The following is a 110,876-nucleotide window of genomic DNA, read 5'->3' as shown; positions in this document are numbered from 1 at the left end:
TACTTTTCCCTGAATACCTCTTTACAACCTCCTATAAAAACAACAAAATCTATACTTTTCAATGGTATTATTTTGGAAGTCTCTCTCAGAGAAGCAATTGGGAAACCGGTACCCACATAGAGCATGAACTTGCAACATGAGTAAAGTATGTCTTGATACCAACATGCTTGACAGAATATGGAGCTTGCAGACTTGGTCGACTGGCTGAGGAAAAGCTCAGATAAAACCTGGAGAAAACTCAGAATTCTCCGCCCGTTTGTCATCCATATTGACAGGATTTGTCTCGTACCACTAGATGTCAGGCCTCATCACCTATAAGCTCCTCAACAAAGATGTATAGAAAACATATCATTTTCATTATATGTATATGTTCTACATAACGTTATGCAAATGTATATTACATTGCTATATTCTTTTGAGAAAATATAAAAACAAACTGATCATCAATATGCTGAAATTGCAAAGTAACAGAAAACTTTCGCAATAAAAAATTTATACTGTATAATTTAACAATAAATTGAATCGATGTGAACGTATCGGCTTCCCAAAGCTGAATTCCTTTACATTCATATGCCCACAAACTACTCGTGCTTATAAATCGCCACCCGGCGGTTATTTCATTTGAAACAAGGAAAAATAATTTCTTTCTTATCCGTTTTACTCAAACGTAGGAAATAATATTTCTGTATAATACATGTGTAGTGCAACATTTTCATTTATCAGAAAATATAACCATTACGTACTTGTCTGTATAGTACAGTTGATATGTAACATTGTAGTTGGTCAGAAGATATTTCACTACACATTTAATAAAGGGGTCTTAATCAAGGAATAATGAAAAACATTATTTATGATTTGACGCTTGTCATCATAAAATACACAATTTCAATCAATTACTTCAGGAAATATGTTAGTTAGCGCTCCAATGGCTCGCTTACTGAGACCCTTCCTGATCTCATTAACTAGAAGTATGTATACCATGGCAATTGAGTTAGTTCATACATAGGTGTAACCTCTCACCAATATTTATAGTATATTTTATGCTTATGTCATCATTTCTGTTTAGTTATAACGTTGCTAAAAATGCCATGGCGTTTGTTTTCATAGAGCTTCATTAATGTTACCTGCATGTGAAGATTGGATATTATGTTGATAACTGGAACAATCATTTGATTTACCATCTAGTTTCTAGGATTTCTGTAGGAATTTAACAATAATTGGAATACATTTTGTACAACCTACATTTACAGCCACTGAAATTGCAGAAGGGGAATCATTACGTACTAGCATATATCATCAAGAATTTAATTTTTGCGGGAATGTTAAAAGGGTCCGCTCAATGCCACTGATCCGATACACAATCCCTGCGTCGAAGTTGTGTTGACAATGTTTCAGCCAATGAGGTTGTATTCCAAGTCAGTTAGACGAACTAAATTGAAATGATTATATAAGACCCTTTCGCTCCGCATCTAATTTTTATACTGCCACGGTCTAACCCTTTGGTAAAATCATACTGTTCTGTATGTTATTGAAGATCAAACTACTTCGACCAAGGTATGTTAAAATAGTTTAATTACCATGTTTACTATAAGTCAGTCTATATTGTTATTTTTTTCGTTTGGTTTTCTACTTTACCAAAAATTATTTTGAGGTATTAGCCATGCGATGCAAGTCGGGTTACTCGCTGTCTTTGATACTTGCATTTTACTACCAAGGAAAAGATAATCGTTTGATGTTGGGAATTGTATACAATTAAATTCACTTGATTAATTTGAGTAAAGTTTGTTCCCATTTAGTTACTTAATGTATTTGGACACATTTTCCGTGTTTTAAAATTATACACGAAAGTTTTTCGTGATTTATATGATTTCAACCACGAGAAAACGAAGTGGGCCACGTTTCTGTTATGTTGCATTGTTGAAAAACTACCGTATGTATAAGTGCATATCTTCAAAATATTCATAAATGATGTTTATCAACATAAAGCATCAGATAATTTGCTTTTTAAAAATATTAATTTTGATAAATGCCATGCAGTATGTGGACAAAATGGAGTAGATCTTGAGATGACTGATGTATTTGTGTTATATTTGGGCTTTGTTTGTGCGATAAATGACATATCTTACACTCATAAAGCTTCCGCAAAGTTTGCTGATAATTAACATACTGTGTTGAGAGATAACGATATATCATTTATTAAGATAATATGTAGGGTTTCTTCTTGTGATAAACGTCCGTGAATCAATGGCGTTAAAGCAGCTTTGATAAAGAAGGGATTCTTAGTGTCAAATGTTAAGAAGAATTTGAGCCAGTATGGAGTTGCATGCGTATTCGATAATGCCTATGAAACAAATGAGAAGTATTTTGTTTTATCTTTATCTGTATTTTAAACTAGAATAAATGATCGTTTTACGCAAGAGTAGAATAGATCATTGGATTGTCCAGTTTTATGTTTGAATAAAGAGTTAAAGACTTCTTTTGCGTATGAAGTATGAAGATGTATTACCTAATAGCTTCCGCCTACTTTTCTGTGGATTAAGGCTTTCTGCACTCTCACAGAGACGTATCGAACGTGAAGAATGATATTGCTTATGCTGTAATACCAGAGATATAGAGATATAGAGGATTTATTTAAATTTCTACATGTTTAGAAAGAACTACTTAAATAGGAAGTATCATTTACGTCCGTATGTATTTAAGTACATTAAACTGTTTCACACAAGAAATAAATAATAACTCAAACAAATTATCTTTAATTCTTAAGCTCTGATATTAGAAGAGTAACATTACATATTGATTAAACGAAACTATCTTACAGGTTTCCATGTTTATTGTAAATAATACAAATAACCTTTCTTGTTTTGCTTTCGCATTTCTTTTAAATCTATAATTGGAAATATCGAGAATGTTGCATTAGGCGTGGAATATTTAACCATATATTTTTTTGAATTAAGAAAATGTTTAAAAAGCCATTTTATGTCTAAGAAATTATTTTCTTTCGATTGTTTATGGTGAAGTTAAAATCATATTCGTGATTCTATTATCATGTCAGGCTAAATGTAAATTATTCTTACGTTTACGATACATTGCATCGTGTAATAGACAATTTTGTTAGACACATTGTAGCTAACATTAAAATAATATTGTTTATATCACAACTGATTTTACTAAAGATGAAAACGAGAATAAATTATACGCTTGCAAAAAAGAAAGGCAATATAAACCATGGGTGCCTCTATTGTTTTTCAAATCATAAATTTGTTATTTTTAGTCAATCATGGCTGTGATATTTAGTCGAATTTCAATCATGACTGTCGAACTTTAAACATAATTTGTATGATTGCCATTGGTAAAAAAACGCAGTGTTTGTGTTGATTTTATAGAAATGAATAAAAGAAATAACCGATAAATCTTGAATTGAATAATTGATCTTAAAACAGTGCAGAATCCTCTTAGAGCAGCCTAGATCCCGCCCCTTTTTAAAATGTCGTATCTTTTTATTTCAATTAGCACAATATTTTTATAGTAAAACCTATAGGTAGTCAATGAAAATAGATGAGCCGATGTAACAAAGGATATCGAGTAATTATTACTCAAGACATACTTATTAAAAAGATGTACAAAAGTTAATGTCAAATTTCGCATTTGTTAGCGAATGTCAAATGACAACACAATTGTTTTCCTATATCAAGGTCTGAAATTTGGCAAGGAGTTGCGATAATTTCACATCCAAATGTTTGTACAGCAGTTGAAAATACGCCTTAACCCTCATGGCCACACATATTCAACTGGTTAAAATGCAATAAGGACAATCTGGCATTATGGCAATTTCACATTTTTTCAGTTATTATTCCCTTCTAGCTCATCGTAGACAAACTTAGTTTTGTGCAGCTCGCAGGAACTATGAAGTAACTTCATGTATTTGATAAATATAGAGATATTTGGTGACACCAATAATACGATTAGATTATACAATGAAAATTGAGGTGACAATCCAAATGAGACACATGAGGCAATGGCACAAACAAAATAAAACTAGACACTAAAACGAATGAACACTACACTCACAAATACAAACACCACAAACAGATTACACACGCATCAAAATAACTTTACTGCTAAATGATGGGAATTCCGCCTTGAAACGGCCAGTGAACCATGACTTTACTGGGTAACATTTTTGATTCAAATCAATAACGGATTGTGTCTGATTGGCTTACTTGTAAATCATGATGTTTATGGAAACGGCGAAGAATCATGATGGGCAATTGTGATTCCGATTTGCAATAAAAAAATCATCCGTTTTTTAAAATGAGTTCAAATATTTGGCCAATTTTTTTTTTTGAAATTGATTTTTTTTCTGTCGCATAATGCGACTTGTTCTTCGTTATACATTGGTAAACAACAGAGTATTTTTAAAGTTAAAGGTTATTATAATTTACAATAATTTAACTAACAATGATTTTACAATACGTATAATCAGTGTATGATTGGAATGGGCAAATTAGTGGGGACGTTAATTAGGAAATTATGAGAAATAAATTTTGCGTACACGAGCATCGTTGACATACATCTATCAATAACTTATGGACATCCATAAGTATATGCCAATTCCAAACACTTTGTAAGAATATGTGTTTGTCAGACGGACTGGAGTTTGCCAGATCGTGTCTGATAGTCTGTTAAACTAGGTATGATATCGTAGCTGAACCAAACATGGAAATGGGGAGCAATGTCGTTGTGTTCAGCGTGAGTTAATTAAACATATGAGTCTCATGCGGTTACGTCGATTTACTTGCCTTACTTAATCTTTCCAAACCTATAAATAAGCAATACTTACAATAATGAAAAATTACAGAAACAAGATCAGTAGCCAAAAGTTTAAACATAAACCCGGTTTAATGGCAATGGGTAAACGCCAAAGACATAGAACACAAAAATAAAAGGCCACAAACAAGAAACATGCAACAACAGCACAAAACTCCACAAACAGCACAGTGCATACATACTATATATAAAAAAACTAGGTATGTTAATCAAGGATTATTAGGAACCGCCTTGGAACGGTCAGTAAAATGTAAATTTATTGGCGGTTTAAACCAGTTTAAGTGCGCAAACCTCACTCTTATCCCAACAATCTTAAATAAAGAAAAAAACGTTAAAGATAAATCTTATCAAAGTATGTATTAACTTGAGTCTTCTGATAGCTCCATTAACCTTAATGTTAGATTTTGATGCCGAGTGACCTATATTATTATGGTGTCATTTGAAAGGTTTTAGTCGCCGATTAATGTAACGAACGACCAAACGACAATTTACATACAAAATATTACTGTTATTAGCATTAATTATAGGCTGAGCAATATGTCAACCTTGTACAAATTACTTTGGCACAGCGGCAAATACAGATTACATGGAATGTGCTGAAATCAACACCAGTGATAAAAGGTCGTCGTAAGGGCTCAGCTACCTTTTGTTTTGGGACTGAATGGCCACATCTTAGTTTCAAGCGACGTGACGGACATCTAGCGAGAACGCAAACTTATACTCTAAACAAGGAGTAAATTCAAAACTAGGTAAAAAGTGAATTATAATACACGACTGTAACAAAATATAAGACTGAATTTATCTTAAATAAATTACAATGGTTGTCAGCTTGAAACGGCTAGGTTGAAAGTGGCCAAGTTGTTTGGGTGTCCACCTCTCATCCTTGAGGTTTTGATTTTGAGCCCGACAAGGGTCAAAGTTGTCTAATGATTTAGGTGTCCGATTCTCATTTAAATCGTTGTAATATTAAGCCAGTTCAGGATGGTAGTGGTCTTGTGATATAGGTGTTCCTCTTTTATTCAAGAGGCTGTGTGTTCGAGCTCCATGACGTATCGATATGGATTCAATATGGTCGGCTCCATTGGTTGGAATGCGATTCATCCTTTTGTTTGGTAGTTGGTGCAAGAACAAGAAACAATAATAAATAAATAAGAATTACTTTTAATCCGTATAAATAAAGACAAGAAACATATACACTATTCGTTGTCGTCTCACATCACTTACTCTAAATAATAGAGTAAATTTATGATGTTTACTTTTAAAGTACTGCCTTTTAAAAAAGGAAAGGAAACAAATGGGTGGGTGTAATTGGATGTCAACGCACTCGAAACGAAACGTTTAGCCCCTTAATCTTGTGAAAATCAATGCAAATTCAATGTTCAATGCACGAAATAAACATTATAAAAACCCTTTTCTACTTAATATATAGATTGTAATTGTTACACACTGTATCAGTATATATCTGAGTTGATGTAGCCTTTCAATCCATCGTACAGTTTAGATAGTTTATGAAGGATATAAATTTTATAAATTATTCAAAACAATTTAAAATTTATATTAAAATACACCGGTAAAACAAGTACATTGAGGTATTGATAAATATATCAGGTTTTCTTTATGTTTACATGTATATATGCGTGTTACGGAACTGAAGTAAATGTCTCTTTTTCTCCCTGAAACATTTAAATGTTTGCCCCTTTGATTGTTGAAAGCACAAACAACGTGTTTTCAATATGAGCGCCGTCAAAATTGACTATTTTCAAGACCCGTATTATTTCCGAGGTAATACCTGTTGGATAATGGCCGAGGAGTACCGAATGAGTAAACTCCTACGCGTCGATTCAACTCAATAATTAATAACCAATTCACTGTCTAAATTTACATTATTATTTAACCTTCTTCTTAAAAGTGGTGCAATTAGTACAACATTTTTCATCGAACACTATTGTATTTTTCAAATGATCCTTACCCTATATATGTTACAACATTTTAAATATCTCGTTTAAAACGGGAAAAGATGCTTAATCAGTATGTAGCTTTAAATAGAAAAACAAATATAGAGAAGACGGCTTGTTCGTAATAGGCAATTAACTTTAGGATTAAAAGGCTTTTTAATGTCTTTATAGGTTTAAATGTCTGTCACAATGTAAAAAAAATGTTTCTAATGATGTATGCCCTGTGTGCACTAGTCCTACCTTTAACATTATTTCGTTAATATTTCCTAATGTAACAGCGTATATTTTATTAGGCTACACAACTGTCAAGACAGCACTGTTAATTGTATAACATATGATTGGTTACCACAAAGGCTGAATATAGCTCTCCATACGTCACACTCAGTATCGCACCTCAATGACTTTTATATACTTTTATCAATTTACCGAATGATATGCGCCACAGGCCATTCTATATGAGATTCATTGGTGAATCCACGTATTCCTGCTGTTGTACAACTGTCCCCTGGCCTCTTTGTACTCTAAATGCGAGGGAAGAGGTATATATCTAGGTAGGAATTATACAGCAACACATTCGTGGGCTCCGACCAAACGCCAAATCCTCTATACAAACATAATCCATATGAGGTCTAAAGCAACAATGATTTTCTGTCCCCTGGTCTCTCGGTATCCAAAACGTGAGAGGGGTAGGGGGTTAAAACTCTGGGTACAGCAACACAAATATGGGTACTCTCCCCAAACGTAGAGTTCCTTCTAAAACAAAATGCATCGTATATCTAAATATATATATATACTACTGTTCCAAACAGTTTTAAAGAAACGAAAATTACCGTAACATTGCTCTGACTGAAGAACTGGCATGTCTAACCATTATATTTTCAGCATTTGGCTTAGGCTTTTTTTATTAATTGGTTAACGGATCCGCCGCCCTATTAATTTGAAACTAAAAACAAAATCCGAAATTATGTTGTTTTGTTTCTACCGCCGAAGTGAAATTGCTCCCTTTTCATGTAAAACCTGTAGTCTTATCCTTTATTACGGTAGGGTACAGTTGTTAATACTGTTTTCGAAATGGCGGCGTCGTACATAAAACTATTTTTCAATTTCAAAACACAATCTTCATCGAAACGATTTTTTTGTAGAAACTGATTAACCAAACTGTAGCTAATGTTATCGCCCAAGCATCAGGTGATGCAAATAAGACACAATTTATGCGTCAACCAATGAAAAAGACTGGACATGGATACTACCAGAAATGACCTGCAAGCAGGTCTTCGATTTCGGAAACCGGTTCCTCAAGGCCGATGTCTGTATCATTTGTAATCATATGCATATCAACCTGTGTTATTGTCAAACTACTCCGGTCTGTGTTGTGCGGTTATTTGCAGCTTACTTTAGGATACCAATTTACGTAGGTTATTTGGGACAATTGTCTTTCATTAAGGTATCTGCATAACCCGTACATTCGTCTAAGAAAGTGGCTTTTACCTTCAACTACAGCAAACATGCTCCTGGCATGACGCCTCGGTTCGGTCTCCTTTCTCCCGAGGTCTTGTTTCATGTTGACATATCTACCAACTAGGAACCAGTATCGAACAATACCACACGCTCCCCGTCCTATTATTAAGATGGGGGATACGTGACGATAGCAGACTTATTTGACCCGGGATGGGCTCAGTTACTTCAAAGCTTATGACCTACTTTGCAGCCTCAGACAGTTGAACCACAGAGAGAGCCTTTAAATGAGAACTGGTCAGACTTCTTTGAGGCTCAGACGATACCCCAAAGTGTATATGTCTTATTCCAGAGAGAATCCACTGTATTAGTTACTGATGAGTTTCACTAGTCTTCAGGCCTGTCAGAATTCTAGCTACCAATCACAGAATCTGTGTCTTGGAGAATAATTTGACAGTTTAAAAATATAATTACATTTCACATTTTAGATTGTATTAGTACTGCAAGAGATAGAACATCTCTTGAAGTGAAAATATGTTAAAATTTACTCCTACTCTAGAGACAGAACATCTCACATGGTTGGAAGCTTTTATTTTGTATGCAATATAAAACATCTACTGAAAATATCATCTAAACTCATGGTGGGACAGAACATCTCAACAAGTATGAGCATGGAAATACTAGTCTAATGAAAAATGACTCTTTTAACATACTTAAAATATAAAAATGTGAACAGTGTTACATACAGCACCATAGCCCATTTTGACAAAGGGTTATTTTCTATATGAGCGAAAATGTATTAATAAAGCTCATAATAGAATTTCTCTCTAAGACTTATGATGCGACAATCACCCCTCGAGATCCCACTTTCTCCCACCTTAGATAAGTAGGTGCAATAATTTAACCATGCAAGAATATAAGCATCTTCCATGGCCGAGAGTGTAAGATAGGTTCATTCCGACCCGAGCGTAGGGTGGAAACTCGGTAAACCTCGAGGGTTGGGAAGAACATATCTTACACGAGCGGCTATGGTAGATGATTTTTCTGACACCTCAGTTAAACAAAAGTAAAAATGTATTGTTTTTTTCTGGAACTCTTTTATGCGTAGGGAAAATAAATGCGTATGGATATATAATAATTCGTGGTTGTCATGGATATGCGCGCAATTATTCAGATTATGTTAATAGTGAAATCGGTCTTTAAATAGTTCTGAGGAGAGTGAAGCATTATTTCTTTAAGGTGCGTGGCAACCTTTTTATGGTGATATTTGAAGCGAGAAATAATTAATAAGCTTTCTGAATTTTGCACTAAGACAAGGTTTCTATGATGCTACAGACGACAATCTTCAACAAGGGATGTAATAACAATGTGGTGACCATTAAAAAGGAGTTTCATACGGGCGTTTTATCTTCGCCCGTGGGCAAGATAAGAATTTCTAGCATTGTTAAATTTTGGATCTACTTATCTTTCATGGTACGATAAATCCAAGGACCACGTACTGGTAAATACATTCCAATTGTTTTAAATAAAACTCATGTTATTGCCAGGATAAGATTGATTTTGCCCATTTTCATATATTTTGCACTTCCCCTCTCTCTCCCTTGTGTCAGCAATTCAGTAACCTTTAACCTTTACTTTCAAAAGACTATTTTAGATTTTACCTATAATATTATGTTAGGTTAAGTATATGCGCACACAGAACATTTGGACTGACATGTGATATCAGAACTGATTATCATCATCCCCAAAAGCTAAATATAAATGATGAACGCCGGAATACTTTGTTTTATTTATTTATTTATGTGTGTATGCCACTGTAACAGAACAATACAGTTTAACGCTGTTCTTTCCTGTGGTTCTCCCAGTGGACTAAATCTGTAATATAGAAGGGTGATTATTGAGCACGTACTTCTCTCGTCTAATATTAATATCATCTCAATGAGAAATTACATTTAGTGTGAAACCTATACCAGTGACTTCAATGTCTTCTATAATTGTATTTAGTGTAAACATTTACCATTGACTCTAATCAGAATTCCAGGTGATATTGAAGCCAGGGTAAGTGCCAGAGTCGTCCGTAAAGAAGGCTACGAAGGCGTGGTCTCCGGGTATGCTGAATGCAGCGGGGGTCGAGTCTCCACAAAAGGGTCCTGTAAGGGCGGGATATATTTAAGAGATTGTAAATCGTGCTCAGCCCTGTTTTAATAACCCCTTCCATCTAAGAAACTCCGTTGTAAAATATGAAGATGATAATTTAGGTGCGTTAAATTTGAGAAAATCTGCCCTGGTTCCCACCATAAAGAGGCGGCTACCGAAGTAATGTATACAACTCAGTCAGAACTGATAGTTAATGTGAAGATTAAGATTGTTTTCTTTCCACACTGCCTGACTCTTTATAACATTTTCTTTTTTGCCAAATTGCCGTGTGTAAAATATGTCAACTCAAATATTAACAGTTCATGGTAATAGATCGATAGTTCTGCTAAAAGCGTTTTATTTAAAGGTTTCAATGTCATTTAGAGCGAAACAGATTGTGTTTAGTAGGCAAGTTATATTCATGGCGGTTACCATGGTTGTATCTATCAGCATCGCCCGTGACCTTCACCCAGTCGTTATCACACGTGGTTTCAGGTTCCACGCTGAACAAGCTGTCGAATGTAAAATGGATGCTCTGAAAAAGGGGAGAAAACAGCTAACTACACTCATGTCCGTATTGTTTTCTTTCGTGAAACCATAATTGCAAAATGACATTGGATCACGCTTAGCAGTGTTTGAAATAACCCGAAAGTAAACAGTCGGAACACTTCGGCCATTATCCGACAACATTGACCTCGGAAATTATAGGGTCTTTAGAAATATTCCATTTATTGAAACCGTGTTGTATGTGTTTTCCATGGTCAAGGAACATAATAAATTGAACACATTGCAAAGAGTATGATGATGTATTACTTTTAATTTGAATTTGATTTCAAGTTTATCCAAAGCGTAATTAAGACGCATAACAAAATAATTCATTTCAGCACATTGTTTAACGTTATCGAATGGGTCTACTTAGCGTTATTATAATTGAGTTAATCGCCGGCGGTCCGCTCACATTCTCGTATAATTTACAGACTATTTATGAGGTATTTTTCCGAAGCTTGCCGGAGATGATCGAATTTTCACGATTGGAAAGCATTATGTAAACATGTCTTTTAAAAAGTAGACCGCCAGGCACGATAATGGCTTCTTTCTGTGCAAACTATTGTTTATAAGAATGAATAAATACATTTTTAAGGCATTACACAGAAAAAGGGTAAATGCCTTATACACAGAAAGGAGAAACGTTTGCTAACAAACGACCGATATTGCCGACAAGTTACGATTGTCAAAAGCATGTACCTGCTAAAGGTAGTACAACGCTTATTTGCCTTCAGTTTTTAGGCGATAGGCCGCAAGCATATAAATATTAGTCCCGCAAATCGAAATGAGGTATCGTTAGGTGTACTTTTTGACAAAAAAGTAAAAACAAAATCAATGCGCCAGGGTTACAAAATTGACTTATGGTGTTTAGAATAGTGCGAATTAAAATGTCATTGTATTTAAATACGTTCAACTTTAATTTGTATTTAAAAGCAAGTCGAAAAATCTTGAACAAATCTTGGCGACGAACCCATGGGAATAGATAGTTATAGATCATTACGCAGAAAAAGTTGTCTAATATAAACTCAGGTTTCATTTAAATAACTTTACTCTAGCAACAAATTTGCGTTATGAACACAAAAGATATTTTCGGGTTCGATTTGTATTGCCTGTGAATAAAATTGTTAAGAAAAGGTAGAATCAGGCTGGTCGAACCTACAGCTTTCAGCGCTCTCATTCAAAGTAAGCATTGATCTACCATTTTTCTTATTGTAAAGTGATCAGAAGTAAAGTAACGACTGCGAGTCATTTGTAGAAATGATATGTAGTTTACGTGTGTTCCGGGCGGCGCCTGTATTCGGTAGACACAGTTGAACGTCGTTTGGATAAGCTTTCGGGTAGTTTTGGCTGGTGATGGATCCAGACGCTCCAGTCTTGGTTTTCTCTCCACATAGCCGCAGGTCTGTGCACGAGAAAAAGGGGATACTACTGACACTCATATATTAGGTCGGATGTAGTGGTATTCTAAGCAAGTCTACAAATCGAGATAAAGGGCTTACCCTGAGCGATTCTATATAACGCGATAGAGGGCGTACCCTGTGCAATCCTATATTACGAGATAGAGGGCGTACCCTGAGCAATCATACTTCACGCGATAGAGGGCGTACCCTGAACAATCCTATATAACCCGATAGAAGGCGTGCCTTGAGCAATCATATATAACAAGATAGAGGGCTTACTCTTAGCGATCTCATATAACGCAATTGAGTGTGTACCTAGAGCGATGGGTTGTTCGGTTAGCGCAGTGGTTAGCGCACTCGCTCCCCACCTAGGCGACCAGGGTTCGATTCCCGGCTCGGGCGCATGTGAGTTTGGTTCGTGGTCATCAAGCCGGACTAGTGGGTTTTCTCCGGGTTCTTTGCTTTCCCCCAATACAAGACCACACTCTCGCGTAAAATCGGGCCAATGAGAGTGATTAATTTAATGTTGTAATAACTTGTTCCGCAATCGCTGTAAAATAAATATGTTTAAACTAAACTAAACTAGAGCGATCCCATATTACACGTTTTTCCTGAACATTATTGTATTACGCGAATACCGTGAGCGATCCTATATTACCAGATTTGCTACGAACCCGGAGCATACCTATATTACGCGAGAGAGGGCGTACCCTGAGCGATCCTATAAAACGCGATAAAGTGCGTTACCTGAGCGATCCAATATAACACGATAATGGCGTACGTTGAGCGATCCTTAATAAAGCGATAGAGTGTGTACCCTGAGCAATCCTATATAACACGATAGAAGGCGTACCCCGAACAACCCTAAATAACGTTCCTTTTCGCGATCCACTTGAACGCGATAAAGGACATACCCTGAGTGATTCTTTGTAACGCGATAGAGAGTTAAGAGGGCTTACTCTGAGCGTTCATGTGGCATGCCTCCGGAAGCTCGTCTGAGTTGTCAGTACAGTCAACGTCTCCGTCGCACAGAAAGTCACGTGACACACATTGCTTATTTTTGCAGGTGAACTCGTAAGCTTGACAACCTAAGAAATGAGATACAAGACAACATTATGAAATATTAAATAATTGGTGTTTTTTATTCGTGTACGTACAAAACATACGTAAAAATACGGTGACATTTGAGGCGCGTCTACTTTGTTTCTCATCTGTATTCGAATGCAATTACATACTTCAGACAACATAAACTTTTAAAAGGACAAGGTAAAGAATTACTTTATGAAAAGAAGTATGTGAAAAGAGTTGGTTCTTAAATATAAATATCATGTCGATACAACAATGAGTTAATTACTAATGTAAACACTGACTTTCACATTTGTGATCGTTGGGGTTGTTACGTAAAAATAATTTTACTGCGACTGCTATTCATCTTTTCAATATCATACAGAAGATGTATGCATCACGTGATTGATAATAGAAAGGTTGTACTACTACTTGTGCACAACGGCATCCGGGTATGTGTGAATTATACAAATTTTAGACGGCAGAAGTGTACGACGAAATGACTTTTGTGGGTAGTATTAGTAAACCTAAAAGTATGCATGCTTTAAGAGATTCTTTGATGCTTCATAAATTTACAAAACAGTGATTGTTGGCAAAATGAAATCGATATTTAATAACACTTTCTAAAAAACGAAATTCGGTAAATCCGTCGAATGAAACATCAATTTTGTGTGGCCTAGAAACGATTGTTTAACCTCCTCCGCTAACTCCACCTCAGTTGTATTCATCGCTGTTGTCCGAACAATCTCTTAGCCTGTTATCGCAGTGTAGAGAGGCGTCAATACATTGTCCGTTACTGCATTGGAACTGGCTAACGTGACATTGATCTGAAAGAACACAAAAAAACGTAAAGGATTTAGAGTACGTGGTCACGTCTGACCGATACCGAAATTGAACCGGCTAGCGCAACATTGATCTGATATAGAACAACATACAGGCAAGCGTTTCAATTGACCTGACAAAGAAACAAATATAAGATGTGTTGTACGTTTTAACGTTTGACTGTTATCGCATTTGAACCGACTAGCGTTGCAATTGACCTGACAAAGAAACAAATATAAGATGTGTTGTACATTGTAACGTTTGACTGTTATCGCGTTTGAACCGACTAGCGTTACAATTGACCTGACAAAGAAACAAATATAAGATGTGTTGTACATTGTAACGTTTGACTGTTATCGCGTTTGAACCGTCTAGCGTTACAATTGACCTGACAAAGAAACAAATATAAGATGTGTTGTACATTGTAACGTTTGACTGTTATCGCGTTTGAACCGGCTAGCGTTACAATTGACCTGACAAAGAAACACATACAAGATGTGTTGTACATTGTAGCGTTTGACCGTTATTGCATTTGAACTGGCCAGCGTGACATTAGTCTGACATAGAAAAAAGCATTAAAATATGACTGTGCGAGCAACTTTTAAATCCCTTTATGTTCACACAACAGACTTGTCAATGCTAATCAATACGTTTCATGAAGGTGTACTCACGAGTTTATGATGATGTGAAATTGTAGAATAAATCAAATCCTGACACGTGGTAGTTATCGTCCGTGATAAAGTTTACAGTGAGGTATTGTCCGGTAGAGGAAATCGGAGTGAAAACGCTTCCACAGAACTTGCCCAGGGAAGGAGCGCCTACACCAATACCATCGAACAGCTCTATATGGTCATAAGCGCAATTAGAGCGAAATACAAAATAACGTAAAACTGTTATGGCACTTATATTTCTATCCAATCATAATCGCAACAAGAACAACAGACAAATTAGTGTTAAATTGCGGTGAAACATGACGTAACTATAGAATATTTCTTTCCGATAACAGTTGCAACTAGGACGTAGTCGTGCATATGGATGTTTAACCCGAACGTAAGAAAATCAATACCAGACACCCAATTAATTAATGTAGTTAATGTTTATATAGCGTTAACGACTGACATTCACACACCTAATAAACGGTACTGGAGCTTATGCTTTGACCTTTTATCATAAAAAAACAAACAAAAATAATGTATGTTCTTTTGAGTTCCGAGTGAATTTTATTTCAACCGAATTTAATGGCCAATTGACAGCAGCTCTAAAGCCAACGACCCAAAAAGTTTCGTTGATGGAAAAGTATCGGTCAAGGATGGTGGAGAAAAAATATATCATCTTAACGTACATACTATACATATCATGTTCATAGTTATATCCTTTGTACACCATCTCTGAACGACGTTGCCATCGGATGCTATGAATAATAAAAGTCAATGATACTCCAGGTCGAAGGTAACTGGAACGAGCTCTACCTTCAACCCAGCTGGCGCCTCGATGACCCATGTGCAATGCATATTTGCGTAATAGTTGGCTCCGGAGACGTACGAATCATGGCTTTTCATGTGGCCGTTGTTTTCAGTAAAGAACGTCTGCGACCCACAGTTTGAATCGGAGCGTTTAACTGAAAAGGCATATCAATGCAAAACAAGAAAGACAATTGATGCAAAGCATTAAATGGCGCCATGAGTTAGTTTGTAAAATTAAACAAAAAGTTGTATATGAATGTTTAAAATATAAATATAATATGTGTGTGTGTGTGTGTGTGTGGGGGGGGGTAATATTATTTATCAGTTTCAATTAAACACCACGTGACGGCTCTCGATCAGTCAATGTGTACAATAAGGTTTGTAACGATAAGCCCAAAAACGGATCGCGATGTATATTGCGATACGCTGGATACGTATAATGATATAATGTAATATGGTTTTTTTAATATTCTCTTATCGGCTTCAATTGAAAACACCATGCGATAACGTCCAGTCAATGCGTATAAAGCGATACGTTTATTTTATTTCATGCAATATTCGTGTAATTGCATATTTGCAAGTTGTGTTTACACATGGCTCATCAATTAGGACTATTCATTACATGCAGCCATTTACAGTAAAATCGTATGTTTATAGGTCCGTGAAAGAAAAATATTCTCGTTTTTCAAGAAATTGCATCATTGAACTTGAATTTTCGATAAATTAAACGAATGTTATTTATTAATCACATGTCCAGCCAGAAAAAGGCGTTACATATAGGTCGCCCCCTCCAGGAGATCAAATTTAAGCAGCTAAAGCCTAAAACTCTCATTGAAAACAAGATAAATACATAATGTACTTATAATAGAATTCCGCGAATTGGAGATGTCTCCTGTCGGGAGCGCAGATCTATGTCAAACCCATGCAATATTTCTTGGTGTCCCAAGTCTTAGATCAAACTCCACACAGCGGTTATTGCCTTTTGTCGTACAGTTAGCACTGTCACAAGGTATATCACCAGATGATGATCACGATCAATTAACGTCATTTTAAATGTTGTTTTCTTTTATTTCAAAGATTGTGTTCGATAATTTACCTTTGAAAAAAACTTTATTCAAAGAAACTTTACAACATGTAAATAGCTGCAATTAAGCTATTTTCCAATCTCATTAACTCTAATCCACAATACTCTCGCTTCACGACGTTTCGATATGGGCGCAACGTTATTAAATGAGGAGAACGTCACGACATTATTTAAATGAGATTGAGGTTGCAGAGCACTTATCTGCTCGTCAAGGGAGATCACTGTGTAAGAAATTGGTATAAGACTGAATTCTATCACTGTATGTACTCACGTGTGGGAAGCAAACTTCCATGCGTCACGAACACGAGGCTGGTAAGAAGAAGCAGTTTCATGGCTGTAGAAAACAAACGGGAGAAATTCAAGCCGATGTACATATGCATGAATTTATTGTTTCATTTTTTGTTCTTGTTACTGTGTCCGTACTTGTATGAAATACACATACTTATTTATCTTCTAAATGAAGAATGTAATCACAACTGCATCCACGATCCGAGTAATAGAAATTTACACTGTGAACGCGGCGCTTGATTTGTAAAATATTTTAAACACGAGGGTTTGCCGAATAAGCTACATGTTTTTTGAGAAGCTTATCGCTCAAAAAAGAGAGTGCGTAAATGGAAATATGGTTGTGATTTATCCGCACGCTGTTTAATCTTTGCACGGTATATAACTGGCTACTGTTCTGATATGAGAATTAATAAATGAACAAAACGAAGAAAATGCTATCCAATATGGTACCAAAATATCACCTACCTCTGACTTAGGGAGCTACGTGTACACAGACCGTGCTGCGTTGCTGTTAATGGCAAGACGGAGATGGCACTATATGTATCAACAGTGCGATAAGAAACGCTAGCAATAAATGAATTAAACTAAACGTTTTTAACAATTATGTATATAAATCCTTTTAAATACAAGCTGGCACCTGAATGTAGTGGTCGATTCTCTTAAAGTTTTAATTGCAAATAACCCACAGACAGTAAATAGTATATTTTCTAGTATTTAGAAAAACACAATTTAGATATCCTTGTTACACTTCGTGCTAAAAAGTGCACGCCGTGTATCATATCGTGGCGCAATGGTTTGCAGAGATTTTGGAGAGATAAATACTAGAATGAAAAGGGATATGACGTCAATTCACGATAAGACTTATCCTTCATAAAAGCATATGCACATACATGGTTTACATGAACTACATCTACAAGATATACTCTCTTATGAATTAGGCATTTTCTGTTTGGCATTTTATCGTATATACATATAAATCATTGTTGACATATATATATATATATATATATATATATATATATATATATATATATATATATATATATATATATATATATATATATATATATATATATATATATATATATATATGTGTGTCAACAATGATTTAAAGTAAGAACACACAATACTGATATAAACAAAGAAGAATGATGCCTCATCACATTTTTTTTTAAATAACACTAGTTTCGAGCGCTTTTATTTTATGTTATCGAATTGAACACCCTATTAAAATCTTGAAAGATATCTTTGTTACTTCAGGGAAAAAATAAACAGCATCATAGATAAGTATTCATTCTTTAAGTGTCACCTGATCGTTTCATTTTTCGAATCAATTTTAGAACAAATCGGCGATATTACATATATTTGATGTGGTCAATCAACATTCATCTGAAAGAACAAATCATCAAATGTACAGTACAATTCCTACATAGAGGAAAATTGATTAGTTTAATATTTACAGTATCTTGTACATGCCATATACATTAACGATCTGTGATTGTATAAGTACGAATTAAATGTATACAAAAACGGCTTGAAAAAAAATCGGACCAAAAAAGCTTTTTTTACTTTTTCTTTATTTTACCTCAAATAATATATTTGTATTAAACAGGCTCTTTCGCTTTTCGTCGTTAATGATATTTTTGGCTAGCAAGTTATGATCTCAAAATATAAACAAGAAATTATAATATATGTAAACAAATCAGTAACAATAAGATGCCGTAGAATGAGAAAAGATAAATGAAATTACAAAACTATGTTTCAGTCACTATACATAAGTACATGTATAGATGCATAGTTAACATACAGTATTACTCGATGTAATAGTTAAACTTATCCTTCAAATCTGATACATTTGTTTGTTGTATATAATTCGTGAAAGCTTTTGTTATATATGTTTCATTGTATTATGTTCTGATTATAATGTGTCGTGCGTCTTCATACCGGAGGAAATAAAGAATCTCGCCTTTTCTCTCTCTATCTCTGTCTCTCTTTCTCTCTCTCTCTCTCTCTCTCTCTCTCTCTCTCTCTCTCTCTCTCTCTTTCTCTCTCTCTCTCTCTCTTTCTGTCACTCTCTGTCTGTCTCTCTCTCTCTCTCTCTCTCTCTCTCTCTCTCTCTCTCACACACACACACACACTATCTCTCTCTCTCTCTCTCTCTCTCTCTCTCTCTCTCTCTCTCTTAGCTTTAGAGTGGTAGACATACCTAACAGTGTATTCTTTTGACATAGATACCAATACATATTTTCATTATTCAACATTGGCTCTGCGGTTTATATAAGTTTAACTTGTTTCTGTAGTTTTTCACATAAATATTTATAACTTGTTGGGATGTTTTACATTAACATAAATGGTACCTAACATTTTAACTCGTTATCAGAAATAATATTATACAAATTGTACGAATCATTTTACAACAAATTTAACAGTTATTTCTTAAACGCGTAATAATAAATCATATAAAAAATGTAAATGGTTTATACCCGGACATAGGAAGGTTATTTAACAAACCAATATATCTGTTTTTGCAATTGCTGTATTCAGCAACTTTATGGTTTATATATATTTTGATGAGAACAACAACATCGTGGAATAAATTTCAATCTTATATTTGTATAAAGGCCGCATTCAGTCAAAGAATGAAATTCGTCTTTTAAGACATTACAATATGGGCAAATTCTTTGTTCCAAAAATGTATTATTCCACATACAAACTATAGTTAACCGATGCGATGAAAATCTGAACTGGCTATAAGCGATTCTGAATTTATATTAACTAACTTAAGAAAGGGTTTGAATTCAAAACTAGAATTTGTTAAATAAAATAACGCTCTTGTAAAGTCTGACACCCTGCTGTTTAAATTTGGATCTTAAACGTCTCGTATTTTGTGTTTCAAAAATGACATAAAACTTGAAATATCACAAACTCCTTGTGCAAACCACACGTGATTAACGCCATATTACACAATATTGTTTTCGTACAGCCCAATCTGTATGATTTGGAAATTGTACTGGTAACGGTTCGATGTACATGTTGTTATTTTATATAATAGTTAAAGAAATTTCTTAGTAAATTCCTTAGATGATATTCCCTTTGATACTCCAATGCACTGAAGACTCGTGAGGTATCTTACATATTGGAATATCATATTGGAATGGAATTGCCTTGAAGATATATATTACCTTGTGGTTATATGTCATCCGTTGACAGATTTGTCTGAATACGTCTGATCTAGCGTTCAAGATATTTTCAGGTCACCATCTCTTTCTTATGCTTTGTATATGTTATGAACGTTTGCTATTTATATCGGAAAAAAGATCATTGGGCTAATGTTTCTCGAAAGCATATACCTGACATAAACTAAAGATTCTTGCATCTTGTATCTTGTAGTTAACATTTTTTACACTGCGAAGCCTAAGCCCTGATCGACGCTGATGACATAAATATCTCGTCTAATGCTTAAATCGTCATTGTAAACATTTCAACGTCAATTTTGGAGAAATATCGGAGACAAACATGTTTAGATAACACCAGTTGGCATAAGTTAAGGCTAAACATATCCAAAAGGTGCGTTGTGGAGGGGCCAAAAAGAACTACATCGAAACCCATCACTTTTAAGTTTCTCTAACGCCGAATTCTTGACCACACCTGTTACCAGTCGTTCTTTTAATTCCGTTTGAGCTTATTCGGATATGAAGAGTATAGACGCTTATTGAAAAACAATGACCGAAAGTTTCTTCTCATGATGAACGGTATAAGATCAGATAAAATGGCCTCAAATAAAACGAGAGAGACCTAGAGAAACAAGCCCAGTAGTTAGACAAATGACGATCACACAATTTGTTAACATAAAGACAAACAGAAAACACATGTACAATCTAGAAAAAAGGATTAGATAGATAATCCATATTCAATAAAATCTTCATACATCCTGCTACGATCGTTACGTGTAACATTTGTAAATACGCCATTAATCTGAATACTTAACACGTCACAGGAAGTTCGACTCGTTATACCCATGCTATGTTGACGTCACATGTGTAGAAGTAGGCAAAGATAAGTCTTAGTTTTATGTATTTTGAGGAAGATAACATAAAAGTAAACCTTTGGAGTCTTTACCTCTCAAGAAACGTTCAATATAAATATATAATATATATATATATCTGCAAACCAATGATACAAGATTGCTTACAAAATATCAGATCACAGATTTGCATTATTGCAAATTTTGTCTTTATTGCGCAATAGCTACAACATATATGAATATCAAATATATTTCAACACGATAAATAAGACAGCTTGATAACAAGGATCAAAGTTCAAAACTCAACTGACAACCAACAAAGCTTACATTGTTGGCATAAACTGTTTGTGATGGCGCTCCACCTCAACCTCATACATTTATTACAAGACAAACCTTTTGATTGAATGTGCTTCTGCGTTAATTTCTTTCATTACGTATTTATAAAACAGAAGAGTATTTGTTTACCTAGTTTATTGTTTATGGTGATGATTGTATTGTTTATAACTTAAAACATATTTTTTTATCCAAATCTGCAGATTAAGGAAGATTCTTCTTGGATTTGGGGTTGAACTTTGACAATCTAGATTATACTGTGCTACCGAGTAATCTACGCATTACTTAATACATGATACACACAGTGAGTGAATCACTCTTATACACTTTATATTGATTCATTTAATTCAATGTACAGTTAATATTGTTTCAGATGATGTAAGTAAAATTAAAAGTGGTTAATCTAAAGAAAGGTACATCAGAACCACAGGAGTCTTCCAGAAAAAGGATGATCGCAAAGTTTAATCAACCCAGTTTCTTTGTAACTATCCAATTTAACTAAACATAGAACTTTATAAAATAAAAGTATATCAAATAATTAAAATTTAAACATCCTGGTTGTAAACGCGTCATTTAAATGTCACTTTTTTGGATTTAGATGTACTAAACAAAAGCCTCAAATAAGCTACAAAATGAACAGGGAATTTCAATTACATTATTTATGACTAAAAAGCGTTGCACATCATAAGGATTGTTCGAACTAACATACTAATGGCTGGAACCTTTGTACAAACATTGATGTATGCTAAAATATTGTTTTTGAGGTCCATGATTTTGAATACGGTTATTTCAAAAAAGGCTTAAAGTTTAGACTATCCCTTAGTTAAAGTAAGATTCCATGTGGGCGAGAATTTTTGCAGCCACTTGTTTTTAACTGCAACGGCATGAGTTCGCCCCCGTCTAAAACAAGTTGGTTATAATTCAAATGGAATTTATTCTACAATTCCAGATATCCAAGAGTGAAATTATTTTCATATTTGCGTTTTCAGATTCATCACTATAAAGGTGAAAAAATGCCCAAAAACATGAGCGAGTCTCTTTAAGCTCGGGATATTATTACTTAATTAAGATAGGCATTTGAAAAGTATAAAGTACTAGATGTTTATGCATGTTTTGCTTCTTTTTTAAGCACAAAACTGAACTTGCACGTATTGTGAAACAATTGGTATAGCAGTCTTCTTAAAATCTCAAAGATTTATCCGAACGGAAAGCTATATATTCTTGCGATATCATTGCTAGGTAATATCAAGTTACCGATGTTTGACCGGCTTCTGATCATTGTCAAGGTCATACATTTTGGGTATCTAAAGTGTTTTCGTGTGTGCATTATTTTTCACAGCAGAACAGTTACCTTTATTTGTCCAATCTCCATAAACGATGAGCACAACCATGAAATAAAAACAAGATTAACAAACAGATACCTACAATGTATATAAAAAACGTATTTATAAAACAAATGATAAAACAGAGTAATACATAATCACAATAATACTTAACTAATGTAATCATCAGGGATCGCTTAATGAAACAATTTGTTGGTAATATTTATAAAGCAATATCACAATATTATAATACACATCCACGAGTCATTGAGTATAAATCTTACAACGAAAGCAAACTGACAGAAACAACAAGGTTAGCCTGGGAAATATGGCACTAAGCTGTATCTTCGCTCTAAGTGTGTAGAATTGAATTACTATGGAAGTGTTTAAGAAATAATTACTCACACCAGGATTTGACCAATACAGTTTTTGTCTGTTCCATAGCTCGTACACAACTTGAGGAATATCGCTTAAATTTGGAAAACATTGCCAACCAACTTTTTCTTTTTTTTAGTCCGCTTTATATGTGTCGGGGAGCATAGCCGCTGTCCCACACGCCTGTATAACCTTAGTTTAATTACTTATTTAACGAACGCTTGACATAAACATAACAGTTGCGGTAAGTGACTTATTGTTGTACACACGCATACATTATCCATATAATCTCAATTTCCAGGTATGTAAGTACTAGTTTATGTGATTTTGTGGAAGTAGGACGTGTTTGATTGAAATAAGTAGTATTTAATCCAATTGATCTGATTATTTTCTGATTGATTTGTACGAACAAGACTAATATTTGCATTTTTGTATGACATATATGAAACATAATTAAATAAACAATAAAATGACAAAGACCAGAACACTATAAACCACAACGAGTGACATGTTTCGAAGCAATTATGATTTAAGCAATAAGCTTTTGGCTGGTTGACCGCTAATTTCTCTATTCAAATAATGTAGTATATGGTTTGCGTTGACAAGACTCATAAATGTTTCAGTTAATAACTTTTTTTTATTGAATACAGATATTTCAATGCATTCGTTGTATGTTTGGCATAACCCTTGTGCCAGGGTCTTTTTTAACCATTTTGCTGCGGGTAATTGATCATGGCATTTCCATTGTATTACCAGTATTGTTAAACATTTATTGCTTGGTCCTTATTTATAAAGCATCTTAAGTCGTTTCCAAACTTTAGTGGATGTCTTAAAATTTTCATAGTCAGATTATATAAAAAAGTACAAATATAAGTTTTTAACATCGTATACGTTTTTTTTCAAAACGGTCTAAGATAAGTATGTAGTTTAGAAATTATTACGTTTTTATATCATATGAACAATGATATATTTATATTAGGAAATGACTGAAGTTGTGTTACCCTTTTACCATTAAACTGCGGGGAAAGTCCCGTACATTTTCCATGCATTATAAGTATAATTGTAACAGGAAATACATCGCTTAACTGGAAACTCTTTGTTAAATAGTTGCCATTGAATAACCAACAATGGAATCATCTAAACATTTATTTACTGTCAGCCACCACTTGCTGAAAAAATATATCCATTTGCTTTTTAAAACAAAAGTCTTCAAAGTCCCCTGGCTTCTATTCTGCACACGCGGCTCTATGTTAAAGGAAAAGAAAACAACATCGACAGCATGTCTCACAAAATATGCAAATAATCAAGAAATATCATCCACATGTGTACTAAGAATTCATAAAATCTTTTATTATCATTTTTGTGTGAAAGAGCTGTACCAAGACAATAAGTTCGACAAAATAAAATGGCGTATACTTGATCATATAAATCAAACATCCATTTATTGCATGATTGCTTCGCAATTATATGTCAGCCGTTGACAGATTTTCTGAATGAGTCTGTTCGAGCGAATTTGATGTACTAATATATTAACCCGGAAACTCAGCAGTCAAACAATTGTAAAAGCGGTGTTCTTGTTTAATATCGCAATGACCTTAGATCATTGCCAAACATTTCCTAGACCAAGACGGACATAGAGCAACTAACACGGACAGAAATCTCGGTCACCAATAAAATATATTTGGGGATTTTGCTCTTAAAAGGAAACACTTTAGACTAACGATCGAGTTCGCGCCACTTTTTATATACAGATGTACGTGAAGGTTAAATAATCGTTATATTTTATCAGTTTATATGTTGACAATGTGATAATATGGTTTGATTTGTTAGAATAATATTGTGACGTATAAGTCTTATGTGTATAACAAGTTTACGTTAATATTAACAACATAAAACTGTAATAGGAAACAACGTTCACTTACAAACTTTATGAAAATAGCATCAGTTCTCAATTCAGAACGATTTAGAACGAACAACAGCACATAACTTCACTAACAACACTGTGCATATACACTGATGGCTCGATATTCTAGCGACCGGCCAAAATACTTCGAGCCTCGAGAATATCGAGCAAAGCGGGATTGCTTACAGAGTGTTATTTTTTTATTTGTTACAAAAAGTCTTATTTACCTCGTTTGTAATTGGCTACGCTATCTCCGCAAGAGAAAAGAAGAGTATTTATTGGACATAGTTAAGCATCGTAAAGTTCGTAACATGACTTATTCGATACTTAGAAAATATCATTTGATTTTTTTTATTTATTATAAAAATACATTTATGCGAAAACAACAAACAAACAATTGTTAACAGTGGGTAACACAAACATAGTTTATAAGTTATATCAAAATGCATAGAAATTTATAGATGGATATCAATTAGAGACAGAACTTAAGTGATGGCATGTTTATTCAAACTGTTAAACCATTTAAATTTGATAATAATTATAATACCAGTCAAGCAATTTTAATCGATTAGCGCCTTGTGCTAAATGAAGCCAAGCAAACAAATCAAGGTGAGAGATTCTTAACTGAACCCGCGAAAATGACATCGACCCAAGCAAACAAAACAAAATGTGAAATTCTTGTTTGGGAACGCGAAAACGACTTCGAGCGTGGAGAAATATCGACCCTGATGATATCGAGCCATCCGATCGAATTTTATATGAACAAAGAGTAAAAAAAAAATCGGTCCTTTTAATCTAGTTTGAGCCAACGAGGATATCGAACCATGAGATATCGAGCCAACGAGTTTCGACTGTATACTATATAAATATAAAAAAAAACTAGATCTTTTTATCAAGGATTGTTAGGTACCCATTTGAAACGTTCAGTAAAATGTAAATTAACCCGTTAAGTTCAAGCTATTGTTTTTTTTCCTTTCTTTTTAGTAGACTCTTAATCAACCTCCTTAAGCTTTGTCTTTATTTTGTCGTATGTAATCACGGCTGGTGTTATGGTCTGAGCGTCTGTCGTCGTCTTTTCAACCTATCGCATTGTCCATTAAACTGGTCCGTGATTACATCATCATAGTTATCCATTAGTTAAATGTATTCGGTTAACCGTTAACCTGAGACGTCCAAGCTACTTTCTGTGTTAGTGGGTTAATCTTGGCCATCGCCAGTAACATTGGAATTGATCGAAAGGCTCAATTTATTCGAGATCATTATCCGTATAACTCGCTCTGCATACCATTTTTCAATTCAAATTGGACGTAAGCAACTACAAGATCATTGAATATATTTATTTCCTACTACTATTTCATGTTGAAATTTCAACAGTTCAACGATCAGATTGATCACAGTTTCATATGAAGCTTACCACAACGAACATGAAAAAGGAAGCCATTACGCGACCATAAAAGACACCGTTTGTCTAGACATGCTATCGTATAACACCTCCTTTGTCGATCTTTCTAACATATTACCTAGACAAATGGAGTCATATTGTGTATTAGTTTATGACGAGTATCATATTCGTTTGAGCACATGCTTTATTTTCGGACAAAAAATACAATTTATGTTTTACCTGCCCTGATAATGAACCGAATATAATTTGATTCAGGTGAGAATACTATTGAAATAAAGTTTTTATTGTTTACCAAAGGTTCCAAATATTTTTGATTATACGTAATTATAAATAAGGCACTAGGACAACAACTCTACTAAGACTCGGTGAACTGCTACACAAACAATCAGTGGCCCTCGGACAACTGCTGCACTACACCATCAGTGGCGATCGGACAACTGCTGCACTACGCTATCAGTGGCACTTGCCAAACTGCTGCACTTTACCTTCAGTGGCATTCTGACAGCTGCTGTACTACATTATCACTGGCACTCTGACAGCTGCAGCACTAAACTATCAGTGGCAATACGACAGCTGCTGCACACTTTCATCAGTGGCACTCCGACAACTGCTGCACTAAGCCAACAATTGTACTCTGAAAGCTGCTGCACTACGCCATCAGTGGTACCCTGACAACTGCTGCACTACGCCATCAGTGGTTCCCTGACAACTGCTGCACCACGCCATCAGTGATACTCTGACAACTTCTGCACTACGCAATCAGCGGCACACGGACAACTGCTGCACTACGCCATCAGCGGTACTCGAAAAAAGCTGCACTGCACAATGCGTGGCAGCCGGCAAGTACTGCACTGCGCCATAGAGGCACTTTTGCTTCATTTGTATGTTTATTTCGATATGTTGTTTAAATAACTACTTAAAAATCCTGCCAATGTGTATTTAAAATAATTAATGTTTAAAATCTGCACTCTCACAGATAGCCTATAATGTCTGTTCTTTTAATGTTCGGGTTGGAATGAGCAGACTGTCAATGCCTTAAAAGCAATCAAAAGCGATAGCACAAAGAAAACTGATCTCGATCGTTTGGAAAACCGTCGAAAAACTGCCGATTTCTTTTTCCTAAAACGCTAGTAACGCATTTAGCCATAAAACATCAATGTTCGAATGTAAATAGTGAAACTTGCGATCATATCTTTTGTCAGCAGTATTATTAAACTTGTTTTTTGATACTTATTTAAAATATGAATATTTTATTGTAGCTATACTCCGAAAACTAAAGCAAACATCAACAAATAACGCGGTGTGGCCTTATGCGTCCTGATTGTATTGAATTGTATAATGTTCAGTAACTATATATAGTTTTAGTTGTATTTGATACCATTTCTTGAAGACAGTATTACTTGAAAAGAGCTCGAGTTTTGCATTCAAATATCATAGCATAATTAACAAATCTTCACCTTCTGTGGTAATTAGTTTTGTAAATTGATCATTTATCAAAACTGTCGTTTTCGAAGGGTATAAATTGTCCGGTATAATGGAGTTAATTATTTCGACGAACGAAGGCACCAGTACAGTTTGAAATTGTTGCATTTAATTATGTTATCATTTTATCATTTTTGTCTTTGAAAACAACTAAAATAAATAGTCTGTAGTTAATTGGATTTACATAATGAATCGGTAAGAAGTTTTTTTACGCATACATATAGTTAATTTAGATTATTGTTAAAATGTATAACCTGTCTTTTTAATTTACTGTTCACATATTGATAAATGTATCATTACACATATTTCAGGAGATCTTTAAAGAACAACATGCTGACGTCTATACAGTTTCACATAATTCGGTATTTACGACCGAAGCCAAGCTAAATATGACTGAAGTATGCCCATATAACACTTTTTGCAAGTCAGGGCCTTTGAAGGTATGTATTTTATATAAGCTCTGTAACGCCGCATAGCGGCATCGCCGCATAAACGTGTTTTTTTCGTTTATGCGGTGATTTTCAACGCATAAACAAAGATTTTTTTATGGGGCAAAAAGGCACACTTTCGCCGCATAAAAAGCATTTACAACATATACTAGTACAATATTTGTTGATAAAGTTTCATCAAGACCGGTCTTAGTTTTTTATGTCCAGTTCAGCGGCCTAGCGGGCTAAAATTGGTTTCTAATATAAACCATTTATACATGCATTTCCTTCTCTTAATATGACAAAGTTATGGTTTTTATCACAAATCACCATCCTTTAACGAATGTCTGCATTTCGCCCAAAACTCGACCAAGCTGCCTAAAAAATCCATTATAGCGAATATCAGCATTTTTATTTTTTGTATTTAGCAAAATTGTTAAACCAAAGATTTATCATTGTTTTGGAAGAAAACGCATGTATACATACCATTTTAGGCTGCTAGGCCGCCAGGCCGCTAACTTTACCAAGGGCAGTAATGTCAGGTGCGTCCATGCTTCCCGGTTCATTGTTTTGAGTGGAAAACGTCCTCGATTCGGTGAGTATTACCACTGTTTTCTATATGTTTTAACAATAATTTTTAGAAACGACCTTGTGCACCGAATTAAGAGCAATTGCTCGTTTATGAAGACGCTTGTTTTAGATCAAAATAATGTCTGTATTAAAATATCTCGTGAAAACAATGCACGTTCTTACTAGGCTTCCCGACTCACTTAATGCATTTTTTGCCTTAAAACAACTATTTAATACCGTTCTCTTGCATACAAACCCCACCCGATGCTTTGTTTTGGACAATAACAGTATTGCTATTGTTTCCCGAATGCAGACAGCCAATTTTGGAGTTAAATCGGCTCATTTACGAAAATGCTTGCTGGTTCATTCTGTACATTTTTAGAACCTAGGTTCATCCCAAATCTGGAAGATCTATGGCACACTGTATTTACCCGAAATACCAGTCGTTTTGTTTTAGTTTTTCACAAAAATTAATTTTGTTAATTATTTAATTAAATAAGAGGGTGTACAGATATATAATTTATATTTTCAGGGAATAAAAGATGAAATGAACGTTTTCCACTCAAAACAATGAACCGGGAAGCATGGACGCACCTGACATTACTGCCCTTGTTTACGCCGCTAGGCCGCTGAAGTGCTCGATCGACATTTTTTTTAAAAAGGTTTATAATTGCTTAAGAGTGACAATTTTGGCATAAACACAGAAAATATAGAAACAAATAGAAGAAGAGGCATGTTGATAATCGCCTCAGAGTGATAGTATGTGCTTAATACTCAGTTAATATTTCTTTGTTTTATACGAAAATAGGATATCATTTTAGGCCGCCAGGCCGCTAGGTCGCTAGGCAGCTAACTACATACTTTCAACGTCATTTCAAACTAATAATAGGGTCATCATGGACTTCTTTCTTTCATTGATAGGTTTTAATGCACTAGTCATTTGAAAACTCTAAGGGTTTATTTTCAACTTCCATTTTGGCTCAACTTGCATGCCAACTTTTCCCATATTTTCTTTAAAATGACAGTAATATGCAACACCCTAATCTTAATCATCACCATAATCAACAACATCATCACAACCACCATCATCATCCCCACAACCATCATCATCATCATCATCATCATCATCATCATCATCATCATCATCATCATCATCATCATCATCATCATCATCATCATCATCATCACAACCACCATCATCATCTCCACAATCACAACCACCACCATCATCTCCACAATCACAACCACCACCATCATCATTATCCCCACCGCCATCATTATTACCAACGCCAGCATCATCATAACTATCATAACTATCATAATTATTATCATCATCATCTTGATCATCATCATCATCATCATCATCATCATCATCATCATCATCATCATCATCATCATCATCATCATCATCATCATCATCATCATCATCATCATCATCATCATCATCATCATCATCATCATCATCATCATCATCGTCATCGTCATCATCATCTTCATCATCATCATCATCATCATCATCATCATCATCATCAACGTCATCACCATCGTTTTTGTTGAAATATTTTTTAGCTTTATAATAAATGGTTAGGTTAATCCTCTTTATGTGGCAAAAAGGCACAGTTGCACCCCATATAAGCAATTTCTGCTTTATGCGTTGAGCGTCGCCGCATAAACGTTTATGCGTTGAAAATCACCTCATAAACGAAAAAAACACGTTGATGCGGCGATGCCGCTATGCGGCGTTTTAAAGCTCTCTGCTCGGCTAAGGTAGAATGAAACGGTTGTAGTATGTTTAACGCATAACACCACATACTATTCTTATCGTTTACTTGTCATACACTTCAAAACTATCTATAATATTATAACAAGTAAAATATTCTACTTTTCATAACAGCCTATACACTAGTATAAATAACAAGATCTTTTATTCCCTCCATATGTGAAGGTAGCGAGACATAGTATAAGCTGCAACGTTTTTATTTAAGCTCTTTCTTGATAATTTTATTTTGCGAATATATATCGCTTGTCTATTTATCCATATTATTACTACGGTATAATCTTTGATTATGCGCAAACTTTCATTTATCATTATACAGTTTCATGAACTTAAATAGGGTTAATTCCAAAATGTAGCGATTGGGCATAATTGAAGTTTCATTTGATTTAAGTAATCACAGCTCATGTCCGATAAAAAGCTAATTAAGCTCATTGAGCGAATGTTTTTGTAAGCATATACTGACTTAAAACAATAATACTTGTATTTTGTATCTTGTATGTATTTCAGGAACTGAAAGCTTTGTTGCATTAATTATGGTTTGTCTTAATTCAATGTAATTTATGGTAACAAGATATTTTTTTCCAATAACACTGTTACTTCCAAACTGAGTAATATTTTGTTTTATAATCTATGAGATAAAAATTTACTCATTTGATTCCAGTTCTTGTATTTGAACGTATTGGAACAATTAAAAGCATCATGATATTTTGTCATATCGAAGTAAGGACAAAAGCTATGCGCGGTTTATTATAGTTTGTGTAATTTATAGCTATAAAATAGCTACTCAGGGTTCGGTTAGGATTAACATTAACTACTACTTACATGCAACAGTATAACCCTTATTATTTAAGGTTTTTTGAAACCTCCCAAAGAATGGCCACAAACGTATCCATATTTTTTATAGTGAAATTGGTAATCAGTGTCAACACGACAACACATGATGGTTCTGTTCATGCCGAGACACATATGTTTCATTTATATTCCTTTGATAAAATTAAAAGAATGACGGTTTTGATTATTCATTATCACTACAACCGCTGCACATATATCTTCACTTGATTGATAAAATAATGCTTTAATTTATTGAAACACGATAGAAAACAACAATTTGAATATTTAATGATATTGTTAGAGTATACTGTGTATATCGTTAAGTAATTGAATCTCACAGAATATTAACACCAGTATATGCAAATGAATACTAAATATATTTTATAAGAATAAAGTTAACCCACATAATTGCCAAAACCTGTTCAAATGCTATTTTTCTATTAATAAACCAAACTCAATGACCGACATATATGGACGTAAACTCACCTGGTACTTTTTTAAATGTAAGAAAGAGGAGCTTATCTTTAGCAAAATAGTATGGTATATGCATGTTTATTCCATAATAAAACTCTAATTTATAGTTTAAAAGTCTACAAAGGTGTGTCTCCTCTAATAATATCTTAACTATTTAGTTAACATTATAACTCTTTTGAAACAGAATTGGACACCTGATGGAAAATCGCGACCTTGCTGCGAAAATTGTCATTGTACAGAAGATTGTGAATTATTTGGAAAGTGTTGTCACGATTTCGAATCAAAGAATAACACCCAAGCACAAATACATAAATGTTACACGCAAGACGAACTTTACAATCATCCAAGAAAAATGTCTGTGAAGAATTTGCCAGAAGGTTTTGTTATAATAACCAGTTGCCCCGATAATTACCAAAGACATGTAACTTGTTAAGAAATGCAGGAACTTGATGATTTTATACCGGTGTCAAGAAATTCCGACGGTCGTTTTTACGTAAACAGAAAATGTGCTCAGTGCAATGGGGAAAAAAATGTTGTTGAATGGACACTGAACATCATCGCTTTACATTCCATTGTGATGGACACGGTAACTAGCAATGACCTTTTCCAGAAGAAAGTTTTAAAATCTTGCGGTCTGTTTTCGAATCTCCTACCAGCCTGTATGTTCACATACAACGGAGACAACTTGCGATGCGAGTAATGATTTCAATATAGCTACTATTGTAACACACATGGAAAAGTGCGACTCATCCAACGAATTTCCTTACATCTACATGGACGTGTTTCCTGACACGATCATCTACAACAACCCTTACTGTCTGTTTTGTTTTGAAAACACAAGATACAATCCAATCATGTGCATGGACCGAGCTGTGGCGATGAAGCTAAAACGTGTACAATTTACAATGACATTGATCACCAGGTCCCAATTTCTCGAAACCTCTTAAGCTTTACAGGCTTAAGCCGCTTATTTCAATTAGCCAAAACACATACTAATAATGGATTTTGATAAATGAAAAATGGTTTCTTCTAATAAGCATACAGATTGTACTTATATAATTTATAAAAAATCTTAAAGAAGTTAATATAACGCATATCATAGAACAACAAAAATAGTAAGTTTAGCTTAATCTTGTTATAAGGGACTTAAGAAGTTTCGAGAAATTGGGGCCTGAGTTCAAATGAGAATTCAACCGAAGTGTCAAAGAGGAGAAATATTTGATCCTTCAGAGGTAAGATCACGAACGTCAACTGTTCAAAGCCAGCAATCATTCCTCTTGAATGTGCTGGTATTCATAAACCATCTGAAGCCATTCCATAACGTTTGTCGTTCCTAAATACATATCTCTGCTTATGTCATATAAATGTTATAGACACTAATGTTAAACAATCCGATACATATCTCCTAATTTGACTATGCAAAATATAGGAAATCATTTAAGTAAAGGAATGGCTCAAGATGTTTTAGAGATTCAATAAAGGCTTATATATACTTAGATCAGACCTTAAACAATTATAAGATATATACGTAAATCTAAGAAAGTAAAATACACTGTCACTCATGGTCAAAGCTAATTGTTATGAAAATATTTTAAACCATGCAAATAAAAAATTGTAACACGAGTGTATAATTTAACATTCATTTAAAAGAAATGTATTAAGTATTCTGCAGTAATTATTAACACTAATCTGATTATACTATTTCATTTAGGTCACAAACTACTAATATCGAATATCATAGCCCTTTTAAATCTTGTCCGGGCTTAGTGCAGTGTTCATGTGCTTTAATAGTGTTATAAGTACTGCATTTTGATTCTGGTTTTTGGATTAGAATCGATTGATTTTTTGTTTTGGATCAAAGAGCAGTTCTTATAACCTTTAAATTATAAACGATACTGGTTATTATAAACACATCAGGTACCAACAAATCTCTGAAAAGCTCATACGATAGATATCTTGAATCAATAATATAGCAAATGCAAGAAACCAACGGTTTATTCTAATAAGCATTCTGCGCATTTTCTTTACTTTTTATTTACAAAGACAGTGATGATACCATACCTCTTATGTGTACCCTTGTAGGCTGCAATAACATTGCATTATCTCTTAACTATCGACGTGACAACGACCAATTAAATAGTTTTTAATTTACATTTTTGTTTCAGATATCGTGCAAAAATTTGAACTGTTCTACATTCTACCTACCAGATTTTGGCGTGTGTCGTGCTTTTGTGAACGCAATGTCCAATTTCCGAATGATGCTTGGCTTTTCCGCCACTACAAATGGCAACATTTTAAATTTTAACCTATTCGGAATGCTTTTAGCTCGGTGTGTAAGGAGTCATCTCCACTTTTATGACCTTGAGCACGAAGATAAAATTAAAAACCCATGTAAACTGCAATTTTTTCGAAGTTTCCGAGCATCCAGCACACCCAAAGATCATTTGGTTTTTATTAAGCGTGATAACAAACAAGAAATGTTCTGTATATAATGTTTTGAATGATGCAAAAGACTTCAAAGAACTGGTCACCTCAAGGAATTTTACATTGTCTATTGTAAATACCAACATTTCTGATATGACCTCTTTACAGTCGATTAATGTAGATGGCATGAAACCGCTGTACCGACAAGATGGATACTATGCGCCCTTCGAACCATTCTTTGTGTCTATTCTAGAGGAATGTCCGTATGTTGAAATTAATGTAGAACAACATTCGTTGCAGGAAAAGTTTGTAAAATATACCGATAATAACTACACTGATGGAAACAACAATACAATGAAAATATGCGTCGATGATTATATGAGACTTTTAAGTACCACCATGTCAATGCGCCATATCTACATTAGTTATCTTCATCTGCGTTTGTCTCTCTACTAAACCTTATGATCTAATAGCTTAATCCGATAAAAACAACATTTTGGACCACACTATGCGTATGCACGAATTCAGTATGATGTTGGAAAATTATTATTTATTGTAATTAGCAGACATACCAGGTTGGCACCACACAAAATGCAACTGGTACAATTTTTTGTTATTTTATAGGTATTTGTTTAAACGAGTCAGAGTGCGCTTGTCTTGGTAAATCTTTGAGACAATGATACATTTTGATTCAAACGGCATTACAAGTATTATAATTTTATATCAGTCCCTTAAGCACGTTTTTGAGAATACCTAAAAAAGATAGACTCAATGTTCAAACAGTCATTACTCATAACCTTTCACCTACCCTCCTAATCAGTCAGTACTCATCAACTTTCACCGTCCCATTCAAACCAGACACTTCTTATCACCTTTCATCCTCCCCTACAAACAAGTCATTACTCATCTCCCTTCACCCTCAACTACAAACAAGTCATTACTCATCACCTTTCACCCTACCCTTTAAACCAGTCACTACTCATCTCCCTTCACCCTCCACTACAAACCAGTCATTACTCATCACCTTTCACCCTACCCTATAAACCAGTCACTACTCATCTCTTTTCACCCGCCCCTACAAACCAGTCACTACTCATCTCATTTCATCATCCACTCCAAACCAGTCACTACTCATCTCCTTTCACCCTCTCCTACAAACCAGTCACTTCAAACCAGTCACTACTCATCACCTTTCACTCTCCCCTCCAAACCACTCACTACTCATCACCTTTCAACATCCCCTCAAAACCAGCCACTACTCATCTCCTTTCACTCTCCCCTAAAAACCAGTCACTACTCATCACCTTTCAACATCCCCTCAAAACCAGCCACTACTCATCTTCTTTCACTCTCCCCTCAAAACCAGTCACTACCCATCTCCTTTCACTCTCCCCTCCAAACCACTCACTACTCATCACCTTTCAACATCCCCTCAAAACCAGCCACTACTCATCTCCTTTCACCCTCCCCTCCAAACCAGTCACTACTCATCACCTTTCACCCTCCCCTCCAAACCAGTCACTACTCATCACCTTTCGCCGTCCCTTCCAAACCAGTCACTATTCATCTCCTTTCATCCATACCTCCAACCCAGTCATTACTCATCTCCTTTCATCCATTCCTCCAACCCAGTCATTACTCATATGCTTTTATCAATCCCTCCTATCCAGTCATTACTCATTTGCTTTCATTCATCCTTCCAACCCAGTCATTTCTCATTTGCTTTTACCCTCCCCTACAAACCAGTCACTACCCATCTGCTTTCACACTCCCCTCCAACTAAATCATTACTGATCTCCTTTCACCCTCCCCTTCAAACTATTATAAATAATTATCTTCCACCCTCCCCTTTCAAACCATTATTTACCCATTCACCCTCCCCTTTTTTAGGAGGAATTAAATAAATCATTTACATAGAATGATTTCAGTCACGCCCGTAAGCAATTAGACAAGCTGGCCCTGACTAATTGTGAAAGCATATTTCTAAATATGATATCTGTAGTGATAGCTTCTAAAATGTTGTAAGTACTTTGTATTCTAAACTTTTCCACATCGGTTAAATTTCTAGATTATAATCTGAAAGCTTCGTATATTCAGTGTTTGTTTGCGTTAAGTGCCCTTGGCAATCACTTTAATACCTAAGCTATATTAAGACTTAGGATTGAACTAATCTCACAGTTTGGGATTGCACTCCGATACATGGTACACGTTATATATAGAAGTGCCTGGCTTATTGTTTGTTAGTAATATTCTATTCTTCTCAGAGTAATTTGCATTGCAATTGCTGCGAAATATAATGAAAGATGGGTAACCTGTTTTCTTATAATCATAAGCATTTATTATGACTTTAATTTCTTTTATAATTAAATGATTGTTCTGATATTTTCGACAAAGGGTTATACAACAGTATTCATGGACATTTTATAAGTCTTATCTTTAAAATGCAATATACGAGCGTAGGAATACTATATTCATATATCGTTAGTTTAAAAACGTTGTAAGTTAATACAGGTTTCCTATATTTGATGTCACTTGTTCCAATTGATTATTTTACTATGCTGTAGTGTAGGTGTTTGTGTTGTACCAAAAACTGACAAAGAAAAAAAACAATAACAATTGTTTGTATACTTAGTATTAGTACAAGTTTAATGCATGAGTCTTTATGATTTGTTTTAACGGCTAAATAATTTGGATCCTATTGCAAAGATATTGACTGCTTACGATTTACTTACACATTTAAACACTTTGTTAGATCTGGCTTTAAATTAAAACATACTGTCCCTGATATATTTCTGTTAATATCCAAATCATTTGCACGACTATATTTGGATTTATTTAAGATACACATTTTGACTGTATAAGATTTGTTTTGACTTGTAAACATTATCCTCAATCAAGTTTGGGTAAGACTTTTGACAATGTTTGACGTCCACAATTTTGAATGATCATGTTGTGGGTTTGTACTGATTATGACGGGCGTCCAATCGTTTTGGCAACAAAGGTTGAGCTATCCTAGTTATATTTCTATCTCAAATGTATAGACGCCAATATTTTCATTGGTTATATATAGGTTTCGTGAATAATTATTTCCCATTTAAATTTTTGTTTGAATGCGTATGTTGTGAAATAAAGATGAATGAAATGTTTTGTTGTTATGTTTAATCCATATTTCAATTTAATGTTAAATAACGGAAGCATTTGCAAATTCCTTTTCCGTAATTGGTATGGATTTGGATATAGCCAGCAACCCGACGCCGTAAACTCCACCAAGTTGGGCTATGCTAAGTTGGGAAGATATTAAATCCATCAAAATGTCACTTCCGAATATTGAAAAGACAGTTAATACCATCAATGTCAAAATATCGGACATGGATATTAAAATTAACAATTTAGAGTCAAAGGTTACGGAAGTAGATACGTTATGCAGCTTTATCAGTAATGAGTATAAGAGACAGAAAATTGAAGTGAACGATGCAAAAATTGAAATTAAAAAAACAAACAGGTGGTGACTTAAAAAATCAATCGCGCGAATTTGAAATCCAAAAAGATCAAGATGACAAACTCTTAGACTTAGAATCAAGATCAATGCAGGATAGTTTGATTTTCTTCTGTATACAAGAACAAAGTCACGAAGAAAACTCTGGTAAAGGATCTCATAGTTACTAGCCTCGGCATTTAAACAAAAAACTTATTTGACCGAATACATAGATTAGGCTCAAATAAGGCACTAAATCCCCGACCAATTGTCGGAAGGTTTCATTATTACACCGACAGAGAAAAAGTAAAAAATCGTATGACGAAGACGTCAAAAAACATCAAAGATGCCAGGCAGGGGTCGGGGTGATGAGACCGCAAAAGACCAGGGGCCGGTTGCTCAAAACCTCTGTTAAATATAACGCTACGTTACCTTAATAGTCCGTTAAATCCTTAACGGAGCGTAAGATAACGCTCCGTTAAAATCCTGTTGCTTAAAGAGACTTAACGCTGCCGTTAAATTACGTCAGCGTTAAGTCCATAACGCCAGTGTTAAATCCTTAACAGGCTGTTAAATTTCTACTTCCTGTCCCATAATGCATCATTCTCCTTCCAAGATGGCTGACTTGTCTTCTGCAAAAAAAAGAGAAAAACAAACTTTAATAAAAATGAAGTTTTGATGTTAGCGGAACTTATGAGTGTAGAAGAAACTAAAGAGCTACTTAGCTCTAGCTTCAGTAACAAGGTTACAAATCAGAAAAAAAGAAGAATGGCACCGTATTGCTGGAATAATTTCCTCTTTGGGCTTTGCCATAAGATCTGCAGAAGAAGTATCAAACAAATGGCAGAATATAAGAAGAATTGCAAAAGAAGAGGTGACAAGGTGAAAATATTAATTTAATTCTTAGATATATAGAATACTGCAAAATAATAAATAATACCAAATGTCATCTTTAAAAAAAAAAGATATTGTGATGTTGATAATTTCACTGGTTTGTTATGTTATCTTCAATTGAAGATTTTCACAGCACACAAAATCATTAGAAATTTGTTGTTACTAAACTGTAAGTAAAGTTATTGGTCATGGAATAATAAAATTTTCTTAAAAATTACAGTGAAAAGCTGCAGAGACGCGAAAGTGGTAGAGGCTTGGCAAGTCTAAAGGTTGCATCGGAGCAATCACAGAGGATTGTCTCTGTTCATGGCAATGCAAGCTTCAGCGGCATAACAGGAGGGACGGACACTGACGAAAATGGTTTGAACTTTTGCAGTGTATGTGTTTGAATAATGTACGATTACTAAATAAATACTGCTATATGGAAAACCAAATGTTCTAAAAATAAACGTTCATCATGTTGCTATTAATAGAAATATATTATTACTGAAAAGCACTGACGAATAAGTGAAATTTTACTCTTCAAAGGTGCTTAAACATAAACATAAACATTAACACGTACCTGTTATTCCATTCACTTGTCGAAACGTCCACAGTAATCACCATTTTTTGTCAGTTTTATAGAAACACGATCACATAGCAAGATCAAGCATTTAACTCCCAAGAATAAATAACGCAAAGAAAACTATACCAAGAATTGAATTGCGACGCAGTGACCTCCCTTTACGAGCTGTTGCAAAGTGACACAATATTAATTGGAATTCAATTACATTGTTACTTAATTTAATTGGAAACTAGATTTTTGCATGTACAATCGTTATATACATACAACTTAGTTACAAGTGAATATATATTATAAATTTAGTCGACTTTCAAAAGCATTTTAATTGCATGATAAATCGATAGTCATTTACTGTCAATTGACTTTTCTGTCTTTCTTGTTGGTAAATTTTGAAAGAAGTCAAAACGTACTTTAATTCTTTGTTCTTTAATACAGATTGTTAGAAACTTGTTATGAAATAAGTTATATGATTTCTTCAATATACAATGTTGTTGTGTTGTTCCTTTATCTTGAAATAAACGTCAACTTATGCTTTTTAATTGCAGATGGTTTGAGCTATATTGCTAACATCCCATCAGTGGTCCCACAGGAGGGAGATGAGCCCTCTGATCTCGAGCCAACATGACCAACTGAAGTGAAACAGGACCCCTGCACCTCGAGCTTACGGGCAACGTTTGCAGGGAGAGCTTCTGTGTTAGTTTATCATTTTCAGTAATATGGTTATTTGTTCTCTACACAAAATAATATATTATTAACAACTTAACCTTGTATTGATAATTGCATTCTCTGATTTTATGTTTGCAGACCAAAGCGGAAGAAACCCCTAAGCGAGGAGGTTGCCGAGTGGCAAATTCGTTTCTTCAAATCTCAGGTGGCATTGTCAGAGAAGAAGGTATAAACATCATTTATAAAATCAATTTCCTATTATTTTTTATTGTTTTCGTGATTGTTGCAGCTAATTATTACTATTGAAAGTAATAGAATTAGAACTGGAAGTGTAGTAGTAGTATTAGTTATAGTACTACATGTAGTGGTAGCAGTAGTAGTAGTCGTAGTAGTAGTAGTAGTAGTAGCAAAAACAGCAGCAGTAGCAGCAGCAGCAGTAGCAGTAGTAGAAGTAGTAGCATCAGAAGCAGTAACAGCAGCAGGAGTAGTACCATCATCAGCAGTAGCAGTAGGTAAAGTAGTATTAGTAGTATCAGTATCAGTAGCATAATTATTATTATTATTATCATAATTATAATTAATGTTATTATTATCATTATTATTATTATTATTATTAAATTAACTAATGAATAATAATCTTTTTCAGCAAAAGCTGGTTGATACACAGCAAGGGTACTAGAGAAATATGAGAGGCGTATGGACAACGAGGACGTTGACTCTTTCATAAAAAGCCAATTTTTCAATTAAATTAAATTTAATTGTATTGTATTGTAAATAGATATGTAAAAATGAAAACGAACAAAACAAACAGTTAAAGCTATTCTTTATTACAGCATGATGATGATGATGATGATGATGATGATGATGATGATGATGATGATGATGATGATGATGATGATGATGATGATTATGATGATGATTATGATGATGATGTAAACTTGATGATGCGAACATGATAATGATGATGATGATGATGATGATTATCTGAACATGATGATGTGAGCATGATGATGATGATGATGATGATGATGATGATGATGATGATGATGATGATGATGATGATGATGATGATGTTGATTAAAAGTAACTGTTAACAATAAAATCCCGTGTCGCTGTTCCAGTACCAACATCATCCTGCACATTATTATCAATGTTTTGTATGACATCTACATCATCTACCTCTGGCATATTAAACATGACTGCTACATTATGTAGAATTGCACAGGCTGTAGCTATGCGACAGGCCTTGTCTGGACTTAGTCTGATCTGAAATAAAAATATATAAATAGTAATCATAGCAAAGTTTTTAATATCATCACATATTATAAAGGCGAACAGTAAAGTTGAAAATGAAAGCATTCACTTTATGCACTTAACTATAGACTGATAAACTTAGTCCGAGTATTCAAAAAAAATATGCAAGAAAGTACCTCACTGTGCAGCACGTGGAAGCGCCGCTTTAGCCTACCAAAGGCCCTTTCTATGCGAACCCGGGTTCTAGTATGGGCTAGCTGGTACCTCTCCTTGGCAGGAGTGTCAGCGTTCATAAACGGCGTCGTGAGGAATGGCCGTAAAGGATACCTGGGGCGGGGAATAAAAACAATATCAATAATAAAATTGACAAAAAAAACAACAACGTCCCGATGTTACAATCTTGTAATCATACGGGTGTGTGTAAGATTGTTTATACTCGCCCTCGGGCCTTGCTCATTCAGCGATTGCTCCCTTAAGACTATTAGTCATGTAACCCTGGTTTGAGCTACCCTGGTTCTTTAACGTGCATCAGTGTATAGCACTGACCCCATTTAACGTCCCTCCCGCGAGACGATTAGTACGTTTAGTGATGCGACAGGGAATAAAAACATGCGACCCCTTGATTGAAAGTGAAGTGTTTATAATTAACAACTAGACCACGGTTCAGCTACGAACTTCATCTGATGACATCATGCTTTGTATATGCTACTTACCCACTATCTCCAAGAAGCACCCCATTTTCCAGACATTGATTGTCTCGTTGTAGCCTGTTGCACAGCCCTGATGTCCTGAACACGTGTGCATCATGGCACGAGCCCGGTCAACTGGCGTTGACACTTGTGAACAATCCTGGGAAAATAATGATTTAGTTATTTACCAATTAGCTTAACAGCACGTTCAGTCATACAATTTTATGACATGATTATAAACAACATTCGCATTTTTTTCTATCATCAATTCAATTCAAACATTTATTGCATGAAGGCCTCCAGCCCATATCATCAGGGACGGTTCCTTAATGTTCTTTAATGTACAATCACAAATGTAAAGTTTATTTGTGTCGATGTCGGGGGAGAGAGGGAGCACTAAGAGCTGTATGTCCCAACTAAAACCCCTCAATCATCAAATCCTGGAGCCATCCCTGCGAATGGTTAGGTTAGAGTGGTAAACTGTATTAAGTTAAATGAAAAAAACATTTAGGGGACCATTTGTAAAACTTTCTATGATAATTGTCACATTCTGACCAAACCGAATATGCCCATTATTGATCGATAATCGGGGTGAATTTCAGATTTTATGACCGTTTCGGTCTAAGACGAGTTGACAAAAATTATTTGATAAAGCGTTTACAAGAAAAGGATCTTTAGAATGTTTCTGGTGAAATTTCAATCATTTTTTACCTTCATGGTCGCAAACTGCCTGCATGTTGATACTATGATAGCCTTTTCGGTTGACATAAGCTGGCTATTCAACAGAAGGGGCCTGGATACGGATGTGTGTCCCGTCAACGCACCCCACTACGTGAGGGAAGCCTGCCGATGTGAAAAATCCGCTCTTCACTCTATTCTTCTCTTCGCCGGAAGGCCATACAATGAATCGTTTCATTCTTTTGCAAATAATATCTGTCACGTGGGTTACCACAAGAGAAACTGTTGATTTGTGGTAATCCATGCTGTCTCCTACAACATTGAAAAATGCCCCTGTGGCGAGGAACCGAAGGGTTATAAGAACCATCTGTCGCACACTGAGGGCTCTGTTCCGGTGAGTGTCTCTTTTTATGTCATCCTTCAAGATATCCTCCAAAAATGCTACGCCATCATTTGTGAAACGATACCTCTTGTGCATTTCACCATCATCAAGATGCTGAACATGAGGAGTATGTCTATACTGACGCTGTTTCCTTACATTTGGTAAAAATACACCTGCCATGGTCAAGCTGCCGTTAACTTTAATCGAGGTTCTTATCTCAATTAACTTTAACGGTCAGTTCCACTGTTAACTCCATCGTTAAAACTTAACATTTCTTTGAGCAACAGAAAATTAACGCCATGTTGAAATTTAACGGACCGTTAGCTGTTTAACGGTCCGTTAAGCCTAACGGAGGTTTTGAGCAACCGGCCCCAGAGATACCAGAAAAGCGTGTTATCATCAAAGTCGATGAATGTAATGGGAAAACCGTAAGACTGGCTGGTAATAAACTTTACGTTAACGGCAACCTCTTCAAGACGTTCGTCAACGGGAAAGTATGCGATCCTCAACGCTGAACGCACAGGGCCAGAACAAGGGGTGTCAGGTAAGTGATTTAAAGATCCTGTCACGGAATAGTAATAGACTTTCATGAACATTAGCAGACCCAGACTTTTTTAACATATTATTTAGCTATTATGTAATTTTCCTATCTGAAACCTGGTTATCCAATAACAACACCATTAATTTAAACATTAAATGATATCAAAATGAACATTTATATGGTAATAAATCATCAAATACAAGAAAAGCTCGATGTAGCGGTGGTATTTCAATTTAGTATACAGATTGTTTAAGGAGTAAAATAAACATTGTTAAGAAACATTGATGCGGTATAATATAGGTTAAATAATGCAGTTCATTGTTTAAGTGTGATCATGATGTATACTTCTGTAATACATATAATTCATCTATTGTCAGCAAATTTATATCACTGGTTTACAGATATGTGCGCAAAAATTGTTTCATTCCAAGACAAAAAATAAAAAAAGTAGGGGCAAACGGTCAATCTGTGTGAGTGCAGCTTTAGATGATTCGAGTACAGTGGATTATTTGTTATTAGATAAACCTGATTTTGAATACATAAGTGACTTTAAAACTGCAGTCTCACAGATTAAATGTTTTGACAACTTTTTGATTTTTGTCTTGGAATGAGCCAATTTTTGCGAAAATCCATGGAAACCAGTTATATAAGAATGCTGATAAAAATTAGATCGCAGATTTTTATATTTAAGTTCAAATATCGCTGTTTTATTAATTTTCGAACAGAAATATGAAAATCTGCGATCTGATCTTTTGTCAGCAATATGATGTTAGTCTACTCGAGTTGGTAATGTGTTCATACCAAGTTTGCTTATATTATATATCGACGATGCGTTGTTGAATTAATTCATACGCAAGGTTTAAGCAAGACTTTCGTCACATGACCTAGCCATTGAAACTGGAAGGTATAGACATAATCAGTTCGATACGTTATTTCTTACACTGTAAATATTAAATGATTGGTTTCGTAAGTTAGAAATACTGTGTTTTTTGCACATTTCTTTCAAATTAAACTCGTTATCCTTAATAAAAATATTGTTTTTGACATTTTTTCATCCTTTTTGGTATATTAAAACAACAGTATTAGTCGTTGTAAATCTCATGTGTGAGTAATAGTGCATATTTAAATATTTTAAACATGAAATGGTATTTAAGTATAAGACCTCGTGTGTTTGTTTATACATGAATTGGAATAGTTTGTAAACCTGCTCTGATTTGAATACGATTTTCTCCCCGATTCCAAAACAGGTGTCTTAGTTCTTTACGGAAATATGCTCCTGTGACTGAGTATAAAAGAAGTTGATACTGTAGTTAATGTAGGAAATAGTCCTGGTGATATGAAGGCTTTCATCAAGAGAAACAATATGAATGTTATGGTGAATTAATTTATCAAGTGAATATTTATGAACATTAAAAATTTGTTTTATTTTCCAATATCGCTTGCACCATATCGCAAAATAGAGCAGGTTCAATTAGTAAAATAAATGTAAACTCGAGTCTAATGATTGATTCCTCTGTTACAATACGTATTTTTTGATTGGCGCTTATTTCTTAGCACAATTTAACGAATGATCAATAAATTCAGAATGGTTATAAATACAAGCGGAATGAAGGTTATGGTAACCCGAAAAATGCTGTCAAGTGTGAACGCAATGGTCCCGATTACTGGAACGCACTGGGATAATGGCAATGAATGTCCCGCTAAATATGGGCTTAGCTTAACACACAGCCAATAGCAGCAGCCACTATTGCACCAAGGATAACACGTGATTTATGGTCGCATATGGCTTTTCAGCGTAGTGGATAACACAAGCCGATGAAACGTTCAATTGTGAAGAACATCTTAAACACAAACGAGGAGGGAAACCGAGAAATGTATTGCTAGTAGAGTATACTTTGACAGGGTCGATTCTATTGTAAAAATAAGGCTGGTTCATGTCCAGGAATCAAGCTAAAGCCATGTTTTAACCACTCTTGCAGTACGTAAAACACCAACACCAGCAGATCAGATGTTGACAAAGCAGCGAGTTACATGCTCCATGATACCTCACGCATGTTTTAAATAAGAACACTGTCAGTGAAATAATGTTTCCCACCATTCCAATCGCGAAAATGAACGGAGTGAAACAAGTAAAGAATTGAAAAGCTGTTGTTGGAATGTATGGTTGGGATTCGTTCAGCTATAATTGTAGAATATCAGACTAAAACGCTGAACAGTTAGAGTCTCTGCCTGATCAAGTTGAGTTATCTTTCGCAGAGACGTTTGTTAAGCATTAAGCCGAGTTATGTACAGTTTAACTGTGTCGTTTTCGGCCTGAAATAAATGAAATTTAGAAAAAAGTATATGAACGATTTTTATTTTGTACGTGCTAAACATGGTTTTAATGATGCTGTTATTAATGATGTTATAAAATTTAATCGAGTATAAATTGCAGGATTGTTTCTGTAGTTTCTAGACAATAAAAAAGAAGAAATAGACTAACAAATAGTAAAATAATTCAAGTGGTTCTTTTTTAAATGTATAATGAATACAAGAATGATCATTAAATTTCAAACAGTTTTACTTAACAATGTTCCCTTTTACTTTTCTGTCATTTAATAACAACAACACTATCATAAAATAAATTTTCTTCCACGTTCTCCTAGTTTTAAAAGGATTTTGTTTAATCTTAATTTTGTTACGAGTTTTGCTTGTTGAGAGTGGTTCTAAGTTAATTTATCAAAGTATGGTAACACTTTGTTATTTAGGTGGTCTATTCGAAGGTGAGGTTTTTTTTAAAATTTTCGGTTTGCCTGGACCTTGCCGGACCGTTGTTGTTTTTTTTACCATAAAGCACTGCCGAAGAGTGGAGGGATCAATTATGATGTTTGCGGATTAAGAAGAACGCGAAATCAAAATCTGCAAATGTCCATAAAAAACTACCTCCAGAATCAAATGAAGTACTACCGATCCTTTTAATTATTCATATCATTAGTATAATCACATATATGATACGTTTTAGTTCAATAAAATTACATGTTATTCACTCATTATTTCGTCGTCTGACATCAATTTAGAATCTAGCAAAACTACTTGTTATAACGCGACGTCAGCAGAGTATTTTTCAAAGTATTGCTTGCAGTTTTGCCATGAGAACTGTTTAAAAGTAACATAGTATGGTCTTATTTAGTTGTAAAAAGATATAAATTAAATGAGGATATGTCAACAAGACAAGCTGACAAAGCAACGCAAACTGGTTGTGTTTCTCAATCCGACCGGTTCTTTAATTCCGTCCAACTGTTATAAGATAAATATTTCGATTTCACGTAATTAATTTTCTATTTACGAGTGTCTGCAACGTTAATTAAACAAATAAGGCGTAAGATATTGCCCGATTAAGACTGGAATGTCTGTGAAATGGGTTTCAAGAAAACAACAGCGACCATGCGAGGAATAAAGAAATTAAACATTCATAATGTGTGCAGCCTTCAATAACTAGGAACAAGTTAGTTAAAACTGACACTTATGTGACTGTTTGTTACGGTCGGTTTCGTTCAATCCATTGAGGGCAATCAATACAGATCTATGTTGCATGTCAAAATTTACGGCTGTAATCGGGTATGTATGTGTAATGCATAGTGCATTACTATGTTTTGAAAGATATTATCATATTCGTTTCGCGTATAAAGTGTAATATAATGGTGCCGCAGCAACGGACTAGTTTGACACGTTTTCACAACGATAACCTTTGACTGCAATAACTCACCAAAACAAACACTATAGTAAATCAAAAAGGTTCCGCTTTTGTAGGGATTTTTTTACATTGAAAATAGAAGGGGAAAACCGGGACTCTGAAAAAAGTCCGCTATCCCGAGGATTCCGGTTTTGTGGAGTTCCGGTTTAGTGAGTTTCTACTGTACAACTATTCTGAGCCCACAGTATAGACATGGTTGAACTTTCGTTATCAAGAAAATGGTAACGAGGCAGATATGGACACAAAAGAGAGCAAACAAAAATTACATGAATATCTGATGATATGTCAGTCAGCTAAATTCTTCCTGATTTTCATTGTGTATGTTAAATTATAAATGGTTCGGTCCACAGCCGGGAGCCACGGTTTGGGAACAAAAGTTTATGTTTCACCCAGACGTTTAATATAATTAAAATAAAAATGTCAAATATTCGGAACTAAACGTATGTACATTCAATGAGAAGAGAGACTGCGAAATACTTCTCATATGGCATCGCGATGTAATTTAAGTACACAACGTTTTCAGTCTATGTGTACATTGATCATGTTTAACATGTATAGTAGCGCAATCAGTGGGATTAATGCGGGTATAGGCCAGATAACCAAAGCCGAATTTAAATTTAAATTTGTCCGAAGACTTCTAATTACAAATCAAACTTATAAACGTAACTATTCATGCATGGATCTCCTGCTTGGATCTTCGTTGGCGAAGGTATAATCTACTCCGGATTTTCGTTATCAACCTTGTCAGACATGAAAAGCAAGCTCACTATCAAACACTTGCACATACACTTCAAGAAAACACGCCTTAATATGATATATCATGAAATTGACTCTATTAATGTCCTTAAGAGCGGAAAGGTAAGAGATCCGTATTTTGTAATTAGCTATGGAAAAGAATGAAATATCCAATCCCTTTCAAGACCTCTTTTACTATTCCCTGGTCTGCTAAAATACCCCGTGTTTGGAAACTTGTAATTGTATGTGCTATGCATAAGAAATCTGGTCCTTAAGACGCCGGGAATTATCATGTCACTTCCGTGCTAAGTGTTTTCATACAAAAGTACATCTACAACTACTTTCGGGCGACCGAATACTCAACCCTTTTCAGTTAACGTTAATTCCAAAAGATGTTACAGTAAACCAATTGTTTATATTTCTTACTCAATTTGTCTTGTCGTCGATAATGGGGGAGAAATAGGGCAGTTTTCTGTGACATTTCTCAAGCTGTTGATTGCGTAGAAGCTTCGCCAAGAGCGCATTTAAGAAACATAACTTTCATGGCGTCCTGATATTCTGAGGGACAGAAACAACGTGTTCCTTTTCTGGCACATAGTCTGATACTGTTTCCGATACACCCGTCGTCGCGCAAGACTCTATTCTCGGACCTCTTGCCCCATTTTCTCGAAATTTCTTAAGCTTAAAAAACTTAAGTAGCTTATTTCAATAGGTTAAAATACATACTTAAATTAGATTTTGATAAATTAAAAAAGGTTAATTGTGATTATCATAAGATAATTCCTATCTAAAATATAAAAACTATTAAAGAAGTAAATATTAAGCAAATAATTACAAAGTAAAAATAGTGAGCTTAGCTTAATCCTGTTATAAAATACTTAAGAAGTTTCGAGAAATTGGGGCCATGTTTCTCTAGTGTAAACATACGAAAACATTCCTGAAACACGATGTAAAAAACGGTAATTACTTTAGCGAATAATAATAGCTTACTACAACTTTTAAAAGGTATATTTTGGTAATTGAATCTATGAATGTTTAATGGAAGGAATTGCTGAATATTCTAATATCGCTTTGCCTCGTTCGGTCGCATACCAAGTACATGTATATTTTTTTTTTAAATATTTTATTAACCTTAAGAATTAAAATAATTGTATGATGTGTGGCCCAACTAAACGTTAACGACTCACTTTAAAAAAACTTCTGGTTTCCTTTTACAGCATATTATTTCGCGGCTTTTCGATTTATTGAAAGAGAATTTTCTGGCTTTATACGTTATAAATGTCGTTTTGTTTTGGAATTGAAAAGCTTCACGTTATGCTTTATGTTGACAGAAATACCAATTGGCTATAATTAGCTTATACAGATTGTTGGTTGGTTGTTTTGACTTATGTATAATACTCAACCTGTTAGGCTGTTAAGTACATTTTATGGAAATATTCACTGGTTGTAAACAAAGCATTCCATCAGCTTGTTACTAGAACAAAAAGGATTTTGAATGACAGACGGGTAAGTTTAAAAAGGGTATTGAATAAACTAATAAAATGTTGATGTCAAATGTCTTAATTCTAGTAAGTTGTTATTTGTTAAACCTTTTTTAAATCCATTGGTATGTTAAACATACAAATGAACAGCTGACATAAACTGACCATTGTTGTCAAGCACATTTTACAGTAGTGACAAATCGTTTGTAAGTATGAGTGGGCAGTATGGTGTACGTGGACACTCGGTACAGAATATAGCCTTAGGGTTCGTGTGTAGTTTTTGACACGATTTGTATGAGCGATTCGTAGTTAAACAGCGGTCAATTATAAAAAAGTAATATACAAATGTTGTTCAATAGGATTGTTTTCATTGAATCTAATACCATGAGTAGGCGTAGAGAACTTTAGAAATAATAGTATAAAGTAGCAATTACATGTTTGACACAGACTATATTTAGCAATTCATTATTTATTTAGCGTATACAAATTTGAAAATAATATTATAAACTAACAACAATATGTTTGACACAGACTAATAGTATATTTAGCAATAAGTTATATTCTAAGCAAAATATTTTTTTATAAAGTTGTCTATACCTGTACAGTTAGTAATTGGTTTGGTACTAAGATTAATAACATATTTACAAACAGTTTAACGTCTATATGACCTATGTCTTCAACATTTATATTCTTCTGAAACGATATGGCGTATATAAAATAAACATTTAATTTTATAAGTGCCTTATTCATGAATATACGATAATGACATTTATCAAGATGTAAACCTTTATTGTTTAAAACAGTTTAATCATGTAACATGATTGAAGCTACCGAACCATTTAGATATCTAGCTATTGTATCTGAATCTGTTCAGAGGAAATCAGAATAACACGCATATGTGTAACCTAGTTAACATGTATACCAATAAGTGACAAGTAAGCTACCGACTTTATTTAAAGGTTCAAAGCATTAGTTTACTTATGTTTTCTTGGAAATTATTTCAATGTAATGTAATGTAATTTACAGTATTGCTAAAATTGCTAAGAATATTATGTGTACAGATATTCTTAAAAAATAACGTTGACAAAGGATCTGCTGTAGTTATATCTTTATATATTCAATTTAGATAACTGAGAGAAACAAGAGAAACAAGAGAAAAGGAGAATGCCTTGTTGTGCAAAGTCTTATTTTACAGGAGACAAAAAGGAGTAACAGCACAGTTTTCCTGACATTTGTTCTAATATTGAAGAAAGGTCGCTGTAGAAATACGATAAACTTAACATCTAGACAATTTAACATACAGTTAGAAATACGATAGTTTAAACATATTTATATACTTGCTGACGTGGTTTAGTATTCCGATTAGTCTGTCGCAACAAATTAAGGAATTTTACTTGCGAGCTTTCTTGGTACGAAACGACTAAATCATTTTACAGCAGCAAATGCACGTTATGAAGCAATGCTTTGTGAACTTCAGCTTAATGCCGTTTACTTTAAAAGTACTTATATTACGTATTTGAAAAAAATCTAAATACACTTGATTGGATAGCAATCAAGTGTGCAATAAACGATACAATATCAAACACTCTATGTCTATGTTCCAAAATTCACCATTAATTATTTGAAGTTATCACCTGGAACATTATGATATCAATTGCTAATCATTTTAATTTCGGTTTCCTTTGAAGTACATCAAAAATATTGATCAGTGATTTTTTGTGTTTTGTGTTCAATGTCTTAGGCGTTTACCAAGTGCAATGAAACCGGGTTAATGTTTAACCTTTTTGCTACTGAGCTTGTATTTGTAGTTTATCACACAAGAATTGTTGAGAAAAAATGAAATAGATATACAAATTAGCAGTGAAAATATAAAATACAATGATAAAAAACAACCATTCCATTTGGCAAATAGAAGCATCAGCTGCACAAACGGTATCGAAGGTATGGACATGGCAGCCTCTGTATAATTACGGCTGTCCTTGGTACCTACAACAATGTCAACGCATCCATTTATTGTGTTATCAGATAGTCATTACAAGCAGCAAATCAATGCATACGTCCCCAAACAAAATCAATATGATTGGAATACAGAACATAGTTTGAATAAGAATACTAGGAACACCCCTATGCGACTAAACCTATTGTTTAATATGAGCAATCACACATTATAGCCAATAAAGTGATTGTATGAGTTTCATTTTTTTTATCAAAAAGAGACGTAACCAAAAAGTGCTGTATTTATTCTCCATCAATTCTAACCATAAATATTGGAAGGAGCAATTCTTCATTTTTAGTAACAGTGAGCGTAACCTTTTCCTCTTCCGCAATAAACTCAATCCTGAGCTAGCTTTTCACATAAGCTACCTACATACCAACTTTTATTACAATTCTTCAATTTTAACGTATTGGGATCTTCGGTGGAAATCAGTTTTCTATTTTCAGTTACAACAATCTTGACTCGACCCCCTCAAAAGCAATCTCGAGCTAGCTCTTTAAACAAGCTACCAGCACACCAACTTGTTTTAAATGTCCATCCATTCTAACTTTATTTAATTGCCGGAAACAATTTAAGTCTATTTTAGTACCAGCCGACTCCCTCAAAAGCAATCCCGGGCTAGCTCTTCATATAAGCTACCTACTCACAAACTTTCATCACTATCCATCCATTCTTATTTAGATTATTGGGCGGAGACTGTTTTCTAGTTTTTGTAAAAGTGAATTTGAACTTGATCAACCTCCTTAAAAGCAATCCAAAGCTACTTCTTAACACAAGCTACGTACACACCATCTTCCATTACTATCCATCAATGCTAGCTTAAGTTGTTGGACGGAAACCCGCCGACATCCCCATTCTTATAACCCGGATTTCGTTAAAAAACCTGGTTATAATTAGAAGAAGACGGAGAAAAACTAAACTATATACACATTACCTTGCATTAAATAAATACAAGTTTTAATTTCATTACCGTTATTACATCTGAGTTTTGGTGGAGGGAAAACTGCGCAACTGCATGTGACAGAACTACATTTAAAAATAAAACAAAACGAAAGTAACCATTGAAAACTGGTGAGTTTCTATTTCATACCTCTTATTAAGCTGCCTGACAGTGTATTAATTCATTTGTTATTTAATATAAATTATCTTAAATTTCCGAATGTCCGATATGCTTTATGATTAAACGATTCTATTTTAAAATGTAACTGAATTACTTATACCTCAAGTACAGTTTGTACGAACTTCAGTTAAACGTTTTTTGTGGAAATTTGAGAATAAATTAAAAACCAAAAACAATAAGCAATGAAAAGCTCTAGTGAATAACTTTAATGCTATCAATGTAAGATAATTTAGATATCGTTCATTGAACATCAGATAATTATAATCAAAATTAAACGGACTGAATTCCCTTCACACCATGAAACTACAGCCGGTTCATTAATTATTCGACTCGTCGTAATAATGTTGCAATTACCCGTGTCTTTAACAAAGATTAGACGTATAAGGCACAAGGAATTGCCCGATTTTTGCTGAAATGTCTGTGACCTTGGATTCATGAAAACGACAGCGACCATGCGAGAAATTGTGTAATTAATTATTAATGATGTCTTCGTTAACAAGTTAGTTTACACTGACAGTTATGTGACAGAGTGAAACGGCTTGTAAAACTCAGTCAAATAGATGGCTATTGAAACATGGCCTTTTACGGCTAATTTTAAGGGTATTAACGGTTATACATCATGTATGCCTTAACCTATTTTAAATGTTGTTGGCTTATCCAAACAGTAATGGATTTGACTCTCATCATAAACTCTATTCCAACTTACAATTTTGAAATGTATAACGTCCCTTACATGCTTTTTCACTGAAATGTTTTGTTTCACCTAAACACCTTATATTGAAGTCATAAAAGCTTTCGTTTCTGACCTTTCGATGAAAACGATGGGTTTTATCAGGGAAACAACAACAGTAAAAATATTTTAAGTTTATTAACAACAATTTTATTTTATTTGTAATTTCACTGTTATTTCACTTACTTTCATAAACAAATACAAAACTGCAAATGTTAGATACTCAATTGAATAGAGTCCGTCCTTCTGTCCGTCCACACTTTTTATCATCTCTTTGTAGGGAACGGTCAGATGATGATCAATTTTGGTCCGAACGTTCCTCTTGAAAATCTCGACCGTTTGTTTCTATTATTTTATGAAGAAACAACAAGTAGCTACTGGAAGATTATCTCGAACCGATTATCAAAATCAAAGCCCCATTCGGAACCCCTCGGCCATTTTTTATCGAAAACAACCTCGGATGTATATGGACGGTTTACATAGTAAGAAATCGGAACGCTTTCAGTCCGCTGCAAGTAGATCGCGTAGTAATTTAATTTAGCAAATAAACTTAATGACAAAACTCTTGAGACTCCTGATTATGTTTACAATCAAAATTATCGTTGGCGCTTATTTCTAAGCAAAAGTTAATGATTGGTCAATAAATTCAGAATTGTAATAATCACAAACGGAATCAACGTTATGGTTACCCTCAATATGTTGTAAAGTATAGACGGAAGGTACTGATGATCCCGATTATATCAGATAGTGACAAAGCAGCAAGGTACGTGCTGGCTGACAGCTTATGCGTGATTTTAGATACTACCACTGAAAATATGTCTCCAACTATTCCGATCGCAAAGATGATCGGATTGAAGTAAGTGAAGAAGAAAAACGTTGTCGATGGAGTGTATGGCGGCGCTTTGTTCAACAATGTAGGATATCGGATAAATACGCTGAATAATTGGATTCTATGCATTTGATTTGCTATGTTTTAACCGCCACAAATCCGATTTCTCATGGCCTCTCATAAAGGACACAGAATTTGTTTCTTCCCAGGAAACGGACTCGAGAGAAATTCATTTCAGCTCTGTTAACAATGGAACTAAAAAAAATTGGCATATACCAATTACGAAATATGGTACATTCATGTCGTTTGCAGCCTAAAGTAAATTAATTATAAAAGCCTATAAGGCTGCCGTTGTCCCATACAGTGTTTTTTTATACTGCTGCAATTAAGGACAACGGGCGTCCTTTAAACCTTTCACCAGAAAAGCTGCAGGGAAAATTTTAATATAGCTGTAAAATGTAATTGACAGGATAGTTCTTGTAATTATAAGAATAAAAAGTTCGAGTTGATATAAATAGTTAAATATTTCATATGAATCGCTTTAATTTATATTTTGGAAGGGTGCAAACGTAACTAATAAAATCTAAAAAGTTGCTCTACAGCGTTCAAAGTTCCAATATTGTCATTAACCACTACCAGAAAAAAGTATCCTCTTTCCTGTCCTAGCTTTTAAATGATTTCGTTTCAACCCTAAGATTGTAATTATTATTTCTTGATACGAGTTGTTTAGATACTTATTGATATCACGTTCAATCTAGTGACACTTATTTCTGTTGTCTAATCTTAAGCAGGGATTCAGTAGGTATTTAGGGTATGTCACGACCGTTTTATTTCTAAACGTTTAGTACTGCAAATCATGCTCCTTATTCCAGCATGAATGCTCATAATTCCAGCATAAATGTTCCTAATTCCAGCATGAATGCTCCTAATTCCAGCATGAATGCTCCCAATTCCAGCATAAATGCTCCTAATTCCAGCATGAATGCTCCTAATTCCAGCATGAATGCTCCTAATTCTAATTCCAGCTTGAATGCTCCTAATTCCAGCATGAATGCTCCCATCATGAATGCTCCTAATTCCAGCATGAATGCTCCTAATTCCAGCATAAATTCTCCTCATTCCAGCATAAATGCTCCTAGTTTCAGAATGAATGCTTAAACATACGGGCAATGTCATAAAAATCAATATAATAATATAATAATCAGATATAGTTACTGCGTTTTGATGCAGGAGATTTTGTTCGATTTGAATGGATTTTTGCAGAGATTTCCGCCAAGTAAAATCAAGTTCTGCACAAATGTATCACATACGACCCTCAAGATCGAAATGCGGTACTGATAACGCATTTATATACACAATACTGATATACTGAGATAAGTTAATCATTTTCACATTATGCATTACAATGACACACTATCTTGAGTTAAGACCATAATTTCACATCGCGCAATAATACTTGTACTCACGTGTTAGTTAGAATACGACTTTAATGCACTGGTAGAATACGAACAAACGGATTGTGCGAATAATTGTTAGCAGATATAAGATGAGTATGTAGTAAAAAATATGTAACATAATTTATCCTATTATTCTAAGTGATAAGGACATGTTATCAAGACCAACCAACAACGCAACGCATACTTTCCTTATACCGACCAGTTCATTCATTCCGGGCATCCTTTTTAGAGCACTTTTTCCACGATTGGTTATTTAAACTACGTAAAAAAGAGCATGCCAGATAACGTAAAACATCTTCAAACACCCATCTTCAAAATGTTCTATCAAACATTAAAGCGATACTTTTTTTCTAAAATAAATACAAACACGTAATCACTATTTTTATAAACATAATACTTGAGAGATAAACCTTTGACTACCTACTTAATAATCGATTTATGGAAAATATTAATCACTAATAACAAGATTATAACTGTGTATTTAATAACTGAAAACGCACACATATTAAATGACTGGTGGGTCCTAAAAGATTAACAGTGAACAACTATCGTCTAATAATGTAACAATACAGTTTTTTTCTGCACGTTGACAACAACCATTATTTTCCATTTTTATTCATATTTTTGTGGTAAATTTTCAAAATTGTAGTAATGGTGGTACTGCTTATTAAGGAGGAAATGTGAATGTTTAGTAACGTTTATCACATATTCTAAAGGTTAAAGTAATAGATATACGTTACAGGGTAAAATGACGGAATCAGGTGAAATCTTAAATCGGTGGCATACAAGTAAGTATAAACACTGACACAAGAATATTGAAAAACAATTCAAACTTCGGGGGCACTGGCTGACAAAGGTCATTAAAAGTGGAAGGATGTTCACTGTGAAAAGATGTTCACTGTGGGAGTATGTTCACTGTGGAAGGATGTTCACTGTGGGAGGATGTTCACTGTGGAAAGATGTTCACTGTTGGAAGATGTTCACTGTGGAAGGATGTTCACTGTGAGAGGATGTTTGCTGTTGAAGGATGTTCATTGCGGGAGGATGTTCAATGCGGGAGGATGTTCACTGTGGGAGGATGTTCATTGTGGGAGGATGTGAATTCATAAACGTGCTTGACATGTTTATTGCAATAAATTATTGAATTGAATTGAATTTAAACAAGAGTTCATATGTATGGCAGATTCAACTCTTTTAAGGTTTCCGGAAGTCGGTTGCGTGCATCAACATTGACATTACTTCCGGTCAACCTAATAACTCGTATAAAAAACATATATTCCGATATATTCCGTCTACCTGATTTTAAAATCAAACGAATATATATGCTTGTAAATTGTAATTGAGTTCGTAATACAAATATCCTGTTGCAATCAGCAATTGTTGTCAATTTTATAATTGATCAACATTTATTTTTTGAGAGTCATGATCGTCCGTGACATTTAAAATGTACGAATATTTTTAGCGACGCATTAACCTTAATGGTTGCTATGGTACCTTGCATGATAAGTATCAAAGATAAATGCTTTTTGGCATTTCTTAATCAGGATCACATGCATTTAAACTATTGTGTTCATAATCTGATGCAACACTAATAATAATTAGCAGAAGAAAAATGAACCAGAAACAATACGTGAAAAGCAAATGATCCATGCTGTACTATTACAATTGAGGATTCGAACTTTGTGCACCGAATATACATCAATTTCCCTGATTACCGAATACTATTAACCTATTTGACGAATCGTGCAAGAGATTGAGTTTCTGCATACCTCAAAGTGAAATTTTGTCTTACATTTCACATTATAAATCCGTTTTTATGATTTGATAATTACAAACAAGAATTGCGTTAAAAGCTATTTAACAGGGGTTTTATGACTCCGTAATGTTAAATGATGGGGGAGGGAGGGGGTTAATACGCCCATACATTAGTTCATTAGACGCGTATATTTGTACTTGTAATGCATTAAATGAATTAAAATGATGTAGATCTACTGTAAAAATGGAACAATATTGTATTAACTCTTTTTACTCTCCATTGAAAAATCATGCAATAAATAAGAATTGACAATTAAATTAGAAATATCCATCTCTAGATTTCATATAAGTATATGGTGTTTCAGTTCATTTGACCCTTGGTCGATATTCTAGATTCTATTTGTACCGCATATATTAAGACTTTTGTTGTGAAAGTAGGGCCGGCCAATAATACTTAGATTACCCAGTGTATAACGAAATGATGTAACGTTTGTATTATAATCCCTTAATTTCTACTTGTTTTGAACATACAGCAGACTTGCTTAAGCATTGATACACACTCATTAATATGTGCATGCATGATTTGCTATTTGTGTTTGTATTGTTTCGAAAATCATTCATAAATCGATAAATAATGATGAATATCAAACATGTATTATCAATATTCCTATCTTATACCAATAAATATGTTTTTGTTTTGATCCGACAATTTATCTGCCAGACGACGCTAAATATACAATTAGATTCGGATAGCCTTAAAAATAAACTAAGCGTGAAACAAGAAGTAGCCTCAGTATGCATAGTTTTAACACGAAACTCGTAACATATTTTTTTTATTAGACCAGGTTTCAGCTGCTGTAATCAAAGGCATAACATGTTAATAACAGATTAAAAAAAAATAAAACATTTCCTGGAAATAATCAGCCAAGTACCTTGGTTTCGTGCTAGGACGTTGAATGCCTTTCCCTCCTATTACATAATTATGTAGTATTGCATTCAGTCGTTTAATTGAAGTGTTGAGGTTCAGTAGAACGATGCTTTTTCATCATGTTACTATAGAGATATTGTTATTGACACAGAACCACACATAATTACAATGCAGGAATTCAAAATAAAAAAAAAACGCTAGAAATACATACCTTAAACATAACGATTTATTTTTACAAAAATGTTCTATCTTGAACGTAGACATAATTATTTTCAGGTGTGTCATCGATACTTAATTTGCCCACAACTATGACTATAAGTAACAGCGTACACGTTACACGTGCATTAATTGACCTTACGACAGCTGCTTCTAAGCCACGCCCCCTGATATCAAGGGAGCGAACTCTGTCTATGTCCGTCAAACAAACGAGGAAGTAATCGCGTCTCGCGTCGTTTCGCTTTCCGATATTCCTGACAAATTATCATAAATGTGACATTACAATGCGAAAAAAATAGAAGTCAAAGGAATTTGTAACTGGCTGCTACATCGGAAGGCTCGATATATCTTTAGAAAATGACGATATCTAACATTGACGGGGTGTAATCTATCCAAGTCAGAGACAATCGGATAGCCGCCATGTTGTCAACATTGACATCGATACAAAGGAAAAGCGTGTGTGTGACGCATACTGTAAATGCAAACAAGGGTAAGTTTAACTTTTAATAACACTGGTCCTTCTTACATTATTGTTGAATTAAAGATTAAATCATCGCACAATATGAGTAAATCATATATGGCCGGAATGGGGAACCCGAAAGTGACATTAAATAACAGTTACATGCCAGCTATACAGTATAACCTTGTATTCCATAGTATGAGCAGAAATGGTTTATTGGTGTTATGCATAAAACGTTTCAGTTCTAAGCGATTGAACACTCCCCCTTATGAATAATAATGTAATAGTTGACAAGTGACAATCGTGGGTGATACCAATCTGTAACTTTTGCATTGCTCAAACATTCACATGCTTTGATTTTTGTTCTTACAGAAATTGTGGAACATGTTCACACACTCTGGCTGTAAAAGTAGACCTGGGAGGAAAATTGCCCCCGGTGTGGGGCTCGAACTCACAACCACCAGAACACTAGCCCGGCGCTCTAACCAACTACGCTGACCGGGCAGCTGGTTCTAACCCACACACACTACCCTTCCCCCATTTACCGGTTAAGGCTGGTGAAGGGTCTCCTGCTATTTACCGTTGACACCATTAAAGTATTCTGATTGATGGAGATAAGGAAGTCCCCTTATTATTGTCTTCAACAAGCCTACCGCAACAGGGGACCTAGCATAAGACCGGAAACCGCCCCCCCCCACTCACACATGATATTTGCCAGTCCAGGAAATGTCAACCGCAAGAGAAAACCAGTGATGACAAGTTTTACAAATAATCGGTAGGACCTATTTTAAAGCTTTTTATAACATTTAGTTTTACTTTGCTGTACAAAAGTAATGGACTATTTGTCCAGAGAAAAACAACAACCACAAAACATTAGCTATTATCTTATCAATATTTCATTATGATATACATGTAGAAAGCAAACATCAAAGGCAGTAGCATTTACAGCTAGTATTAAAATATTTAACAATACATGTAACTGATTTATTTTAATATTGGCATCTTTTATTTATTTCAGGACAGTGTGGTCTTTTGAAGAGAGTTCTTGAAGTTGTTCAGCATGTTGTTTTGATGGACTCTTGGAAGGATGTACCTCTAGGATGTTAGCTTCAGTTCTGGAGTATAACACCAGTTGTTGCATATTTAATATCAGATTTATTAAATACATTGTTGTTTTGCAAACATTACTTAAACTTTGATATTTCTTTGGTGTTTATGTATGATATTGTAGGTGAATATCTCTTTATTGCAATGACAAATATATTTTAAAATATATAGCATTAGCAGAAGTTATTTTTCACTGTTAAAGCTGCACTTTCACAGATTGATCACTTTGACAACTTACACAGGATTTGATTGCATTTATCATATTTTGGCTCGGAGAAGTTTGCTTTGTGATTTATATATTAGGTCTTAATTTAAAGAATGGCAAAATAAGCCGATTCTGAGACAAAAAGTGTCAAACTAGAATTCTGTGAGAGTGCAACTTTAAGAATACTATTAATCGAGTGTGCATGTGATCCGGACTCTGAACATTGGATGAACTATCATTAAATATTGTAGATTTACGTAAATGGCCCAAAATATAAGAATAACAATGATAATATGTACATGTTTGACTTGTTCTTTATTCATAATAAGTCTAAGACTTTACAGCACATGTTTGGCAGAATCAAGTTCTAATGAACATAATAATTGATTTAAATGTACAGTGAAATAAATTGTTTTATACAGAAAATAATACCTTAACGATTCAGACCGATCTGTTCTCGTATTTTTTTGGTGGCTCAAATATTTATCTGAGTTTTGGAGGAGGCCTAGCTGGTGTGAGCTGGTCAAATACAGTAGCTGCTTGAGGGTCAGGGTTTTCTTGATTGGATTTCCCGTCGACAAAGTGCTGATATGAAAATAAGAAATCTATGAAATGTGTCGGAATGACAGCTACAAAAGCCATTGTTCACATAGGATCCATACGAGTAGATGAGATTCGGAAGCATGCGATGGTTCGGACAAAAATTTAGTTGTACGATATTTCCTGATTAACTTTGAAAGCAAAGCAGTTTATAAAAACTATATAACGGTTTCAACAAAAATATCTCTATCTTGAATGAAATCAATCGTGTCCATGTTGAACCTGATATTTAATGGCCATTAATGCCGATTTGACAACACAAGCCAAAGCATAAATGTACGATGTTTATAGTTTAAAAATAGTAACACTTATTTAGGTCATGCACGGACAATTTCATGATTAAATAAATTTTGAGCGGATTGAAATAAGTAGTTTGGTTCAAAAAAATACTTTTGTACAGACGTATAGATGTTTCGCCTTTGAACGATCTTTCAAAATTTCCAAGTTCAGCTGTTGATGAGGTCTTCCACAGAGTCTGATACAGCACTTGTATTTTTCTAAATAACTCGCTGGTTTCGAATACGGAACGAATTGGAAGCCATCTTTAGTCGGCCTGGCTACCTTATATCCGAATTACAAGTGCCATGACAACACCTTTTTACCATAATACTTAAAAAGGCGAGGAATTGCCAGCGCATGTATATGACGGACTCTGGTCAGTTTGACGGACAAAATGGCGGATAGCAACACGGCTTATCAGCCCTGCATTCTGATTGGCTGATAGGACCTGTCAATCAAATCCTGTCGTAAGGTCAATTGTACATGACAAATATCATATTTTCAAACTCCGTATTAACTGAGATATGTATTATGCTCGAACAGTCATACTGTCGCACATATTGACGATTATCCGCGAGGAAACGGAGAGTTTTCACTTTTTTGGCTAATAATTTTCAAAAATATTAATTGATTTTATTTACTTCAGGTACAGCTCCCCAAATAATTCATTATGATTGATCTTTGGTAATGCCTTAAAAGGTATATGTATAAGGTGAGGCTGGGATACATTTGTTTTACGCCAACCCTGGCTTATTCATAAGCGTCGTTTAAAGTGAGAATGCCAAACTTGTTACGACAACATAAATGTTTGTTGTCGAAAACATGTTATATAATAGTTTCTTGGTAAAATATTATAAATATAAACATATATTTATATAAACAGTCAGTATGGTCAGAATGATGAATGGTTGATTACAAGAACAGGTGAAAGCAATAAGTAAGTTAATTGAAAGAACAAGAAGATATCAACAAGAGAAAGAAAACAGAAATACATATCAAAACCAAACTTTGAATATATAATGCACAGAGTCTTGTTAGATTACGTTGAATTGCACAAACACAGAAGATAACCGTGGTTAGAGCTACACATGGTCTGTAACGTGAACTGTCACACGGATCACCGTTTAACGTCCCTCCCGAAAGACGATCAGTAGTTTTAGTAGTGAGGCGATGGATCGAAACTGTGACCCCTGGTTAAAATTCAGTGTTCATACATTTTACATAGTTGTGTTTGGTTTAAAACACAATCCGCAAGCACTATGCATTTACAGTATTTACAGGGAACATGACCATTTGCTGACATGATTAAGGAAGCTGATTGAATAGACTGGTGATGTAGTTCGAAACCAGCTGATGAAATTTGCCTGCGAAATTTCTTGGTACGAAGCAATCGGGTCATTTAATGGCAAGTTATATCACTTAGATAATAACACAGGACTGTAAAAGTATGTGTATTTGTTGTTGTTATTAAATTACTTTCGATATGTTAATCTCTAATTTTGCAGTACAGCTGAACTCATTTCAGAAGATGGTACTAACAGTTAGTATTTAAAGAATCATATGCATTGTAATAAAAATGGAACTTAATAGAAAAATAAATGAACAGGAATATGTAAGATTAGAAAAACCCTGGAAAACTGCATTGCAGTCGAATTGAAGAATGAACTAGTTCGTTCGAATACATTCATGGAATGTCTCAATTCTTAACGATGGTGGAACTGTGACATGCTTTCTTGTGGATTATCTACAAGCAAGATTGCGAATATGTTTATAATTAGTGGCAATCAATGGGCTATAGGCAACATAATATCTTCTTTAAGTATGTGCCGCTAATTATTGTGAACCTATTGAAATAAATTGTCTTTTACGCGATCCACATAACATTTTTTTTTTCATTTAAGGAAAGATTGTCATCGAATTAAATTTAGTTCAGTTTAGTTTTTAGTTTATTTCCAAATACATCTAGACAAAATTGCCTATGTGAATACAAAATATGATCACGAAGCATGTTTCTTAATAAGATTAATGTACATTACATTCATATAAGCAACTGATCAAAATTATAAATACAGCAAATCATGAAATACATTTAAGCGAGAAGTAGTTAATGTTGACCATATAACCCGTAATACAATAAATATAGTTCTCCTAGTTCCATTGCCTTATTCACATAAATGGCAAGGTTTCTCTTTGCAGTAACATTTTGCGAATTAAATCATGAAATAAATTTAGGTTAATTCGCTGCGGTATAATGATATATTTTTAAGGATTGCTTTCTTAGATTTTTGTACAGTCGACATTCAATAATTAAATGAAATTCATCTTCTAGTGAATTATATGCAAGACATTTTCTCTCCCAGTGCCGTTTTACTACTGGTTTGTGCCATCTACCGGTTTTTATCTCTTATCTATGTGCAGATACTCTTATTCTCGACAAATTAATACCAAGGCGAACTCCGAATCATAGAAGAATTAAGCTATTGAACATAACTTACACAAGGATGGGGACTTAAATTTACAATATATATAATCGGTATTCCAATTAAAGGATTTTAATGCGAGAACGATCGTTATATCGGCGTTGTTTCCATGTTGCCAAGTAACGCCAGCTATCACTCGATCGGTGTTAAGGTTTTTGCTTGTACGAAAAAAGTATGTTATGTTTTTCATTTCGCTTAAGTTGAACGCCAAAGCTCGTTTCAAGTCACTTTATTTGAACACTTATTAAAAAAAACCTATTATAAACCAAATCCTGGTATGGGAATTGTTCAAATTTCACTGTGATACTGATATCAATACTTGCTACTGTGGTTGGGCGGTTGCTTTCTAGCTTTCCAAGTTCGAATCCTGGTGCCGAAGGCAACTTTTGCATATTATGTTTTCCATTGTTTAAAAACAGAGAGTTTAGAATTAGATGACTTCAAAATTGTAACGAATGGGTGTTCGTAAATAACAGAAACTTCGTTTCATATGAAATGTCTGTTAATATCAATCTAAAATAACATTCGGATAGGTGCATTTTAAACAAAATCACATAAGTAACCTTATGCCCGCTAAGCTTTTTGTATCTGTGGCACAATTGCTATGCCCCTAATATTGAAAGCTGAATGAAGATACAAGAACAAATGTATCACAATTTGATTCAAAAAATTTGGTTACGTAGCATACTAGTTGATGCTCATTTAACTTGAAACGGCTATAACTAATGTGGTATAGTAAGTGTGGTGGCTGGGCTTGGTGTACTTAAATAGTATCTTAGTTAAAGTGCCGGGTCATTGGCTTGTCCCTGAAGTATCCATTGCTATCTAATTATTATCCCCCGCCGAATCGAAGGTTTCGGGAGGAGGATAGTGTTTTGGCGTTGTCCGTCATTCCCTCCGTCCGTCCTTTTCGCTCGTCCGTCAGTACGGAACCATATATTGGTAGGCATTGATCAGAAAATGTTCAAACATGGCCAGAATGTTTCCCTTGATCAAATCTCGACCACTTGTAAAAGTGGGTCATGGGGTCAAAAACTAGGGTACTAGGTCAAATCTTAGAAATATCTTTGGAACAAACTAGAGGCATTTTGCATAGTCAAATATTCAAGATACTTAATCAAAATGTTTTCCTTAATGAACTTTTAAACGTGTATAAAACTGGGTCACAAATGATCGAATATTAGGTCACTATGTCAAATCTTAGAATTATCTTGTCAGGAACCATATCATGGTAATGATCGATCAGATTAGTGCCAAGCTCACCATAATACCAGAACATGCAAGAAAACCCCCCAGCAAATTTTACTACCCTTAAGCACCTTCACCTCAGACAATGATCGCAAGACTTCCTGAAGGAGAAAACAGCAGTTTTCTAAAATCAGATGCAAGAGCAGTTAACCTTTTAATGAAAAGATCACCCCAAGAACTGATGGTCACTAACTACAACAAACCAATATTACGAGCATTAAGAGCAAACATGGACATTCAATACATCACAAACATATTGGCTTGCGTCGCATATTTAACATCATATATTTGTAAGCTTGAACGGGCGATGAGAGATATGATGCGGAAAGCAAGTAAAGAAACTGACTGTGAGCCAATTAGACAGGCATTCAGTGATATAGGGCATATCTTTATAAAGTATCGTGAAGTCTCTGAACATGAAGCAGTCTTGAGGATTCTTTCTCTGCCATTACATAACTCCAATATTGATGTACAATTCATACAGACAGATATCCCACAAAAGAGAACTCGCATTGTAAAATCACGACAAGTTTTAGAACATATGTTGGATGATGAAACAGACATATTTCTACCTAGCATTCATGACAAATACACAAACAGACCAAACTGTATGGAAAACATTTGCTAAGCTGAATTTGTTTCCAACTTTAACATAGGTTCATGCACTAGGAATGATTAAGAAAATACTCCAGAAATCGAACCTGACACACCAGCAAAAAAACACACTATATTACCTGAAGAATAGCATGAGTGTTATTTCAAAACAGTCCACATCCAAAGTTACAAGGTATCATACCATTTCAACACAGCGTGACGAAGAAATGTATTTCCATCGCCTTCTCATTTTATACTTGCCTTGGAGATCTAAAGAGGAACTAATGTTTCAGGATTCTTTTCAAAAAATGTTTCACAGTGTCAAAGAAATTATCTCACACAACATAGAGAGTTATGAAACATACAATGATCAAGTTGAACACACCCTTGAAAATGTTGACCCAGATGCAGCTGGACCTGAAATGTGGACGGAAATTGTAATACAACAAGCAGATGATCCTGAAACTAAAGCAACAGTTCTTCCATTACTCGATCCTGTCAATCTTGAGGCCTGTGCAGTTGACCCTCAAACACAGAAAAAAAACACCATCCACATTTACATTATCATCTACTAATATGTTATGTTAAGAGGAGTTTCTGGCCAATGTAAGACACCTAAATATAGAACAAATAAACTTATTTGACTATCTATATACCTGGGCAACAAACAAAATACTTGATCAAGTTAAAACAGAGCCGTCTTATATTATTCTGACCGGTGGGGCAGGCTGCGGAAAAACATTCCTGATCAACACATTGTATGAAGCACTTGTTCGAGCATTCAGACCTGCAGAACAAGACCCTAAAAAGCCAACAGTTTTGATGACCGCATCCAAAAGAAAGGCAGCATCAAACATCAATGGAATGACATTCTGCCTTTGGGTTACCAGTAAAGAAACACAAATATGACATGGATTTAACATACAAACCACCAAATCAAAGCAGACTTAACACAATGAGATGTAACTTCGCTAACTTAAAAGTTATTGTTACAGATGAAATCTCAATGCTTGGTTTCTTCCTTTCAGAATCATCTATCCTGTGCATTACAAGAAATATTTCAGACCTACATCCAGCCATTCGCAGGAATCTCAATTCAAGCAGTTGGAGTCCTGTAACAGCTCAATCCAGTTGGACAAAGTCCAGTTTTCAGTATGGCTACACAAGGGTATGATGCATTAGCAGGATCAACCTGGAGAAAACTCTTCAAGCTGTAAGACTTGAAAACTATAGTACGTCAAAAGGGGGACCCTCGATTTGCAGAAATACTCAAGAACTTCAGGGTTGGCACCCTAACTCAAGAGGACGAACAAGACCTCAAAAACCTTGAACACACAGACACTAGCAAATTTTCCCAAGACACTGTCCACCTATTCCGAACAAACCAGCTGGCAGCTCTCTACAATGAGCAGCAGCTCAAAACGTTACCAGAACCTCATCTTCTGATCCACTGTCAGGACACGAAAAAAATCTCCACACAAACTCAGTATCTGTTCAAGTCACCAGCACCAATATATATGAAACCGGAGGATTGCCAACTTCAATGAAGATAGCAGTAGATGCACCATTCATGATAACAAAAAAATAACACATCAGATCATCTAGTCAATGGAGTAATTGGTACCATAAAACACATTGATATTCTTCCTTACAAACCACTTCAATGATGCATTTATTTGGAATTCGGAAACTCTGTCGTTGGGAATGAGCTCAAGAAATCCAGTCCACTGGGCATCCGACATTTAGTTCCAATTACACCAATTTCTTCCACATTTTTTTATCAAAGACAAGAAAACTGTGTCAGTTGAAAGAAAAATGTTTCCTGGTATTTTAGCTTATGCTCTCACAGTACACAAATCACAAGGGAGCACATACACTCTTCTCATTGCGGACTTGCAAGCCAGGAAAAACCCATAAAATGGCTTCATTCCAAGGGCTTGCATATACAATGCTTAGTAGAGCAACAAACAGGTCAGGCATTAAGGTATTAAAGTTTTCTTAGTCAGACATAGTTGTCAACAAAAAAGCTGTAGAAGAAATTACAAGAATGCTGTCTGAATCATTGCTTGAAATTCCACTGTATTTACATGGCAATGGTTTGTACATTGGACACACCAACATAAGGTCACTGAGGAAGCATGCTTGTGACCAGATACATGATCCAACTATTAAATAGATGGATGTCCTGTGCTTAACGGAGACAAAAATGAAATCTTCTCCCAGACAGATATTAATCACCGGTTATGATATGGTCCTTGACCACAAAAATAATGGACTTGCCATATTTGATCGACAACATCTTGTTTATAACAATCTGGACTTTGAAGACAGAGATATTGAAATTCTCGGAATAGCCTTGCGTTCCTATCTACTAACGTTTACAGATACAAGATATAAATCTTCAGAACCTAGTCTTGCTTGGAGACTTTAATCAAACTGGAAAAACTGAAGTGTTCAGCCTCTTCCTACAAGATAATGGCTTCAAGCAGTACATTACAGGTCCTACCCACAGCCTTGGAAATACACTAGACCTCCTTCCTTATTATCCGATTAAAAATCTCCACACAGTCAACAAACCCCTACCATACACTGATCACCATTTGGTAGCAATGAAACTCGATGAGCTTGTTTATTATGTTTTGAACTTGGTATCACAGATGTAAAAGTACACAATCAAAAACACTTTGATTGGATAGCAATGAAGTGTGTAATTAAAAAAAATATGATACATGTTTGTGTCTATTATCCAATTATCCAAAATTCACGATGCATGATCTAAAGTTATTTCCTGGTTCCATGAATATTGCATTGCTTATCTTCGTTCCCTTTGAAGTACATCGAGTTGATTATCAGTTATGTGTTGAAGAAATGTCATAGATATACCAATAAACAGTGCAAATATAAAAATAACAACAACACTAATTCATGTTAGCATTAAGAAGATACGAAGCACAACATGAATTCAATGTATGAACATGTAAGTCTTTGTTTGTTGGATTATCGCTACCAATGGAATGGCAAGGGAGGTAACTGCTTGATTGCCGCTGTCATTGGATTAAACATGGCAGACTCGGTTTGATTTTCGCTGTTCATTAAATGAACAGGACAAACTCTGTTTGAATGCCGCTGTCCGTGTTATTAACAAGTCGGACTCAGATTGCTTCCCGCTTTCTAAGTTATGAACAGGACAGACGCTGCTTGAATGCCGCTGTCGTCCACGATATGAACAAGGCAGATTCTGTTTGATCGCCGCTGTTCATGGTATGAACAAGGCAGACTCTGCTTGATCGCCGCTGTTTGATTGCCACTGTCCATGGTGTGAACAGGGCAGACTCTGCTTGATTGCCGCTGTCCATCGTATGAACAGGGCAGGATCTGCCTGATTGCCACTGTCCATGGTATGAACAAGGCTGATCATGGTATGAACAGGGCAGGCTCTGCTTTATTTCCACTGTCCATGGTATAAACAGGGCAGACTCTACTAGATTACCACTGTCCATGGTATGAACAGGGCAGAGTATGCTTGATTGCCAATGTCCATGGTATGAACAGGGCAGAGTCTGCTTGATTGCCGCTGTCCATAATAACTGGGCATTATCTTTATTTTATTTCAAGGGTTATAAAATAACAGTTGAATGTAATAGTAAAGGGGTTTAAATTTATCATATCGGTTTACATTTTTTCATAAATTATTCCTCATAAAATGACGTTTTATATAAATTATAATATTGAACATGCATTTCCAAATGTCGGATATGCTTTATGATTAAACGACAAAAAACAATATGTAAAACATTCCTTATATATATTTGCCGACTCTTTTGATCGAACTTGGCAGCAGAGAATAGAAAATATGTAAATACCAATAGAGTTAAACTGAAGTATCACTTCGTTCATTTTTCCTATATATCCTGGCCTGAGTATAGCGCATTTTTGTAGAAATGAAAAGAGAAACATGAAAAATTCAAGAGAATCACTACCCTACAATTATATGTTAGAAACTTTAGATATCATTTACTGAACATCAGGCCATTATTACCAAAATTAAACGGGCTGAAATCCCTTCGCGCCATGAAACTACACTTGGTTCGTAAATTATTCGGTTCGCCGTAATAAGTTTGTAATTTACGAGTTCCTTTAACGTTAATTAAACGTATTGGGCATAAAGAATTTTGCTCGAATATCTGTGATCTGGGATCAAGGAAACGATACCGACCATGCGAGAAATGAAGAAATCAAACATTAATGTGTTTTTTTTAACATTCAATTGCTACAAGCTATTTAGTTTAAAGTGATAGGTATATAGCTGAGTGTAACGTGTTACTACTACTAAAAATAATAATAATAATTATAACTTTATTTCATGCAAAAAAGTGAAATAACACATAACGGCACATTCTTAGAATGCAACTTACATTTATAATATAACTACGATTATTGAATTATTGATCATTAATACGGTTTGCCATATAATTATACAAAGCTTTAAAAGTAATTTATGTAGAGGCTTGTCTAAGAACTGGAATATGCTCCATACATCTTTGGACTCTGTTTGATTGCCACTGTCCATGGTGTGAACAGGGCAGACTCTGCTTGATTGCCGCTGTCCATCGTATGAACAGGACAGGATCTGCCTGATTGCCACTGTCCATGGTATGAACAAGGCTGATCATGGTATGAACAGGGCAGGCTCTGCTTTATTTCCGCTGTCCATGGTATAAACAGGGCAGACTCTACTAGATTACCACTGTCCATGGTATGAACAGGGCAGAGTATGCGTGATTGCCAATGTCCATGGTATGAACAGGGCAGAGTCTGCTTGATTGCCGCTGTCCATAATAACTGGGCATTATCTTTATTTTATTTCAAGGGTTATAAAATAACAGTTGAATGTAATAGTAAAGGGGTTTAAATTTATCATATCGGTTTACATTTTTTCATAAATTATTCCTCATAAAATGACGTTTTATATAAATTATAATATTGAACATGCATTTCCAAATGTCGGATATGCTTTATGATTAAACGACAAAAAACAATATGTAAAACATTCCTTATATATATTTGCCGACTCTTTTGATCGAACTTGGCAGCAGAGAATAGAAAATATGTAAATACCAATAGAGTTGAACTGAAGTATCACTTCGTACATTTTTCCTATATATCCTGGCCTGAGTATAGCGCATTTTTGTAGAAATGAAAAGAGAAACATGAAAAATTCAAGTGAATCAATACCCTACAACTATATGTTAGAAACTTTAGATATCATTTACTGAACATCAGGCCATTATTACCAAAATTAAACGGGCTGAAATCCCTTCGCGCCATGAAACTACACTTGGTTCATAGATTATTCGGTTCGCCGTAATAATTTTGTAATTTACGAGTTCCTTTAACGTTAATTAAACGTATTGGGCATAAAGAATTTCGCTCGAATATCTGTGATCTGGGATCAAGGAAACGATACCGACCATGCGAGAAATTAAGAAATCAAACATTAATGTGTTTTTTTTAACATTCAATAGCTACAAGCTATTTAGTTTAAAGTGATAGGTATATAGCTGATTATAACGACCGGTTTGGTTAAATCAAATTGAGAACCGTTGAAATCATTGTTGTGTTAAATAGCTAATTCTAAGGATATTAACGGATATTCATAATTTATTGTATTGATCTTATTTTAAATGAAGTAAGCGAATTCAATGGAATGGAAATTTAACATAATTTTACAACCTGTTTTAATTCTACCATGATCTTTTAGTACAGTTGCATATTCTATGTAAACTGTTTAAGACTATTGATACAATAAATAAAGGCAATTTAGATGTCGGGCGTAAATTATATTAATATCATTTTTATTTTTTTTCAAAGTTTCGCTAGAATATTTTTTATCGTATGATATTGATATTTATTGTTTTTAATTTAGACGACCAGTTAAAAACCACATTTCATTTTATTGTGTTTCATATTTTATAGTATGTTGTACATTTATTGTTCAAAAGCTGTCTAGTATTTTAATGATATTGCTTGTAGTTAGATATCAGATTATATCGTTGTAAAGCGTCTTTGAACGTGTATATGAAAAGGGCGCTATATAAGTTTGGTAAATAATAATAATAATAATAATAATAATAATAATAATAATAATAATAATAATAATAATAATGTTATATATTATCTTTTAATTGAGTGTTTTGTCTTCGCATATTTGTTCATGTGTAAATAATATATAATATATGGGTGCTATACCGAATCTGTGTATTTATCTTGTCCAGTTTCGAGTTTCTTTCAGCCAGAAAAAAGTGATCTCTATTGGTTTAAGTTCATTGTTCATGTATTGCGTTATATTTAAGAAATATAACACACCACTGAGGGTCATATTACATTATAAGGACCGACCAGTCAGCCAACGAAGGCGTATATGGACGGAGGCGTTAGCCGAGGTCCATTTACCTTCGGGGGCTGACTGACCGGTCCTTATAATGCCATATGACCCGAAGTGGTGTGTTATATTTCTTATATTATACCGAAGACTTTTCATTACAATTCAATATTTTTAAAGCGAGTTAAATGTGTTTTATTGAACAAAGCTAATAATGTTCACTTGCGACAAGTTTTCGCCGTTGTGAAAATAGCAAAGCGCACTTACCAATTGTATGATGTCAGCGGTACATATTACATTTTTGGCGAGGTCCGGACCAGCCAAAATTTAATATGGACCGCTGACGTCATTAAACTGGATTTTCATAAAAATACAGTGATATACGGACCGATCGAGTTTATATATACTAAGAAGGGACAAATTTATGTGAGGTATAATATTAAAGATTAGTTGTAGATGTAATCGTTCACGTTATTATGAACTGGGGTAAAGCTGCCGAATTTATATTATTAAGAATCAGGTTTTAGTAAATTTAAAAGGTATGACAGTGAAACTGTTTCGCCATGGTAAAACAACGTATGTGTCATTTACTATGTGTAAACATCACTTTCTTTGTATCTTGACGTGTTTAACTTAAATTGATATTTCAAAGATTTATATTTATTAAGTCTTATACGAACAGTCGAACTAAGAAAAAATGTATTTGATACTATGCCAAGACGTACTGTTACTATTGCTTTCGTTGCTCTTTGAATTGAATAGTTAATGTTGTTTTACTTTATTGATTTGATGTATTTTGCACTTATTATTGTATTATTATTTCATCTGTTTAATTGTGCAACTTTCCGTGTTTATATATACAATGATGTTTGTGTTTGGCCAAAGGCATATAATTACTGATGTTGCAAATGTTCTGTAACTGTAACTATTTTTTTGGTTAAGATTGTACTAAAGGAGATAACTTTTCGTTTTGTAAATATTAAAAAAAATAACAATTAACAGTATTAAACGATACAGTTTAGTGAATCATTGCTCTCTATCAAGCGAATAATAATTAAGATATCGTTCTTTGAACATACAGCAATTATAACCGAAATGAATTCCCATGAGACTACAGCTGGTCCATTAAACTTTCGATTCACCATAATCATTATACCCGATTATGGCTGGAATGCTTAAGAAAACGTTATCGTCCATGCGATACATTAAGATATTAAACAGTTAAGATGTTTTCAGCATTCAACAACTACGAAATATTTGTTTAAAAGGAGCGCAAACTGATTGCCTAAGGGATTTGTATATAACGATGGAAATGTTTCTTACGTTTAAGTATTTATTGATACCGCTTTCTCTTTAACTGTTATATTATGTTTATCATGAATATCAGAGCACTCAACGGATCGTGCGACTGCGTTTGGAACTGATGGCAATTTAATGGAACCAGTAATTTAATTTACCATAAGAGGAAAAATAAACGTAACATTGACAGGAAATAAGTTCCATGCATTGAATAACGTTACATTTATAAAGAAAATAAACAAAATCATTTCAAGAAATAATTATGTTCGTTCAGTTCAAAATACCTAAATAAAAGCAAGCTTATTCTGATCTTGAACCGGCTACTTAAAAATGAAAATAATTTTCTGAATAAAGATACGGTTTATACCAAGTTGAACACATTCATTGAGAAATTACACGATATGTTATGCTCGAGTATAGAATTTCAATCACATTGTTTAGTGACGTAACTGATTTGTTTTCATATTATCAAGGATAAATATTATGTAGTATAAGGGAACGTGTTGTTATTTACTTCATGGCTTGATTATTATTTTGAAGCATTGGAATATACGAATTGTTATCATTGATTTCTACTAAAAAGGATTCTGAGTTGTTGAAGCTGAATTGACTACTGAGGGCGCTTTCATATCAATGCATGGAAATGCTACTTAGGGCTTAATATTAATCCAAAGACATTTTTCTCTTTCAAAGTTGAATTTATGATAACTTGAATTTAAGAAGAGTTAACGGATCTTGCTACCAACGAATATGTATTTAATGGCCACTTGCGTTAATTTATTATGGTATAATACACAAAGGGCCAAACGCTGCAGTTTTGATTTATGGTTTTGTTAAATATATTCGAATATTTAAGAAACACACATGTTTTAAAATTTTAACTAATATTATATTAAAAAATAGGAATAAAAACGATTCGATTACTGTAACAGCAGGTGTCGAACCTGTGTTTATTGTTCTGGCGGAAAACAGTACCATGAAATTCACGTGTTATATAATTGCCCATAGTTTCAGGAATCTTATATAGGCTTATTTGATGGTTTTTGCATTTGCTTAATCGGATAACGCCCAATCTCTATAATTTACTGTTGTTTTTAATAAATTTTAAACGCACATACTTTTAAATCAACTTGATATTCATACTGTAGCAATAACCGTCCAAAGATTTTGATGAATTGACATTATGCTTTATATCCGCATACATCTTATTGAGAAGAATTTCTCTGCTAACAAACCATAAATTTGATTGTAGTATTTTTGTGTAGGAGAAGAAGAAGAAGAAGAAGAAAAAGAAAAAGAAAAAGAAAAAGAAGAAGAAGAAGAAGAAGAAGAAGAAGAAGAAGAAGAAGAAGAAGAAGAAGAAGAAGAAGAAGAAGAAAAAGATGAATAATGATAACGATAATAATAATTATAATAATAATAATAATAATAATAATAATAATAATAATAATAATAATAATAATAATAATAATAATACAAATAATAATGATTTTAATTCTAATTATAATAATAGTAATAATATTATTTTATTAAGATTACACATAACGGCACATCCGTATTGATGTGGTATTCAACTATTACAAAAGAGAACAATTCTTCGAACGCAACCATTAACAATAGAACTACGATTATTCAATAATTGATCGTTAGTACGGTATGCCATATACAAAGCTTTAAAAGTAGTCCAAAAAAAGTTGTCAAAAAAATGAATAGTGTTCCATACATCTTTGAATAAGTATTGTAGCAAAGTGAATATATCCGTTTCGTGCGTAGTGGACTTTAATGAGTATTTTGTATTGTGTTTAAATGTAATTCCTTTGCTTAAATATATTGGCAGGAGCCCAAACCAATTTTTAAAGATGATGACACTAATATGAAATATACATCTGTTATAAAAAATAACCAACCTTATTTTTTTTAATAAAGGATCAAGAGGTTTTTGTAAAATTATGTTGGCAGAGTTTAACTAAATTGTGGATAGTTTAAAAGTGTGTAATTTGTACATCTGCTCCAAATTGTACAGCAATAGTTCATCGTAGACAAAATATAAGCGTTGTAAAAAAGCTTTTTCGTGTCATTGTTTAAAATATCACTAATTATTTTTAGAAATGCAATTTAAGAGTTCATTTAACGACAAACTTCGTTAATTTGATCTTTCCAGTTAAATTGATAGGCAATAATGACAACAAAAACCATATGACTTGTTCAAGAGTTGTATTATTCATTTACAACGAGGGTGTAGTTATTTGTTTACACACAAATCACCATGCATAAAGATTTGCCAAGATGGATTAACTGGTGGTGTAAGAGCACCAGGAGTCAACTGCATCCAAATCATTCTGCAATTTAATTTCAGTCACACTTTATACAGATGCATGCAAAGTGGAATCATTAGCAAAGCGGTAAATGCAGGTTTATGTCATTGTCATATATCAAAAATAGAAGAGGAGTGAGAATGGATCACCGCGGAACATCACATATAACATTTTGTAATATATATTTCTTACTATCCACTTTTACGCATTGTCTTCAATGAAGTAAATATGAAGTCATGAGCAGAAGGCTAGGTTTTGTGCACTACTTGTTCGGGTACATGTATGTCTGGGATAGGCTTTGTAAACTACTTGTATTGGTTAGGGTATTACTGGAATAGGCTTTGTGCACTTTTAGTATGGGTACGCAAATGTCTGGAAAGGCTTTGTGTACTTCTTGTACAATAACGTGTATGACTGGGATAATTTTTGTGCACTACATATACTGGTACGTGTATGTCTGATATATGTTTTGCGTAATTCTTGTACGTGTACATGTGTATGTCTGGGATAGGCTTTGTAAACTAATTGTATTGGTAAGTGCATGACTGGGATTGGCTTTGTGCAATACTTGTACGGGTACGGGTACTTGTATATCTGATATAAGTTTTGCGTTTTTCTTTTACTGGTACATGTACGTCTGGGATAGGCTTTTTACTTCTTGTACGGGTACGTTTATGTCAGGGATAGGTTCTGTGCAAACATGTACGTTTATGTCTTGTATAGGCTTTGTGCACTACTTGTACGGGTACGCAAATGTCTGGAAATACTTTTTGTACTTTTTGTACGAGTACGAGTATGTCCGGGATATGTTTTTGTGGACTACATGGACTGGTACGTATATTTCTGATAAAAGTTTTGCGTACTTCTTTTACGTCTGGGATAGGCTTTGTTTTTTCACTTCTTGTAAGGGTACGTATCTGACTTTAAAGGCTATGTGTACTTCTTTTACTGGTACGTTTTTATCTGGGATAATTTGTCTGCACTATTTGGACTGGTTTGTGTATGTTTGGGAAGGTTTTATGCACTACATGTACTGGAACGTGTATGTGTGGAAAGAATTTGTTCACTACTTGTACCGGTATGTGTATGTCTTGGATAGGCTTTATGTACTTCTTGTACGGGTACGTGTATGTCTGGGAAAGGCTTTGTGTACTAATTGTACGAGTAAGTGTACTCTTGGAAAGCCTTTGTGCACTTCTTGTACGGGAACATGAATGTCTTGGATAGGCATTGTGCACTTCTTGTACGGATACGTGTAAGTTTGGGATAGGCATTATGCACTTCTCGTACGGGTACATGTATGTCTGGGATAGGCATTATGCACTTCTCGTACGGGTACATGTATGTCTGGGATAGGCATTATGCACTTCTCGTACGGGTACATGTATGTCTGGGATAGGCATTGTGCACTTCTCGTACGGGTACGTGTATGTCTTGGATAGGCATTGTGCACTTCTTGTACGGGAACGTAAATGTCTGGGATAGGCATTGTGCACTTCTTGTACGGGAACGTAAATGTCTTGGATAGGCATTATGCACTTCATTGGTTTGCATGTTCACTTGCCGACAATTCAATGACTTGAATCGTTAATGTCATATCGTCTAGTTCCTTTAGATACATTTTAGTGTCTGGTATAATTGTTGTATTTAACCAGTACTAACACAAACATAAAAGTATCAATTATCAAGGTATTCGAAGCACATTTGTGAATTCTGATGATCCATGCTTTACGGTTCTTGTTAGTTGTGAGTTCGATTGCTGAAGCTACGATTCATCGCTAAGGTTAAAAGGTTTAAGTATATAAGAAAGACAGACACAGAGGTTTTAGGAAGATTTTTAAAATATGCAAAACGGATTTTGAAAACGATTTAAAGACATCACGAAGGGAAGCTTTACGTCTGTTTTAGTGTTAGACTTATTGTTTCAGTGTGTGTATACCACGTGATAAATTACGTCATATATGCTACGACGGACGGCAACATTTTGTTTAAAATAAAGACTTAAATCAAAGATAACTTTTCTTATACTACACTATTTTAAATAAAACAAAGGGCAGTCTATGCCGCTTAAAATGCCCCGCCTTCATTTTATTACCGCAGTTTGATAAGGTCAATACTTTCATCAAACACTTCGACAAACCTGTTTCCAAAATAATGTTTGGACAGTGCTCCGTCAGACGGCCGTATTATGAAAAGGTTTGTCGAAATGTTTTATGAATCTAAACTCTCAATCAAACTCTGTTAAAAGACCGAAGACGGAGCCCCATAAGCGGCGTAGACTGCGCTATGTTTCATTAAAAATGGTGAAGAAAAAGAGAAGTTATCTTTGTTTCAAGTCTTTATTCGAAGCAAATATTGCCTTCCGACGTAGCATTTATGACGCAATTTATCACGTGGTATACCCACACTGTGTTTATTGAGTGATAGGTTTGTGTGTATGTTTTACAACTCAGTGGACATGAGCAGTAAATTTTCGTTATGGATTCGCCTTCGATTTTTTTAATCAGCAACTAGTCCGTAGGTTGTTCTTTTAGAAAAGTAACCATTGTGAATTTTAATAACATATAATTTTCATTTCATTAGCCCCATGTCCGCATGTTGCTGTTTTAGAGAAGGTTACCTTTTGAAACTATATTTAATAACATATATTGTTCTACTTCACCTGCGAATTTAATAAAATGTACCTTGAGAGTTTTTCTTCAATTTCAAAGAAGTTTCATTAATCTACACCAAACTACATTTTACACAAGAATATCGTTGTATACAGTTTATATGTTCTTGGTATATTTTCATCTGAAAACGCAATTCATTATGTTTTACTGTCACATAAATGAGAAATGTAGATCTATAACAACTTCGTGGTTAAGGCTTTGATGGTTGGTAATGAGGATGGCATTAAATTCTGTCTGCAAAGCTTCAAGTACATTTCCTCGAACTATTCACTGGTTGTTAAAAATATGCATTAAATCATTCTTTTATTATAACAGAAGGTAAACACCTTTCAAAAGGTTAAAAACTAAAATATAAGAAAATGGTAGAAATACAATTCCAAGTTTAAAATTACGTTTGCTCGGAATTTATGAAGCTCTTAATCATGCTTTCTGTCACATAAATAAAGCCGCTACAACATAATTACGTGGCGCAGATTGCCTGTTGGTAATAATGATAATATAATGTGTGTCAGGCTTTAAATCACATAACCCTGCGAGATTCTCTGGTTGAAAAGTAGTCGCATTAAATATTCCAGTTATTTGAACAAAAGGAATTAATGTATGGTTACCACGTTGGTTTGATATTTTAATAACCAAACAAATGTAAGAATGTTGTAAAATGATTTTTTTTAAAGTTATTCGCTTGAAACGTATTACGCAATATTGTTACATACCTGGTCGCAAATCTAAGGATAGTTTCAGTTTAATTATTAATTAAGTAAACGATCATAGAGATGTATTGTCATTATATACTGTAAAATGTCTTTTGAAAGGTATCGCTTGAAACATTTTGGACACCAATCGGACATTAAACGTGGACTTTAAGTGTGCATATCGTCGAAAACAGAAAAAATGTTTTGATAGCTACTTAGACCGAAAACAATGTTTAAGGTATTAGCCGCGTAATACACACTTTTATAAAAGCTTTAACCGACAACATAGTTATAATCATGGTACACTATGGGACTTTTATCCAAAGTTTGAAGATTTTTTACCGTGAATTAAAAAAGTTATTTATGTTTCATTACACCCACCCCCAAACTCCATGGGCTACAAAGAGCGACAAGTAAATATTTTGTCTATATTTGATTTTTTTTTTGCATTATCAGCGATAATGAAATAAACACAACGGTTTCTGGTAAAATAATACTTCAGTTAACAGAAAACTTAAGTTCAAACGAACAAATTATTGATACACATGGAAAAAAATCATTTTGATTGATATTGTGAGTCTTCGGAACAGAGCAGTATTTCGATGTTTGAAAATATATAGCAGTTTTACAAAATTCATAACAAAAATAGTGAAATATAAGGCAAGTTGCTGAAATCATTTTAAATAATATCTATGATTTCTATTGAACAGTTTAGAAGACAATTTATGATAGTTTACCGTCCAGTTTTGAAGAAAATATACATAATGTCATGTAACCATACATTTTTATAGCTAATAAAATGCTTAAAAATCAATCTTTTTCTTGTAAAAAATTATAAAGCTTAAATGGACTTATTCATAAAATGTACTTTTTCAAATAAATGAATTTAATTATGATACTTACTCAGAAATAGAGTTTAAAACAATGAGTGTACTTTTAAACTAAAATATGTAAAGAAACAAGAACACTAAGTGGGCGGTAATGCCCCTCCAAAAATGTCAGAGTGAAAGTTCTCAACTGATGTCTTTTTAATATTTTAACATGTAAACAATCTCTGTGTGTAATTTGATGTCTATTTGTTTTATTTTGTCATTGGTATTCTAACATTAAGATTTTTACACAATAATTCTTCACTCTTCAACATTTGAAGTTTGGTCTGTTCCCATGCGTTTGTACTTGTAGTGTGAGCACAGATGATAACTACTCAAAGCTGAGTCAATGCTGATTTGGTTTTCATGCCCCTTCAGGTACTTTACCCATCCAGAATGTTTAGTGCTGTAAAGGAAAAAAGGTGTACTTTAAAGCCTTTCTAATTAATAAGTATAGATAACTATACTGCCATACATATACACAATAAAATATAAACAAGCTGATACATATATGTTAGAAATAGTTAACGTACCAAAACACATCATTTTTAAACAAAATTTTAAGTCTAATATTTTTCTAAGATATAACAATCAAATTAAAGATTATATACTCAGATCATATACATAAATAATGTACATAAGAACATATAAAAATATGTAACATATACATAAGTACATATAAAAATATGTAACATGTACATGAATACATGTACAAATATGAACACGCTGTCTAAACATTTAGCTAACAAAAATAGTTTAAGAATTCCAAAGATAAATTAAAAAACAAACATTTTTGAACACATCAACGTACAAAACTGCTCAAGGATACTTACATTCATAGCCCTTCGATACGAATATCTGAATATCCCAGTTCTATGCTGATTGTTGACAGTTCGTTTTTTCGACAAATAATCTTCTCTTACGCGTATAATTCACTTATAATCCATGTTTTACTGTAATGACTCAAGTTGTTAGATGTATCGTAATCAACTGTCAGCGTGCACTTTAAGTGTTTATTTATTTTAAACGTATATTCATGAGAAATACTTCACAGAGTTTTCAAATACTACAATGTAGAAATTCCATTATTGACCTATGAATAGCGGGGAAATACCTTCTGTTTCTAAAAATAGCAACATCCGGTACAGGCCGAATACGCCCGATGTTCGTCGCGATCTGTTACGGCGAGTGGCGATATATGTCGATGTTACCCGAGTTTTATTACATGGCTAATACCTTAAGAGGAATATAAAAGATGAACTAACAAAATATTAAAATGTAGCCAAATAACGGTGCCCATAAAAACACAATCATTTGACCACACCAATACCAGTAAGATATTTCACACTACGCCTGATGTGTTGAATTGCTTATTTTAAAGCTGCACTCTCACAGATTAAAGGTTTTGACAACATTTTTATTTTTAGTCTTGAACGTGCCAAATCAATGGAAACCAGTGATATAAATGATGACAAAAAAAAAAGATTTTTATATTTAGGTTCAAAAATGAAAGTTTGATACATTTTTCATAAACCGTTAGTCACGATTTAAGCCATAAAACATTGATTTTTAAACGGAAATATGCAAGTCTGCGATCTGATCTTTTGTCAGCAATCTTTTATCATTGGCAGATATTTACGGAACTTGCTTTTTCCAAGACAAAAAATAAATATCATTAAGTAAAATCTGTGAGAGTGCTGTTTTAAGTAAAAATAATATATGAACAATATTGTGCATATTGGATTCCTGTTGACTCCTTTTTATTTTAATTGTACAATTTAAAACAGATTCATTTGAAATAAAGAAAATCTTATACTCTAGACCTTAACCATAATGGAAACAAAATGTTTTATACTTTAATGATTGCAAAATTTGCCGTTTACGTCCGATTGTATTTGCAACATACAGGTCAAACCGCAATAACTTAACTGATATTTGTTTACGTACATATGTTGTGAGATACAACACCTCATAACTACAGACATAATTTACATTTATGTCTAGATATCGCCACAACTGAAATAGACATAAGTGCCTTAGAACGTAAAATGTCCGTATCTCAAATATTTATTATGTTATCCTTACTATATAAAGTGTGTTTGTTCCCAATTACTGAAAAGTTAAATATCCGTTTCAAGTCTAGACAGTCACTTGGGACACTAGGTATCCCCTGCATTTGAAGCGGTGTACATTTGTGGGCATGTTGGTTAATAATTTATAATTAAATATAAACAAAATTCAATAAGAACAATTTTTATGTGAACAGCTACAGAAACAAGCTCAGTAGCCAAACGTTTAAACATAAACCCTGTTTGTTAACGCCAAGGACATAGAACACAAAACAAAAAGTTCACAAACAAGAAACATGGAACATCAACACATATTTCCACAAACAGCACAGCGCATATATACTATTTAAAAAATCTAGGTATGTTTATCAAGGATCGTTTGGTACCGCCTTGAAACGGTCAGTAAAATGTAAATTTACTGGGCATTTAAAACGGTTTAGTTGCATAAGTAGGCACCGCCTTAGAACGGTCAGTAAAATGTAAATTTACTGGGGGCTTAAACCAGTTTACGTGCACAAACCTCACTCTTAACCCAACAATCCTAAATAAAAAGACATAAAATATAAAGCTTACCAAAGTAAGCAATAATTTGAGGAAATTTGATAATGAAAAAAATAATCATCAACTTATAAGTAAATCCCAAGTACTTCAACGATTAGAGACCCCAACTCTATCTGCAGACGGAAGATTACAATTCAGAGTTCTTAATGCAAAAACTTTTCAAAGATACGATGCAGTCATTGTTGAAACAATGAGCATCACACACTACAGTCTGCCTCGGAAATTGAAAGTTTTAAAACTGTGTGATCATAGAGTTTCATAATAAAAAGCATCATTGTACTAAAACTGGGAACAAAAAGTAAACATTAAAAATAAAAGCGACATATATTAGCTAATATTTTCTTCCAAATGATAACTTATGTAAAGTATTTGTAGAAAATGACATCACATGCCAAAACATTCCGAGCTAGCCAAAGACGGTTTTAAGACAACATGAATCTGCAAAATGTTCATAAAATTAAAGGACCGAAAGCTTATTAGAGTCAGCCAAAGACGGTTTTAAAGATATAATTAATTTGCAAAATTTTCATAAAATCTGGACTGAAAGCTTAGTTATGTAAGGATTCTATATTCAACCCTATATTTAGTTTTAGGAATTCATATTCAAAAACTACAAGGCATGTCTTCTTCAAAGTATTACCTTTGTAGCCACGGTTTAAATAAATATTTTGGACGGCAACATTTTGCTTAAAATAAAGACTTGAATCAAAGATAACTTTTCTTATACTACACTATTTTAAATAAAACAAAGAGCAGTCTATGCCGCTTAAAATGCCCCGCCTTCGTTTTATTACCGAAGTTTGATAAGGTCACTAGTTTCATCAAACACTTCGACAAACCTGTTTCCAAAATAATGTTTGGACAATGCTCCGTCAGACGGCCGTATTGTGAAAAGGTTTGTCGAAATGTTTTATGAATCTAAACTCTCAATCAAACTCTGTTAAAAGACCGAAGACGGAGCCCCGTAAGCGGCGTAGACTGCGCTTTGTTTCATTAAAAATGGTGAAGAAAAAGAGAAGTTATCTTTGTTTAAAGTCTTTATTCGAAGCAAATATTGCCTTCCGACGTAGCATTTATGACGCAATTTATCACGTGGTATACCCACACCGTGTTTATTGAGTGATAGGTTTGTGTGTATGTTTTACAACTCAGTGGACATGAGCATTAAATTTTCGTTATGGATTCGCCTTCGATTTTTTTTATCAGCAACTAGTCCGTACGTTGTTCTTTTAGAAAAGTAACCATTGTGAATTTTAATAACATATAGTTTTCATTTCATTAGCCCCATGTCCGCAAGTTGCTGTTTCAGAGAAGGTTACCTTTTGAAACTATATTTAATATCATGTATTGTTCTACTTCACCTGCGATTTTAATAAAATGTACCTTGAGAGTTTTTGTTCAATTTCAAATAAGTTTCATTAATCCACACCAAACTACATTTTACACAAGAATATCGTTGTATACAGTTTATATGTTTTTGGTATATTTTCATCTGAAAACGCAATTCATTATGTTTTACTGTCACATAAATGAGAAAGGTAGATCTATAGCAACTTCGTGGTTAAGGCTTTGATGGTTGGTAATGAGGATGGCATTATATTCTGTCTGCAAAGCTTCAAGTACATTTCCTCGAACTATTCACTGGTTGTTAAAAATATGCATTAAATCACTCTTTTATTATAACAAAAGGTAATCACCTTTCAAAAGGTTAAAAACTAAAAAATATAAGAAAATGGTAGAAATACAATTCCAAGTTTAAAATTACGTTTGCTCGGAATTTATGAGGCTCTTAATCATGCTTTCTGTCACATAAATAAAGCCACTACAACATAATTACGTGGCGCAGATTGCCTGTTGGTAATAATGATAATATAATGTGTGTCAGGCCTTAAATCACATAACCCTGCGAGATTCTCTGGTTGAAAAGTAGTCGCATTAAATCATCCAGTTATTCGAACAAAAGGAATTAATGTATGGTTGCCACGTTGGTTTGATATTTTAAAAACCAAACAAATGTAAGAATGTTGAAAAATGATTTTTTTTAAGTTATTCGCTTGAAACGTATTACGCAATATTGTTACAATACCTGGTCGCAAATCTAAGGATAGTTTCAGTTTAATAATTAATTAAGTAAACGATCATAGAGATGTATTGTCATTATATACTGTAAAATGTCTTTTGAAAGGTATCGCTTGAAACATTTTGGACACCAATCGGACATTAAACGTGGACTTTAAGTGTGCATATCGTCGAAAACAGAAAAAATGTTTTGATAGCTACTTAGACCGAAAACAATGTTTAAGGTATTAGCCGCGTAATACACACTTTTATAAAAGCTTTAACCGACAACATAGTTATAATCATGGTACACTATGGGACTTTTATCCAAAGTTTGAAGATTTTTACCGTGAATTAAAAAAGTTATTTATGTTTCATTACACCCACCCCCAAACTCCATGGGCTACAAAGAGCGACAAGTAAATATTTTGTCTATATTTGATTTTTTTTTGCATTATCAGAGATAATGAAATAAACACAACGGTTTCTGGTAAAATAATACTTCAGTTAACAGAAAACTTAAGTTCAAACGAACAAATTATTGATACACATGGAAAAAAATCATTTTGATTGATATTGTGAGTCTTCGGAACAGAGCAGTATTTCGATGTTTGAAAATATATAGCAGTTTTACAAAATTCATAAAAAAATAGTGAAATATAAGGCAAGTTGCTGAAATCATTTTAAATATTATCTATGATGTCTATTGAACAGTTTAGAAGACAATTTATGATAGTTTACCGTCCAGTTTTGAAGAAAATATACATAATGTCATGTAACCATACATTTTTATTGCTAATAAAATGCTTAAAAATCAATCTTTTTCTTGTAAAAAATTATAAAGCTTAAATGGACTTATTCATAAAATGTACTTTTTCAAATAAATGAATTTAATTATGATACTTACTCAGAAATAGAGTTTAAAACAATGAGTGTACTTTTAAACTAAAATATGTAAAGAAACAAGAACACTAAGTGGGCGGTAATGCCCCTCCAAAAATGTCAGAGTGAAAGTTCTCAACTGATGTCTTTTTAATATTTTAACATGTAAACAATCTCTGTGGGTAATTTGATGTCTATCTGTTTTATTTTGTCATTGGTATTCTAACATTAAGATTTTTACACAATAATTCTTCACTCTTCAACATTTGAAGTTTGGTCTGTTCCCATGCGTTTGTACTTGTAGTGTGAGCACAGATGATAACTACTCAAAGCTGAGTCAATGCTGATTTGGTTTTCATGCCCCTTCAGGTACTTTACCCATCCAGAATGTTTAGTGCTGTAAAGGAAAAAAGGTGTACTTTAAAGCCTTTCTAATTAATAAGTATAGATAACTATACTGCCATACATATACACAATAAAATATAAACAAGCTGATACATATATGTTAGAAATAGTTAACATACCAAAACACATCATTTTTAAACAAAATTTTAAGTCTAATATTTTTCTAAGATATAACAATCAAATTAAAGATTATATACTCATATCATATACATAAATAATGTACATAAGAACATATAAAAATATGTAACATATACATAAGTACATATAAAAATATGTAACATGTACATGAATACATGTACAAATATGAACACGCTGTCTAAACATTTAGCTAACAAAAATAGTTTAAGAATTCCAAAGATAAATTAAAAAACAAACATTTTTGAACACATCAATGTACAAAACTGCTCAAGGATACTTACATTCATAGCCCTTCGATACGAATATCTGAATATCCCAGTTCCATGCTGATTGTTGACAGTTCGTTTTTTCGACAGATAATCTTCTCTTACGCGTATAATTCACTTATAATCCATGTTTTACTGTAATGACTCAAGTTGTTAGATGTATCGTAATCAACTGTCAGCGTGCACTTTAAGTGTTTATTTATTTTAAACGTATATTCATGAGAAATACTTCACAGAGTTTTCAAATACTACAATGTAGAAATTCCATTATTGACCTATGAATAGCGGGGAAATACCTTCTGTTTCTAAAAATAGCAACATCCGGTACAGGCCGAATACGCCCGATGTTCGTCGCGATCTGTTACGGCGAGTGGCGATATATGTCGATGTTACCCGAATTTTATTACATGGCTAATACCTTAAGATGAATATAAAAGATGAACTAACAAAATATTAAAATGTAGCCAAATAACGGTGCCCATAAAAACACAATCATTTGACCACACTAATACCAGTAAGATATTTCACACTACGCCTGATGTGTTGAATTGCTTAGTTTAAAGCTGCACTCTCACAGATAAAAGGTTTTGACAACATTTTTATTTTAAGTCTTGAACGTGCCAAATCCATGGAAACCAGTGATAAATGATGACAAAAAGATAGATTTTTATATTTAGGTTCAAAAATGAAAGTTTGATACATTTTTCATAAACCGTTAGTCACGATTTAAGCCATAAAATATTGATTTTCAAACGGAAATATGCATATCTGCGATCTGATCTTTTGTCAGCAATCTTTTATCATTGGCAGATATTTACGGAACTTGCTTTTTCCAAGACAAAAAATAAATATCATTAAGTAAAATCTGTGAGAGTGCTGTTTTAAGTAAAAATAACATATGAACAATATTGTGCATATTGGATTCCTGTTGACTCCTTTTTATTTTAATTGTACAATTTAAAACAGATTCATTTGAAATAAAGAAAATTTTATACTCTAGACCTAAACCATAATGAAAACAAAATGTTTTATCCTTTAATGATTGCAAAATTTGCCGTTTACGTCCGATTGTATTTGCAACATACAGGTCAAACCGCAATAACTTAACTGATATTTGTTTACGTACATATGTTAAACATATAAAGATATGTAATCAGTAATACAATTGCAAGTTAAATTATGTAATTGGTAGTGTAAAGCCTTTCAAATGACAACAACACGGTATGATTACATCACGCATAAAATAACGCTGGTGGATAGCTCGGTGAAAGTGCAAAAATGTTAAGCAACTAAAATGATAATGAAATAAAGCATGATATGCTACTGCTGTTAACGTAGAGATACGTGTTCAAATAAGCTCAGTTTTGTTATTGTGTTCGTTTACTGCGAATCTTGCAATCTCGCGAGAGTGTTTATAGTTATGTTAACCCGTCGTATCCATTCTGTGTCTACACTTTGCAACATAATACACCGACGCTAACATCGAAGAACTCTATAAAAACAGTAACAATAAGGTCGTTTAAAACTCATGATCAAAACACAGCCAACGTGAGATACAACACCTCATAACTACAGACACAATTTACATTTATGTCTAGATATCGCCACAACTGAAATAGACGTAAGTGCCTTAGAACGTAAAATGTCCGTATCTCAAATATTTATTCTGTTATCCTTACTATATAAAGTGTTTTTGTTCCCAATTACTGAAAAAATAAACATCCGTTTCAAGTCTAGACAATCACTTGGGACACTAGGTATCCCCTGCATTTGAAGCGGTGTACATTTGTGGGCATGTTGGTTAATAATTTATAATTAAATATAAACAAAATTCAATAAGAACAATTTTTATGTGAACAGCTACAGAAACAAGCTCAGTAGCCAAACGTTTAAACATAAACCCTGTTTGTTAACGCCAAGGACATAGAACACAAAACAAAAAGTTCACAAACAAGAAACATGGAACATCAACACATATTTCCACAAACAGCACAGCGCATATATACTATTTAAAAAATCTAGGTATGTTTATCAAGGATCGTTTGGTACCGCCTTGAAAAGGTCAGTAAAATGTAAATTTACTGGGCATTTAAACCGGTTTAGTTGCATAAGTAGGCATCGCCTTAGAACGGTCAGTAAAATGTAAATTTACTGGGGGCTTAAAACAGTTTACGTGCACAAACCTCACTCTTAACCCAACAATCCTAAATAAAAAGACGTAAAATATAAAGCTTACCAAAGTAAGCAATAATTTGAGGAAACTTGATAATGAAAAAACTAATCATAAACTTATAGGTAAACCCCAAGTACTTCAACGATTAGAGACCCCGACTCTATCTGCAGACGGAAGATTACAATTCAGAGTTCTTAATGCAAAAACTTTTCAAAGATACGATGCAGTCATTGTTGAAACAATGAGCATCACACACTACAGTCTGCCTCGGAAATTGAAAGTTTTAAAACTGTGTGATCATAGAGTTTCATAATAAAAAGCATCATTGTACTAAAACTGGGAACAAAAAGTAAACATTAAAAATAAAAGCGACATATATTAGCTAATATTTTCTTCAAAATGATAACTTATGTAAAGTATTTGAAGAAAATGACATCACATGCCAAAACATTCCGAGCCAGCCAAAGACGGTTTTAAGACAACATGAATCTGCAAAATGTTCATAAAATTAAACGACCGAAAGCTTAGTAGAGTCAGCCAAAGACGGTTTTAAAGATATAATTAATTTGCAAAATTTTCATAAAATCTGGACTGAAAGCTTAGTTATGTAAGGATGCTATATTCAACCCTATATTTAGTTTTAGGAATTCATCTTCAAAAACTACAAGGCATGTCTTCTTCAAAGTATTGCCTTTGTAGCCACGGTTTAAATAAAATATAAAAAAAATAAAAATAAAAGTAATTCATTGAGTCAATCTGCCCTGCTGGAAACATGTTATTTTTACGAATTTTATTTAAAGTATCACCATACAAATCGGAATGAGCAATACTAATAGCAATCTGCAACTACTATTGTACTTTGATGTTACAATGACCATTAACACATTTTAAGAAAGTTTTACTTAAATTAATCACATCTGAAACCCTGTTTTAGAAGTTTTTCCGTCATAAGTTTACTGCGAGAGGTGCATTTTTTTGACATCTGTACCTATAACTTTTATATTAATATTCATACAAAAATTTGCTGAATTCATTGGTGATTGGTTTCGTCGAAATAAAAAAAGCTTAAAAGTTCAGGCAAATGAAATAATAATTGTCTATGTCAAACATGTAGTTGTTTGTTTATATCACTTTCCATCGTTGTTTACGCCTACTCAAAATTTAAGATTCCATAAAAAAATCCTTGGAATAGCATTTGCATATAATATTTTACATCCTTGTCCGCTGTTATACTACCAAATCGTGCCAAAAACCATGTCATAAACTGGACACAAATGGTCAGTCCATGTTCTGGGTTGTTTTTGTCCGTTGTTTTACACACTGACAACCTATAGTAATTAACGATATACCACTGCTGTTGATTAATACTTGACAACAATGGTCACTCCATGTTAGCTGTTCATTTACATGTTTAACATGCCCATAGCTCGTTTATAACCTTTGAACTGCGTCATGATGGTTGTTTATTTCAGCTGAAATGAAGCGAAACTGTTTTTATTTGTATCATTTAATACATATGCAATAAATTGAATATATATTAAGTTAAAGCAAGTGTTCAATTTTCATGAAGTAAATGAAACAGAAAAAAAACGTTCAAAAATAATTCCAGATACTTTCTGCATATTGAGTTAATACGATTAAGCCGGGAGATGTCACATGTAGTTGCTGTCATCATTCGCTGGGTTTAAGACGTCAGGTAAACGATTGGTTGTCTTGTACTGCTGCAATAAGCGCATGTTTTATTGGAGGGCTTTCCTAGTATCGGATATATTGCGTTCTTATAGATACCGGCACATCATTGTCCTCGTTACAACCTTCGTGAGTTTATCAAAGTGGAATTCTGAAGTGGATGTGACACAAGATTTACTAATTTCTGGAGCACACATATTGGAAGCATTTCCAGTTGGTGTTAGATCTTTGAAAGGTAAAACTTGTGTCAAAACTTTAAATAATCTTTATTTCTGTGTGATTTGTAAATGTATATGTTGTTTCCTTTAGACAGAAAGAATTATTCACTTTGTAATATATATATATATGAAGTAATTTAGCTGTTACTATGTACAAACAATGATACATATTTTATATTAAAAAAATATTAATGTTAAACAGCAAGTAAAAAATGGCTTCCCTTATTTTATTTTAGTTGTTCTGTTTACTTTGTATTTACTGCTAGTATGCGACTTATGATATATGTTGTAATTTATGCTAATGATAATAACACGCTTTACGCTTAGCATGGCTTATTCTGATTTGATTTCTCATTTATAAAATCTTAAGGTGATTTAAATTGAATGATTTTGTCATTTCCAATATCAAATTCTTGCCATTTCAATGGACAATGCGGTGTCTTTAAAATGAAAAGGAGAAGTTTTTGATGTGTTTTATAAATTAACTTGATGAAATCATTCTGCAGAAGTTGCCAACACATATTTATAGACTGAGAGCAAATAATTTTAGTTCTTACATTATGTTTCAAACAAAATCCGTAATAAAACAACATTTTATGCTTTATATAATCAATATCTGAAATAAGGTTTATCCTCAAATCGGATATCTCTAACCAAAAAATATATGGGTGTATACTTTCTGAGCGGATTCACTAATTCTAATTCTGTATCTGATATGTAGTGATCTCCCTTGAAGTGCAAATATTATATCTGCCAACTTGTACAATGCTGGATTATAACTATGGAGGCTTATTCGATGAATATGTTTTACCAATTTGATATGTAATTAATTTGGCATTCAATGATATTGACTGTACAATTAAAAGAAATAATAAACATTTGTTTTAAATTTTAAAATCGTCGTGTGATTTTGATCATTTTCACGTTTTTTTGCATGTAAAAAGTGATTTCTGTTAGGTAATTTGCGGTAATCTCTGTGTGGAGAATAATGAATTAAGTCTATTCCAATAGATATTCTGAAGAATCAAAGATATGGTTTGTTGTTTATGAGCCATGATCTTATTTCGTTAGTCTAGGAATATCCTCGTCTTCATTCGGATTCTATGCCATCATTATATGTTTTGCGTGAACATTAAACGTATGTCTTATATATGGCTATCCAAGAATTATATTACAATGATACTGGTAATATATTGGAAGTTTTCTAACTGTCGGTATAACATATTATTCAATCTTAAATGTAATAATCTTTCAAAGAAATGACGCACAAAAACAGGACGTCGAGAACCAAGACGGCGTATTGAACAGAAACCATCGGTATCTAAAGGCGCACAATATGGGTTGTTGCAAAAGTTTATCTTTTTAACTGTTTACGTATGGTCATGTTTAACTCAATTTTAATGATGAAAACAAAAAGCTTATGATTTAGGTATAGATAAGAAAATACTAGTTTTATACAAAATAAATATTTACTGGCTACGTGGCCACAAAATCCAAAGTTTAAAAGCGTCAAATATCGCTATTATCTTTATCCGTACCCAAACCATACGCAATTTGTTTAAGTTTCGATCAGAAAAAAATATATGACAGGGGGGTACACGTATTGCGAATCTGCAACGGTTTAAGTGAGGTTTTGGAGTCTGATATGCAAGATGGCTGAGAAACAATGACAAAATAGGATTTCAGGAACCTGTTTTCGCCTGATAAGTAGTATAAAGTATATATTTCCAAAATATCATGACGCGTATTCGGCTCTACAAAAATCATAAATATGATTCCGAAAATCCAATTGTTCATTGTTTCTCAGCCATCTTGCATATCAGACTCCAAAACCTCACTTAAATCGTTGCAGATTCGGAATACGTGTACTCCCTCTGTATGAGCTAATTAAAAAATGCATACAAATTAAAGATAATAGTTTTTGCATCAAACTATATTGTGCGACTTAAATATATCTAACAATAAGCTGCGAAATCATACGCTATATGCATGTATATTTTATTTTTGTTATCGTACTAGATAAATGAAGACTTTCCGTTATTTAAGAGGGATTCACTGGCTCACTTATTAATATAAGTGATAACAAATCATATTTATGATTCTTCGGAATATCTGTTGGAAGAGACTTCATTCATAATTCTCCACACAGAGAATACCTTATATTACCTAACAAAAATCACTTTTGACACGCAAAAAAACATGAAAATAATAACAATCACATGACGTTTTTGAAAGTAAATGAAGGTATTTTATTTCTTCTTGTTTTAATTTTGAAATAATTTTTCTTGAAATTTATAATAATAACATATAAATTGCATATATAATTTCATAAAACAACCTACAACGTTATAATCAAGTTATTGTCTTACAAGATGGCTGATATATTACATGTACTTCAAGGCAGATCACTGCATATTAGATGTATCTTCCATGGCCGAGAGTGTAAGATAAGTTCATCCCGACCCGAGCGTATGGTTTGTTTTGGAAACCATGTTTTCCGAGTTTCTACAAAACACCCAGCGCGAGGTTGGGGATGAACCTGTCTTACACGAGCGGCTATGGCAAAATTATTTTATGGTGAGATTTGAAGCGAGAAATAATTAATTAGCATACTTAATATTGCCACAAGACTTGGTTTTTATGATGCTACAGGTGACAGTCTTCAACAAGGGAGGTGTTTACATTGTGATGACCATTAAAAATGAGTTCTGTACGGGTTCTTGTTTCATCTCGATCGTTGGCACGCTTAGAATTTCTAGCATCTAGTTAGATCTTTGTATCTACTTATCTGAGGTAGGAGAAAAATAATTGATAGTGAATCCGCAAAGAAAGTGTACACCCATATCTTTCTGTTTAGAGCCCCAGATAACAGTATCATTCAGAGGTGTTGACTGGAACAGCCAAAACAATGACTTAGATCGAAGAACGTTAATCAATATTTCTGAAAATTTGCGCAAGACTTTAAAAGTTGAACATAGAAATCACTTCATTAGTATATAATATTGTATTTATAACAATAGTTTCGCATTCGTGGAAATAGAAAAAATGACATCAATACCGCAATTAATTACTGATATGTACACCATTATTGCATTGGTTCATTCAAGAATTGTTCAAAATGCTTCTTTTCATTTATGAAAACCTTTCAGTATTCCTTTCTTACCCAATTTGAAAATATAACAACCCGACTGTAATAGAAAACATTTTCTCAACTGACGTCACAATAACGCGGGAAAAGATCTACCACTTGAAACCACCTTTAAAAGTAAAATTGAAAAACTCATGGGATCAATGAATTTAACATATCATAAATTTACACTTTCTACAAGGTTTATTAATGTTTTAAGGGACCTGCTGACACAAAACAAACACTTTAAGATTAACAATTTTCATGGACATTGTTATGCGATTAATTGCCATACGAGCATATCCAAAAATATAACCGAAGTTCATCGGATGATAACTGCAATTTTTGAAAGCAGTTTATTTAAGGATTAAGGAAATGAGGTTGAAGTGTGAATATTGTTAGATGAATAAGTTCCATGATCATAATTGCTGCACTCTTAGTGAGACCCTGCTATAAGTTTAATAGGTCACCTTGTTGAATTAGCCTATGACAAATAGCATTGATTTTTAATAAGTGATTTCTTTATGTAATTATCATCAATGAGTGTATCAGAGATGAGTCAATTTTCAGATATTCTATGCTATGTTGCTTGAGGAGTTTGGTGTTGTTGTTCCTAGTTTCTCGTTTGAAATTGTTTTTATTGTGTCTATGTCAATGGCGTTGACCCTGTGCCATTGAACGGGTTTTATGTTTACACTTTACTGGACTTGTTTCTGTAGTTTTTCATATAACTATTGGTAAAATACAGCTTATCCATTAAACTGCATTTGTTTAGTAATGACTCTTTGATTTATTACAACGGTTTTAACGTGATATAAAATTTGTGTTTTAATATAAGACAACATTCTAGTGATATATCATCGTGGTAAAATAGGCGCTTCGTTTCAAAATAGTCAGTCGGAATAAATTTAATGTTGCAAGTCCATTTCATTACAATTTACCCGCTAACAACATTGCAAAGACGATAAGCTGATACATTGTGTATTTAATGTTAACATCCGTAAAATAAGCCATTTAACACAGTCGTGTTTTCAACGACACCCATTTGGATTGAACTTAACCGACCGTAAAACTGTCAGTGTTACTTAACTTATTCGTAGTAATTTAATGCTGAAAACATCATTAGTATTATTCCTTAAGTTCTCGCATGTTCGCTGGTTTTTCTAGTTCAAAGACATTCCAGAGGCAGAGGCAATCGGACATTTCATTTTTCCTGATCCTTTTAATTAACGTTTAAGTAACTTGTAAATATTACAGTTTTTACGGCGAATCAAACGATTCATAGCCCAGTTGTCATAGTATGGCACAAAGAGAATTTAGTCCGTTTTATTTAGGTTTATATTGACTGATGTTCAATGAACGATATCTGAATAGCAGGATTATGAATTCCTTGAACTATATATTTACAGTTTTATTAAATTGATGTGTTTGTTTGACCTCTGCCGTAAACAAATGCGCTACGACTAAAAATGTGGAACCTAAATTTTATTAAAATAAGAAAGAAACGCAATTAACTTCGATATTAGTGTCGTTCAGTCATTAAATGCGTCAGTTTTGATATTAATAAATGATAAATGACGCCGCTTTTAACTATCAATTCAATGAGTTTAACAGATCATCAAATATAAGAACTATTTCAAATCTATTTTCGTGTTAACATCTCAAAATTAATATGAAAAACTACAAAAACAAGCTCATAAGTCGACCTTTTAAACAAAAACTAAGGCGTCCATCAAAGTGGTTCGAACACGGTATTATTTTCTCCGTCTTATCTTTTTTATGGTTATTCTTATGATATAATGGACACAGCCCTTCTTTATTATGTTAATAGTATACCATGGACAATCGCAATTATACTGGCATTGCCATATTTATTTTGTCGATAGCGTTTGTTCTTTGGAATCGTTTGATGTTAACATGAATGTGTTTTGTTATCATAATCAAATTATGCACTGCTAATTGGTTTATCTATGCAAATACTGATTAATAAACTAGATGTGTTCCGAACGAAAGCAAGATTAAAAGGATAAGAAACCTATTAGCCAATGCGACAGGAAAGTTCCTCAATTCATTTTGATTCGTATATTTATGATAACAAGCACTAGTTTTAAAATAATGATCTTTTAATTACATACTCAATGGTTTTCTATGGAATATTCTCGAACAAAACATGTACTTTACAAAAAACAAGTGTTATTAGGGACTTAACATATTTAAAATATTAGCTTCTAATCCTCATAATTAAATAAATGATATTAAAACTAAGATAACTGTGATCCCACTTTAACAATGATAAATACACTAAAATTAAGGGTTCAGCAGGGACAAGCACATCAAAGCATTAACAAATACCCAGTTTAAGACGAAGGCCAAAGGTACACTTAAAGTGATACTCGTATTTAAAATCAAAATATCAATAACTAATGACAAGAGTGTAACAGTGTATTTAAAAGCTGAAAACGCACATATGATAAATGACTGATGGGTCCATATAAATACGGAGATCAATTATCGTCTCATAAGGTAGAAATACATAAATTTAAACAAGGTATCTTTCATATGAACCATTGTTTTCGATGTATATGCATCCTTTTTGTAAATTAAACCCCTTGTATTAATTGTGGTATTGCTTAATTGGAAGTAAGAGTGCATCCTAAACTAGACACTTACTACAAACATCAACAAACCACACATGCATTACACATGGTTTTATAAAAAAATATGTTGAGGTGACCCTTAGTCAAGTTTTCAGTGAAAGAGAAGTTTTCTGTTCATTTGCGACTTTTACGTTTGGCTAAATATTTATCAATAGTCAAGTCAATGAAAGACTTTTGAACTAATCCACTCCCTTTCACATCGTGCTTCTTAGTTTCATGAATCATGTCTTTTCGGTCGTGCTGTGCTCTACATATTCTATACAACATTACAAATGCACTTCATTACTTAACCGTATCAAGTTGAAGAAGGCATCAACTAGCTTGTTCAATTTCTTATCAAATAGTGTGCAACCTAATTTTGTGAGTCAAATTTTGATCCGTTGTGTGCTTCTTTGGTTTTTAAATATTGGAAGACGTAGAATAATTCCATAGAGACTACAGGCCTAGCGGGCACAATGGTATGTAGACTGGTTCGAAAACCGAATGCTATTTTAAAATGAAATTTATATATAATGTTCAATCAAATGAGGTTTCTGTATTGTTTTAAAGCTCATTAGTACCGTCTTTGAAGTAATTAATTGCAATGGGGTTATTATAACTAGAACGCCTTAATATGGAAGGTAGTATTCGACTCGACTGGATTTTGGAGGTTAGGATTTCACGCGGCATTTCTCCTGTGATTTATGTTTGTCTTTAATGGGTTAGCAAAAGACCATACAATGAATATCAAATCACTCTGTATTGCGTAAAAGAGATTCTTTTTTAGAATGCTCATCGTGGTTCCCGATACATAACTTAGGAAACGTTAGGTAAATTATAACTTTCCGATCGCCGCCGATCATCAAGTTAGCCTTAATCTTGGAAATTGACCGTAATATACGAGTTTAATACAATTTTTAACAAAATAAACGACGTTAAAATACGACTTCGATGTAACTTTCCAGGTTGGTATAATCTACCGGAAGAAAATATATATATATCTTTTTTAAGTCAAATAGTTCTGATATTGATTAGCCCGGAGGAGCGAAACATACGATTATCCTTAACTTCGCGGATATCGCCGATGCATTGGATATGACAGTTACGCTGTCCTAAAAGAAACTGATCTCTGTTAGTACCGATCTACATCCTATCAGGTCCATAGTTTTATATTTTGTTTGTATATTGGCATGTGCAGTCTGTTCCTATGAGTCGTTATTGCGGACAAACCATATATATTTATTGCAACATCATTATGCTTTTTTAGATACAACACTCAGAGATCTTTATTTCTAGTATTAATTTAAGGAGTCGTTAAATGAAAAGGAAAAAGCCTTTCAATTTTGGTTTTCTATTTAATCAATAGAAAAACGAAAAAGGATTTGTATGTTCCTTTATCGTTTTTTACTTTCAATTGTAAAAACCGAAAAACAAAAAGATGGTATATACACGGACCATGCAACCCTGCTTATCATATAAACGATTGGAACAGCCATTAAACGTCCTTGCACGAAACAAATGATATCAGATGATCATATCATTGAAAGAGTCAAACTATTTTCTATTCGAACAAGCAACTCAATATTTTAATACATTGAAAAAGGGACACAGAAAATATATGTTCTCTATTTTTCATTATTCACCGTCCTGCGAATGATTTCCGATACAAAACAAATATTAATAGTTAATAATGTATGAACATTCGAGTATATTTTTATATACTTAAACTAATATGTTGTTTGTTTAAAACAGGTCGACACAAATGGAGCAAAATATATCAGCAATATATGTATAATAATAAAATTATGCATGTATAGGACTTGTCACGAGTCGTCATATAATACACGATTTTATTCAACGATTTTAGGAATATATAAGTAAGCGAGCCTTTGGTGAGCTTTCATACACTTTCCCTGGACGATTCAATACATTTGTCTATATTTCGTTTTCTTACATACATTTTTCCATTAAGAAAAAAGCAAAAACAAACGACCTGCTCTTTATGATGAGCAGAATACTACAAAGTAATTGTAACATGCATTGCAGTCATTGTGTTAGCTGAATTATTGAAGGTCATATAGACATCGGATCGTTTTAAATATGCGTCTTAGTAGGATGTAAATTAAGACGAAAAACCACGATTTCCTCTTAAAGCTGTACTCTTACAAATTGATCGATTTAACAATTTCTTATGTTTGTCTTGGAATAACCCAATTTTTCATATCTACGAAAGAGATTTAATTGTTAATGGCTAACAGCGTTTCTAACGCTTTACGAAAAATAGTTGTTTGGTTCAGACGTTAATATGGAAACCTGCGTTATGATATTTTGTCAGTAGTGTTATATGACTGGTCCCCATACATTTAGGCGTAAATTGACTGATTCCTAGCCATAAAATAAATAAAAAAATGACAAAACGGTGTGAGTGCAGCTTTAAGATGTCGATGTAGCATGTATTTTTGTATTTAAATAAATCTTCACTTTAGATACAAAACGTTATGGAAAGTAATCTGAAATATCAACCTGGGGTAATATCAAATGAAAAAAGATACGACTTTATGAGATTTAATATAAAATCAAAAGTAAAACCTTTGTTATTTGAAAGCTCTTGTAGAATAATTGTTTCTTATTTCATTTTCATTTTTATTTTTTATTATATTCATTATGAATTCTTAAGCCTGATCATTTACATTTCATAAACAATAAAAATACCAACAGTTCTTAATAACGCCGAAAGAGCCAGTATTTATTTTAGTTATATATCTAATGCAAACCAAAAATACTTGCAATATTTTTAGATTCATAATGAATCTACAAATTACGAACATCTGATCGAACGGAAATGAGATTTGCAGTCATTATTCCGATAGTTAGTCGAGATTCTACGATTGTACGAGATCTCCAACTCGTCATGGAATAAGAGTTGTAACAGAATAAAACATCGTATAGAATAAGGTTAGTTTAAGTCTCCGCCATCTTTCCATTAGAGATTCAAGTGTATAAGTTTGATATGGAGACAAGTGGTGTTGCACCGGAGATAATTCGTGCCACCTCGTTTTTGTACTTTCTCTCGACAGTTTCAGTAATATGAGTATTGTCTAATAGTGATACCAGTTACCATCAGCACTCAGTGTTACACCTAAATGTCGGCGATAGGTGCACAGTACTAGAGGAGTAGTGGAGTAGTATCCGACAAAAAATGGTTGTTGCTGGTTTTTAAATGAGCAAAAAATAGCCTCTTTTTTGAAGGGTTGAATTGTTCCAGCCATTGCTTAGACCATTCCGAGGTTTTCTTTAAATCTGATTTAAGGACCTAAAACGGAACCTTGTGGGACTCCAGCCGTGATTTGCTTACAATTATAGAAAGAAGTACCAACATAATTACTCTGAGACCTAATTAGAACATAATTAATTAACCATCTTAGAACGTTTCCAGAAATTCCGTATTCTTTAAGTTGGTCTAATGAATGGTTTGTAAAGCACCATACATTGGCAACCATAAAGCCCATTTAGAGCCAAATAAAAACATATGCAACTCTTATTACGACTACTTAGTGCATAATAGAGCACATGTTGGCAGCAATAAAGCCCATTTGGAGCCAAATAAACCTATTTGCATATATAATGCCTACGCAGTGCCATAACAATCACATTCTGGCATATAGGTTATGTGTTATCAAATTGTCGGCCTAATTTTTCGAGTCGTGATCGCACATTGTGGCACCAACATGAAGTGGTATGGCACCAGTTGTTTAAATTAAATCTGGCACTTTTCTCTGACTGCTGAAATAATATAATGCACGTATATGACTATAATAGTTTTATTTACTTTTTTTAACAACAGAAAATAAACAAAACATTATTTTTGCTCTTTTCTCGAAAAATACCGTTTTAAAACCACGACATATGCTTGTTATAATGGATAAACCCTTATACATCTGAGACTATAATGCGAATAGAAATACCAGAATAACAAATAGGGATACACATTACTTTTTTGTGATCTGTTTTCCTGCGTGGGATTAAGAGATGGTTTCTCGTTTTTTTCTTGCAATAAATAACCTTGTTTAATATAGTAAATTTCAATTACACGTCTAATGAACTAATGTACAGCACTTACTCCCCACTGGCATTTAAGATTCGGATATCATTAAATACTGTTAAATAGCTTAATTATAACGCAATTCTTTGTTTATAATTACAAAAAAAAACACATAAACATTTTTTATGATGTGAAATTGAAGAAGCTTATCGTTAAATTATTCAGAAGGCATTCGCTTCACATAAAAAGTGTTATTTTAGGCGATAGTGTGATATGTACTGTTAGATTCATATTCTTGAACTATAAGAAAATACCTCACGGATTTTAATTGGGCGTCAGTTTGTCTCATTATTTGTTCAATCGGTTTAAATAATTATGTGAATTAATGTCACACTGTTACATACAAAAACTCATTGAATCAGCTTTTGAAATGCTAAGTTTGAAACCATTACGTCTTGTATAACGTTAGTAACGCCTTTAAACATACATTTTACAAGGACATATTTTTTCCTCCCTGTTTCCTGCGTATTATTTTGAACGCGGTTTTGTTTCGCTTATATTGTAAATTAAAATATGTTTGTAATCCACAGTTCGGGTATCTGGTTTTCTTTCTAAATAATCTATATTGTTTTAGGTTTCATCACTGAATGCGCTATGATAATGAGAATTAAAACAATTAAATTAATTACGATTTAATAAAAAAAAAAAATTTTTTTCTAACTTTCACATTAAATACATGTTCATTAAACACATGTAAATTTTATTTTATAGTCAACGTGATTTTACTATTTTTAGTTATAAAGTTTGATTCAAAATCACCTCTGCTTGCCTGTATTAGGTCCAATGTTCATTCCCGGTATTCAGGGGCATCTTCTAAGGTATTTTTTCTGAAGTGAGTGGTATGCAGAAACTCCACTTTCTGGCATTATTCGGTACGCAGTCAAGTCAAATAGTTTAAACGTATTCGTTACAGGGTAAAATGGAGGTGTATTCGGTACACAAGAGTTACAAAGGCTACAGTTATGATAGTGTAGCAATTATCATCTTCTGACTAAGAGGCATTCCCTTCTTTTTATAAAGTCTTTTTGAAACTTTCTTCTAAGTTTTGCTGCTGCATAAGTAAATGTGTATTATTGTACATGCGCAATATTCATATGCTTCCCCCCAAAAATACAGAATTCAATTCACATTAAAGCATTTACCTCAAATACACCTCATAATAGGTAGCTTAATCAACATTTAGAAAAAGATCATCGTTAACAATAGTTTTATATGTTGACTTATAAGGTCATAAACAATAATAATTTTGCCTTAATTTACTTGCATTTCACAGACGTTATTTTTCTAGATGGAAAATGAAATTGAAACAAGCGAATTCCAATCTGACAGCGTTTACCACGTTAACTTCCAGCATGATATTTATAAGACGAGTCAATTCTTACATTTTTATTATATGCATGTTGTTTTTGTTTTGTTTTTTTTTTACAGGTAGACGTTTTCTATCGGATGTTTACCGACTAGTCATCAAGTTGAGCAATGTCAATGTTGGAGCACGCAACCGACTTCCGGAAACAGTTCGGAGAGCTCTTTGGTGATGATGTGCGTGAAAAGGTAGATATTTCCATACATTATTTGTACATGTTTAAATAGAAAGGTTGTTAATTACAACTTGTGTGGATACTGTACATGTACCTAATAACGTTTTTGTGTGTACAACGTTAACCTTGTATGAGAATATTTTACACAGGAGGAATATGATATACTCGATTTTCAATGAGCCTACAGGTACACCATTATAGGACATGTTTACTGAAACCTGTATATGAACGTATAGCTACCGGTATACTTATAAAAACAATTAAAGCTTTAAAACATTTGTACTATCTCAGATTTGTACATGATTATATGCGTGGATGTATAAATCTGCCAAAAAATAGTTTCGCATAATATCCTGTTTTCCATGTTGGGTAACAGTTTGAGGATTACTATTTGAAGAGCGTTTAAATCACACAACAGTGAACAACCGTGTACTTTCATTGACCATTGACACTATTGTTTTTGTTGATGATAATCATTATTATGTGAGTGTGAAATTATTTTCGTTTAACCTTATTATGCCACCGAATTAATCCATGTACCTGATGACTTCCATCTCCTCTGTGAAGTTTATGTGCGATTCTAACCTTAAAAGCATTGCCTCGTTTATGTTGTATAGCAATTATAAAGAACGGTCTGCAGTTGTTGGATTAAGTAGTGTAGTTTTCAGTACCTTTCTGTTTGAATAACCAATTAAGGCTGTATAAGATATTTAAAAGGTGAGTTCGGAATTAAGGTTCTGGTCGGTTTGAGAAACACTACAAATATGCGTTGAATTGTGAATTGTCTTTATCATTATATGTTAAGCCATATTCAACTAGATAGCATTATACATATGCAAGCGATACTTATAATGAAATACGTTTGTCCGTAATTCACCTAATGTAAAACAGTCGTTTTCTGCTCTGTTAATGTCATGTCATAGCATTATAGGTAATATTACTACATATTAAAGTGATGTCAGAAAAACAAACCATGCGCTAATTAAATGTACTTTATTGTGTCATAACGTGTTAATACGATTTGATCCAGTATTCTATGTTATAATAAAGTTATTAGTACCTCTGTCTGATCCTGGAAGGAGGTAATTAACTCTCTTGGTTTCTAGAAGACTTTGAGTTCAGATAATCAGAATCTGCAAAAAATCACATGTGTCTAATGGAACGCAGTAATAATAAGCCTTTTTTACTGAAGTTTTATCCCATTTCTCCTGTTTTATATCTTGATAAAAACACAATGCTAAAAACACGTACACGTTGGAAGTCGGATCAAGATAATATCAAATGCGTTAAAGTACAAATCCACAAGTAGTCGGCAACTGTACAAAACATATCCTTTTTTAATTGACCAGAACAAAAACAATGTCACAATCTTTTGCATATGTGTTTAATTTAAATTGAGATAAAGTAGAAGAGGCTCATGATAAATCAGTTGTTGCGAAATATATTTTCATGATATTCATACTCTTCAGGCCGGAAATGACACAGCGATGCCTTACATTACTCGGATTTGTGGCGGTCAAAACTCCAGCGAATCATCGAATGATACATCAAATTCATCAGGCATAGACACGAACTGTACAGTGTATTCATCTGATATTCTGGAAACATTGCTGAACGAATCGCCCCCATACATGCCAACAACAGCGTTTTACTTCTTCACATACTTCACTCCGATTATTTTTGCGATTGGAGTGGTGGGAAATATTATTTCTTTGATAGTGTTCCTTTCCAAAAACATGCGTAAGCTATCAGCGAGCATGTACCTTGCTGCGTTGTCAACATCAGATCTGCTGGCGTTGGTATTTTACGTACTACCGGAGTGGTTAAAACATGGCTTTAGCTTAGTCCCCGGACATCAACAAGCTTTATTTCTACAGCAGAATGGAACCTGTCAAGGCTTGCTCTACTTGCAATACATTGCGCGGTTTCTGTGCTCGTGGTTTGTGGTGTTCTTTACAATTGAACGTTTTATCGGCGTGTGTTTTCCCCTACGCCGAAAAGACATTTGCGACCCTAAATCAGCATCACGTGTTATCCTTGGGGCAATAGTAGTTGCTTCTTCTGGGTGTGTTTTTAAACCCATACTCAGTGGAACATTCATTGCCAAAAATGGAGAACCAGTGTGTACCAGTAATCGGGACCATCAATACCTTTCATTCATACTTGACAGCATATTTGGGGTTACCATAACTTTCATTCCGTTTGTACTAATAACCATTCTGAATTTACTGATCATACGTAAACTAGTGCTAAGAAATAAGCGTCATCGAAAAATACGTATCGTAACGGAGGAATCAATCATCCGATTGGAGTTTACATTTATCTTACTCGCCATTTCCATTTGCTTCGTTTCCTTGAATTTGCCATATTTCGCGGTATGGTGCAAGCGTTATTGGAAAATAAAACAAATGTTAAATGTTCATGAATATTCACTAGATAAATTAATTCACCATAACAATCATATTGGATCTCTTGATGAAAGTCTTTATATCACCAGGACTATTTTCTACATTAACTACTGTATTAACTTCTTTTTATACTCAGTCACAGGAGCATATTTCCGTAAAGAACTTAGACACCTGTTTTTGAATCGGGGAAGAAATTCATATTCATATAGATACCCACGTCACTACTCTGCATATCTGACAAGAAGTTCTTCACAAAATACATCCAAGTCGAGTACTCTATGACTAGGGAAGTCCTTAGGAAAGAAATCACAGGGAGAATCGTCATTCTGTGAAAATGTTCCGAAGGACTCAAAGTTGGAAAATTCCGCTTGGATATCGCACCCTACATCTATAATCAGTTCACCATGGTCACAGAGAAAAGTTTGCCATAAACCGCATTCCAGTTATTAGCGGAGGGCAAGATCATATTCCCTTTAAATCTTAATCTCAGTAATACATTTGTATACATTTTATGTTTTATAATTGTTAGTGGTTTATTAGTTATTTTTTAATTGTCATATCATTACTTAAGACAAATTGATAGTGGGATAAAATAAAATGAGAGGTCATACTATTCCAAATAACAAAAATGAATTAAAATTGTCACGTTGCTGACCACATATTAAATACATTAAGTCACCTATATTATTAATGAAAGGACGTACAATGGACCAAATGAGATTCGTACCTCGAGTTTATTGAACCTTTTAATTGAAATGGTATGACTTGTCTTTTTCATCTTGTTATAAGTGTACATGAATTGGGGATTGGTGAAGTGTAACGGTTCACGGATCAGGAAACGTGTGACGGATCACGGGTCTCAATTGTAACGTGACAGCTTAATGTCGAATAGCTACCATATTTACATATATATAATTGTACATTATAAAATATTGCAGACCAAACTTTTAATTGATTTAATTTGTATTTTGATAATGCTTTTCTGTACGATACATTTAAAATTCCTATAAAAATGTAAAATGTTAATAAACAAAGTAATATACTATTAAGTCGTCTTTTTAGCCATCTCATTATTTGTCATTGAAAGACTTATAACTGATTGAACTACATGGCTTTATTTAAAATTACAACCTGTCATGACGTCAGTAAACAATGTCGATCGCGCTTTGTTGGTGAAATCTAAATAAATGCGTTTTCTACGTCAATTTGTTTTAAAATTGATAATGTTTGGCATGGAACAAAGAATAGCAAGATTTTTTTTTTCAAAAAATCCAACCCATTTCCACGCTGCGTGGCCGGAAGCTCGATTTCAGGGTATTGTTTATTTTACACTTGTACAGTTTTGTACGTGTCTTTATGTGATAAAAGACGCCGCTATCAGTTTTTCCGACATAGGCAGAGTGTAATACTTATTTGACGTGAAGTCAAAAATGAGAACCGTTGTAAAGTGTATGCGTTTTACGACGGTTGTAGAAAAATTGTCATATATTACTTATTTTTTTGAAAAGTACGACGTCAAGACATCCTTCTAAAATCTGTTTCTATTCAGAGTAGTATTAGATTGAGTCATCAAGAAGCTTAATTTTGTATCATCTTAAACAAATAAGCGTTATATACAGTTCCTGAACTGCTTATGCAATTTCTACTAATTATCAACACATTACAAGTCAGGTGTAAACGAAAGAAGAAAGTCATTTAAACTCAAAGAAACGTGCAAAATTATCCGTTACTAACGATCTTCCTAAGACATAGTCAGTATCCATGGAAAACCAACAGACACCCTCATTTACTAGCATATATGTTTTGGAAGTCTGATCTCATATTTACGTCCGATCTTGCAAGTTTACAAACGCACAATTAAACAGAGGGGATACGTAAAGCTATTCATGCGTTGACGTTTTACTTGCTTGTAGCTACATCATTAAGGCCTATGGTCTAGACGTTTACAGCGCTAAGTCGATATTTAGGACCTAGTAAAAATTGGGTCAACGCAAAACATGTTTGAGCAGGTTTGTGCAAGGTGACAGGATACGACGTCAACAAAGTCACGAGGAAAACGTTTCTTGAAAGAGTCGATAGCCCTACCCGCAAAACAAGTATTTTATAACATTCTTATTTTCTCAACTTATCTTTTACCAAAAACTGAATACATGTTATTCAAAAACATGTTAGAGACTGTTGCTGTTGCATTGCTGATTCACGGTGATGATGCATAGCGGATTCTATCCGTCAACATTTTGCATTTGCGGATTCTATCAGGCACCGATGCGGATTCTATCCGTACAAATCGCAACAAAGGTGAATACATCTCAGCAAATTTTGCGCCACTTTACTTTTATCTTCATTTTAGAGAATGACTACATCAATCTTTATACAATTTCAAAGTATCGGGAACTTAATAAAAATTCAATGCAACGTTCTTAGAAGCATGTATTACTAGAATTTCAAATAGGTGTATGTTATAAATATTAAGTAAGGGTAAAATATTTTATTCTACAACTCTTCCAGAAGATAAATCTTGCTTCATGCTGCTGTAAATGATACCAATGCATAGTTTTGCTTATGTTTAAACGTCGGTTTTCGATAACAATATGATATATTTCATTTATCATATTGTTATTGAAAACCGACGTTTAAACATAAACAAAACTATGCATTGGTATCATTTACAGCATAGGAGATCACAAACGGAATTGTGTGTTTATGTGATAAGAAATAGCTCAAGGAAATGTGTTTGCTGTGAAGGAGGCTTAAATTGACTCGCTCAAATCATAAGGAGCGTTAAAACAAAAACATAAAAGCTGGAACCCGTCACCAAATGTTGATTATTGCTCGAATATCGTCTTTGAGGACCACAGTTTTCATTAGCGTTTATAACGCGATTGAAAATTAGTTACGGCTGTGGTGTTGCATGATTGGTTGATTGACATTATCACTGTATCCTTAAGAGGTCAACATACCCACCACCTTTGTTAAAGCCCCGGTGGCTGTGTGGAACAGCCGGCTGTTTTCTAGTGTTTTTCTTTACTTTTCCGGCGTGGATTCAAACCCCACTAAAACCAAACTACTTTATTTTGCTACAACTGTATTTTTGATGCAATTTTGATGTCATAGAGTAAAATAATGATAAAATAAATGTTTTCAGATACATTACGGGGAAAACTTAGTTATGATCCGAAATCATGAGCGAGTCACTTTAACATGTTAAACTTGTCAGTCGGAATACATGCTGAGAGACAATTCAATTGCAATGTATTCGCTTAAAAACCATTAAAATATAACTTAAAATCAGAAGAGCACAATAAACATTTTGTTTTCCCGTTAATTACCCCAAACTTAGCAGTGAAGATAGGCATTTTTTTTTCAACAGCCCTCGACTGGGTTGAGCTAAATCAACCATAACACATATGTCATATTCCTGTCACTGATAAGTAGCTTGCTAGAAGTTATATATTGGTTAAAAAATCATGAATGTTTAATTTCTTCATTTTTTCGCATGGTCGCTGTGTTTTTATTGAGTCCCATGTCAAAGACATTACAGCGGCAATCGGGTAATTCCTTACGTCTTATTCGTTTAAGTTACATTAAATGCACTCATACATTGCAAACTGATTGCGACAAACTGAATCATTAATGGACCAGCTTAAGTTTAATGGCGCAAAGGGAATTAATTCCGTTTAATATCGGTTGGTAATGCCTGATGTCCAATGAATGATATTTTAATGATGTTAGATGTGAAAGTAAGATTTTGCTTAAACCTTTCGATTGTTCGATATTTTTGATATTTCTTTTCTAGTCTGTACAAAAATATACTGCGTAAAACAAAACTGATTACAAAATGTACCATAGAATTACATTTAATTACAGTGTCGCCCAATCAAATAAGCATAATTATTATCGTCCATTTGGGAATAGATATCTTATGAATAATCTCATTTGTTAGGATAAATACTAAAGTGAACAAATAGAAACTATTTTAACATCTCATTGTATTGTATTTTATAGACCTTGAACTCGGAATACCCTCCAGATTTCACTTTAAACGTTTTATTAGTTCGCCAATGAATTTTCTGTTACTTTTTATTTTTTCCTCAATCAAATCTTCGATGTAGTAATTGAAGTTGAAACTAAAAAAGCAACAGTGTTTAGAATATATTTATCGTCCTCGTCCTTTTGACAATGTAACAGCTAAACATCGTCGGTAGCCGGCTGCCATGTTCATTTCTTGGAATCATTTTGTGTGTCCGGAGCTTCTTTATGCTAACATGAATATGTGTTTAGTAAATAATTATATTTCATATTTGCACCGCTTTTTGTTATCTATTGCCATTTCGTCACATAGACGTACTTCGAATGAAACCAAGATAAAAAAGATAAGCTAAGGAATCAGAAAAAAATGCTTCTTTCATTAAACTTTTGATTATAAAAATGAAATGTTAAAAGTGGTTCCTGTAATAACGCAATTGAGTGCTATCAGAGTAAAAAGCTCTTTTAAAAGAAAGAGTGTTTACTGATATATTATAACAACCAATGCATCATGTGTTATTTTGCATTGAGCATAATTAAAAGCTGTTGTCGGTTAATTTCCCAACCAAAGCAATATTGTCAGCATGATAAAACAAAATTTAACTCCCAATGCGTTAACCACTGCGGTAACTGGACAATCTAAAATGAGAATGATAAAGTCTTTTTTGCTTATGTATCAACGTGACTGAGTCAGTAAGTGATAAATTCAATCACATTGACTGAAAATAAATGGATTCGATGATTGCAGGCAACCACCAGGGTAAGTGGGGGATTATGACTTAAAGGCAAATGATGGCAACGCCTGTCAACCCTCGGCATGGCTAATTAATAGCTTTTTATTAAAACTATGTACGAACTTTTGTGGCGTAGTTCCCCCATTGCCATGCAAAACCGACTATGTTTAAGGGAAACACCGTGTCTGTGTGAGAGTTTATGTCCAGGATTAAGGATGGATAAGAATGCTTATCATGACCTGCCACCCATCCGGCTGGTTGAGGGAATGAAATTAAAGAAAAAGCAAGAACTGTGTGGCAGAGCTGTCGCATCCTGCCGAGCAGTTTTTCAGATATGCGGTAAGGCTCATATATTTTTATTTAATTCTTGTGCGGTTATGTCCTTTGATTGTTCGAAAACAAATTGCTAGTTTCACCATATCTCACAAGTTGTACAATTATGTGCAAGGTATTGAAACGAAGCATTGCAATTATGTTACCACTGACCGTAGCAATGTGTGAGTTCGAGTAGTGACCAGTACGAATTATTAGATGAAGAAATAAGTTTACTTCGTTGTAAATATTAACACCGCAAAGGCATTTCTGCGATAGCCCGTCGAAAGCAGCGCCTTATTTCGTATTTTAACGGATTCTCCATGGACATTTCCAGGAGTCGAAATGTAAATTATCTTTTTTGAATGCACAAGCCTGAGTCCCAAAATACACTTAACGAAGGACTCATGAGAACAAACGTTAAAGACAAACCACTCATGCATAAAGCATATCTTCATCAATTCATGTTGGCCAGTTTGCGATTTTTTTATACGCCACGGACATCGGGCGTGTGGCTTATTTCGCAGACTGACTGTTGGGACCATCCTTTGGATCGTTCGAGATTTTAAATCAGTTTATCGGCGCCAAATTTCATACTTGCTCTTAAATTTATTAACAATCAAGTCAATGAGGTACAATTTTGAACTAATTCACTCACGCCGTAACCGTGCCGGATAGTTTCATGAAGGAAGTGTGTTTTGACGTGCTATGCTCAACACACTAAACACCACTGTAAATGTACTTCAAAGCTTATTTACCGTATAAGGTTTAAAAAGCATTATCAAGCTTGTCGATTTCCATCCAGATTGTGCGAAACCTGATCAAATTTTGATATAATTGTATGTTAATTTCAAATTTGATTATTAAGGGACGTAGTAATAATGCCATAGAGACTAAAAGCCTAGCGGTCACGATGATGTGAGGACTTTAGAAATGTATGTATCGGAATGTTATTTAGAATGATATTCATAGATAATGTTCAAATCAAATGAGGTCACAGTATTTTATGAATGCTCATTAGTTTAAATTTGAAGTAATTAAATATGAGGCTGTCTTTTGTTTATCAATATTAATAAACAACGGAATGTAGAAGAAGAAAGAAAACAGTGCAACATTTCCGTCGGCAGCAGGATTTAAACGCGGCAACCGCCGAACCACAATAGCAATTATAAGTATAGTTTTATGTTATAATTATCACAGCTCATGATATTATATGAAGAAATATTAGACATAGCCGTGTAATTTGAATACTTCCAATACCAGGTATAGTTAAAGTAATTTTATAATGAGGGTTCAAATAAGTCTGATTTAAGACGGGCTTGTGGCATTAAACTGAACTATATGAAATTTTAACATGCTCCTATTGCACAAAGTGTAATACAGATGGAGTGTTGGCTTGCTGTATTTCATAACATGGGAAAAACGCGACATTTGCGGTCTACCTCTCAGTAAAATTCATCAAGTAGAATCTAGGTTAAACCTGTTGTACACCATATGTTAACTTGTGTTCGATTGGATTTTCTTCTCCTGTGATTGGAATTTCGTTGCTATTTAATTGGTAACAATCAGCCACATTGAGAATTAAATACATTTTATATGGATTGCACAAAAGACATTAAATGTTCGCAACGTAATGATATAATAAGCTACGAAGTTAGAAGGTGACTAGATATGGGATATACGGGGCAAAGGAAACCATTTTTTTCTTGCGCCCTGTATATCCCATATCGGGTCACCTAATATTCGTATCGTAAATATCACGTCGACAACCTGTGTTCGTGTTTATTATTTTTATTAATGCATCGGAATCGGACAATTGACGCCA

General features: G+C 33.8%; 2 protein-coding genes, 2 long non-coding RNA genes and 2 pseudogenes across 4 annotated transcripts; 2 read left to right on the top strand and 4 right to left on the bottom strand.

The window, feature by feature from the left end:
• Positions 1-10,036: 10,036 nt before the first annotated feature.
• Positions 10,037-10,911, bottom strand: LOC128205363 (uncharacterized). The gene is made up of 3 exons (XR_008256223.1): positions 10,806-10,911; positions 10,255-10,387; positions 10,037-10,112 (listed from the first exon to the last, which is right to left on the bottom strand). It is a non-coding gene; the product is annotated as an uncharacterized LOC128205363 (long non-coding RNA).
• Positions 10,912-33,143: 22,232 nt separating this feature from the next.
• On the top strand, positions 33,144-36,169 carry LOC128204874 (uncharacterized). The gene is made up of 3 exons (XM_052906277.1): positions 33,144-33,194; positions 34,555-34,691; positions 35,359-36,169. Exons 1-3 carry the CDS (start codon positions 33,144-33,146, stop codon positions 36,167-36,169), a joined length of 999 nt encoding a protein of 332 aa, XP_052762237.1.
• A 4,864-nt stretch (positions 36,170-41,033) lies between these two features.
• Positions 41,034-43,166, bottom strand: LOC128204873 (putative nuclease HARBI1; annotated as a pseudogene).
• A 140-nt stretch (positions 43,167-43,306) lies between these two features.
• LOC128204872 (neuropeptides capa receptor-like) lies at positions 43,307-52,014 on the bottom strand (annotated as a pseudogene).
• An 8,055-nt stretch (positions 52,015-60,069) lies between these two features.
• LOC128204099 (uncharacterized) lies at positions 60,070-61,617 on the bottom strand. Its single transcript, XR_008256092.1, has 3 exons — positions 61,270-61,617; positions 60,712-60,864; positions 60,070-60,082 (listed from the first exon to the last, which is right to left on the bottom strand). It is a non-coding gene; the product is annotated as an uncharacterized LOC128204099 (long non-coding RNA).
• A 39,892-nt stretch (positions 61,618-101,509) lies between these two features.
• On the top strand, positions 101,510-104,261 carry LOC128204871 (thyrotropin-releasing hormone receptor-like). Its single transcript, XM_052906275.1, has 2 exons — positions 101,510-101,584; positions 103,041-104,261. The coding sequence occupies exons 1-2, from the start codon at positions 101,510-101,512 to the stop codon at positions 104,259-104,261; spliced, it is 1,296 nt and encodes a 431-aa protein (XP_052762235.1).
• Positions 104,262-110,876: the final 6,615 nt, after the last annotated feature.

Source organism: Mya arenaria, chromosome 10 (assembly GCF_026914265.1).
Source record: "Mya arenaria isolate MELC-2E11 chromosome 10, ASM2691426v1".
NCBI lineage: Eukaryota > Metazoa > Mollusca > Bivalvia > Myida > Myidae > Mya > Mya arenaria.
Note: the sequence above shows the minus strand (reverse complement) of the source record. Positions and strands in the feature narration are given on the sequence as shown.

Coding starts and splice junctions, on each gene's coding strand:
- LOC128204874 (XM_052906277.1), top strand. CDS start 33,144: ATGAGAATTCAACCGAAGTGTCAAAGAGGAGAAATATTTGATCCTTCA. Junction 33,195..34,554: donor AAATATTTGATCCTTCAGAG/GTAAGATCACGA, acceptor ACCTCTTTACAG/TCGATTAATGTAGATGGCAT. Junction 34,692..35,358: donor CAACATTCGTTGCAGGAAAA/GTTTGTAAAATA, acceptor CCTTTAAACCAG/TCACTACTCATCTCCCTTCA.
- LOC128204871 (XM_052906275.1), top strand. CDS start 101,510: ATGTCAATGTTGGAGCACGCAACCGACTTCCGGAAACAGTTCGGAGAG. Junction 101,585..103,040: donor GTGATGATGTGCGTGAAAAG/GTAGATATTTCC, acceptor CATACTCTTCAG/GCCGGAAATGACACAGCGAT.